We start from the raw sequence: 144179 nt of genomic DNA, 5'->3' as shown, positions 1-144179 counted from the left end.
AAGGAAGGAGGGAGGTGGGGGAGGGCTCGGCGGGATGATGGGGTAAACTCACTTCCCTTTAAAGTAGAGTCGCTCCAGTGAAGTCTGTTAAACAGTAAACATTATTCTCTCCTGACGTGGATGGGAAGCCAAAACAATCAATTAACTTCAGCCTTCTAATTAAGGAAGGGAATTCACAGGAGAGGTGGCGGATGTAATCCTGCACCACTGTCTTCTCCCATCCCTCCGTCAGCTGCCCTTTTCAAACAGACAACAAAGGGAACCAGTATGATAGCGTGTCAGTGTTGACCTACAGCAATCTGACAAGATCTATGCTTTTAGAAGATCATTCAACATAATCAGGGGCGGAAGAAGAATTCAGAGCATTGCTATTATCAGCAATATGTGTGTGTGTGTAATGTAGAACACAGGTTATTATATATTACTATAATTAGTTAATACTGATGCATCAATGTATAAGTAGGATTTTACAGTTTTAGTTGGAGGTGGAGTAAGTTTTAAATATTTTATATGGAGTTAGGTCATTTAGTGCGGTGGTTTCCAACCTAGAGGTCAGGCCCCTCTAAAGGGGGGGGGGGGGGGGGGGTCATGAGATAATTAACAGCTGAAACATCAGACAGTGAGAACAATAACATCTCTACCATGTGTAATATTACTTTTTCAACATCACGTGCAATTATATTACTTTCAATGTCAAGCACAATATTACTTTTCTTTCTAAATTCACTTATTTTATTACTTTTATTGTTATTATACTTTTACATTTTACTTATTTTACTAGATTCATCTTATTCTATTAGGCACTGGTGTTAGTGTTACTTGTTATACACTTCATATTTATTCCACCCACTGTTTTTTAATCTTATGTTGTTGTCATTTTTGAACAATATCCGGCACAAGAATTTTCTGCCGGATTAATAAAGCTTTATCTAATCTTGTTTTAGAAGGAGACAAAAAAAAGGAAAAACTGTTCTGCTACACAAATTTGTATTCATTGTTTAGTCTTTTCTTTATTCTCGTTTTACTTCGTCTCTCTTTGGACAAACTGCAAACAACTCATAGACATTTGAAAGACGACAAGGGGCAACCAATTAGACACAGAGACAGGTCACAAGCCAAAAAGGTTGTTATATTTGTATTTTTAAGGTCATAATGTGTTTTTAATGTAACATCTTGATGTGAAAAGTAGTAACTGTAGCTGTCAAATAACTGCAGTGGAGTAAACAGTGAGAGCAGAGTGACCCTCCCTCCTCTCCTGAAACTACAGTCAGTTAAAGGTCTGCTTTCACTCTGACAGGCATGTCTGTGCAAACAACTGCACACTAAGACCTTAATCTGCATCTAAAACAACTTCACTGAGAGAAAAAAGAAACATAGCTGAAGAAATGGAAAGCCTGTGTTTACTGAGGCATGCTCACAATGAGGCTGATGAACGAATGTGAGACGTGAGGTAGCTTCTCCGCAGCTAATGAATGAGCATGAGGGGTGTGCAGAACTCCAATTTCTCAGGCATTTTTATGAGCACTTGAAGTAAAACTGCGGTTTGAAGTTGCATTTCTCGCTCTCTTTCATCAATTAGGAGAGCCTCCTTAACTAAACGCCTGGCTTAAAGATGGAACAGAGGTGAGGCTGGGATAGTAGTAGGGGGGGGGTCGGGGTCAGGAAGCCCTCTGAGTTTGTAATTAGCAGAGTAATGCAGGACGTCTGACAGCTGTTAAGGATTTTGACTGTTTTATCCTCTGCCGGCCTTCCCCCGTGGCAGGTTGTTATCTGTGCCTTACAGAGATTTCATTGGCTTCCACTGACCCCCTGATGGGAGCTCTGAAGCCACATCTCACGCCCCGACAGCGGGGGACCCCTAAACTTTCGGTATTAATCACACAAAAGAATTCCTAGCCCAACTCAGGCATGTGGTCCCCATCGGGGTCTCAGCAAGCATTGAGCGAAGATGAAAGCCACCCTCTCACTCCTGCTCCAAATGTGTTGTGCACACGCCAACTCTGCTGTTGAGTGTCCGCTTTTGTTCTGCACCGGACCACACACGTACATAAACACGGCAAACCACACATGCGCTTGAACACACTTCCAAACGCCCACAGACACACTCAGCTAGCCGCAGTCACTCAGACACCCAGTCCTCAATGTGCTGTGAAGACTTTTCAAAAAAACAGCCGCCGCTCTGCTGACATTTCAGAGCAGCTTCATCCGGCAGATTTGCAGATGGCTTTAGTGACCACATCAAACTGTGGTTCTGCCTACAGATGTCTTCCTCTCTATTTTTGCTTCATATGGACCAAGTAAAGGATCCGGGGGTTATATTCTCGCTCTAATCGCCAGTGAAATGCTTGAATTTTCCATTTTCATTCCATTTCCTAATCTCACTTTTCAACACAAATGCTGGGAATATTCTAAAATGCATTATTTTAACGAATCACACAGGTAGAGCGGCTGCGACCCACATATGGAATATGTTAGAGGAAATGACTGGTTCAGCATTGGAAACTACTCTTTGCAAGCAACCTGCATCTGGAAGGACGACAGCAACAACGCAATAAGAGAGCAAACAGAACCACACCAAGGCAAACAATGTGAGACGTCTGAGCGACTTCATCGGTTAACAAAGCTTTCTTGAACATTTGAATGAGGAATGATAATCCTAAGAACAGTCTTAAATTGCACAGGGCTTTTATTACTGCTGTGTGTGCATTTGCTGTCTGCTTTAAATCATTAGAAGCTTTGACCAGTCAGCAAAGGCTGAAGCGTGTACAGTACTGTATCATGTATATCGGTTAAGGTACAGTCATGAGAGGTGTTAGATGAATAACAGTGCAGGAGCAGAGCAGATCCAAACAAGCCACAGTCCACTTTTTATTAGGGCAGTAATTATAATTGGCCTATGCCAGCTACTTCTCAATCCCCAGACCTTGTCATCTTAATCTCTGCTAATCCTCCTTTGTGTTTGCAGAAATTAGTTTGTGAAGTGGGCTCAATCTAGGTCAATCCTTTGGGCACTTTGGAAAGAGTCTGATGGAGTCTGTGCATGTGTGTGTGTGTGTGTGTGTGTATCTGAGCCCCCTGCGACAGATTTGATGGGCGGTTGCAAGGAGGGAAGGTGGAGCAGGGGTGCAGTGGTGGGCACTGAGTAGGGCAAACACCTATTATCACCATTTTAATTGGAGATTAGCGGGAGGATTTAGCTGCAGAGAGGCAGACGGGGATGGGTGCTGGCATGACTCTCTTTGGGCATGACTCACTGTAGCGGATATAAGCCTGGAAATCTTTTATGCTCAATGTGGAGAAAAGGAGAAATAAGAAGAGAGTGTATTTGGGGGAGGAATGCTGAGAACACTCTCTCTTTTTTTTCTTCGTCTCAAAATGTAGACAAGATAGTATGAAATGACAATTTCAATTACGGTGCAAAATGAGTTTGCCCTTTGACAAAGTCACCGGCGATAATATTCTTTCAGCGGATTCCCGAGGCGCTGACGGAGGTGGGTCAGGTCACGAGCGGGAAGACGAGAAAATGAGACCAGCGAGAACCATTCGTGACAATATCGAGGAGACGGAGACGGAGAGTGCAACACATCAATCCTTCACATGACACTCGTGCTTTTGACAGACCTGTCCACCTGCACAGTGACAGAGATTAAAGGAATAGTCCGACATATCGTAAAGTGATATAATGTGCAATTAGTCACCTTGGTAGCAATTTCTATGACTATTTCTATTGTAATGTGTTATAATATGTTTATAACTTTCTATAATTATAGTTATAAGCACTCATAAATATGGATAACGCTTTATAACAGCCTAATTATAACACATTATAAAGCTTTTTATAATGAGTTATAAGGTCAAGAATCATAGTACTTTATAATTGCTAGTGATTTTAGATTTAATTATATTCTTTTCACTTTACTTTAGAGTGACAATGACCACGTAGAGTAACTTATTATCACATTATAATGCATTATAACAGTGATTATAATGTATTACGACTTTGTCAGTGAGGGACAATAATTAAGTATTATGATACTTGTGTTGTAATTATTGTTATAGAACATCGAGTGCTTCTAACTATAATTACACAGTGCTATAGGCAGATTATATTGTTGTATTAGTATGTTTATAATGAATCATAGAAAGCGTTACTGTGAGCTTCAGTGGTGGATTGTGTTTCCCTGAGTTTACACACTTTGTGCTGAGCTCAGCTAAGAACGCTTTCAGGTTCATATTTACTGTGCAGACATGAGACAGGTATCGATCAACTCGTAAAACTCTTGCATATTAACAAGTATATGACGTTAATAGAAGAAGATATCTCATCAATTCTGCATGTAAAGTTGGTTTGTAAATTATAAAACTGCACCTGCATTAATTTCTCCAGTTTATAATCCAGCCAACAAACCAAAAAGATCGCCACTAAAGAAAAAACGACACTGAATAGCACCGTCTATCTGAGCCCGAAGCAAGTCGTGCGGACTCTGCAGCCACAGTGCAGGTGCTAATTGATAAGAGTTTTTATTTATTTTATTCCCGTTATCTCATAAGCACAGCACCTTCAGGTGTTACCTCGTGACTACTGTCATACGCTTCCAAGTTGAGAAAGTGGTCTCTGTTTAATCTAGCGTGTTTAAATTGCTGACAAGTGCACTGGCGTAGCAAATGCAGGGATATAACCTTGGCCAGAATGTGTTGCAGGGCGATAACACACATGGCCCCTCAGTGCTAATGGCTAATTGGCAGGAGAGCTGAGGGGGAATTTAGCATGATATACTGTAGCTTAACAGGGTTAATGTGCTCGAAAGAATGTCTTTTTATCTTGCTTATTTTTGCTCTTTTCCCACGACTGTCTTCTCTTTCCACCTCCCTGCTTCTCATTAATCTCTGTCCTCCCAGCGTGGTGCTTCTCAACGCTTACTTTCCCGATGTTAGTAACAAGGATGTGTGGATCTTCTCATCTGTGTCTCGAATCATTTCCCTGAAAAACTCTAACTAATGCTTTACATGTGCCATGTTACCTTTTATAAGACACAGTTGCATAGATTCCCTCTGGTAAGAAAAGGACATTGTATTGGCGGCCTCACGTGTTAGTTGCAGAGGGAATCAGGGGAACGGAAGTATTTTATTAGGTGCGTTGCTGCAGTATTCAGAAAAATCCCCCAGTATAACACCTTACCCTGCAGTTCTCATCCTACCCAAAAGCTTCACACTCATTAATCCTCAGCAGTTAGAAACTGGAGCATCTTATAACAAATGGTGAACGGCTGGGAGGCAGCAGATTTTTTTTTAAGCACAAGTGAAAATCTCCTTAGTAAATGCGTTAGCCCGTTTGCTAAATAATCTCGCTGACAGTTTGTAGTTTGTTCTACGTTTGCGTTTCACTTCGCCTCCCTGCGTTCACAGAAACAAAATCGCTTAAAACATAATAACGAGCAACATATTCCTTCCTGTTCGTCTCATTTCTCTGCTCTTCTTTCTTTCTGCTAACTTTCAACTCCAGAACGTTTGTGTGAGAGCAGCAGCAGAAATGTTCTCATCATGTATCGGATCACATGCAGGGAGCACACACGGCCTCACTCCTCCCTCATGACTAATCAGCTGGAGCAGCTTTTCTTCCCAAAAAACGTTGCACACCAGCTTCTCCAACAGACTGCGAACTCTTGACTTCGCCTCACAATAAACCCACCATTTGGACTTGAAGTAGCGAGATTTCCTACGTGGGAGAAGAACAAGCATTTCACAACTGCATCATCCATCTTTGAGAGAGAACTCAGCGTTACACTCCTACAGCATTGTTGGAGTCATGCGGGACAATTCAAATAAAACAAACAGTAACAATGAACAACTCAACTGCAAGACATAACTTTGAACACTATGATGGGAATTTCTCACTATTTTCTCATATTTCAATAAACTATTAAATCCAATAAAAGATAATGAAAAGAAAACACAAAGATCCCGAGTACATCTCAGTCAGTGGTTCCCAAACGGTGTGCCGTGGGATTTTTAAACAATTAGGCCTACACCAGATTTGTAATTTACTTCAGTGTTTCCCCTAGGTTTACTGCTCTGGGGGGGATTTTTAAAATTCTCTCTCCTTACCTTTCCTCCGCTCTGTCTCTGACTGTAGGTGTGTGCGCACGCGTGTGTGTGTGTGTGTGGGCAGAGCAGAGGAGAGAATGTGAATACAGAAAGCAACTGAAACGTGCACATAAATGATGTAAATAACATAAGTATTTAGTTTATTTAATGAATGAATGTGAAAAGTGAGTTGTGAATATAAAAAACTAAACAAAACTTGAAGTTTTAAAAGCGAACGCCATTTGCGCATGGTGGGAAATATTAGAGTGTGACACAACAAAGGCTCTCTGCTAGTGTGAAGGAGAATAACTATTTTACCAGGACTAGGCTAAATAAATGATAACAGTGATACTATGTGTTATAGAAGGTATTGAACACAGGTGTGCCTTGAGATTTTGGCTTGGTCTTTGGTGTGCCTTGGCCACAGAAAGTTTGGGAACCCCTGATCTAAATCATACATATAAGATTATCAACGACTCTATAATGCACTTTTGACCCTTTACTCTTTGACCTGTGTTCGATATCGCTGCTATTAATCCTGATATGTCTTTCTAACACTTTTGTCACACTTGTAGTTTTTTTCGTGTGTAAATGAATTGTCTATCTGTATTTCTGTTTGCGTGCTCTCTTGCCTTGAGTTGCCCCCTTGAGGGACGGGATGAAGTATTTTGAATTGAAAGAAAATAAAACATATTTTTCCCTCGCTTCGTTTCCAACAACTGAGTATGCACCACCTGCGGATGAAGGCCATGAGATGAAATCTCTTACTGAGCGGACCTTGAGTTAGGATTTGTATGTGCGTTGAATGAACTTTTATACTTGAAGATGAATTGATTAAAATACATTATTGTTACAAAATATTCCACATAAAACCTCTGCAGTCAGCACTTCAGGCTCCTTTTTGTTTCTTTTCCTTAACTTGTCTTTTTGCACCGTACTTTAAGAATCTTTCACAACATTAGATTGTTTTCCCGCTCTGCTCTCCTCTCTCCTCTCCATTATCCAGCTCTAAGTAAAAGTAATGTTGACCTGCTGACAGAGTCTCCACTTTGGCTGCAGTCCAGTCCAAATGAGCCCACTTTGGCCCTCTTTCCAGCACGGATGGTTCTCGCCTGGCGTTGGTCCATTTGTGATGGAGCAGGGAGATCATTCAAGGTCGCCGTTCAATACTCGCATTTCTGTTTCCCGAGGCGGGACATGTACTGTGTGATGTTGTTTTCTCCCTTCCTCTCTATCTGACCACAGAGGGATTTGAACTTGGAGCTAAAGCCTGAAGGCTGACATTCCTGTGGGTTTTATCTCCAGGTTGTAAAGCCAGTTTGATACGCTATGACTGTGTGTTGTGAGAATCTGTTATCCCAGAATGCCCCTGGGGCTCTCGGTCACTCTCTGTGAAATGACATTGGAATGTTAATTGACCTAGAAATCACTAGGTGTTTTTCTGTTCAGCTCCAGAGACCTTGAGAGATGCACAGGCCAAAGCATAAATACATACAGATTACACTTTACCCAGGCATTCGACGACTTTGCAGCCATATTCAAGCATGATTAGTGACACATCAAAACTCAGAATATCTACTAAACATGGCTCATAAAGCTGGGCATCATAGGTCTTAACAGGATTAAACTTTGTATTTGTTGGGAAGTCATTTCTAAGTCTGATTAATACACATTTAATGCTGTAGTGAGATATGTTACCAAGTGCAAATGGATACCTAATAAAACAGTATTTAATATGTCATATTATGTTGTATACTTCCTATACTTTGTTATTTTGGCATTCATGCCACCTTAAGACTTCTCACCAGAAGTGTTTTTCTATCTTTTTTTCCCCATGTGAATCTATTTTTGTGTCAAAGAGGTGTTGATTTAATACTATGGTAATTTGTGTTGCTGCAGTTTGCTCTATTGATTGATTGCAGAATAAGGCTTCGCTGTTATTGTCGTAGCTCTCAAACTGGATTTAGAGGCTTAGTAAGAAGTGCTTCCTGCACACTACACCACACTACAGCACATTTCACTGTTCTTGTTAGCACTCAATACCACCTGATGTATTTGGTAAAACACTTGAGAATGCATCTATTGCATTTATGTTTCTGAACGTGGTGGGCGTATCACAGGAATGTTGTCACATGACACTAAAATGTGAATTGACCCAGATATCAATGGGTGTTTATGTGTTAAGCAGTACTTATGTATACGCACACACCTGCCAACGTGCTTCAGGCTGTTGCCTCGTCCAAATATGGAAATTCCAGCAGTCACAAATCATGCAAATCAGTTTGTGTAGCTGCTGCTGCTGGGGGGGGGGGGGGGGGGAGGGGGCAGGGGGGCGGGTCACAGCAGACCACAGGTTACAGTTTAACCCCGCTTGTTAGAGCAGTCGGGCAGTGGCAGAACTGTTCGCCAGCTCACTTCTCACCCGATTTCCCGTGCAACGTTTCCACACCAAAATCCTAACAAGCCTATTGTGATTCAGGAGAAGGCGTTTAATTTGCCCCAGAGCCAACATTTCGTTCCAGCGTGTGTACACTGTAATGACATTTCCACTGCATTTCCCCCGAGCTGTGAAACCATCATTCTCACCACATTTGAATTGAGAGAGACTTCTGCAATTCCACAGAAATAAAACTTTATGGTGAATAACAATAAGTACCGTTCGGTTGGTTGTCTGTTGGTTTTGCATCATCCGCTGTGCCTGGGTGTCAGGCCTTTGAAAAGAAAGAGTTAACATAATGCCTTGTTTACTCATTAATGGTGGTCTTCTGCTGAGGAGAAATGATGCGGTGGAATGAGTCACACTGCAGCACCGTGGGCACGGCAGCTTATTGTCATTTTGTTCTTTATTGGCCTTGTTTGGTCTATAAACTATTACTGATTCCTGCTCGCAGTTAAAAGAGGATGTAAAGTAAATGGAACAAATCAATCATCAGACATGAAAGTCAAACTAGACAGGCAGCCATCTCTCAAAACAAACCTATTAAGTGGTTTTATTATGAAATGTTTGCAAATATACCTTAAGATAACACGGCATCCGCCACCATTCATCAACCTGACGGGAAAAGGAAAGATGCTGCTTGTGGGTTAAAGCTCAGTATGATAAGAGAAACAAATCAATATTGCAGCAAAGAGAGATCCTTAGTTCATCGACATGAACCGATTTGGTACGTATAACATATTTCTCCAGTTTTGGAAATATTCACTCAGACTCAAGACCATGTACAACCGCATCATTATGTTTACGCAAAATGTAATCTCTAACATTTTAGTTTCTGCTACAGAGTTAAAAAATGTCAAGGTTTGGTTTATTATATCATCAGAACAGCAACAAAAAAAGCAAATACCGTGCGTGTGAATGTGTAGCGACGTGGGGGAATTCACTCAAGGTCCACTTACTAGAAAGTAAGCTACTCAAAGCTACTTAGCTTGAATGTCAACAGATCCACCTCCATGACAAGCAAACTGCATCCTCTGAAGAAGACTAGACTAACTAGAGCAGGGGTGTCAAACATGCGGCCCGGGGGCCAAAACCGGCCCGCCAGAGGGTCCAATCCGGCCCGCGGGATGACTTTGCAAAGTGTAAAAATGAGTTGTTTTGATCATAAAGTAAAATACTGTTCCAGATACCTGTGATGAAATGTTGTGTGCCTTCGTAGATACACTGTGATCTGTAAGTTGTAACACACATGTGTAAATGATAAACTGAGGCTTAATGTTGTTGAAATTGCTCCTTTGTTTCTTAAGAAATGTCAGGTTGTTCATAATGTTTTGTAAAAAGATTAAATTTGAACATTTTCAGAATGTATTTGTACTTTTTTGCACTAAAACGAAGGGAACATGTGGAGTTGTGGTTATTTACAGGTTATTATGCTGTGATGTTACTGGTCCGGCCCACTTGAGATCACATTGTGCTGCATGTGGCCCCTGAACTAAAGTGAGTTTGACACCCCTGGTCTAGAGAATGACTTCATTCAGCCTCAGTAATCCTCACAGATATCCACAAGAGTCAAACTAAATATCAGCGTCCCACAAACGGCACATTTTGTACGGTTTCTTCAGATTCAGAGTTGTTAAACAGTTACAATACACACTTAAAGGGACACGTAGTATTTTGCGGAAGAGGACACATTGCCTATGTATCTATACGAACGGCTCATTCTAAGGTAACAAAAACACAACAATTCCTAGTTTCAGGTGTTTTTACACAAATGAAAACTCATCGATCTAAATACCACTCGGACCCTTTAAAGCAGTCATCTGGCTGTTACCATGTAAATGTAAAGCTGAGTGTGGTCATTTAGAACAGCTGTAAACACTTTCTCCTTCTGACTTGGTCACATTAACATCACGAATCACATTAACACTTTTGTAACATTAACAAAATGTTCATTTTGAGTTATTTATACCAAAGAAAAGTAGTCGTGCAAGTGTTTTTAAACATTGTATGAACCTGGAATGCAATCATCTGTACAATGTCAAGGTTAAAATAGTGTATGAATACAGTACATTTGATTTGAACAGTTATTGTGACTACTTTAAAGACTCTGTGGATGATACGGATCATTAAAAGCCCATCATTTAGCAATGAGCAAGTTTGTGTCCTGATATTTGCTCCAGGTAATTATAAAGATGCTGAATAATGATCAGATAACAACGAGATGGTTGACTTATGGTTAACAAAAAGTCAGTATTTAAGTGGGATTACAGTTGCATGCAGTAATGTCATTGGAAAAACAGTCAGAAAGGGATCGTATGGGGGTGGAGAGAGCTGATGTATTGTCAGAAAAACCAACTCTCTGAGCTCAATTAGTCACACCAATCATACATCAGTGAAGAAGCCTCTAGAAGCTGACATTACAGCCCTGATATCCCCCCTCCTCCAGCCCCTGTCCAGGGCCCTATCTGTCATAATCACTCACATATGTTTTGGGAAATGGCCTGGGGGCTGTCCTCTAGAGGCACCCAAACATACTCTACCTCCCCTGATTAATCCCCCACAGAACAGACACACTGCATGATGCTGAACACGCACTCTGTCATCACACTTCTGATTGGAAACAGACCCCTCACCCCCAACCATATGGCTCATTCATAAAAAAATTAGCATGTGAGAATGCGTTGCAATTGTGAAGACATATAGACGTGTTGATCTCTCAAAGGATGCGTTGTTGTGCAAGGTGTTGCAACAGAAGAATGAGGAACTAACAGACCCACTGACTTCATGTTTTGATGAGACTTTATCAATGAGAGCTTCTGGCACATGCTGCTTTTTAATTGGAAGAGCTTGAGAGTTTTATCCACCGTGCTCATATCCAAGTGTGCTCTCACCACGTCTTTCACTGATACACCCCACCGCCTAACCACTTTACCACTTTGGCTTTGTTGCTGCAGGTGTCACATGCTGGGACAGACTGTCATCTACTTGTTAGATCCTACCGGGCACCCATGTGGGGACTGGAGGGAACAAAACAGAGGGGATGGTACCCTGGAAGGAGGTAGATGAGTATCACGAAGGTGTGAACTGTACATTGTTACTTGTCTTTTAATACTGCCTGTTTCTTCTTTCTCCTTTTGGGTCTGCTACGGGGTGCAATGTGATGAAGGGCCATTGTTCTTCATTATCTCGGTTAATCATCTTCATGCATATTAACAAGGAGCCTTGTGTGAAATCCCGCTAGGCTGGTTTAATACAATGAACACCCTGTTACATGTGAAAGGTTTTCCATGCACCTGGTGTCAGAGGACGCAAAGCCTTATTGAGTTATTAATTATTTATATTTACTGTGGAGCAAGACTAATGACTGGATTCTGCAGCCGCAGTGTCTGGACAATGACACTTTGTTTGTCGGCCGACTTCCTTACCGATAGAAGCACAAAGGAAAAATGTGCACATTTACAAAATGTGAAAGTCGGGCGGGCGAAACGTTCGCTTCTGAAACGCACCAAGCGTTGTATGACGCCGTAGGGTGGACGAATAAAACCACGTCGCAGCCTAAACGTTAAAATCCCGACCTAAGAGACCACAGCCAGGCTAGAAGCTCTTATTTTAGCGTGTTAGCATGCCAATATTTTCTAATAGGCACTAAACACAAACTAAAATTGTGTAGCGGATCCGAATCATGCCGCTGATTCAAGCATTATTTGTATATATATATATATATATATATATATATATATTCTAGTTTCCTTCAAGTTTTGTAATGATTGTGGCCCAATTCCAATCCGATACCGTCCCACTTGTCGTCACACTCACAGCTGGATGAGGCTCGCTTCTTTAAAGTGTAGGTTGTAAATAAAGCGACGAGCTTTTGGACGAACTTCCCTCACTCTGGCAGAAACAAGAACTGTCGTAAGTTTTGTCGTAACTCTTCTTGTTTTTTACTCTTTTTATGAGCTTCTCTGTTTTTGCAAGATACAAATGTCTACCGTTTTATACACTAGACACAGCTGTATACATTTAGTTTACCTTTTAGTTGTTAGGGTTAGGGTTAGGGTTAGGGTTAGGGTTAGGGTTAGGGGTCTGTGTGACCATATTAAATATCTATCTTAGTTTGCGCAGTTTACTAGTAAATGTTTACACTTAACTATTTTTACACCGCGCGTCCCAAGACGTGTTAGGGTTAGGGTTAAGTCAGGATCGATGCAGACTGTTGGAGGGTTTTATAACCCACTTCCCGCTATTTGGTTTGGAACAGCACTTAATATGACTGGACGTGTGTGTGGAAAAAGTGTTTTGGGGCCAGAGGGAGTCATGTGACCTGTAATACCAACTTTGGCCACTATACCAAAATCGCCCCACAGCCCTGCACTGTTGCTTGGGCGGGGGTTTGTCAGTTGAAAGAACGACTTTCTAGGTGCGTTCATTCAAAAAGAAAGTGGTTTAGATAACCTGGCTAAACAGTTGTTTATTTAAAATGGCTGCTCTAGTTTTTTTCACCATTTAATCAAGTACAAAACTTACTTTTGGTTACGTATGTGCAGTTATTCCTGACTTCTGCTCAGCATTTAACCATTTTACTGTACGTCATGATAGATTCTCAAGTGGAAGTGGGCTCAGTGTGAGACTACAGCTCCGATTACCTAACCTGCTTATCCACAGCTGTGGATGTGCGTCAGTGGTTTTAGATGTATAGTTGCTGAAGAGTTTCAATTATTCACTGCACTGTATGTGTCAGAGTTCTGTTGTGCGCGAGGAGGAATTGTGGGCGTTAATATTTGATGTTCTCCTTTCTATCTGTGAGCTGGTACGAAGCTGATGGATGACCCCTGATGTGTTTGTGTGTGTCAGTGTTATTGATCAAACTAATGTGGGAGAGGAAGAGAAAGAGACAGAGACTTATTCAGGCCGTCTCGGGTCAGACAAGTTTTTCTCGCATTTTCTTTTAGCGGTCTGCTGAAGTAATCAATTGTTAACGGACCGATCCTACAGAGAAATCATGAATAAGTTATTGTAGACCTTGCCTTTCACCTGTAAGGGTTTATCTGTCACTCGGGCCATGCTATCAGCTATCAAATGGAAACAATGAGAACAAAACAACAAATGATACAGAAGATCAAACTTTAATGTTCCCAAGGTGAAACTGAGCGCATAAACATTGCGAGGCTGCCCGGCAGCAAAGAGAGAAGCTGTACGTCGAGGATCAGGGTTAATGTGGGCCCAGAATTTAGTTGTATGTAGCCACTGTGTCTAACAGAGTCTCTGTCAGTGCGCATGTCCTTCATATTTCTCATCAACTGTCCATCCGATCGACTTCACACCTGGCAGGTGTATTGCTCAGCTCCCAGGGAAGAGCAGTGTCAAGTTGGTGATTCTAGAGAAAGCTGCAAGCAGCAGTACCGGAGGACAAGCAATCTGCCATTTTGAACGACCGCTGCACTATTCTAGATGATCTATAGCTGGATAGCTGGCAACAGCTCTGCTGAACACAGATAATTTTCCTCTATAATCTGTTAGTCCTGTGATCCAGAACTACAAGGCTGTAAAGTCTGCGGTATCAGATTAAATGAGGGTCGTATTTTGCCCTGACTGAGACGAACTCCTGAGATAATCTGCTGTGACCGAGATCTGCTTGTCTCTTAACCAAAGTTTATGTTTCCTCACAGAATAAGTAAATGGTAACGGTAAATGTAGGAAAATCTTTACTGTGACCGCCAAAGGAAAGTCCTTTCTGTCTGAGAAGCAATTTGAGCTGCATCAGTTATGAAAGTTGCAGTATAAATATATTATTATTATTATTATTATTATTAATCCTAATAATAATAATAATAATAATAGTGATAGAGTTGTATAACATTTGTGTGCACAAAATAATACATCTTTACGAGCTTTCCTTAAATCATCATCATTTTCATGGCAGCATTAATATTCCCAGTATAAAAGGGTGTAAAACATCATTTTGTCGCAGTACCTCCACACATTAGCTTGTGATCCACTGGTGTTGGAACGCTGCTGAGCGTCAGTGCATGCCAGAGCTGTACAAAGCACACAACATACACAAACACAGGAAGCAGTTGTTAATAGCTGGAAGCGCACACACCTTTTTAATTAACCTCAGGGCAGGTGGCTGAATAATCTAAGTGACTTTTCCTACAAATATAAATTCATTCATAGACTTTGAGATTAAAAAGGTGGAAGTTTCTTGTGATTTCCAAAGAGAGGAAAGAAAACCAAACATAACTGAAAGATTGACGGCGAGGGAAGTGAAGCTGCATTAAAGTAATCAGGGCAGCGCTGGAATAAGGTCACATACTTCTCCAAATGAGAGTGCCACGAGCCAAAGTTAAAAAGAAGAGGTCACAAGATGCATTTGTGTGAGACAGAGAGGGGCAACACAGCCTGTTCTCATAACTTTAAAGTAGGTTTGCAGCCAGGGCCTCATATTAATGTGAGTAATAGACAAAGTCTTCTGGTTTCCTGCTCTGAGCTGGCTCTGATGTTTCCTGCAGCAAAGAAAATCTTCCCAGCTGGAGCCCAGAATCCTCCATCCTGCCTGTCCACTCCCCAAACGCCTGCCTGCCCAACAAATACGTGACTGGAAAAAAAAACCCAGATCCCCTGGTTTTCAGCCATAAACTGTAAAGCTGTGTTGATGTGAAAGCATGTATGTTGTGTGCACTACTATTTCACAGAAGCTCACCGGTCAGGAATAATAACCGTGAGCCATTCTGTCTGTTGACACCCGTTAAATGATGCAAACTGATTTTCTCGCGCAGCAAAATTAACAAAAGAAATTCTATATCCAAAACCCACGACTGTCTGATTCACTGTACCTGCTGGAATTCACTTCAAAACAAATAAATACAAAATAGAAATACAAAACAGCTTGCTGAGACTTACTGCTGCCTCCGCAAACGCAATGCATCATTGCAAAAGAGAGCATTATGGTAATTCTTCCAAACACACATTAAAGTGACACAATCACTGCAGTTGCAATCATGGCAACATCAGCTCTGGCATAATTAAAAGGTGAAAGGATTATTAAATGATGTTACCTTCTACTGGGACTCAAATTTAGTGCAACCTCCTCATTGCCATCAGAATTAATAATGCATGATGATATAAAAGTGTTATTTCAACTAAATGTTGATGAGTAATGTCCGATGAGTCATGAACACATCAGTAGGTTTAGACTTTTTTATATGCAGTAACTTCCCTGTTGTTGTTTTCTCCTCAGGATTAGAGAATTTAACGCCTTTGGGGAAATACTCTTTTGTCGCACCTATTGAACAAAACAAAAAATGCTGCTTAAACTATTTTATGGTCAGGGAAACAAAGCGGCATTTATGAGATTTAAAGTTTCATACTTTGCATTCTTTCTCCTGACAGCCGCCCACCAGGCCTGTACAAAGGGCAACGACAAGCCAAGGAGAGTTAAACAGCGAGTTAGCGTAACTTAATACGAACATTACAAAACTAAAACACTTCACATTCACTGCGTGCATGTTTTTCTTTAAGTGTGTCTGTTTTGTTTAGGAGAGAAGGAAAGACAGAGCTCTCGTGTCTTGGCACTCCATTAAGTTTTAATTTGTGTTTATTCTCATTTCGGGAAGCTCGTCTGAGATAGCACGCTCCAATTAAGCACTGCTAATTTATCATCCGAGCCAACACTTCTCGCTTAACTTGGAAGTTACGCAGCTTGAAACAATTTGTTCCAAGTGGTCCGTTGGATCCGAGCCTCAGAAGTTGATCACGTTGTGTCTGGCCTTCGTGCTCGATAGACGACTTAATGTTTTACACTTTCACACATCCAAACTATTTGATTGTACATGTCAGAGACTTTCCATGTAAATAGATACACGAGCAACAACACACAGTAGCTAAAGGTTAACCTCAACCACAGTGCTTTTTGTGCACCAGCTATCCGCCCCCACCACTTATGCGTAATGTACACAAATGTAGCACTTCCTTCACTAGAAAAAGCAATTACATTTCTTATAAAACATACTTGGCAAATAGATAAGTACTATGTAAATGTAATTTATGTAAGAAAGGGTTGAGATGAAATAATAATGTGCATAAATAAATGCGGTGAATATAAAAGAGAGCCTATATTCACAGGCATGCAGGAAAAAACAAAAGATCAGATCAGTGAAAATGTAAAACTGGCTCTCATATTTTCCAAATACATTTTCAGAAATCATTTCAGTAGCCTGAGGATTTTGTTGCCGAATGATTAATGGTGCAACATGATCCCATTGACTCTGAATCAAGAATCTGAATACAATCAGGCAGAGCATCAAGGCAAGTCACGTGAAAATGGAAAATATCGCTCACATGCTAAACTCACAAAACTTTACAGAGATTAAGTTATGCACAATTGTGAATTGGCAACGTTGGACTCGTTGATTGGTTGAAATGTTTATACAGTGCCAGACAACAATCCCAAACCAGAGTGAAACAGGGACAAGGAGTCCAGATGCTTCTCGCTGTTTGATCCACCTGCAACATTCATCTGGCAGCCAAGGCTATGTGGATCAGCTCTGCGCTGTGATTGGACCCACAGTGACTGTAACAGCAGCTCTGCAGCTGCTTGACATAATGAGAGCATCCAAGTCTCAACCCCGACAGTAAACCTGTGGCTCTCCCGCCGTTACATTTCCGCTGCTGCGTCAAGCTCGTTTGAAAGTTAATCTATGCGTGTGTAAACTGACGGAACTGCCCCCGGGGTTATTTCATCGCATGTGCAGGAGGACGCAGCGACCGGATGTGCTGCTGCCTCAACTTTCGTGGGCCTCCGCAGTGCTCGGGGCTTTAGGAATTTCATTGGAGGGACAGAGGCCTCCTGGTGACACTTCATATATCAACCACATCACCCTGACAGAAGAACACCAAGGCTCAGACTGCTTTCTAGACAAAGCTTAAAGGACGATCAACATTGTGTTACCAGGTGCAATGCTCTCCAGAGTATCAACCTAAGCTGAAAACGCTCACATCTGTTGCAATTTCATCCAGGTAATGCTTCATCCCTGTGTGGCACATACAGACTAGAATTTAAATATCAATAAAGGCACTGCAAATCTATTATGAGATACTCTTAATTTGATCTATGAACTGCCCTTTTTTAATATATCTCCATGGGTCTCTATGGTACAAGTTCCCCATTGTTAGACATTATCAGTTTGTTGGTTACAGACAGGATCTCTCGGCTCATATCAGCTCAGAAGGTGTTATGTCTCAGTGTTAGCACATCCAGAGATTGAGAGAGGAACACGTGATTTTCTTATAACCACAGAGGAATTACTGGTCTGTCTACGCACATGAATGAAACACATTGTGTGCGCTGTATTTAATGGTAAAAGGGATATCTAGAGAGAGAAGATTGCGAGGAGGCAAGATGTCGAAGGAAAGATCGTGAACGAGCAAATGCAAAGGAAATGAGTTGCACTGGACAAATGACTTTGCTGAAGTAACAATTCTACATTACGTTGAAAACCTGGAAGCATACAGAGCCCAAGACTGTGAATTAAGATTGTTGGCATCGACAACAAAACCTGAACTGCAAAAGGAAACATTGAAAACGTTACTGTGTTATGCCCAGGCCGCAGCGCGTCTGAACCTCTTGCTGTTCATTTGGCACCGATGTTAACATGGCTGCTTGTGTTTCTTCTAGTGATTCGAGGTCTCCGACACTGATACTGATTATCCTCTCATTCTAAGCAAAAATAGGTTCAACCCTAAAAAAGTAGAACCCTATTTGGTTTTATACTTTTGTGTCGGGAAAGGAAGTGACGTCTTGGGACCTCTACTCTCTTCCTATTGGCTCACAGATCCCCAGACGTGCGGTCCAAACCTGGACCCTCTTGGCTTCCTGAGAGGTAATGAAAGACCGTATGTTTATGTATTCCTACCACACTGTCCATGCTCCCTCTGTTAAAGCCCTGTGAGAGTGCAACAGAAAGGGATGAATGGATTACATGAGCAGAATCAAAGTAGAGAGAGACGAGACAAGGTGAGAAAGGAGGAATGGTGGGAAAAGAAAGGACGGGTGCACGGTGACGCAGAGAGAGGAGATGGATATCTGAGGCGAGAGAGAGAGAGAAGTAAACCTCTGTAATCCCTCAGCTTGGGCGTTGCTGAGTTGAATTGTCCTTTGGTCGAGCGGTGGCATCCAAGAGGGATCATGCTATAAAAATGATACAGAGTGGGGACTTTGGCCACGGCCACGGGCCAATATACATTATACATACCCCGGCCTGTATTACGCTTAAGACTGCACAGTGTCCTCTTCTCATCTACTTTCTCTTTATTGCCTCCGTTTCTCACTCTGGGAATTTATTAGAAATTGACAGGCATGACGTGTGCAGAGCTTAAACCTGCAAACTTAATGGATGCAGAATATAATAACCATCGCTCTCAGTGTGTGTACATGTGTTGACTCTCCTATGGAACGATAATTCTGTTAGTTTTTTTCTGACTTTTTTCATTAACATACGTCAACATACACACCTGCCTGTAATGGGAATGTGGAGCGATAAGAACTTTTTCTCCCACACTCACAAACACCTCATCGTGAGGCTGCTAGGCAACTGTGTGTGTGTTTACCTGTCTCACCAAATGCAGGACACTCTCCTCATCATGTTTGCCGCTGTGGAAACACTGATCTTTGGTTGCAGATTGCAAGCTGTGTTTACTTTTACACGTCCATGTTTGAATGGCGTGATTGTTGTGCGAGGGAAACTTTGCCCTCCTCCTCTTGCACTGATTGGCATTAAAGGGGCAGTGGCATGAAAACGTGATTACAACAGGAAACAAGGAAACAATACGAAATAAGGTTATGACTCCAGATAGCTGACGCACATACCTTTTAAATTAAAAAGAAGAAGATGAATACTTCCTCATGTCACGATGCTTTGAAGGAACAACATTATCATAGTGAACCACTATCTGATTTCCACAGTATTCTAAATGTACATGATTTCTTTGGTAGTAAGGGCGTGAGGGAGCTTACTGAAAACACAAAGTAACAGGAAGGACTTCTTTTGTTTAACCATTTTTATTTCCTTCATAGTTGAGAATGTAAAAGCTATTTATTCATTTTTACAAGACAGTAAATTTAAGGCCAATCAAAATGTCTGTTTTTTTTCAATTCCACTGATGGTTTATAATCAGGTCAAAACGATATATGTGCATGTAAACACACTCAATACACTTCTTTGCTAACTGAATATAAGTGTGTGTGTTGGGCTGGGACTGAGACATGCACTGTGAGAACAATGAGCCATCTGGAAGGTGAGATCACTCCTTCAAGACAGGGTGGAGCTGGAGATACAGATTGCAGATGGATTTAACCCAGACTGACACGGTTATAACTATTTTGACACACTCTGGTGGGTCATAATTCCCCCACACACACACACACACACACGGAAGTGGTTAGCCAACCCTACTTGAATTGAGCGGGGGCCTCTTTCAGAGATACTTATCTCTGAAAGCCCCACATGCTTGTTACACCTCCTCTCCCTGCAGTGCTCTTCCTTGTTACAGTAACTGAGAGCGGAAGCGAAACTGTTGTGTTTTCACAGGCAGGCCGCCCAGTCTGACCTATGTTGGCATGCCGCCAGGGTGGAGACACTTGACTTAATCCAACATGCTGAAGCGGTGAGGCGACCCAGTCACACTGGAGTCTCCAGCACTGGGTGGTTCGGCAGAGACGACGTAACTAAAACAATCATGAACAATGATGTCTGCCTCTAAGGATCACCGGGGTCACGGACTCTGATTGGACAGGACAGGACGGGGCGTAGGCGGGCTTGTTCTACAAAGCGACCTCCAGAGAAAACAGATTGAGTCATTCTTTCTCATCCGTCATACCGCTGTGCTCCACATTAATACAGTTACATGCAGAAACTACACACTGGAGCTGCTCGAGAGCATTTCCATCTGGAAATCACGAATCTGCTCAGGGTTATAAAGGCTAATTACAACAACTGTGGACCAGATTTCACAAAGCATTTTTAGACAGTTGCATTAAACGGGACAGAAGCACAGAGGGCCAAAACAGTAATAATACATTATCGGTTAGACGGATGATTAGACAAGACAACAAGGCTATGTTTGCCTGGCTTAATGCAAATGAATGAGGCGGCTGAGTTTTTTCAGTACGTGGCATTAACATAAATGGCTCTCATGTTTCCAGAATGATATTTTGCTTTACAAATCTTTAGGCAAAGACAGAGATGATGCTTGTCAGCTCCCCCTGCAGCGGTTAGCTCATTTCCATTCTGCCCACGCCGTCAGCCCCGTCCACAATGTTTGCCTCTGTCTCCTATGGATCCTGTGACCAGTGGACCACACACGTGTTTTTCTCAGCAGTGATCTGTGATGATCGATGGTGCCACTTCCATCACGGTCTTCAATATAAGAGGTTACTTTTTGTTTTTTTAATCCTTAGCTGCTGTTCCAACCATGTGTTTCTGTGTGTGTTGCAGAAGTACGGAGCTGCTGTGATGAAGGAAGCTGTGGGGTGAAAATCAATTTAACATCAACAAACAGCGTCATGTGTTTGTGATATATCATCAAGCATATGCATGTGTTTTGTAATCACACACCCACAACCACTACCAGTACACACAAACACATCGTCAACACTCAAGTACAAACATGATGTGATTTATGGGGCCATGCTGGACACTGCTCTGCAGGGTAATGCTAAAGCTCTTATCAGCCTCTCCTGTAGAAGGCAGATCTCATATCATTTAGGAAAGGCCTATAAACCATCGTCACTAAAGATTCATACACCCTCAGAGCTGCAGAGGGAGGAGGAACACAACAAAAAGACTTTCTTATTGATGGGAAGTCAGTTTAGCTGAGAACGGCTTTTCAAAAGTGTGTGAGATGTGAAATGTAGCGTGAGGTCAGACGACTGAGGCGGAGTTGTAAGAAAAAGAAAAAAGGAGATAAGAAACGAAAGGTTATTGAAAATGTAAACGGTAAAAACTAGGCGGGGAAAAAACTATCTGACTATCTGTCCTGGGGAACCTGTGAGGATGCTTTACGTCTTCAAAGACGGAGGCAAAACATAACCCGTTAAATACGATTCAATCTAATAAACTCGTACATAATCCTCTCACTTTGGTCTTCGCAGAGTGAGGCGTCGGCTGAATACTAATAAAGCACAGAGGTAGCTGGAAGGAGACAGAATAATGTTCTCTGTAACATTTTACTCTCTGTGAACGAGCAGATCTGTACAGAGGACCTGACATTTGTGTGTAGGTGTTGTGTATATATAGAGAAAGAAAAAACGTACGTAAAAAGATACTCTAGCGTTTACTCTAGCTGCTTTCAGTCGAGGGAAGAAACAAAACCAAAGTTTGCTCAGCTTGGTTCATTCAGAATACAAAATGAAAGAAACCAACAAGTGGTCCAATAAATGTGTTCTCATGCCCTCTCTGAACCTGGACACAAGTCCAAGTCAAGGACAAGTCTATCTTAAGACAGCTATACATTCACTATACTAATTGTACACCCACAATTTGCAGCTTCCCTCGGCTTTACTGAGCTTTGTATTGAGTTTCTGCAACTTTACTTATTTGTTTCACTCTCACAGCTCTCTTGTCTTTTTCAGCCGTGGCAGGCCTGACGAACACACTACAGCAGACAGACACAGTTACTTACTAGCTAGTAAACATTGTGAGGAATTTAAAGAGCCAGATATTTCTAAAGGTACCAAAAACAGAGCTAGAAATGAATACGTTTTGGACTTCAATTCATCAGGCGGTCAGAAACATGACTCCAAAGGAATGATAATGGTTGAACAACACATTTTTCTAGTGAGGAAAACAATGGATGATGTATATATACTGTATAAAGGAATGCTTTAAATGTGGTGCTTTCCTCCCCCAAATTCAGGCAAATCATGTCTCCCCTTTTTCTCTCTCCATCGTTGCATTCAAGTGGACGTGTAAGTGAAAGCATCAGACATAAATGGAGGCTTCCCACATTCATCTTTGTCAAGTTTAGTCCCTCCTTCATTTCCTGCCTCTGTCTCCCCCTCTCCTCGATTCTCCCTCTCCCCCTTTTTTTGGTCACCAAAAGTATACGCAGCAGCACATTTGGTAAGTTCCATCAACATTCCACACAGGGATAAAAAGCCTATAATTAGAGTCGTCTGAATTACTGTGAATCCCTCAGGTACAGTATAGAGGTTGATCTGCGATCTGAGGGAAGGTTTGGACGGCAGACTCCTCCTGACCTGATTGTGTTGGCTGGAAATGGAGCAGATGTCTCCAGATGGTTGACCGTACCTCTCCTCTCTATCTGGGTAAACACAGACGAAGCAGATGCGCACTGGCCTCACAGAAGCAGTTCAAACACGAAATATAATTGAAGTAAATCCAGGCTGAAGCAATGCCGTCTCAAAGCCCACATATAAAGAAAGAATGGGCAAGATGGTACAGGAGCTTATCTACGTGGTGTAACATATTGCAAAAAAGTATACCTTGAAAGTGTAATTTCCTTAATTCTAGAGGACTACCCATCCTCCAAGTGGTAAACCTCTTCTTTTCAGGATTTCAAGACTAAATCAAACAGCACAAGGTAATTATGTAGTCTACCTGGACAGCCACAAATGATAGATTTGCAAAGCAGGCTGCAGAGAAGCAGCCAATGAGCTGTGTTCTCAAAAACCAGACGAGACGCTTTGAAAAAGGTCATGAGAAATCCTGGTGTTTGTTTTAAACATATTTGGTCAATCGCTGATTTGTCGAAGTCAGTGCTAACTGGCTCATGCTAAACCCTTCCACAAAGTTTCATGAAAATCCAGCCAGAACTTTTCCATAATCCTTCTGACAGACAAACAGACAGACAACCAAACCGAGCCAAAAACATGCACAAAAACTCTCGCTTTAACTTGGAAAACCAGCAGTATGGTCCTTTAAAAACCAGCAGTATGGTCCTTTAAAAACCAGCAGTATGGTCCTTTAAACTGTGTTTTGTTATCTGCTGTGTGCAGAGAAGATTTCCTGCTAATGGAAGAACCTAACAATAGAAAAAAGTCTCAATCAGGGAAATTCTTTAAGGCCCTACATTATGATTAAAGCTAATGAGACAGAAATTATTCTGAATTAAACACACTTCCTACACTGCACCTTAAAGGCAGCGCGTGCCTTTTTCTCTGCAAGTCGTGCCAGTAGCTCAGATTATTGGAATGGCGTGCAGGGATTTAACTATAGTCTTTAATATCAGCGCACCCGTTGAGATAACTCATGCTCACATGACAGAGCTATGCTTGGAATTTAGGTCTCATTTCGGCTTTTGTTCCGAGCCCTTTCTTCCCAGGTCCACCTGATTCACAGCTTGAATGATTAAAGAAAAGTATCTCACGATTTAGCAAAGAACCACTGCAGGCATTTTTCCATCACTTGTGCCAAAAATATATCTTACACTTATACAGCAGTACAGATTCCTATTTCCTCTAAGTGTACATGCACCACATGATTTAGAAGACTCACACCATGGAAATTGGTGTGAGAACAGTTATTAAAAGGTCTGTTGGCCTAAATCACACCAAAACTGACATACAGTACATCTCGTAGTATCTTCCCGTGCAGATTTCTTTTTATTACCATTTTGTTTTTAACTGTTGGCAGCAAGGTCTGTGGATTATCCCGAGTAATACAGAAATTGTTTTCTATTGCTGTCAGATGTATGTGTCATTTTAAAAACACTTTCAAAAACGACACCACTTTCAGATTGTCAGTTTGCATAGAAGTCTAGGAGAAAATGACACTACTGGACCTCACTTGATTTATAACCTCTGTAAATATTTTTCTGACAAGTTTATGGTCTCAATCGGTAGTTTCAAGTCTTCTTTAATACATCATTTATTTAGTAAATTATGGTTTAACCTCTTAAGGGGTGGGGGACTTTACTCGAAAATACCTACAAACAACATACCCAAAGTAAATTAAAAGCTGCTCTTCAACCATTTGCACCAGCTGCATGATTTTGGTCTCATTCAAAAGAGAACTCTCTTATTGTTCTTGCGAAACAGTGAATAATCACTCCAAGTGCTTCTGGCACTGAGTAATAGTGGTCTGAATATACTGAATTTGAAGAAAATACACTTCGCCTAATTTTTTGTTGTTGAAAAATATGCCTGAAGATGGGTATAGCTGGTAGGTAAGAGCTGGACAACACAATAGGAACATAGCATCAAGTATTACCAAGTTCAGGTTAAAATGACACCACATAACTGGCATGCTTTAGGCCGTGGCTACCTTGCGATTAAAAGGTAGCTTCCAAGTGGCTGAGAAATGAAGCCATCGTGAAAGTGACAAAAACTGCAGTTCCTTGAACGGCCACTTGAGGCTGGCTCCAAAAGCAGCCAAACTCGCGGCTTTAAAAAACAATGTGACGTCATGGTAGCTACGTCCACTTATTCTATACAGTGTATGGTGAAACAAATATTATGTCTTTTCTAAGTTAAGGTCAACTGACCTTCTTAAAAAAGCCTTATTACGACGTCTGTGAGCACGTTTAATAAACTCAATGTCTGGCACAATGCTGCATGTATGTGTTCGCACAAGAAAACACACAGCAAAGTAAGTGTATGACCCTTGCACAGTGTCCTGAGAACGAGGAGAGGTGATACTTCTGCAATACTAGAACTGATGAAATAAACATGAAGGACTCCCACAGGACACGCAAGTCTGAGGCAACAGCATCTGTTCGACAGGCACATAAACAAACATGAATAATCATGCAGACACACACAGAAACACAAAAACACACACACGCAAACAGCAACTTCTGCTGCTCACAATACTTACCACGAAGCTCAACTCTAATAGTGACTGATTTCAGTAACTGTTACCGTAAATATCCAGCTCCTTTTCAACAAAATAACATGAGTTACAGATGGCAAACACAACTCTTTCTCAAAATAAGGAGGAGGGGAAACACATGGCGAACTAATGAAACTGTATGTTTTGTTTTGTTGTGTCTGAGTCTGCTCCAGAGTTTAATGCTGTCGCTTGTAATGGGTCCCACAGGGAAACCGGAGAGACTCACTACTATCACCTTACTATTGTCACACACTGGAATACAGTTTCAGACACACTCTACAGGCAGGTTTCAACAAAAGGGTGCAGACAGACACATTCTGCAAATGTATAAATATTTAACCAAGTTGAACATAAACAAAACAACTGGCTTTTTTTGGTGGATACAAACCTTCCCAACAACTCCATAGAGAAAATAATACATGAACTCATGAGTAAGGACACTGAGGTAACTTAATCAGTGGCTGGAAGTCAATCAGGAGCCTGTCAGCTATAAAAGAAGTCCGGCAATCAGCACCCTTGATGTTTGGAAGAGGCCAAATCATCTAAATTGCAAATGTGCACCTAAAACAACTTCTGAATGATTTAACGTCTTGAAACCAAAGACAACAACAAACAGTTGGTGTTTAAAAAAATGTTTAAAACAGAAGCAAACTCTGTAAAACTGTAACGGCATAATGCAAGATGTTGACATCTTGCTATTTTGCATGCAACCGCTTTTGTAGAACTGTTTCATGGTTAATTTTTAAGTTATTATGTATTTATTTTACCTGAAAAGACCATAGAGGAGGTATCAACAATGCTTGCAAACAAAACAGCTAACAGTAAAAATGAAAGTTCAGTAGTTAAAATCCTATTTCATCAAGTGGTCACATTATTTTGTCCACCCCCTCCAGTTCCTTAATGAAGCCAGGCTTTCTTCTTCATTGGTCATGTCTCTCATTAATCAACTTTCGGTCTAGCTTATAATACAGCTATTGTACAGGACAGGCTCCAGAATTTAATCTACAGCAGAGCGCTAAATGAGACGCCCTTCACCGGCGATAGTGACAGGACCGTCTGCGTGTTGCACTCCTTCCCTGGAACCAGTGAGGCCCGAGCGGGGTCGCTCAGCCGGAATGGGTTCGCCAGGACAAGGTTGGAAGTTCGAACAAGCACATCTCATCAAACAGTCGCATGATCGGCTGCACTAAAGATGGGGTTTAATGGAGGGGAGTTTTCTCCTTGAGCCTCTCTCGGTAGGAAACACACACACACACACACACACACACACGCACAAAACGCCTCTGCAGAAACCAATCTAGTCTGCAAAAATGGCGTTCCCGTACAAAGAAACTGCATTGCCAATTCCTTCAAAAACGTAATTGAGGATGCAGTTTGTGCTCGTAGCCTCCTGTTTCCCTGCTGGGGGGGGGCTTCCTGTCGCGACTGTCCCCCGGTGCGGATTGTCCTCGGTGCGAGGGGTCTGTGGCGTAATCGGCAACACACCTGAACCGTCTCTCAGAAGTACACAAGATTGAAGCATTTATCTTTAAAACATAGGCTGGGTGAATATTCCTGTATTTTCAAAATCGCAGAAGAAACAAACAAACATGTAACGCAGGGGGTCAAGGATGACGAATAAAACCGCAAAGACGTGCCCGCCGCAGGCTGCTCTCGCTGCCAACTTGCTCTGAATGCGGCTGTCAATCTCGTGGTTTACTTTGTCGGGGTGGGGCGTCAGACTACTCTGTAGGTGGATTAGGCTGTGTTTGAACATAACTTGCCCTCAGGAGAACTGCAATGAAGTGGATTTGGTTAATGGGTATCTGTCCATCACCGTATCTCAACTCACTGTACATTCAATTACCGCGCTGCCTGCCTGGCTGCCTGTAATTATTTACTGATCTGGCCGACAGAGCTTTCAAGTTCAAATGTGTGTGTGTGTGAGGCAGGGGTGTAAATATAGGGGTGGTGGTGGAGGTGGCATCCCTGGAGCTTATTACAAGGGAGAGTCATGTCTCATTGGAGTTCATTGTGCTGCGGTGTTCCCGATGACTTTGGCTCCTGACAGCAAGAGGAACCTTGCAGGACGACCGGCTCGCAAATTTGATTCCCACAAAGAAAGTCATCGCCAATGATTCCATTGGTCTTTGTCGATTTTAAGTGCCTCTCACAAACATTTGTTTAAGAAAACCCTCAAAAAATCCACAGTCGTGTTGTGTGCAGGACTTTTGGCGATGGAAACGGGATTTGGAGGCAGCGGGGGCCTAAATGAAGACAGACACATTTGACCACACAGTCTCCACCCTCTGGTCAGGCTGTCAGCATCAATCAGTGTGCGGAATATTTTAATAGGCTGAAGTAATGCATAGCCAATAATCTAGAGAGCGCTGACGTCCCGCTGGAGCACGGCCAGGTGGGTTTCCCTCTCAAAGCCTGCACCTTTTCTTTCGTCTCTCTCGCGGTGTATCTCTTCTCCTGTATTCTGTCTCCCCCCCCCTCCTCTGTCTCTTTATTCCTCCCCCATCCGTCTCTCATTTCAACCTTATCACAACTATTAATCTCACACAAGTACTTCACTCAGCAGGTCTTATTGTGAGAGCCACCTGCCCAGAAGTGGGGGGTAATGAATACGAAGATCGCCCCCTTCTACATCAGCAACCACCATTGTCCCATTTTCTCTTCTCTTCTTTTATTTTCCATTTTCTCTTTGCTTTTGTTCTGCTCTTATTTTCATCTACTCTGATTTATTTGCTCTTGCGTTTCTATTTAACCCGTCGGTTTAATTTTCCCCCCCGAAACCCGAGACGTCGGAGCAGCAGATCGCGATGGCATGTCTGTGTTTCCATTAGAAGCACCACGAGGGTATAGAGTTTGGACAGCTGACGCAACTCTACAATGTTTCTTGTCATAACAACCCGTGCCCCGGACAGCTGGGAGGGTGCTGTAACCGGATGCCTGCTATCATAAAACAAATATCCTTGACTGTCTTTTTGTCCCCATTTCTGATATGTTTTATTCATATTAGACAGAAAGTCATGTTCTGTCTCATTCCTCTGTACGTGTCGCATCGTCTCCATAATTCAAACTTTTCAGGAGTTTTAATGCATGACCACCAACCATATTTTTCAGTTCCACCAGTGGGATTTCAAAGAGTTTCATAAAACCAAATGTGGTAGAGGTTTCTCAGGCCCCAGAAGAGCATGCGATGCTTCGATTGAAAATTGTTTTTACTGGCACTCTTCATGTCTCCATCTGCAACTCGAATACTTTTGTTAAAGAGAATATATTTTATTAATGATTACTAACGCAAGGGCTGAACGATTTTGGAAAAAATATCTAATTAAAATGACCTTAAACTGCAATTGCAATATGATTAACAATATTGGAGGGAATTATATTTTTTAAATGACTATGTAGCAAACAAAGATTTTTTTCTTAAGTCTGTAGAATAGCATTTGTAGCACCACCATACTTCATTCAGAATGGTTTAAACCTTTAACAAATATGGATACTGCAAATTCGATAACAATTAATTGTTCAGCCCTCGCTGACGCCTACACACATGCCCCTCTGCAGACCCATTAATGCATACTTTATGTGCTGGTGTGTGGATGTATCCAAAGCTAACCAATGCGAAAAATGCAATCCAGTAGAGCTTGAACAAATACTGCACTCCACGCTCTGCAGGGTGGCAGAACAACCCACTCTTTGTTGCACTTTAGGGATACAATATGGAGGCTGAAGGTGTGTTAAAGCTGCATCAGTTCACGGCTGATAGTTTAAGAGGCGTAATGTGTCAGAAGAAGTCTGGTTCACGCCTCATCCCCTCACTGTGGAGGGCCGGCATGTTTCCTCAGTATGTTCACATTGCCTGGATAACACTGTTGGACAAACCTGTGAGTCGGTCACACCTATTTGCTTTAAAATACCTCGGACTCCTCACAAAGAACAGGTCCCAGCTGCCAGTCCAGTGACCTCTCTGCAGTCTGTTTTCTAAGTCAACACTTGCAAGACTGCACAAGCTCCCACTTCCTCTGATACTTGCACCTTTGTCTTTGTCACATCTAACGACTCACTTTCTAACCCTAACCCTAACCCTAACCCTAACCTGACCCTATTCACTTAATAAATGTTCCGTCAACTGTTGTCCTTCAGCCTTATTTCCATTCTATTCCCCAGAAGTTATACACACCACGGCAGTTCTTTTCCCACAGAAGACATTAAAGTTAAAGGCATTAAAGGCAATTCTCCCAGTGCAGTAAATATTTTGGATGTAGGGTCAAACATTTTCCCTAGATGACAGCCATATCACTGTCATGATAAGGATGCCATGAAGTGAAAACATAGGGCAACTTGTTACATGCTATATGTAGACAACAGACAGTAATGGAGTTTGGCTCTGTGAATGTGTTCAGTCGTCTCCCCTGCAATGCGTTTTTTATTCCACAACTGCTCATTGTCAGACTTATAGCAATGTCGTGATTCCATGTGGGTTTGTGCTTCTGCTTTGGAGGTGGTGGGTGCAAGCGTCTGTTTGCTTCCACTTAGCAGTGACACTGTATTTGGTAACATTTCCTTGCACAGTATGAACTTGACCTTTAAAAATGTTAAGTCGTTGGGGAATGTTATCTAGAATCATTCATTTTTCAGGGAGTTTTTCAATATTTTCACTGTTTTGATTACACCCCCATCTCTGACATTTGCTTTTCGAATGCCACCCACTGGAAACCTCCGGGGCGGAATGCAAACACGATTTCTTTTGCATTATTGGAAAGTTCACGATGGATCCACTGCAATGAAACCCACCATTTCACTTAGTGCTCTATATTGCCGTGTGGAAGAAAAGCCGAGAAGAGGGAGCTTCATCTCATTTTACGGATCAAACCAAAAAAATAAAATGTCCTGGCATCGCTGTGTGTACAAATGATGCACCTCCACACATATCAGTGCGCAGTCATACGCACGCTGTGTGTGTTGAATCAAATGACAGACATTTAAATCCAATCTTTAGACTGTTGTCTGAACGCACTCCATGACCCCAGCCCCGGCCCGGCACCCTGTCGGTGGGACAAAGAGCGTGTTGTTATACGAGGGGCTTTAGATGTGTAATTACCCCAATCTACTCTGCAGGAAGCTCCATAAACACACAGCGACATACCTCCCTGAACCTGAGATTTACACCGGCCAGGGGAACAGAGAACTTCTTTACACCAGCACATAAACAACAGTGACAGCAAACATAAACAATTCCTTTTCTCCTTCAGCTGCAGAACCGTCAGATCCAAGGAGATAAAAATAAAGATTTTTATTTATTTTTTACAACTACATGCGCATTAACTGACATTATGACCTTCATTAACTCTTTGGTATGTGGGAGGATTTATCTTCAGATATCAAGATAATTATCATTCTTTTCCACCACCACGCCCGTGCAATTTAATTGTGTGCCTGCTGGCTGCAAGATCCTGATATTTGCCTTGAAATTTGCATATTGAGCATTGCATGAAAATGGATGACCTTTTCCTTTTGACCCTCTGGGCGATCGTTTACATTCGAAATCCCCACGTGAGAGGAAGGATTGTGCAGGGTGAGACGAGGAGAGAGAGCGCGCAAGAATGACAATTAAAGAGCGGGGAATGTGCAGTTCAACTGCCACAGCAGTAAATCACTGTCGTCCTGGAAATCATACACACAATTATGATGACCTGTGCGATTCTTCACACAGCTGCAGAGATTTACACTTTAGGTCTTAAGAGCTCCATATTAAAAGGAAGAAGCCAGAACAGTATGTGTGGACGGTGAAACCAGCTTTCACATAAAGACGCTTCCTCTGAAGTGAGAGATTTGAAAAAGCTGGATCAACCAGTCGGTTCAATTCACCAAACTGTCACAGACAAAGAACAACATAATAACCACAGTCTCACACACACACACACACACACACACACACACACACACACACACACACACACACACACGTACACAAGGCTTCTTAATTTGAAAGCATTCAAAGTCATTGGAATTGAGGCAACAAGCTCTGAAAGACACATGACCTCCGGGGAGGATTTGCCTTTAACAGAGATCAAGGTTTAAAAACACGGCTTGACATACAAGCGTTTTCTAGTTTGTGAGTGCTCATTCTTCTCTAATCGTTTCTTTCACACATGCTGTATGTGCAGGTGCAATGTACTTTTTTTTTTACTGGTTTAAAAGAGAGTTCACAGAAGGAAGTTTACAGGGTTTGAGCATATTGTTCAAGGGGACAGCAGTGTCAATGCATTTGATCATTTACCAACTGTGTTAAATGCAACAGGAGCTGAACTGCAGGCAGATCTACATGTTTCAGATTAAAGTCTGCTGGCGGCTCGGGGAGGCTAAAGCACAGTGGTGCTTTGAGCTAAATGCTAACTTTGTCAGATCGCAATGCTAACATGCTGATGTTTGTTAGATGTAACTGGAACAACTGTTTGGAAAATGTTTTCTGTGGATTTACTGAATGACAGGAACTATGTTTTCACTTCTATTTGATTCATCTGCTATATTTTATATTCATAAATTAAGAAAAAAAAGCCAAACTGTACAAAGCTGTCCATAACACACATTCCTCTATATCTAAATATACAAACAAAACCGCATTTAAAATGTTTAACCTCGGTTATCTTTACAATATATTTATTTCATTTTAAATAAAAACATTTCTTACAATCATCAGTCCCCCTGGTGTGTTTACAACTATGGACTTAAACTGCTTGTTTAATACTTAGTCTCAATAAAGCAATTTTAAAAATGCTGTTCAGCAGGTATGTTTCCCATGTCCACCATCATTTACGTTCCCATCTTTTAAAGCTGTTTCATTTATTATCAGTTAGTGATACAATCAACAACATTTAGTCTTAGATGCCTCCTTGCCATGCTGCATGTGTAATCAACATTAGTTTTTATTCACATACTTCATGACACTAGGTAGCCATAATGACACCCACATGAAAGGAGAGATTTTTACTTTAATTAACTTGATAAAAAAGTTTTTTCCCCGATAGTCAGCACATTGTATTCACATGCATTTAGTGTGCTTTGAAAACAGCATCAGAGTAGTTGCACAAACTACTGTAGCTCGTGCTAGTTTAAGTAACATTCCTATGATGCAATGCAGGCAGGTTTCAGGAAAGAATAATCACAAGGACTGGATGGAGAAATGGTATATATAAGCTTTTAATATTGCTCTGCATTGCAGTAGATGTTTCTTCATTGGTGAAATCAAACCAAATATGTGTGCTGAGACATTTCCCTGTGAATATCTCTGCACACTTCTGTGCCACGGTATAATAAAGAATATAAAAGAATATAATGAAGACATGCTCATGCATGCAGGGGAAATATGTTAACATTGTTTAATTGGATTAGATTTGGTGTCGTTCCACAGCAGCATCAGACGCGAATATCTCTTGAATTAGCGACCATGTTTGCCTTTAAGAACATTACATATGATAGTGTGCATTCATCAGTGACTTCACTACAGATGAATTGATCATTTGCCATAATAAAAAAAACAAAACGCTGTGAACGTGACACGATTAATTTGTTTCTATTATGCCTGATTTTTCATCCCGTCTCTTTCTCTGTTCTATATTTATGCAGAAGGATAAATCAGTGCATTTCCCCCACACTGCTGCGTTGATGCATCTTCATTCCACTCAGCGCTGCCCTCTGACCTCTGAGATCCGTCATGTAGCAGGCAGAGTGTGACTGATCCTCCTGCAGTCTTCTCCTCTGCAGACGAGTTGACAGCATCGGCCCATCCTTCATGTCTTGATGTGGGAGCCTAACTTTGGAGCCTCCTGCATTAGCATTCCTTGGCTGGACTTGAAATGGTGTCATGCTTCCGAGCGCAAGTTCAACCCTGTCCAAGGTGCTTATTTTCACCCCCAAGATAATTTTCCTTCATAACAAAAATACAGAAGGGCTGCATTCCTAAAAATGAGGTTAGAATATGACACCCACCCAACACCACAAGTGCTCTCACTGTATCAAACACAGTATGTGCACCTAATTGGTAGTAGCGTGAAGCTTTTTCCTTCACTTGTTTTTAAGATTTTAAGTGTTGCAAATTAATCATTTATAAGGCTTGGTTGTTTTTCGGGAGGGATATTTAGTGTATATATTATAAGGTGATGAATTATGACTCATGTCTGTGAATATGAGAACGTGGGAAGATGTTTACTATACAGGACAGTTCTCACTCTGCAGCGGTGAAGTTTATAACCTGCCGGCCATCTCGCAGAAAGTAGAGACGGTGGGAAACATAAACAAGGGATAGGTGCAAATGTGCGGCAGATAAACAGACAGGTCCTCTGGGAGAGAGCGAGCGAGCGGACAGACGGGGCTGCTGAAGAGATACGCACAGAGCTTGTGATGTGAGGCGCAAGGTAGTTACACGAGTGCTGACATCCAGGCGAGGTGGACGACACACAAGGCTCCACTGTTAGAGGGCAGGACGAGGGGAAGGAGCAGCTGTCCGCCCGGACAGGCAGCGATACGCCTGCCCCCCAGCTGTCAGAGCCTGGAGAAATGGCCAATTCACACACAGGACATTGGGTCAGTGTTCAAGGACTGATAGGACATTGTAACTCGCACCACATATACAGGAAGGTGTGTGTTCCTGACAACATGCAACACACACAAAGAAACATTTAGAAAATGTATAAACACGCCTGGTCATTATATCTCACACCTCGTGTTAAAGGCTTCACCAGCCACATTTTAGTAATGTGTTCCTGACCATCAAGCGTATCATGCGCCTAATAAAAACAAATGACTTTACACAGCAAGCCCATACTGTCGCACTTCCATATAATCATCCATCCACACAACTCACAGCTGGTTACATCGGTAGATTTTATTATTTATTTATTTCTGGAAGAAGCACACTGTCAGCAGAGTTTATTAGAAACACAATGTTTGGGTTGTGGACCTTCAAAATGGGATATCTAAAAAACCTGGATGAAATGGGAAGAAGACTCATTCAATAAGAAAAGGACAAGATTATCAATTATTATTTAAATAATTTGGAACTGGATTGAGGATTTCTTTTTAAAGTGCAGGGTTTCCGTCGGGGCTAAAGCATCAGTGATTAAAAACAAAAACAAAACGCTTGAGTGCATTATACAAGTAGCAAACTCTGTGAGTAGGTTGTGTGAGTGCAGTTGAGAGAGAGAGAGAGAGAGCGATAGAGAGAGAGCGATAGAGAGAGAGAGAGAGAGAGAGAGAGAGAGAGAGAGAGAGAGAGAGAGAGAGAGAAGAGAGAGAGAGAGAGAGATAGGAGAGATAGAGAAGGAGAGAGATCAGAGAGTACAGAGAGATAGAGAAGATATATATATATAGATCCCTATAGAGAGAAGCTAGAGAGATCGATAGACAGATAGAGCGAGAGATAGATCTCTCGCCTCTCGCTAGCCCCTCTCTCTCTCTATCTCCTCTCCTCTCGCTCTCTCCTCTCTCTTCTCTCCGCTCTCTCCCTCTCTCTCTCTCTCCCCGCCCCTCCGCGCTCTCTCTCTCTCTCGCTCGCTCTCCTCATCTCTCTCTCTCTCTCGGTCTCTCTCTCTCTCGCCCTCTCTCTCTCTCTCTCTCTCTCTCTCTCCCTCTCCTCTCCTCCTCTCTCTCTCTCTCTCTCTCTCTCTCTCTCGCTCTCTCTCTCCCTCCCTCTCTCTCCCGCCCTCCTCGCTCTCTCGCTCTCTCCCCGCGCGCTCTCCCCTGCGCCTCTCTCCCCCTTTCTCTCTCTGTCTTCTCTCTCTCTCTCTCTCTCTCTTTTTTTGTCTATCAGCAGTATGAAGTTTTGCATCTATGAACAGAGCAGTACAATGTGCGTACTGTATTTATGTAGGAACTCCTCGTTCCAGTGTTTTGCTTGCTATCACTTAAGGTGGACTGAACTTTAAGGTGGACTGAACTTTAAGGTGGACTGAACTTTAAGGTGGACTGAACTTTAAGGTGGACTAGCTATCGTCATTGCCGCACCTCCAAGTTTTTTTAAAAGCAGCATAAAGTATAATTTCCTTGCTCAAAATCCAATTACTGAAAAGACTCAAAAGCACATTTCCCTACATGCCGTTAAATTCTGCCAATCCCTCTTTAGTTAATTACTGCCCTCCACATGATAGACTTCTTGCCACTTTATCTCTTCACCCCATTTGTCTTGTTTTATTTCAATTAAAGTGACACGTTCCTTCCATCTTTATCTATCGGTTTCAAGAGGACGACTTTGCAATTCTTTAGTGTCTACTTCACAATAATATCAATGGTGTTATCAGTCCACACACGTAATTGCAGATATGAAGATTAACGGCCTAATAATGATTGTGTAATGATTTTTCTGCAATCATTATTAGCTTTTCTATTGTAAACAATCTCACTCTGGTGATCGCTTGAATGGATAGCCTCGGGCAAGAATAATGCGACAGTTATTGCAAAAATGAATTAGAACATTGATTTGAAAGAAAGGACTTACCTCAGGTGTTTTGGGCTTGGTTTTGGAGAAGTAATATGAATCATAACACAAGTAGCCGCATAACTAACAATGACCGTCAAGTCAATACTGATCAGAACCATGAGACGTATCTTAATCCAAGATACAGATGATAAATCACAGCTCACGGTGTTTAAAGAAAAGGAGGAAATATACAACGAGGATGAAAAAGAGAAGTCAGGAACAGAAAGATAGAGGTCTGTGGTTTGGGAGGAAAGAAAGGAAATCTCCTTAACATTTTAAATACCAGGCAGGCTGGAGAGAAGTGGAGAGCTGTGTCACATTTCTGCCTGCAGAGTACAAATGTTCAGGAAATAAAAGTAGGGATGCTTCCTCTAATCGAAGACAACACACAGACAGCAGGATCAATTGGTGCAGAGGACAAACTCTTCCTAAAGGCCCTGTCACTCAGTGCCGTATGGCAGAAACGTACGCTGGCGCATATGAAAATGAGCATATACAACGTGCTCGGCCAATGGCCAACGTATTCGGACGAATGCCCAACAGATGCATAACGCTTTCCTAGCGTATTCCTTCGCCGTATTGGGGGAAACGTATGCCGGCGTGTACGGAATATTGGCAATACGGTGGAGTACGTTGTTGAACGCTGAGGCCGTGAAAGGTTTTTTTTTTCCACCTAACGCCACAACGTTTGATTGGTCGGAAGACATGTTCGGGTAAATCAGGTGCAGACTAGAGAACCGCTAATGTTTCATTCTGTTCTGAAGACAAGTTGTTTGAAAAAGATAAAAACCTAACGCTTTGTGGCGCTGCTATTGATCTCAGTTCGTTTGGAGAGTTTTAAAACGCTGTTGTCTGATCGCAGCAAGTCTTCTTTGGGAATAGTGGATCAACATATTGTTGACAACGCAGAGTCTTAACTGGAGGCGTTCGTTCTGAACACTTACTTCCTGTATCACCCATCATATGTGTGGCGCTCCATGTTGCTCGTTACTTTCTCTCGACTGACCGATAAAAAACTATTCTGCGAGTACTTCGTACGAGTCCCTCAGCAAATGCATTGTTGAATTTGGTCCGGTTTAATGCAATGCAATGTGAAACCAAACCACATTAAACAGAAAACTAACCAAATGTATTAATTTCACTGTGATCGGGACCAGCTGCACAGACTTTAACAGGAATCTCTCTTAGCATAATGTGTTGGATCATTTAGGCTTTTTTATGTGTTTATTTTGTATCTTTTCCAAATGCTTTGAATGAATTTTCTTCTATATCCAAATAGTTCTTATTGATATTCCCATCTTATCCTTTTGTTTTATTGTAGCTCCTGCAAAGTACCTTGTTTTTTTGCATTATTGACTTACAGTACACACACAAACAACTCCCTCTGCTTTTCAAACGCTCAAATATTCAGTCAATAAGTCTGAGGGCATGCAAGGGAATGTTTTTCACTACTGTACAGAAAGAGTGGGTTGTGGTTATTAGCTGATGGTTTGAGTGTTTTAACACGTTGTTGTGTGTGTGCGTGAGTCACCGAGTGTTCTCAGGACGGTCAGAAGTACTGTGGATTAATATCTCTTGCAAACTTTCTGCAGGAGAATTGCCGGCGGCAAAGCATCATTTGTTTCTGACGGTTTCAAAACCCACAAAAATGTTTTGCAATCCTTTGACAATGTCAATGTCCTACGTTTGACAGAAATTAAAAGTTAACCAAATCGTTGGTAGTTCTGGAGTTTAGATCCTCTTCTCCAATGCGTAGTGATGCTGTAAATAATGGACAACTGGAAGAGTCAAGACTGACTGCCCGAGGATGAATCCCAGCATCAGGAGGTGTCAGGCCTGCAGGGGGCTTGAATCAGAGAGTGTGGTGTACTCCAGCTGATTCTGCTTTGTAGTTGTGATAAAATGCTTCCAGCCAGCACACCATACAAGTACAGAAAGGAACGGGCAACAACGGTGACAGGAGCAGTCAATGTTTTCCTCGCTTGCATAAATACAACACATTTATTCTCAGTCAAGGACAGAAAACGACACCAACCTGCAGATATCTCCATTACAGCGTTTAGCGGTTTTCCAAACATCATAGTCTGAACATCCGAAAATGGCAATACATCAGCATGTATTTCAGAACAAATGATGAGTCCTTCCATCAGGGTGAACTCACACTGTTCATACAGAGGAAGCCGTCCCTTTAATCTCTCTGAATTAATTAGGCTTTTGCTGGAAATGGTGCAAATCATTGAGAATTATTCCTGGTAATTGTGGAGCAGATTTACAATATCACATTATATATCAACACTGCGTTACCCCGTGATAGAGGAGGTTATTCATATCATCTTCTGTCAGTTGAAGTTAATTATTTTACGCTATTTTGCTGTTCAGATTTACAGATAAATATTGGGTTAGGGTTAGGGTTAGGGTTAGGGTTAGGGTTAGCCCATAACCCATAAAATAAAAACACGAGACATCATGTCCTGATTTAGTTTCCTTTTTAATTCAACAACTGTGCTGGCTGAAGAGGAATACATTTTTTGGGACGAGGCGTTCAGGTGCGTGACAGCTCGCTCTAATTGTACGGCCTTTGTTTGTCTGTGCTGAATATTCAACAACATTCCCTTGAGGGGTTGATAACAATGACAAATATGGGGGAATGTTTATTCTCCCATATTTGTAGAAAATACTGTGCAAACAACAACTTTATTGAGGGCTGTGGTATTGGATTGCATTGCATCATGTGCCAATACAATCATGTCCACCCGCCGTATTTCTGTGTGCTGACATGTACACAGGTATTTGCAGCGTACTTGTACTCCAGTGAGCTGACTGAAGAATACACAGTTCGCATTATGACTAAAAGAATTTAACAGACGTTTTTCAAATGCAAGACAAGGCAAGCTTCATAGAGCTTATTAGTAAAGGCTTGAGGAAATTCCCCCGTTACATGGTGACATTCCTGGTGTGTGGCATCGATACGGATATAGTCTTGTGAGTTTGTGACTGGGGAAATTGCAGGTAAACAAACAATCAAGTCTTTGGCTGATAACACATGAAAGAGAAAAGGGCCCTGGCACTGGGACTGTGTGTGTGGGCAGACAGTATGCGTTCATACCTCTCTGCACAGCATTTGCTTCCTTATCTTCAATCAGCGCATGAGAGGAATCCCGGCGAGCCGCCGTCCCTTTGAAATCCTCCCAGCGTGTTTGTTTATGTCAAGCACTCGCGTGTTTCAGGGATTACATCTTTTCTTTTCCTTCCCTGAATTCCCCTCCTTGTTCGCCTCAAAGGAATTCAACGACTCCCCTCCACCTCTTGAAACACACACGCATACACCCCCCCCCCCCCCCCCCACACACACACACACACTACGCCGAGGATTATGAGAGGTTATGCATTCAACGTGATAAAAAAAACAGTGGAGATAATTCATTAAACTAGATTAAAATGAGTAAAATGACATGTCCATACTTCCTTCTAGTGAACGTCTGCATCAAACTACCTTCTTCTCTCACTCGCCAGTAAACAAGATGTCTAATATTTGTTGCACCGCACTTTCTTCGACTCCTTCAATCATCCTGTGGACTTAACGGTCAGGCTAATTAGGTCTTCTGAGAATACAGTTGTCAGACCAGTCAGAGTTGTGACTAGAGAGGAACCCCGAGAGACCATTAAAGCCTCAATTGACGTCCACCAGACGATCCCTGTGGGAGTTGTTCATTTTAGACTAAATGAGTCCCTGTAGCTATTCCCAAGTATACAGACAGAATGGCCCCGATGCTGCTCATTCAATTCAGATTTATTATTGGTCTGGAAGCGGCCGAGCAATGAATGTTACAACTCATTTGCATCAGCTAATATATATATATGAAAGGAAACGCTAACCGGATTACATTTGTTATCAATATAATGAGAAAACTAATCTATTTTAACCGTATCTCTCTGTCGTCGTTCTGTGTTCTTGCCGCTAAAGCAACATTTATACTTTGCGACATGTATAATTGCAATCAGACCCAAAATGGAGAGAATATTGCACTCAGCTGCAAAACTTTATTTGCACATTAATATCATTTCTACAAGATCCTGTGTGAGTCAGACCTTGAGATAACGGTTGCATCAGCAGCTGCACCCAAATAACTTTAACCAAGTGACCCCCGAGCCTTGTGTATATGAAGGGTATAACCAGGGATGTCACACTTCCTGGATGAAAAAAAAAAGGAGCAATTATGTTTCCTGCAAAATTAATTTGGCGAAGGAAATGGGCTTGGACAGAAAAATATTGCATGAATATTTCACCTCGGTCTTGCCTGTGAATAATGACTACATTTGATATGATATATATACATAATGAAGTCATTTCAGAAATGTCTGCCCAGGTCAGACAAGCTGCCCTCATAAGTTTTGGTTAACTGGGCTGCGGGCGACGCAGGAGCCACAGGGACCAGTGATGCACACACGCAGGTATGCAGACAATTACACAGTGAAGGACACTTGATATGAATTCATTTCAGGCACACAGCGAGTCTAGACGCAGAGCCGTATGTCGGAGTTTGTTAATTGATCTGTGAAATTATCAACATTTGGGAACAACCTTAAATCACAGGGTGAAATCTCTCCCCTGCCTGTCGTTACCGGGGCGATATGAATATGCATGCTGAATATATTACATTACAAGACACGAAGCTCGCTGACTTTTCAAGGTGATGTGTTTTCCCGGGGCAGACCTTCAGCCAGAGCAGAGACGGTTTAGATGACCATGTAAACACACACGTTCATCTGCTAAGTCATTGTCTGATTCAACAGAACAACAAGCGCCACGCCTTTCCTCACATTGAGTCATGAAAACATTTACACGGCGGCGGTATCAGAGTTTCCCCTTATGTCATGAGGCGAGAATGTCACCGAAATGTCAAGTCTCGACATGAGTGTGTCGAGCTGTGAAATCTAAAGCGGGACAGACTACACACACAATCAGGGTCACATCCCAGTTTAATCCGGTTTGAACCGACGTGAAAGCAGTCAGATGTAATTGACACGATATTCTACAGACTCACTAAATCCTCAGAGTGTAACTTATGATCTGCTAATGGCTCACTCTGAGTCATGCAGCATGTGGTCAGAGAGGTGATGTTTGGGAGGTCTGAACTCCCTACATCACAGTAAGACGATTTATCTATTTGCATTCCTTCTCTGCCTCCTGTTACCCCGTGGATGATAACCCTGTCCAGGGTGATGAATGTTCTATGCAGATGTATCAAATGGCTGAACCTTCAGGAAACTAACTTAGCTGAAGTGGAGAGCGAGCATCTTCAGACAGAAGAACAGTGATAACACGCTCTTATGCAGCCGTTTCATTGAAAACCATATATCAACAGTGGAGGAATGTAAAAGGTGTTTTGTTTTGACACCTGCGCGTACCAATGTCCTGTCATATCACGAGGAGCCCCATGTTTCCGTCACTGCGGTTTGACGAGACAACTTCGGGGCAAACTAATATTGGCCTCGACTGAATGAAGAATGGGACAATATGTTACAGCCCTCCTCACCATCGATTGATCAAGTTTCTACCTGAACGCTTGTCACTTCGCCTCAGGGATTAGCCAAGTGTTCAAGAAGCAGGGACGTAGTTTATTATTACATAATAATGCATTGCTTTTACGTTGCGCTCGTGCATAAATTATTATTTTGTATAAATATGATATTGAGCAACTCACATGTTGGATGATGTGTAATGATCTGAACGGTAACTAGTATCAGCCTACACTGTGTGTGTGTGTGTGTGTGGTTCGACCTCCTCGATATGATGCACACTTAAACATTATGTCCCAAAAATGACATTTCTTCAATCAGAAGAGAACGACAGGAAGATTCTGATACCGCCCTGTAAAACAACAAACTGACATTTGTATGGTTAAACTATAGACTATATATATTTAAAGATGGCCGACACATCTCCTCTTCTTCCCGCTGTAACACATCTCGGATACGGGAGCTGCCATCTTGACATATTGACATAATTTGGAGCCAGACTCTGCGCAGTAGCTGGCGGTATCGAATAACTGGATACAAATGCTCTTCATATCATTCCATTCACATCTCATTTAAAGACACTTTCTACTTTCAGGGGGTACAAATGTGCAAATAAGCTTTAAACGCACACACATCATTTGTTTCCCTCCGAAGCAATCAAAAGTAAATATTTCATTTCTTTCTTCTCTTGACATTAAGTATGAGCTAGTGCTCGCAGCATATTTCTTCAGCCTTTTTCTTTTTTTCTTTCTTTAATTCAGCAGAATTAGATGTAGAGGCTTCTGTAATGGCCCCCCGGAGGCATGAAATTATGAGTCAGAGAGAGCAAGGTAATTACCATCAAGACTTTGGGCCTCAACCAAAAGCACATTACCCACTTCAAACGCTGAGAGAGAAATGCAAACACAGGAGCAAGATAGCTCCTCTGCTGCACAATGAACCCACTGACCACCCATTTGTGGGGGGGGGGGGGGGGCATTATTTATGGAAAACATTGTTAAAAGTTATTTCTTCTTGTTGAAAGATGCACAAAGGATGTACAGCTTTAATTTATTGCAATTTGCTTCTTTAATCCTTGCACTCCTGGCTGTGCGTCGCTCATGGTAGCAGCAGAGAACAGTTTTTTCTATGTCTATGTCAAAAGCCAGACTTTACACGCCATTACCTATCTTCACTGCTGCGACTGAAGGCAAACATGGCGCCTCTTTTAAGTAGCAAACCCACTTTTTCTTTGTGCAAACACAGCAAATGACATTTTCCCCATATTTGGAGCGCACTTTCCAAACTAATGGCGTACTCCATCTACTTTCCGAGTGACTGTTATGTGTTTTATGTTCTATTAGTTTTTCTTAAACTATCTCAGTGCCTCATTTGCACAGTTCAGAATCAGCATTGATTCAGTGATGCAACCGTTATGCTCTCACCGATCAATAGTTCACAAAAACGAACTAGATGCAGTACGTACGGAGATGATCTCACTGAGCTACGTGCTATGACCGGCTCCGACTCTCAGCACAGGCAGGAAAGAAAGAAAAAGGAAATCTCTAAACAATACAAACAGGAGCACAACTGATTATATGAAGAATACTCAATCCTGACCCCAAAGGTAACCATTAAAAATGAAATAGTGCTTTGGGCTCTAAGTGAAACTGCTTTCGCAAGGGAGCAGAAATTGTTGTAGTAAATAAAATGGAGATGGGAGCCTAGAGACGACACACTGCAGGTATCTGTGTGCACTGAGGAGCTCATTACAGCAGCTTCTACATTTGATTACATGTAAATATGGGACTGTGACGCCTGGAAATGGTCAAAAAGAGCAAAGCTACTGAGCCGATTGAAGGGGGAGAGTCTGCGTTTTAATAGCAGCGTATGAAATTCATAAATGGCTGCCGTGTTGTTAATTATGAATAATGAACCGGTCATGCCCATGAGCAGCTCCTTATATCACACTAAATCCCATTTTGTGAGACACAGCAAAACTAGATTTTATTACAGCGGGGTGCAGGATCTTTCCTCTGCCTCATCTCGTCCCTCGGAGGTTGGGAGTTTGCCGTTCTGCTCAGAGAATGTCATTTCCCCCCGAGCATGAAATTGGACCTCTGCCCACTCGCACTCGCAGCCGCGGAGCGTCTTGACCTGCAGACTTAGTTAGTGCACCTAGCGACAGCACAGATGTGAACCAGGGTCACCCGGCACGGTATACACAACAACACACAGCGTTATTGGGCGCAGAGTTCTCCTGAAGGGTCACGTGACCCCCAGTAAACCCAGGGGCCATTTATTGAGATATTGATCTCGTTCTAATGTACTTTATCCAACATCCAGGAGGAATTCTTTTTCAGCCTCCTTGTAGGAAAGTAATTACAAAAAGATGCTCAAATTGTAATTAATGGCGCAGGAGTGTTTTTAAATGAACCTCTATTGTATTAAAGAACGTTACACAAGCTGGAGATCATGACTCAGCATCAGGTACAACACTTGTGTAAGGACATTCCTGCCGACAGTTAGATAAAGATGTTATCTAATGAATGGTATATAAGGTTACATGACGGGTGTAACTTATAGACATTATATGACAGACATATAGTTCATATGAGAGAGACGCGAGTGGCTGAAAGAAGAAGAAAGAGGCAGCACGTGTACATTTATTGCATTTTCTTTTGTGTATTTTGCTTGAGAGAAACAGTAGTTGTGGTGTTGTGCAGTGTTAACTGCCTCGACACCTCATTACACATCCAATTTCCACAAACATGGGCATCTATACACACTTTTAATATGCTTTACATCACACACTCGGCATCTCACGGTCCTTTAATAACAAGACCACACTGATTTATTAGGACATTTATTTCAACTGAAATCATTTGTGGCAATAACTCTCATATACATTTTAATAAATGAATGCCCTAAAGCCACTGGAGGTGTTTGCTAAATAACGGGGGTTTATTTACACGATACACTCAACCTAAAGGAAGTTCCTAACGCAGAGATGAAACACTTTGAAACTCCTGAAGTTCTGAAAGTAATTATCCCGAGGCAGCGAGAGATCTTTGTTTAATAAACTCTTCTGAGCGTTATTAAACGTCTCGCCGTATTGCTGCCGGACATTTCATATTAGTCTGTAAAACTAGCAGGTAAGTGTGTTTTTTTTTGCTTTAATCTTCAATTCTCATTACATTTAATAAGTGAATCCAGATGTGGGACGTGTGCGAAGAGAACTTTTGAGAGATAGTAGCGCGGAGAAGTAGTTGGACATGTGTGTGGTGAGATCCTTTATTTGTTCTCCGTCATTCATAGAAACATAAAAGGAGGAAATGACGGCACCTCAACTCATTTCAACGTGCTTCCGGGGAGATTATGAACGGAGACGGACGGCTTTCCTGACTGATCCTTTGAAAACACTTGCAGAGACTTTCAGCAGAAGAGAGTGTAGTGAGGTTTTTATTCTCCAAAAGTAATGTGGAAAGTGTCAATCAACAGTGAAACAGCAGCTAATAGATGTTACTCTCCCAAGTCCTCAGGATCCGACGCTGAAAGTTACGCATGTTTAACAAACACTTGTATGTCTGGACAGAATTAGTGTATATGGATACTGTGGGATAAAGACAAAGTCTATGTTTGTTTCTCTTTGCACATACTGGTTCCATATGGGATGTCCGTGATGCTTTGAAATTATGTTGAGGAAAAATGGGTTCGAATGTCTCCAACAGTAATCTCACATCAATAAACAGCTGCTCGCTGTGACCTGCACCGCTCGGGAGGTCACAGAGGCTTTTGTTGTCTTTTCCTCTTTGAGTTCCCACCCAGTGAAGAGCAACGCTGACACACGTGTGCTCATCTCCGGCAGCTGACGTGGTGGGAAACAGTGAATACGTTGTGAGAGGGGGGGGGCTACATACACAGGCATTCAAAATGAGTACGTTTTATAACAATCTGTTTTCATATTACTTCGATTTGTTTGTCGGGAGTTTTGAGGGATTACTTCTCATTCTTTCCTGTGAGCATCAGGTGATTGACAGTAAACAGAGCGTAACGTATTAGCGTGCGGTGACATGAAAACTGTTTCAGGTACAATGAAATAACACGAGAACAGAAATAGAAAACCCAATTATGGCTTTGTGTTTATTGTGAGGGATTATCTCGCTCTGCGGATGTTGTTTTTCAGGCTGTGCAGCGGCAACCTCTAAACCGTGTCCACACTAATGTGGATACATTTGAAACAGGGTTCGGCCCGTACGTCACGCCTTCAGATGGATTTCTTAAAGTTCAACATCCACACGGAAATGTCAAAAACAGTCAATTCTTCTTCTTCTTCTTCTTCTTCTTCTTCTTCTTCTTCATCTTCTTCTCTTCTACTACTACTAATAATTCTTCTCTTTTACTATTCTTCTTCTTACTAACTAATTCTGCCTTCTTTACTATATTCTAATTCGTCTCTTCTTCTTCTTCTTCTTTTCTTTTCTTCTTCCTTCTGTCTTCTTTCTTCTTTTCCTTCTTTTCTTTTTCTCTTTCTTCTTTCTTTCTTCTTTTTTCTTTCTTCTTCTTTTTCTTCTTCTTTTCTTCCTCTTTCTTTTTTTTCTTCTTTCTTCTTTTACTATTCTTCTTCTTCCCTTCTTCTTCTCTTTCTTTTTCTTTTTTCTTTATTCTTCTTCTTCTTCTTCTGTTCTTCTCTTCTTTCTTCTTCTTCTTTTACTAATTCTTCTTTTAATTCTTCTTCTATTTCTCTTCTTTATTTTTTCTTCTTCTTCTTTTCTCTTCTCTTTTTCTTTTTATTCTTCTTTTTTCCTTTCTTTTTTTCTTCATTCTTTCTTCTTTCTTCTCTTCTCTCTTCTTTCTGCTTCTTTCTTTCCTTCTTTTTTTCTTTTTTCTTTTTCTTCTTTTCTTCTTTCTCTTTCTTCTTCTTCTTTTCCAATAATCTCTTCTTTTTCTTCTACTTCTTTTTTTCTTTTTCTTTCTTCCTTCTTCTAATTCTTCTTTTTTCTTTCTCTCAATTCCCTTTCTTTTCTTCTTTCTTCTTCTCTTCTCTTCTTCTCTCTCTTTTTCTTTTCTATTCTTCTTTTCTTCTTCTTTATTTTTCTACTTACTCTCTTCTTCTTCTTTCTTCTCTCCTTCTTTCTTTTCTCTTTCTTTTCTTCTTTTCTTTCTTCTTTCTTCTTAATACTAAATTCATTCTTTATCTCTCTTCTTTCTTTCTTTTTGTCTTTCTTCTAATTCTTCTTCTTTCTTCTTCTTCTTTTAACCTAATTCTTTAATTCTTCTTCTTTCTTTTCCTCTTCTCTTCTTCCTCTTATTCTTCCTTAATTCTATTCTTTCCTTCTTCTTAATTCTATTCTTCTTAATTTATTAATTTCTATTCTTCTAATTCTTCTCTTTTCCTAATTTCTTCTTTATTCTTAAATAATACTATTAATTCTTAATTTCTTCTCTTTTCTTCTATTCTTTTCTCTTTTCTTTCTTTTTCTCTTCTTCTTTCTTCTTTTCTTCTCTTTCTTTTTTCTTTTCTCTTCTTTCTTCTTTCTTCTTCTCTTCTTTCTTCTTCTCTTCTTTCTTTCTTTTTTCTTTCTCTTTTACTTCTCTTTCTTTTCTTTCTTCACATTCTTCTTTCCTTCTTCCTCCTTCTTTCTTTTCTTCTTCTTCTTTTTTCGCTTTTCTTTCTTCTCTTCCTTACTTCTTCTTTTTCTTCTTCTTGTCTTCTTATTCTTCCTTTCTTCATTTTTCTCTTCCTTTCCTGTCTCTTTCTTTTCTCTCTTCTTCTTTCTTCTTCCTTCTTCTTATAATTTCTCCTTCATCTTCTTTCTATTCCTTACTTTCACGTTTCCCTAATTCTTCTTTCTATAATTCTCTTCTTCTTTTATAACTTCTCTCTTCTTCTTCTTTCTTCTCTTCTTTTCTTCTTTTTCCTCAATTCTTCTTTTATTTCTTAATTCTTCTTCTTCTTCTTCTTCTTCGTCTCTAATTCTTCTCTAATTTCTTCTCTCTTCTTCTTTCTTTTCTTGTTCTTCTTTTAAACATACTCAATTACTACTTCTTCTTAATTACTTCTTCTTCTTCTTCTTCTTCTTCCGTCTTCTTCTTTCTTCGTCTTCTTTCTTCTTCTTCTTCTTCTTTACTAATGCTTCTTCTTTTACACTAATTCTTCTCTTCTTCTTTTTACTAATAATTCTAATTCTCTTCTTTTCTTTCGTTACAAAACTCTAATTCTTAATAATTCTAAGGTCTTCTTCTTCTTCTTCTTCTTCTTCTTCTTCCTTCTACTGCAAACAACAACAGTTGGGATTCAGGCAGACAGCGAGTTAAAGCAGTGACTCTCTGTCATCACTTATTTTAATACAGCTAAAAACACAACACAGATGATATCTATGACACATCTTTCCGTTTCTGTTTTCAAAGCATTAAATAATCATTTGATGGAGGGTCGTAAATGCTTCCTGCTAACCGAGGCTAACAGTAACTCCTAGGCAACCGCACCCTCGATCGATAGACGTGCTCCGGCCTGACAGTATGAACATAAAGATAGGATAGAAAATAGGTTTTTTAATGTCGCTGCTCTACGGGGATATATTTGACGGTGTCTGTGAAGATTGGCAATCATAAGTCAGTGTTTTCAATGGCGATCCTATGAGACCAGCGATTTCAAATCCCTCCACTCTTTAAAGCTTTTCAAAAAGATTCCTTTTTTTTAGCGATGTGGGCATGAAAGATCACAATGGAGGGAAAAAATGACATGGGTATTATGGTTTAAATCAAGATGTCAGATTGAACACGTAAAAACATAGACTTAGGACCTCTAGCCATCACAACAATGTGCTACAGAGTGGTTAGAGCACATAGGTCAACGTAACTCACGTGACTAGTTATTGGCGTAGTTATTGAATATGTGCTGCAGCTTATTTAGACTATGCATTGAGTTGATTCTTTACTACCAGCACCCTGTAATTTACTCTCTCATTAGAAACTGCATCCCACCTTCCAGTTAAATCCTCCTCCTGAGCAGAAGGGTGTGTAAGATGCACAGCGGCAGCGAGCACATAGATTGAGGCTTTCGTTCGTATGTTGCATATTGAGTCGTAAAACGTTGCTCGGCATTTGCAATTCAAACACAATGATGCTTCCCCTATTTTATTTCTTATTCGATATTTCCTTTCAGCGGCATTTTTGCTGACAAGTCAGAGGACGGATCAGCTGAATAAGATGCTGGACCACAGCATCAAATGAGGATAAATGTCGTGACAGATTCATATCTGTGCGTGTGTGTGTGTGCAGATGTGTGTGCCTGATTAGCATAAGCGTGTTGTCTCATTTGACGAATGAGTAACGGCAACTGGAGGAGACGAAACTGTGCGGCTGCCACACATGTTTGTTCCCATGGCAACAGCAGCTTAAACATCAGCTCTTCTTGTTTGGTCAGATGATGAGAGTTTTCATCACTCCAACTCAGACACTCACGTGTTTACATCATGGAAACGTCACACAACACGTCCGAGGTAATGACAGGGCCGCGGCAGCAGCGGCGGCGGCATTTTGAAGATGGCCCTCCATTTTTTGTTATTGCCTATTAAATTAACATATGGACCCCCAACAGACTGCACCAACCCAATAGTGTGTGACTACCAACCGCGCGTATTTGACAGTCCATATCTGTTTAGCAGAATAATCTTAAGGAGAGTAAGTCACTACATTCCTACCTGACACTAAAGGCTTCCAAAGAGAATCTATTGAGAATACAGTTTGAGGGATTAAAGTGAAAGTAAAAAGTGTGACGACCAATCCTGTTCTAGTTAACTGTGTGTGTGTGTGTGTGTGTGTGTGTGTGTGTGTGTGTGTGTGTGTGTTAGAGTAGACGTAGGGAAGAGGTGTCAAACCTCACAAGTCTGAGACATTCCAAGCGGACCAAACTGTGAGTGTGTGTGTGTGTGTATATATATATATGTGTGTGTGTGTGTGTGTGTGTGTGTGTGTTGGCAGGTTTATACACATGTAGATATCTTATTGTGGCATCCTGGATTGTGTGTGTGTGTGTGTGTGTGTGTGTGTGTGTGTGTGTGTGTGTGTGTGTGTAAGTGTGTGTGTGTGTGTGTGTAGGTGTGTGTGTGCGTGTGTGTGAGTAGGTGTGTGTGTGTTGGCAGGTTTATACACATGTAGATCTCTTATTGTGGCATCCTGGATTGTGTGTGTGTGTGTGTGTGTGTGTGTAAGTGTAAGTGTGTGTGTGTGTGTGTGTAGGTGTGTGTGTGTGTGTGTGTGTGTAGGTGTGTGTGTGTGTGTGTGTGTGTGTGTGCGTGTGTGTGTGTGTGTTGGATAGTGTTTGTTGGTTTGACGGAGGGTGTCGAACCACCCGGAGCTAATGGCGACACACAGCTTTGGCAATTTACCCAAACACCTCTCAGGAATTCAGAGGGTGTATTACGAGGAAAGATGAAAGAAGAGAACAACATCATCAAAAAGCTGCTGGGGAGATCTTCCTGGCTTCCTCAGCGCTTTTTGTTTAAGAAGCTAGCTTCATTTTGACTCGCTGTGCAAGTCTGTGGGTGTTTGTACTTCTGTCTGCGAGATGCTCGGCATCATTATCATGTGCCTCCAACTCGTTTCAGGATGAAGTTAAGGAATTTAGAACCGGGGTGTGATATTTAGCCCGGCTGTGTTAAACCAGCACAAAGTGATTCCCATAACAGCAAGAGAGGCTGTCTTTGAACAGGGCTGGTGGTATGTCTGTAATGCATCACAACAAAGATTACATTTTGGACTCAATGATCTTTGAATGTAAAGCTTTTTGATTAACCCTAAACTCTTATTGAACACGACCTCAAAGGTTAATACTTCATATCATCATCCTCTTGGATGAGAGGATTACAATCTCTATATGATTGGCAACGAGATTGTATGATAGATGGTAGCAGAAGAGTTAATACTTAATGCACAAACACAATAGTGGTATTAATCAACATTACTAGTACTCTTAAATGTTAAATAATGTTCACTTTTGAGGTTTCATGTGTTCGGTGCCATTACAACTGCATTTACACAGCTCGCAGCAAATAAGAAAGATAACGTTCATGTGCTGTCTTTCCATACGTGGTGTGTGTGTGTGTGTGTGTGTGTGTGTGTGGTGTGTGTGTGTGTGTGTGTGTAGTTTAGGGAGTGTCTGAAAGTAAATCAAGTTGAATTCCTCCCTAACCCCGTATACACATAACACTGATTGAAGTTTATTATTCACCAAATGTACCTCTTCAAGGGAAAACAACCCGCAGGTGCAAGTGAAGAAGAGAAAGATTGTTTTACACGACAGGTTAGGAGGATCATTAAAGTGCATATATAATTAACTCGAGGTCAGACTTGAACATACACATGTAATAAGACTCTCTCTTTACTAAGAACCACCATTTTAATAGTAGTTTGTGATATCACAGGTGTAAACGGTCCCTCATGAGTCAGCGTGAGGGGAAACATGAGTCTTTACTGTATTTATTTATTTATTTCGAATGACATAACCGATTGATATAATAACAATTAACCGCTGCCCAGGCTACCTCCCGAGCAGCCTCTGTCCCGCGGGTTTCACTAATGAATGTAATATAAGTGTTATAGAGGACGGGGTTTCATATTAGGGATGGATGACGGTGTTTGGAAACCTATTTTGTGTTGTGGTAGAGGTGTATCATCATTATTAAAGACTGCTTAAATGCTTTCCCTATAAGGCCCAGGTGATTTAGACTCCTGGGTGGACAGCGTGTGTAACACTGAGGGACCCACTGCTGCTGGTATTCATAATGAAGCACTTACTCAACCTGCTGCCAAGAGACTGCAAGGTCACGGTGAGCTGTGATGGTCGGGGGTGAGGCAGTTTACGGACACATTCAAGGGCAAAACACAAACATACACGTGAAGACATGCACATGCAAAGATGATAACACTGTGATATGGCAATGTACTGTAGACGTATACGGTACAATTAAACATCGCAATCGTACGGTTGCCCCGATATGTTAAAGTTTCCACCTGGCCACAGTCAGCCCAACAACTGCCATTGCCCACTATATTTGCGCAGGTGTGTGTGCGGCGAGCGCACGTCATTTTCTGCAGATGCAATCATGCAAAAAACAATATAAAAGGTTTTAAACCGGATGTGACCGGCAAACTGAAGCCCAAGATAACGTCCAATGCTTCTCAAATGCTCACTGTAAAGAAATACTACGGTATGTTTAGGGCAAAAGTTTTATATTTTTATATATTTTTTTGGTGTATATTTGATTTCTGCCGGAAGGTTTTGAGGTTTAATTCTTAGGCTACTGGGCTAGAATGTCAAAATGTATGTCGCTGATATGACGCACAGATTGCGGTTGTTTCATTATCGGTGCTTGTTTTGACATGAGGATTACAGAAGAAGCACGCACAAAGCCTTCATATTCTTAACAACGTTCTGCAGCTCACAGATGGCAAATATAATCACTTTCATATACATAAAGACAGAGCGTGACAGAGAGAGAGCGAGAGAGCGAGAGAGAGAGAGAGCGAGAGAGAGAGAGAGAGAGAGAGCGAGAGAGAGAGAATAGAGCAGAGACACAAGAGAGAGAGAGAGAGAGAGAGAGAGAGAGAGAGAGAGAAGAGAAGCGGAGAGAGAGAGGAGCGAGAGAGAGAGAGAGAGAGAGCGAGAGAGCGAGAGAGCAGAGAGAGAGAGACAGAGAGAGAGAGATAGAGAGCGAGATAGAGAGCGAAGAGAGAGAGACAGACAGACAGAGAGAGAGAGAGAGGAGAAGAGAAGCGAGAAGAGAGAGTATAAGCGAGAGAGCAGAGAGAGAGCGGGTCGAGAGAGACCGAGAGCGAGAGAGATAGAGATAGAGAGAGGAGCGAGAGTGAGAGGACATAGATAGAGAGAGAGCGAGAGAGAGAGAGGCGAGAGCAGATAGAGGAGAGAGACGCGAGAGAGAGAGACAGAGAGACAGAAGAGAGAGAGAGAGCGAGAGAGAGAGAGAGAGCGAGAGAGAGAGAGAGAGAGCGAGAGAGAGAGAGAGAGAGAGAGAGAGAGAGAGAGAGAGAGAGCGAGAGAGAGAGACAGAGGAGCAGTTCCCATATTAAGAAGAATCTTCAAAGTAAGCATTCATACAGATGTCACTTTATTAGCTTTGCTCAAGTCAATGAGGCACGCGCTTTAATGCATAAAGACACAAGTAGTGAACCCAGACACAACTAGAAGCATCATGTGAGACCCAATCAACAGACAGCACATCAGTGACTTCCTCCATCGCTCGTGCTTAGCGGGAAGATGGTGTGTTTGACGAGAAATGCAATTACCTCAACTTGAAAGGCATCACTCTGTCCTCTTGAGCAGCATGGGTTCGGTTTGAAATGCCCAAAACACTGCAGCACCTCTCAAAAATATCTTAGATTTCTTATTTCACACAAATAGAAACCATATATGAAAAGAAAAAGGAGAAGAGAGGGCGGATTTGTAGTTTAGCAATTAAGTGGAGGCAATAGAAACAACAACTTTGCTTAAGTTTAATGATACGATTAAAGGTCGGCGAAGGTTTAAACAACCGAGAAGAAGTTGGTGAAGATTAAGGTTGTTCCAGAGCAGCTCATCCTGCCGTTCGTCACGCTGCAGACTGAGGCTCCCTGTGTGTTGTTGGAAGTTGCTGAGTGGAAGAAGATGAAGATTAAATGTTTGAAAAGTAAAAAAAGAAATACATCAAAAACAATATAATTCTACACAAATTAAAATGGAGTTCATGGAGTGTGGCTGCCTGAATACTGTAATTAGCTGTATAAAGACAAACCACCCTACTGTGAAACAGTATGCTGCTCATTAAAGTCAGGACAACAACAAAGACATCTAGGTGTGATAGCACCGAGATGTCTATCTTCATATATTAATGAAGATGTCTATCTTCATATATTAATGAAGATGTCTCTCTTCTGTTCATGTGGGTGTGGTGCACAGCAAGTGTTGTTCTTCCATGTGTTGACCTCCCTGAGCCTACAGCCTATTTGCTCTTTTCCATCGCAGGAAGCTCCCTATAACTTGACACTATTTGGTCGAAAATAGTCCCAGGGTGCACCTGGAGGCCGCTTCATGCTGCTATAAAGACGGATGACTAATGGGAGACAATTTTCACAGCGAAACATCAGGCCATAAAGTCACACAACATCACTTAAAGCCCCCTGAAAACTGAAAGCATTTCTCTAAACCTTTATATTTATGGCTGAATAAACATCGAATCATGTTTTTTATTAAGAGTTTAACACTAAAAGCAACTAACTAGCATTTATCTCTGTATCATAGAGAAGACGCCTAATGTATTGTGCGAGAATAGACAGGATTTAATATATATAAGTGCTACTAAGTGTACTGTTCCATGTGCCTCCTTCATTGAATCTTATTATTTCGGTTTTTGTGCACTGACCTCATTCATCACACCGAAACATTTCTCCAAAAGTGAAGTGAAAGTTAAGTGGATGCTCTCTTGGAAACATGGTGTGAGCATTGAGCAGCAGAGCTGAACAGCTATAACACTGTAATATGTATTTGTGTAGACTCATATTGATTTGATGTTCCTCTTGGGCAGTTTCAGAAATTCAGCTTAAGGTTAAAATGTTCAAAAAAATCTCAGACACCTAAACTTTAAAATTGTAACACCACATAATAATCCAATAATTATTAATAGTAAGTCGATGTGAGACCTTTGAGGTTCTTTCATGTAGACACAGAGGCTGCCGCCCTGTCAGCGTCCCTGTGGCCCTCCATCAATCAGGACCAATGAGCTGCCTCTCCCCCACACAGCGTACCACCGTCTGCCTCCTGAAATGAATTACATTTCCTAATAAACAAAAGAGTGCGAGGCGTCGAGGATGGACACAGCCTGTGAGTGCATAGCAACAGTGATGAAAGGAGAGAACCACTTCTCTGTGACCCTGGAGGTCAGGAGGGTGAGACCCGGTTAACACTGACTGTATTTGGACCTGCAACCTTGTGGTGTGCCAGCCTCTTTCGAAATGGAAGGAATGGATACTGCAACTCGACTATACTGTAGATTACTTCAAACAGAAACCTCTAGAAATTTGCAAAATGCATGATCTAGAATGCATGATAATGTACATTATTTAGGGTTAACCCTAACCCGCCATCTTGAGTTTGGTGACTTTCAAGTCATTAACAAAACAATCTTTCCCTTTACTACCTTCCATCCCATGGTGCATCACAAATGTCACTTAGAAAATGTATTAACATTTTAGAAATAGTTCAGCGTCTGACTCCTCGTGCACTGTGCAGTGAGATGTTGTCATTTCACAGTAAAATTAGCTTCATGTCCCTGAAGCTTTGCCTTCACAAAAAGGTTTCTCCAGTGCTTATATTTATTCATCTTGCCTGTCAAATAAAGAAGGCCTGCTCTACTCTGACTGAACCAACCTCGACACTGAAACCACAGACAAAGAACGATATAAAAAGAGATGAATACAGCACAGCACAAAGGTCACTCAGAACCAGCCCTTCGCTGCCGTCTGGACGTCGGCTCTGAAACAAGGTCATCCTCTTGTCTGAGCTTCCTTTTTTCTAGGTATCGCTTCTCTTCCTCCTCCCGCCTTTTGAATGACAATCCATTACACTCCTCTCTGCGGTCTTATTATAACCAGCTCAACCTCTGACCCTGGATTTTACAAGTTCCCCCGACACCGAAGGCAGTGGTCACTGATGTGGAAAACACTGTCATCCACCCATATTTCAGGAGAGATTGTGAGAAATGAAAGTGTGAAATAAGCTCAGAGTATGATTCATTCACTGACTACTGGAAGACTTGAGTGAGTCACCCTGCGAGAGCCTACAGATCTGGTGACATCACGAGCTGACCCGTCATTTCAAACTCTACGCTTTTTGCTTTGTGACAGTCTCATTGGGAACGGTTGACAGATTTCTCTTAATAATTCAGCAGCAAATAAAAAGCCATATTGCAGCAAATTGCCTTTACTGAGCCATCCACTCTTACTGCTGGAATCCTGATAGTGAAGTCACGCGCTAGATCCGTTTTCGAGAGTGTGACTGTGAAGGAAAACATTACTGATCAATTAAAAGGGCTTGTGGTTCATATTACACACATTTTCCATATAAATGTGTTGCTTCTGGCCTATATAGTAAACGCAACAGCCGCAACACCAGAGTTGACATGTTTTACGTAATTGCAAAATGAATTTATAATTAGGACTCAAAGCATGAAAATAGGATTCTTTAAACACATTTCTCGGAGCTGTAACTGCAGTGGTTGGGAGAATTTATAGATGTTATTTCAGCAGAGCTTAATTCAAGCAGTTTCATAGCACTCATTTTGAAAATCCGTTCCTTGTGTGAAGTGCACACAAGCGGTTTTTATTAGCGAACCACAATGACAACCATGATAAATAAAAGAAACGACACTGCAGCCCGTTGCACATGGAACAACCTTCAGAAGAGAATGAGAGGATCATTTCTTGAGCTCTCTGAGACCTCTGGCCAGATGCTCCAATAGAGTTTCCAGGAGCTAATACAAAAGTAGAATTAAATAGATAAATCTCTCGTCTCTGCCATTACTGAGAGTCTAACATGCTCCGAGGCTATGCTTTGGAGGTCGATAATAGCTTGAACTACTTTGTGGTACCTCTGCTCTATAGTGATTGTTGTCTCTCAGAAAGTTGTAGGTTTTCTTAGAATCCCTGTGACGTTTGGAGAATACGTCATTTTGTGCATTTAAATAACGGTACAATATGAAATATTCCCGCATTAAAATGTCTAAAAACGATTAAATCAATGTTATATACTGAGTTGATTTGTGTACTTTAATCAAGAATTTTCAAACCAAGATTAATTAATTTTATGTAACGGTCCGTTTTATCCCCTTTGAGCACTTTGTCTGCCAGAAAATACTTCTTTTTTTTGGTTTCAAGCCACATTTTTTCGAAATTGGTCGTTTTTAAACTATATATTTTCTCCAAATAAAGGATTTTAGTCATCGGACGTCTGTTCATGATGCTAGTCATAAGAGAAACAAGCTGAGTAAACGAAAAGCGGCTGAGCAACAATGATTTTTATTAAATGTTTTAATCATCGGGTCTGTTTGTTTGCAGACCTCTGGGGATAATTCAGCTCATGGTGAAAAAACCTCCTGAACGATGAACACTGAAGGAATCCTAATTGGGCGAAGCGGACCGCAATGGTGCTGAAGACAACAACTCCCATGATCCCACGCCACTTCACAATGCCACCGAACCCAAATCTTTTGTTATGGTTTCGATTGAGAGACTCTCTAATGGCAGAAAATTACATATTGTGTGTGTAACTTCCCTCCGGTCAACAAAGCCCCGCGTTTGAGGCACAATTCACAGTTCTCTGCGTTCTTTCTCAGAAGCAATTAAAAAAAATACAAACACATACTCCCTCTCCGTCTGTCCTTGCAGCTCCAGTGCAGAATGTGTGGGCGGTTATTGTTGTTTGATGGAGCTCATTTGAATAAGGGACTGCAGATTGTGTCTTTGGATTTATTCTCCAAACAATATCAGGGGCAGTTGTTTCCAGCCAGAGTGACTTTCAACAATTAACATATAATAATAATGCACGTCCAAGCTGTGACAATACAAACTTGTTTCTGCTGAATGCTTACTAATTATCCGCTCTACCTTCCCTTTTGTAAGTCACATCTTTTGTGTACACGACTGCATATTGTAGTGTAGGGTGTAACAATATGTTGCATTGTACTATCTATGATTTATTACATGTGAGGAATTCAATCTGTTGAATGCGATGACCTGGTCGCTGTGGTTGTTACATTGTAAAGCGGCGCTTTTGTTTTGTGTTACACATCCTGCAGAGGAAGCCACTCTGAATAGGTGAGGCAGAGCTTGTTTCATGCCTCGGTCACATATATTATTATTTTATGAAGTGAAATGTTACAGTGAATTGTGGAAATAAAATATGTAATCATAACACTGCTGCAATACACTGACTCCTGCTTACTACACCCTTTTATACAGACATAGTAACTCAATAGGTTCCTCTACAGCGAGCAGTGCGTTCAGATTTCGATCACGTATTTATCAGCCGTAGAGTCGATCAACAGCGCAGTGCCATGTGGGGTTGTTAGCAGAAAGTAGTGCAATATATAGTAAATAGGGAGTGTTATCGGACAGAGTTATTGCATCCATTGGCATGAACGTTCTGGATTGTGCTGTGCAGTTTATTTAGAGTTAACTGTGATTTTATTCTGCGTTCACCTGAGATGGGATTCTGGCTGCCGGCACCACAGAGATGCTTCTAACAGAAACTGTTTAGGTGCCAAGAAGAAGCTTTTCCAGATGAGTTGTTCTTATATTTTATGGCAATATGTTTGTGTGATACAGTAACCCCCACCTTGTTAAAACAACAAACACTAAAGTAGAACAGAATTGGCTGATAAATAGTTGTATACTATGTTAGCTAGTTCACATGTGGCAGCATGCATTGCATTCTCATTTTTCAAGTCACTTCTGGTTCCAAAAAAAACCAAGATGGCGACGGTCAAAATGCCAAACTTCAAAACGTTAGACTACTGAGCAATGGGTGACGTCACTGTGACTACGTCCACTTCTTATATTACATTACATTACAGTTCATTTAGCTGACGCTTTTGTCCAAAGCGAGGTACAAAAAGTGCAAACAATCCTGGAGATACTCGTAGTGAGGGAGTGGCGAGCCGATTGGCTGATCCATATACTATATATATACTATACTATATATACTATACTATATATATATATATATATATATATATACTATATACTATATACAGTCTATGTTGGGACTACACGTTTGAAAATGAATACAAATCTGTGGGTGTGGAGTTAGAAAGAAGGTTACCAGTCAGCTCTTCTTCTCTGCTTAAGGCTTCATTAGCCACTACTAGCTTAAGAGGTTACTCATGAATCTCCGACCGAGCTACCGGCGGTCATGTTGCATTGTGGGTAATGTAGGCACTTTGTTTTGATAAGGAAGAAGCGTGCGTGGAAACTAACTTCTTGCAACATAGCAGTTAGTGATGAATTTGAACTCAAACTTAAGATCAAACTTGCGCTAGCCTTCTGCAACAGACTTTTGTATTCTATGAATATTAATGAGCACCTGAATCATCTGTAATTTCAGCTTTCTCTCTTCTACACAACAAGCAAACATAAAAAGAGACGCAAGTCAAAGTTTGTCCATTGGCACATCACTTGGTCATGGATAGATATCAGCAGCAGGCCATTATATTCCAGTCATTCAGTTACAGTACAGGTACATTCCTGCGTGGGTCAGAGAGCCCTGGGCTGCAGTCTCCATCTGTGTCCCAGTCAAACAGGTTTGATTTTCTTTTCATCCGTTCCTAACATTGAACGCATTGCAGGGTTAGTGGATAAACCAGCACACGGTCCAGTTATAACTGTAACTTCTCCTGGGAGCCATCCACCTGCAGGCTTAATAAGAAAGCCTTTTATGTTTTATTCAATAGTCAGGTGCATTGTTACAAACTTAAAGAAGAGTATTACAGTAAACCTCTGAGAGTTGTTGTGCTATTTGATATAGAGTATGAAGCCCGTGCATCCATGCTCTCTTCTCAAGCACAGGGTTTACATAATCAGTTGCAGATCAGCAGAGCTCCGGTGAGCTTAGTGCAATTGTGTTACACAGACCAAATCTATCTTCCTGTGTATTGACTCAGAGTTGTACTAGTATGGATTTAAATGCAGCCTGTGCATTGTATGAGTGCTTGTTAAGCTCATAGATGGTTTTGATGCAGCTATTGTTCATGTGCAGGATGGATTTATGTTTCATTTCAACAACAAAAAACAAAGGCATCCTAAAAGATAAGCCCAACCCAGGTATACTGTATGAGTTTGTATGTGTGTGTCTGCAGCAGTATCGATGTCAGGGCATACATGCTGATTTGCACACAAGTGTGCAGCAGCATTTACCAGCTTTGAAAAGGCCAAATGAGCAAGTGCTGCCTTTGAGACCAAGGCAGCGTGCGATCTCATTGACATTTGACCAGTAGCGGTGAGTGCGTGTGTTGCAGCTAATTATTATATAGTATACACAGCTTAGAATATAGTATAGTATACACCCTTAGAATGAGCATGACAATAAGATATCTCGAAGACAACAAATCTTCATATTATTTTTCCGCAGTGTACATTAATGTATAAGGAGATAAAGACCCTCTCCGCCAAGCACACACACACCACAACACACACACACACACACACACACACACACACACACACACACACACACACACACACACACACACACACTCAGAGTGAAGGTTAGCCAAGGACTGGAAGCTATCTGATGCTGTGCTGTGATTTTTCTAACCTCCTTGCTGATTTACAGCAGCTGAATTGGGCACAAACACTCCGCCGCGGAGCAGCGTGATAAACTTATGACCGTATCTCATCGCGTTGCCAAGGCTCAGCAAATTAAATGGATTTATCTCTAAATCAGTGACTTGTAATTCTAATGCATCATTGTATCCCGCTGAGGCAAAGTATCTCTATCTCATCCCTCATACATGTATACAACCTCTCCAGAAGGGCAATGTCATGAGGGAACAGTGACACAGGACAACAACACTGACTAGTTAGGTTCAACATTTTCTCAGAAATACGCTTCTTCGCCCTCTTGTTTAGCTTAGCATAGATACTGGCAGAATGTATATAGTATAAAATGATGCTGAATACATTGGCCTCATTGTCACCTATACCCGATCCAGCTATTTGAGTCAGTATCGGCCCGAAATCCAATATAACTTAAAAGAAAACAGCTAGCCTGGCTCACTTCAAAGCTAAAGAAAATGCCTACCAGCACCTCTAAAGCACCCCAATTAATATGCTTTATCTACGTTTAATGTGTACACAACCTCATTCAAACAAACAAGATACAACGTGCTAATTGCTTTAAGAAGGGTTGCTGCTAGTGAAGCAGACTAACCCCACTGATTTCAGTCTTTAGGCTAAGCTACGCTAATCGACCCATCATTAATGCACAGACATGAGTGGCATCAATCTTCTCATCTAACTCTCAGGCGGAAAATAAATGTAATATGCATATTTCCCAGAATGTAGCATTGTTCATTCAGGGCTAATTGAAAATGTATGCACGATGAGAACAAAGAGAAAGTACTCCTGCATAAGGAATACAATTTAAATCATCCGACAGGCAGAATAGAAGTTTTATATTGATAGCAAAACTATAACTGGAAGAAAGTTTAAGACCTTTCCCATATTGTGTTGCCCTTCAGCAGTTTCAGCATTATAAGAGAAGCAGAAAGGGCCCCCTTAAAAAACAGTCAATTCCAAAATATGAAACCGTTCGTCTCTGTCCACAGTGATCGGTCTAGAGATTTTTTTTTATCTTCATAAATCCATAATAAAACTATTTTGTAAAACGATAAAACACTCTGGCGGAGAGCAGTTTCTGCACAGCTGCGGTCAAAGTTTCTAGCGAAAAATCTGAATTGCCTCTAATCAAGACAAGACTGCAGCAAATGGAAAAGGACGGGTGATGGGGGTAAAAAAAGAAGAAGAGATGCATGCAATGCTAGTGCATGTGTGACAGCTCTAACCCCCCAGTGCTGGAGAGGCAGGTCTGCAGGCAGGACTAAATTGGCTGTCAAAGCTGCCAAAGACGACCCTTCACACAAGCAGCCCGCTCATATTTCTCCTGTAATATGAACTGGGGGGGGGGGGGGAGAAAATGCAATTACCGCTCCCCTTTCGTATGTCATCTGTGTCATGTATGAAGGTAAAGACACAGAGCTGCTCTTGTTATAATGACTCCCCCCAAAACTAATGTTCCACTTGCACAACAGACACAGGTGTGTGGGATCCGATTACCTGTATCACACAAGACTGTCAAAACTGTTACATGCTACATTATATGCTATTACTCTTTATTCTCGCTGCGTTTTGATAAAAAGCTCTTGAATACTAACTCCCCTGAGGCCACGGAGTTACATCACATCCTCTTGTCCATAGGTCTCAAGGCTTTATGTATTTCCCTCAACAGTGATGCTAATAGTCCTTTAAGATTAGATTTAAAAGGGCTTAAGCATACTCCCCTGACATCCTCATTAAAACACTTTAACTCAATATGAAAGGCAGACACGCCTGTGTCTATAGACACAAATTGGCCGTCACATGTCCAAATTATTCTTCTTTTTAATGCAACATAATATACATAACGTCTCAACATAATGAGAGCTATTACAGTAAAACTGTAGCAAAAATAGCATTAAATAGAATAGAATTAAATATTGGTCGGTGATATTACTATTTATTTTTTTATGTTATATTTCATCTATATATATCTATATATATAGATAGATAGATACTTGATTCCTCCGTGTCATAGATGGGCTAGTATTTGACCTCAAGGAGGACATTTTTCCCCACAGTCCACTTTTCATAGAGCTCCATTGTTGTCCAAAATGATTAAAAGACATGAATGAGCCACACTGTTGCACTGGGAGTTTATTCCACACACAGTACAGTAGTAGTAGAGACCGTACTGCTGTCACAAATACTCACTAGAACACCAGATCTGTAGCTGAAAATAATCACTTAACAAAAACACTATTTAATATTATAAAATATATCATGTGATCCGTTTTTTTGTGCATCTTCGGTAGGTAACAATGGGTTTGGTGCTGTGTGCAACAAACAGAAAAGTCATAAAGTATAAACACATTGTTGCATCATGAGATGGTTGACAATATATAGAATAACCAGCCTTATTATTTAAAGGATAATTACGCTGTTTTACAACTTGGATCTTTTCTTATTACAGTTTGGGCCATTCTTCCTACTGGTTGTGATAACACTATCTTCTTTTTCTCAAACCAGACCGACTTCCTGGTTTCATTTTGACCTAACGCACTTGCCGTAGTTTATCTCCTGCTAAAGTAGTTTAGATAATATGGCTATACTGCTTGCTTTTTTTTATAACCTCTCTGATCGTCTGACCGCTCGTCTTCCCCTTTCGTACGTCATTGTCACAATGTTACTGTAATGACATTTTTGCCAAACGTACCACAATAAGTCACTGGAAACTAGAAGGGCACTCAGGAAAGTAATGCATGTGTCCGCCCTGTGATTCAGATCCACTCCCAAATGTAATGGGTTCTTCCTCGGCTAACGCTTAACCCTTTCACCAGGTTCAGGAACAATCGGGCCAGAAGTTGTTCTATCATTATGCTGACAAACAAACCAACAAACATAACCTCGTCGGTGGCAGATAGCATTCCAGAGGTAAAGGTCTGATCTGCTTTAATTTAACAAACAAATGCATTTGGCAAGACGTTTTTTGCATCATACTAAAGTTCCTGGATATAAGAGTGTTTACTAAATGCTTGAATTTGAAATAGATTTGACAGCCGCCCACGGTGACAGACTGCCGTCTCCACCCCTTGTCTGCTCAGATTTCCTCATTAAATGTTCTGCTGTATGACACAGCAGAGGTGATCGATGGCACCACTCTCACATCCTTCGTGTGCTCCTGACATGATTTATCATTTAAACACCCCCCCATCTCCCAACTCTACAGCAACACCTCTTCCACATCATCTGCGTACGTGAGGATAACAGAGGCAGTCAAATGCGGAAATGTCCTGCTTTATATCATGAACTGAATATGTTTGGACAAAACCAGACATCACCTTGGACTTCAAGGAACTGGGATGAACATGTTCCACCATTGTGAACATCTATGCAGAGTGAAAGGCCACACGTGAGGACATTCCCCCACAGTGAGTCGCTCCTGTGTTGTTCCTTTGCTCCATCCACCAGCTGATGGATCACAGGCAACTCTCTCGCTCGCAAATTAAAGCAGGAGTGCATTTCTTCTGCTGCTTTTTCCTTTTCCATCCACACAAAAGGATGTGATTCACCAGCTCAAAAGGAGGTGGAATAGGGACTGATGACTTGTATGACACATGAACTCCTCACACTCTCATTACCCATGATCTATCATCAGCACCCAGCCGGCCTGTTCTCTTCTAGCCCGCAGTGTGGAGCGTGGAGCCTCAACTGATGAGTGACCACCAGATGAATCACAATTAAACACTTCTCCCCACTGCTCTGTCGCCACCGCGGCAGCTATATCACCGAGGTTATCAGTGCGAGACAGAAATTAAACGCAGACAGAGACAGGAGCTGTCAGTCACCCTGTTCACAGTATGTCTCCATCTGTGTCTCAACCTCCGAGCCACAGAGGCACCATCAAGCACACGCGGCAGCCCATCACCATTCAGGAATAGTTCCCACTTCCTCTACTTTCTACTGTATTATTATGTTCTTCATGAATACACTTGGTTTTCATTGCACCACTAAAAGAAAGGAAAAGCAGCCATTAATAGGGCCACAGGAACGCAGGGCACACATGCAGGAAATGTTTTTCCTTAACAAGCACAAACAGCAGAAATATGTAATGCGTGCCAGGTGTGTATGTGCATGTACTGTACACACACACACACCCTGAGAGGCACAACTGTTATTGCATTTCCATCCCTTCTTTCGGTATAATGATATGCAGATGCTCTTTCGTGCTCCAAACAACACAGCTCGTCTCTGCTTTCCAACATGCAATGGCAGGATTAGCATGTACTGCAGTGATGCTGCTGCAGACAACATATGACACAGATTATAACTAATGTCTGGGTCATGATAATACATGTCATGGCTCTTAGAAATACCTTATTCTTTTAGTAAAGTAAACGACCACTTTAGTCAAAAAAACATGTATTTTTCCATCGTCAATCACAAGTTTTTTTTTGCGTAATTTGGTGTGAAGTGGTCTCTTAAAAAGCAGCGCCAACAGCCACAAGTAAGTCACCCGTGACCAAGCGGGTGTCCATTTATTATTAAATGAGAATCCTTATGCAAGAAAACTTTTAATAGCCCGCAACTTTGTACATCAAAGTGTCTTTTATGGTATTTTAAGGGGATCCAGTGAGTGTTAAATGCTTTTCCCTCATTAAATGTCACTAACTTAAGCGTATCCATGAGTCATGCTGGGAGGCGTTCCACCGTGTGGGAGCCAAAGTGTTTCAGGCCTTCTCGTGGTAAACACATGTATTTAGAGTCTTAGCTCATTGCCGTTAAAACTCATTAAAAGCTCCTTTAATTGTACTTTTATAAGATGAATGTAAAGAACAGATACCAGTGGGGGGGGGGGGGGGGGACATTTTCCTATCACACATATTAAAACAGTTGAATTAATTATCCTAAGAGAGATTACAGCGAGCTCTTTGACCTTTGTCAAGCGTCTCGTTAGCAAACAGAAGTCTCTCCTGCCGCTCGTCCTGCTGCTAATTGGACCTCCGAAACTGCCGCAAGGCTGCTAATTGTGGCATTGTGTCTGAATTTGCACTTCACTGCTTTACCCTCCTGTGATTAAAATTCATACGAGGGCCCAGGGGTTAGTGGTGTGTCATGCATCTACGTGTGGGTGTATTTGGGAGAAGTGTGGGAGCTTGTGGTTTTGATAATAGAACATAGCTTAGTAAATAGCTTTCAGTTCACTTTCTCTCTCTCTCTCTCTCTCTCTGTCTTTTTGAAATAATTGATGGTGAGTTTATGTTGTACGCGAGCAGAGTATAAATGAACCATGATATCATTAAATAAGAACACTTATGTATTATAACCAAGTGAGCCTCTAACTTTGTTTTTACTATCACTTGCTGTCCGACGAGCTCATTTACATGATTATTTCGAACCTCTCTGCCAATGTGGTATTGAATGAGAGATACTGCAGATGGTTCCCCAAACTTTAATTATAATATTTATTACAGAAGCTATAATATTTCACTTGCATTCAATACTGTCTGAGAAACTTGCAGTTACGGAGCCGAAAGTAATGAAAAATGATTCCAAGTTATTATCTTGTAGGTACAAGATGGATCTAACTTATTGTATCTTCGGACTGCATTTATACAGCGCTAATTATTTAAGATGGATTCAACATTGTCAGCTTCTCTCTCTTTATATCGCAGTGAAGCTGCTGGCGAATTTCCCACAGAAACACCCACAGTGTGTCTGCAGGGACCCTGAGAAGGAGTCTCACAGTTCTTGCTCACTTCCTGTTCGCTGTTCATCGACTCCTGAAGCCAAACTCTCAGGTTGCTTGTTTATTTTGGCATCCCACTTGTTGGCATATAAATCGAGGCATTGTAAATGTGTCTTTTTCTCTTTCATTCACTTTTCTCTGCTCATTCTTTGCTTTCTCTACTGCAGGGCAGGATTTGCCAGCGTCTGATTCACAGGCCTATAACACAACATTTTGTTTTGATTAAAGACAAAGTTCTCGCTTTAGGCGTGTATAGAATTGGCCTCCACGTATTGGAACAATGTGTTCTTGTGTGTTTTTAACACTGGTGCCCACCCAAGATCATTAATGAACTGTGAGGAATAACTTATTACCTTATTACCTTATTTTAAATCACCATAATACTGTTAAACCAATGGGTTTTTTCAGCACTTCAGATTCCAGTTATTTTCCTATGTAGATTTATGAGAAATGTTCATGCTTTTAATTTTACCAGGTGTAGTATTTGCATCTCAGCTTGATACAATTTGAATATTGTTCACCTCAGATATTGATTGATTGTATCTTGCTGCTCGCTGCCTGTTGGATAAATGCATTTAAAACACCCGTTTCCACGCTACAAAGCTTTGAGATGTGTTTTAAATTTAGCAGAAAAAACATTTGATTATTGCCTCGCAGCACAACACTGCTAGATCAATCATAAATAGCGGAGTGTACAACAAAAGAAAACATGGAGCCTCAGTCGTTGAGCTGAGGGGAGGGGAAAGCTAATACAGAAAGAGGCTGAGATTTTAAAGCAATTGTTCTGTGATTGAAGTACTCCACTCCCCAGCCCCGGGCTATCAAATAAAGTCTGATCCCTCTTCCTCTATAACCCCCAAAATATTTTAATGAGACCAAATCCTTTTAACTCATACTGCCAGAGTTATGAATATAACTGTGTATGTGTTTGCCAGTGTGTGTGTGTGTGTGTGTGTGTGTGTGTGTGTGTGTGTGTGTGTGTGTGTGTGTGTGTGTGTGTGTGTGTGTGTGTGTGTGTGTGTACAGGAGAGCTCAGAGACGTTTTCCCTTCTGTCAGGGTGGAAAGGGAAGAGCAGCAGTTTCCTCTGGAGAAGAAATCACATCAAAGACATCAAAAGACCGAAAACATGGAGCGTCAATATCGGGCCGAATGAGTATCATCTCACAAGACCAACCGGGGCTGAGATAACCCAAATATACTGCCTCCGAGATTATTAAAGATGAACTGCAGATGAACTATTAATGAAGAACTCTTTTTTTTGCACCTGACAGACTTTGAGCTTTTACGAAGCAATGGCTTGAGTCTCGATTGACTGTGACCAGCACATAAAATGTTCATGAGTTTTTAATTCACATTTTATATTCTTAGTTTCCAGTAATCTTTATTAATAAAAAGTGTCCGAAATGATGTGATAGTAGGCATCAGTTAGCCTTAAAATGACCACACAAAACACACAATACCAGTACCTCACAAAGCTGCAAGCATGATGTAGAACAGGGGTGTCAAACATACGGAAATTACACACACACACAGAGAGAGAGAGAGAGCGAGAGAGAGAGAGAGAGAGAGAGAGAGAGAGAGAGAGAGACAGAGACAGAGACAGAGACAGAGAGACAGACAGACAGACAGACAGACAGACAAAAAGCCAGTTGCTTGAACACCCAGCATTACATCATCATATAATAGTCGTATTAAATTGAAGAACACATTTAGGCTACACATTAAAGTGCCAATGTTCAGGCCTACACAACACACCACAGATCCCTTATGTCCAAAGCAACAATATATTCCTAGATTGCACTTTGCAGCCTTGCAGTGATTACAACTCAGAATCAATTGAACAGCCTTCCTCTGTGCAGCCTTACTGCAATTAACAGGACAAAACACAATTACACAAAAGTTACCAACCTATAATACGAGCTTGTGACACCACGGCGGGTGCAACAAGCACAGAACTTAAATAACCTGCCACTTCTTATAGAATCAACAGCAGAATATAATCATCGAGACACAATAAACAATATCCAAGAGGCTGCAGACACACACACACATAATAAAGCAGAAACAGAGCAAACATACTCACCTGTGTGAACCCCAATACTGTAAGTAGTCCTCCTTCTTTGCTCGTTAATTCTCAAATCACACTCATAAAGACATTTGTATATGTTTTGAAGAAAATGTTTTTATTCTAGAGAAATTGCACTTTCACAACAAGAGAAGGGCTCCAAGCTAAATTTGGGAAATTTTTATCACAATATAATAAGAAACCTTAATAATAAGTAAGCAATATAAACTAATTATTTCATATTGACTGATGATATAAATTATTTTGCATTTATATTCGCTACTTTTTCACTTTGTACTCCTGCTTTCGACGGTTTTGTCTGCATGTTTTCTTGAATATAAAAATAAGAATACACATTTAAACCCCTTTTTTTTGCATTGTTAACACAAACTTAGACTGGGAAGTACAGTGTTGCTTCCACCGCTGCTTTCATAGCCCAGGGATATCTCCTCACCTTGTTTTGCCCGGGGGCCACTTTTGCTAAATGACAGGAGGCCAGTTAATAAAGCCTGGACCTCGGTCAGGAGGGATTCCCACATGGCTTTCAGTATCACTTCTAGGCTATAATATGGGAGGTACAATATAAAGAGGATAATATATGCAGACCAAAGAAAACAATGACCTCCACATAAGTTCTGTCTCTTCTCAGCAGTGCCACACTGAGGATTCTTGTTCTGCCTCATGGGTCAAAGGAAATGCACGATGACCCATTTCAGCCACGGGTGTCCAACCTGTTTAATCTACTCTGGCATAAATATTTGGTGTACAAAGCTTCACTAACTCCGGTCTGATCACAAGGGAGAAGCCGGGCTGCCGTGCCTGTGACTAACTGCAAATGACCGCGGAAAGCCATAAATGCCTGTTCCTCTTTGTGCACGGGTGGATGGAGGAGTGGACTGACCTTGTTTTCACCCTTTTCTTTTTAATGACAAAGTGTTCATCTAGGAGGGCCAGCTATCTGTTAACTGCTACTTCCTCTGAAGTCGGGGAGGACATTATCAAAGGGAAGTAGAGTGAGGGACTCACATTAAAGAGCTCACGGTCCAGTGGACAGTGGGGATACTCATTGAGAGAAAATGCATGTACACATATATGCATTCAGATGAGCCAACCGAAAGGATAATTGTTTATTTTTAATCTGGGCCTGACATTCCTCTTGGTAATAATAACCTCGCATCTGCCAAGTTAATTGCTGAAATGTGATCACACGGCTTTTAAACACATCCACACATTAGCCAAATGTATTCAGAAGAGAAATCCGGAGCAAAACTGTCTCGTAAGCATCCATCGCAGGTTACAAACCAACATTGTGGGATTATTTTCAACATTTTCAGTGCACTCACTTTGAGTTTCACTTCCAAAAACATGTGGTTTGGATGTTCCCAGCCCATCAGCGTTATCTGTGGAGAATACAACGTAATCATTAATGAGGATTCTCAGTTTGGAAGTGAAAGGTCTCCACGAATCTGGAGCAAGTCGAGTGACCTTTGATTTAACACTTCTGGGTAAATGTTAGAAATGTTGGCCTTAACCATAATTCAGAAGAGAATTAGGGTAGTCAGTATATGATTCTCCTAATGGGATTAATGTGTCATTGTGTGAATAACAAATAACAAAATAACACACCTCTCTCCAATCCAATGATTAAGAACTTGATTATAACTCAACCATATTTTCTGTTGAATAATTCCAACACAAAACTAATCTGGTAAACCCTACTGCGTGTAGGAAACGTACGGAGATTATGTTCGCTATCCAGTGACTACAGGTTAAGTTACGTTAACTTATCCTATAGATCGTGTGCATGTGACGTCATGCTTATTTCCCAACCCGGAAGTCAACAATGTTGGTTGGAATACACAACCAACATGGCGCCCGTTCACGTGTGAGTTGCTGCAACGCTTCTTAATTTTCTTTGTATTTAAACGTCTAAGATTGAAAGAAAATGCAAATGTAGACTTTTTCCTCTGAATCTTGCCTTTGCAGAGGACTCCAGAGAGTCACAATACTTTGAAGAAGTCGGAGTTGTATTGTTGTTGTTGTTCGCTTTAGACGCCATTGTTGATTTGTATACCAACCAACATGGCGTCGCACGCATACGTCACACAGTTTTGTCACGTGTTTGCACACGAAGAATAGCTTGAAAGCCACACATCACCCTACTCATCCACTCCCCAATAAATATACTGCCTGCTCCTCACACACACCACATGGACACCTAACAGTTCTCTATAATTTAGAGGGACAAAGGAGGAAAATGAGGGTCCTATTGAGAAGCAGGTGGGCGGGTTGAACTAATGAGGGAGCCTTTTGTTGAGGATTACCAAGCCGTCACGGTGCAGGATCACAGTGAACTGCTCATCCCTGCGCTCTCACGAACGGCATCAGATGCATGTCACACCTTTGGCATGTATCAGTACGCCTGAAAGACCACTCACCTCCTCCCCCCCCCAGTGCAACTAAAGGAGGCATTTAAAAATGGCCGCAACTCTGTCAAGACGCTTTTTCTCTCTCTCTTCCTTTGTGAATTTCTTTGAAAGCGCTGTGAGCCGCAGACAGCAGACACATGAAACGCATTTTTCGCTAACACGCATAGCCTATACATGTTCCGGTGATGCTGTTGTGCCAACATCATCACAGGAACAACTGATGACACTGATGACAGAGTGAATAAAGCAGTGCTGACAGGACGGCCGCTGGTGAACACACGACATGAAAGATTATACGCCGTTCATGGCAACAATACCTCCAACAGGTGGACGTAGTAACTTCTTATTCTCTTAATAAAACAATAGTCAAGTGTAGATGAGAGGAGGTAGAAAATAGGATAGAAGAAGCATAAAAGCAATGTTGACATGGATGGATATGGATCATTTTTCTATTGATTTGTTCTCACCCCTCTGGTAGTGTGAGGTGTTTGGAAACGTCCATGGATTATCAATCTCAACCCTTTTTGACATATCCTAAGCAATAACATCAATATGAAATATTTCTTTACCTATAGGAGAAATGTTTTGCTTTTGATTGTGTTTTAAAATGAGGGAGAATAAACCGTATGTGTTGTATCATCGTCTTCATCTGTGGCGACGCCTCCAACCTCAGTCTGGGAGAGTAGATGTACCTTAGATGTGGCAGATTTGTGCCTCGCCAGTATTTCTGTTCATTTCTAAGATAATTACTTCCATTATCATTTAGGTTTGATGATAGTCAATAGTCTATTTGGAGTTTAGTGGTGGTTCTAATTATATAGGGCTATACCGTTTCATAATGGGGGTACTATAGCTGTCACCCCCAGTACTACTAAGGTGTGTTTGGTCTCTGCCGTGTCACATCATTTCTTTCACGTCTATCTGCAGCGACGCCTCCAACCTCAATCTGGGAAAGTAGATTTAGATCGACCTTAGACGTGGAGGATGTGTGACAGTATTTCTGCTCATTTTGTAGATGATTATTACCATTACCCTTTAGGTCGGATCATAAATATAGAATATGTGTATGAAGTTGTTTACTGGATAATTGTAAAAAAAGTTTCTAGCATTGCTGATAAACTTTTATGTCCCAGGAGTCTTATGTAGGCTACTACGAATTTACAAAGCAAGCCCATAATAACAATGTTGGCAAGCAATTTCATTATTGCTGCGTTCACGTCACAGGGAAGGAACACATTTGCCATTTTCCAGCTTATAAAACCAACATCCAAGTCGTAACTTTGACCAGCTGAAGGATGTGTTTTTCCCATAGTTGTGATGTATCCAACTTGGCTTTACATAAAATGGAAATATCGGAAAGGAAACAAACATGGATGGCGTTCGTCAACTACTACAGGGTAAATAAACCCTTATTTAATCCTTTAGTCCTATTAATTTCTGGTAATCTTTGCCACTGTAGCCTCCAGTTCCGATCTGACCTGCATACCATTGCTTTGTGGCTGTGATACTGAAGCTGTCTAATGTCTGAGTGCTGTAATTTGCATTTATGTTGGGGTAAACAGCATTGCACTTGGCTTTCACACAGCTGCAGGAGATGACCGTGACTTAAAAGGGACGTGATGAGTGAGACCAATTAAATCCAGATCAGAGGATCCGTCACTTAGAATGTCACTTCATAAGTAACACGGCATTCTTTGCGAAGAGTGCAAACGCCGCACAGACTTGTTATAAGGATTGTTAAATTTGCTCTGACATATTTAGTCCAACCAAATATACTAATAGAGAAAAGAAGTATTGAAAGTCAAACAAATTTAGAGTAAATTGTTGTAGACAGTCTGTATATATATTGAGTCTGGCTTGTCACTATATTTCACACCAAGAGAAATCTAATAACCTGTATATATGCTGTATATTGTTCAGGTTTCTCATAAAAGCATTCCTCACTGGGATAAGCTTTAATGGCTGTTATTTATATTTGGGCCGGGCAGGTTTATTCTGTGCGCCTACAGAAATCATTACACTTCCCCTTGGGAAAGGCTTGAGCAACGCAGATTTCACCCTGGCAGATGACTCAGCGATAATATGTTTCCCCTTTATCGGTTTTTCCTTTGGCGTTATTGGTTACCTTCTACAGGGGTCATTAAAAAACAACTAGGGGAGACAGACAGAGGCCACATACAGTACTGGGGGTTTCTTTACTGTGGAATGAGGAAGGAACTTCTGATTATTGAATCCACATTCAGAGAGAAACACTGAAGAGCTATTAAGTATTTAACATTATTTCAGTTGTAATGTGGAGCGTGTGTGGTTTACTGAAAGAAAACTATCACTCAAGGTTATTTACACTTTTGGCTCCACTGTTGACAGACTTGGAAGGAGATCTTAATCAGTAACTTTATAATGTTATCATGAAATGAAAAGCCTTTGTAATGTTATCAGGGAATGAAATCAGAGATGGAAGAAACGCAGATGGCTGATCGGCATTGATCATAGTACGAGTGCATGTGCCTGTATGTACCATAACACCTGTCAAACAGACACAAAATATATAGAAACACTCCATGACATGCATACAAAAGTGTTTTTAAAAATAAATAAAATGAGCTCTTCCTGTCTCTTTCCACACCCTTTTGCCATCTCTCCTCAAACAGCTGTTTGATGCCTTTGACAGGTTTCCTTCTGCCGCAGCTCAAAAAGTCTTGCAGACATAAAACACAGGAACGATTTGATTATACGTAACTATATGGTCCATAAAAGCTGCTTCTCACTGAAGCATTCAAAGTGTTTCAAAAGTGATTAGGTGAGGGCTCAAAAAGAGATAATGGAGGAAAGTGTATTCTTCATTTTACTAGAAAGAACGATGAGTATAATGGATGCTTGAGGGGCTCGTAGAAGTAGCAACAGGATCAAGCAGAGGGCAGACCATCAGTGTGAAAGATCAGAAACAGAAAGAAGCACTGTAGACTTATGTAAGGATTGAAAATACATGTGGAATACAATGCAAATCCAAAAATATGAAGACTGAAGTATATGAGTTAATAATAAAATTAGAATATTAGCCAAAGGAATTAAAGTTACAGTGTCGTTACAGTGCAGACATAGCTCCAGACTTATTAAAGCAGTGGTAAACAGAAAAACATTGATTTAGTCGAGGTTAGATTTAGAGCAGACCTCAGATCTCCCAGAGGTTTGTTCCAGATTTGTGGTGCAGAGAAACTAGTGACGATATTTCTTTTACCCTTAGAAGTGAAGTAGTCCCAGATGACCCTGATAGACCAGGAGGGTTGGTAAAACTGAAGCAGAACAGAGAGGTATTGTGGGCCTTGAGTATTTTAAAATGAATACTTTATGATTAGAAGAAGAAGAAGAAGAAGAAGAAGAAGAAGAAGAAGAAGAAAGAAGAAGAAAGAAGAAGAAGAAGAACAACAACAACAACAACAAAAAAGGTATGTTTACATAATTTACATGAAATAGAATGAGCTGAAGATGTTAGATCGCAATCAAGGCGTGGAACAACATTACGATAATATGCCACAGATTTAGTGTTTTCCATATTTTGAGGTTATAAAAGCATGCAGAGCAATGAACAGAAGAGGCCCGGGAACTAACCCCTGAGGAACTCCATATTCTTGTTCACTTAAATATGTCATGAAGTAGTCTTGTAAAAAGGATTCCATCCATGTCGTGTCAGTTCAAAGTAGGTTCATTGGAGTTATCAATATGAATATTGATAAAAATGAATGCAAACTAAAAAGGCACTCGGAGAGCACAGACCTCCACCAAGGCTAGTTTCCAGAAGTGAAAAATAATGCATACATCTTCCCCTGATTCGGATCGGCTCCAAAATGTAATGTTTCTTCTGTGGCCCGTTCTACACCCTTCCACTAAGTGAAAATCAAAAAAATAAAGTTGTTTTTCCATAATCCTGCTCACAAACAAACCATAAACAGTTTCCTTGGCACTGAAATGAATAGACAGTTAGTCATCAGAAAGGTTGGAAAAAGTGTTGGTGGCCTGTGGCATTGCCTTTACTAGTTAATTTGAACGGCTTATCCACCTCTGCTCTCATTCATTTAGACTGAAGTAGGGAAGGGCAGATTAAATAAGAATAAAGTCTAATCAAGTTAAGTTATTAAAATCAATATGTGGTAATTAAAGCATGAATTACACTTGTTTTCCTGCAAATTGCATTTAATAAAGCAAAATTGAATAAGCTTGAAAACAGACTGAGGAGTGCGGGTGACGAGGAATGGTGTTGGCGTTTGTATGCAGCACCGTGGTGAAATAATAAGGCGTATATTGGGGGTAGAGCAGGAACCCTGTTGATCTCAGGCATCTGATCTTCTGTTTAAAAAGGAAAGAGCAACAGAGACACAGGTGGAGCATATGAAATATATTACTGCTGTCAGGGAAAACCAGAAGCTCCAATTAGGGTATCTCTGTTTTTATTTTTAGCCTTTACTTTAGAGACAGACTGTGATTGGGATGATGTTGTTTATACCTTCTTTATACAGTCTTTGGTTTATACCCATAAAAGTCTGTGTATTCATACATTTTAAAGAAACATTTAAGCTTTGTGTAAGCTTTGCATTCATTCAATACTGATGTGGTTTTTGTGATTGGTGCAGTCTGGAAATCATTGACATTCATGCACCTGGTTTACCACCTGCTACTGCTGGCAAACTGCACATCTGTTGACACTGTTGGAGACGCTTCACCGACGGACCAGGACCATAAAACTTGTGTACAAGTGATACTTGTACCCAAGCTGAACATTATTTTTGTACTTCAACCCGTTTGCTTTTTATTTCATCTTATTGTACTGACGCCTTCATTTAATAGCCGAAAGAAAAACAAAGCACTGTTTTAAGTTCAATAAAAGTAATTTTATACGGTCTGAGCACACAACATGAACGAACGAAAACACATCTGTTCACACAGGTATACTTGTATGTACAACACAACCCTTCACAAAGCACTGTAAAACGCTTTTGTACTGTAATAAATAAATAAAAGCACGAAAATATATACATGGTTATAAACTCACATCAAAAATACTGCTACTGCATTATTGTCCCATTAGGAAACTACAACAGTAATTAAACCAATTTATATTTTATACTGTCTGTAAAAAACATTAAGGGACACCTAAAGCATTGGCACAGGGACCTCTTTACACATACAAATGCCCATGAGAGATAATATGTAAATATTCTACATGAATATTCAAGTGTAATAGTTTAGCGTTAGCATGACAGTTTCAATAAGGCAACTTATTGTTCTGGGTACTTACAAAGACAATTTCAGCATCTTCCACCCTTTACAGCTTGTGTAAAGTAAATATGGGATTTTTATAAAGCAATAACAGAAAACAAACAATAGACTAAGGGTCCAGAGCCATGCTAGCAGCTCTATGAGGCTGTACTGAGGCACAGTGGTGCGTTGAACTAAATGCTAATGTCAGCATGCTAACATGCTAATGTTTTGCATGAATAATGGTTTAACATGTTACTTTAGGGTGTTAGCATGCTAACATGCTCGCAATGACAATGTTACTATGTTGATGTTTAGCATGAATAATGATTTACCATGTTACCATCTTACTTTAGGGTGTTAGCATGCTAACATGCTCGCAATGACAATGTTACTATGTTGATGTTTAGCATGAATAATGATTTACCATGTTACCATCTTACTTTAGGGTGTTAGCATGCTAACATTTGCTAATTAGCACGAAGCACAAAGTACAACTGAGGCTGATGGGAATGTTATTAGTGTTTGAGGTATTTCGTCATAAACCAAAGTCAATCAATAGTTTGATGATGATGATAATGATGAAGAATGGGGCTAGATGAAGAGTTTGGAAATCACCACAGTCATTATGATTCATCAGGGGGACATGACTGTCTGAAACTAATTGCATGACTTTCCATCCAATAGTTGAGTTGTTTCATTCAAAACCACAGGTACTTGAAGAATAGTCATGGAATCATCAAATCATTAGGATTCATCCCCAGTGTGTAGTCAGACATTTGTGGTAATTACATTCATATTTAAAAATGTATTAACATGTTTTCCTTTTGTCCATCTTCCTGCACCAAAATCTTTTTTCCCCAGGAACAGTGTACTCAAAACAGGCTCTCTCAGGCTTTTGCGGTTGAATGTCTGCGCTCTGTTAAAATCTACATATTAGCACAGCTGCAACATCTCTCTTGAAACCACATCTGTGCTTATTTCTCTTAACATGAAAAACGTGGTTTAGATAAAAAAGAAATAAATGATGGCTCCAGCCAGCGGGTCTGAAAAACGTGGGACTGACACTGTCGCACCTCATCTTTCAATCCTAATGTTTTGTGCCTTATGTTACGCTCGGCTTGTACATAAACAGAGCGTGTCTGATAGATGAAAGAAGGGTAGTTAAGACAATCGGCCGCTAGAGAGATACAGCCTGATGTTTTGCTTGTACGCCTTTTCTCCTCTTTTGTGGTAAATTTAATAAATATAGTGCTCGAGGGACGAGATGTGTGGGACCTGAGAAAGGAAGGCAGCGAGGGAGGGACAGTAAGAAGCAGAGAGGGGGAAAAGAGGAAAAGTGAAGCTGCACACACAAACACACACACACAGAAAATAGAGAGACATTAAACACCCAGTGGTGCCTCGAGCTAAGGTGCATGACACATGTGAGAAACAACCTTCTTTCTATCCGTTTCTCTCTCTGTGCTCCCGGTAACATTACACTAACAAAAAGACCACAACCCAATCTTTTAAATAACAAGACTCAAAGACTGTTGATTCCAATCGTGATGCTTCATAAAAGTCTTTTTTTTTTTCTCCAAGTGCTTGGTTGGCTGTTTAGAGTCTGAAATGTATTCACATTCAGAGGTACACAATGGTTTCCTCACTGCCCTCCTCCCCACCGCTGTCAGTCTCCAAGGAAACCAGAGCACTGAGGTCCAGCTGAGGGTCACTGGGATGCGGGAGCACCGGATATGGGTCAGCTCCGCTTGCTGTCGACGACCACGTCTCCCCGACGTGACCGTGAAGATCTGAGAGCGAAAAACACAATTATTATACTGCAGGTCAGGACAGAATGTCTCCTTTTTATTTGAGCTTGTATTGATGTTTTTCTCAACAGCCTAAAAAAACCCCAAATCCTCGGCTTGAATGAATCAGATTAAATATGTTTGACTTATTGAATCAACTTTCTTTAATAAATATAACTCGTCTGTGTGCAGCAATCGGGAGAGCGAGAAGTGTTTTGGCGTGTTTTTGAAGGATAGACGCCAACAAATATGGATTGAAGCAGAATATTTAGTTTGACATGTTGTGAATTTTGGAAATCTATCTTTTTTAAATTCATTTTGACTTGTGGGCTTTACAACGCTCTGGAGTTAATGCAAATGTCACACGAGTTGGAAGCAATCCTACGCATCCACCACTGGTATCTAATTCTACAAATAGCATAATACTAATAATATTAGTGTAGCCTAATCTTTTTCTGTTACTTTGCAGAAATACCTGTTTTTAACAGAATGAATAGACAGAAGAAATCAAACGTTATGAATGAACCTGTGAACTATTCGGTGCAGCCCTGTTGTACAAGTGTGTATCAGAAATGCACCTACTGATAATACATTGACCAAATCAATCATTAACTAACCACCAATAAATAATCACCAGGATATATTGTTTAATGAGTTCAGTCATCTAATCACTGACTGCATATAGATCAACCACAGCTGCTGCAGCTCAGCCTCTCTTGCCCCCCTTCTGCACCGGAGCATGACACAGAGAATGAAAACAAAAAGATTTTCAAGCTATCCATCTTTCCCCCCTTCTACTTAGAGGTGTCACTTTTATCATTATCTTTGTCAACATAATCCATCGTCATGGTTGGGATTCGATGACTCCCTCCTCCTCACACTTTTAAGGTTAACAAGAAGAGATGAGGAGGAACGAAGAAAAGTCTTACAAGGATTCAAACCCTTGAGTTGGACGTATAGCTTTTCTCAAGTGCCAAAACATTATTATTTAATGGAAGGAGATCTTGAGAGAATTAGTTTCCGTGGGTGGAATCTAGTGGAGAATGTGTGTGCTCTTACATTTGTGTGCATAGTGGGTGCTGTCTAGCATTAAGGCAGGTGTGCTGTCATGGTAACAGATGGCGTGAACTATAAATTGCCTCATTGTGTCCCTGAAGGAAAGTGTCTTTGTGTGATTAATTATATAAGAGTCTGTTAGAGTGGCTCCGTTAGCCACCATGCATGTATAGGCCTGGCCTCTGATGTGCAGCTAGACGATCAAAACACTCAATCTCTGTCTCTTTCTATAAAGTAATAAGATTTTAGGCTAATTAATATGTTACACCACAGACAGCTTAATGCACGCTATATTTAAAGAAAGCAACAAAAAACATCAATTTGTTCGGGCTGCAGAACATTTGGAGGAAATATCAGTCTAGTATGGTAACACAGAAACCAGATGGCTTGGGTTATTAGAACAAACAGAAAAGCGTTGGTTGCAAACATCATTAGATGCAATGTAAGATCCTACACTTCCTCTCTGAGTTAAAGCCTTCTGGAACACGCTATAGAACACATCAGGTAAACACAAAGACGTACAAGAGAGTCTTTGTGCCACGTGCAGTCATTACAACGTAACCTCATGACCATGACCATGACCATTATTCGTGCATGTCCAGCAACACGGGCGATCTGTGCGCCTGCAGTGAAGAACCTGACTGGGAGGTTATGTTTAGGAAAAGATTGTGGTTTGGGTTCAAAATAAGAACATTTGTTACGTAACTTACATACATGGTGTTCGTTAAGTAATCAAGTTACGTAGCAAAAGTATTCTAAAATAAGTCGATGTTGAAAAACAGCTGTTTCTTATACACATTATAGTACAATCATCGCGCAGCTAGAAGTGTGTAGTACAGTGAATGACAGCAGCCTGATAATGTATGCTAATATAGCAGCACTTAAATATTCCCATGCTGGGAGAGAACATTAAATGGTGTCAACCTTTGTATTTGCTGTATTATTTATTTGATGTCTGTTGTTTTTACTGTGCTTTTTCTTTCCACCAGAGCAGGAAACGTCTCTTCCGCTCCTCTTCTCTCCTAGTCGGGATCTCAGCGTTGAACTAAAATAATCATTAGTATCATTTAACCATTACCGCGCAGCCCAATGCTTTGTTAGAAAGTCACAGTTTCGGTTTGTGTATCATGCAGCTTATTATACAAATGTGAATTAATGTGCATTCTTTAAAAGGAGCACCAGTTTCATCTCTCTTTTCTTCCTCAGCACACGCACGATGCTCTCATCCTTTGTCTGGAAAGGTGAGCAACAACAAAAACCGCGACTCATCAGATGAGGCGTCATTTCAGAAAATTCCATCCAACTGGTTCACCGAGATTACATTGTGCAGGAACAAATTATGGAAATCCACTGAATGAAAAAAGGGTGTGTATTTTTGTGTGTGTGCATGAGAAGAAATGTTCACATGCTCAGGTGAGAATGAGAAGTGAGATCCTGTTTGCGACAGACGGCACACAATGGACGATTTGCATTTGAAAAGGATTCCTTTTCTTTTCACACAACAACAACAGATACCAGGTTCCTCCACATACCAGGCAGCGCGTCATGAGGAAGTCTTCAAATCTGAGATTGCACATAAGACACTAAAATGACTTATTATAGAGGCATAAATCTAATAAGCAATCATGTGAAGATTGGGTAATTATTTGAGCTGACTGCGATCATTTTTGCATAATCGTTGGTTTCCACATAAAAAGGGAAATTTAAAGCCAATGTGGCAACAAATAGAAAGTATTGATCCGCTGGGGAATAAAGTGCTGCATCTATCCGAGCACAACTTTCCAGTGTCAGAAAAGAAAAGCCATGTGAAAAGAGAGCTTTGGTGGTGGAGATCTTATTTCTGTTAGCTTCTTCTGGTTCAGCTCATGCGAGAGCGTATTTGATGCTTTCAAAGCAAGATGGTGACAGAGAGGTGCCGATAACGGGTGTCTTTATTTATAGGGGAGAGCCTAACCCTACGGGGAGCAGCACTGTGTATGACAGAGTTCAGCTTTTCTAAGTAGATAATTCACATGAAAATGTTTGGATGGAAACACGTTATAAGAGTAGCGTGGCTGATTTAAGAAATAGCTCCGGGTGGAAGAGAGAGAGAAAGAGAGTGATGGTGGACGTGCTCAGAGCTGACAGTTGTTGCCGATCGAAGCAGAGAAGAAATAACGTTAAAGTGAGCGTCAACTTCTTCCCTGGGAGGCATAACAAAGTCCCCCTCCTGAAAAAGGGCTAGAAGCTGCAGCGGAAATGGCGTTGCAGATTAACTTCATAAAATAAAATCAAGACTCCTTTTAGCACGTTTTCATTACATAGTTCATCTTACACGACGGTTTCAGAGCAAGCTGTGCAGCAGAGCGACAGGTGAAACTTTGTGTCAGAACTATTCGAAGATTGATTGACACATAAATGATCAACTAATAATTCATGATCGTGACAGCCCTAATTGCAGGTCCTCATGGGATCCACTGAGGAATGCATTGTGGGTAGATGTCAAGCTGAAACGCACCCTGCGTTGTAGATGGCAGCCAAGTATACACCCCAGGCTTGTTAACAAGTGACTCAGGTTTCACTGGGGCTTGTGTGTGTGTGTGTGTGTGTGTGTGTGTGTGTGTGTGTGTGTGTGTGTGTGTGTGTGTGTGTGTGTGTGCGCTTTATAACGAGCAAAGGTTAATAAGCTGATCAATGAGGAAAAGATTGTGCTGCTGGCTGTAGCTGGTAAACAATACTTTACATCAGCTGCACTTAACACTGATCCCATTTTGTTTTTACACAAGAGCGAAGGAACAAGACGCAGGTAATTCTCCCCGCCTGCCGTGAATATGAGAATGAGCTTGTGCGTAAATAGATTAGAAACGAGGACGGCCAAACGTGAGAATGTAGCCGACACCTCGCGAGTGAAACACAGATTAATACGTGTCGGCGTCTCTCATTTCCCTGCGTGCATCTCCCCCCCCCCACCCCATTCTCCTGATGCGATGACAAGTCATGCTGTAATGAGTTTTATAAAGATTTCTTTAGATCGATGTCGCAATCAGTCCGCCATCGCCTGTGATTCACATGCTGTTGTCTGCCCTGCCAGTCGATAGATAGAGGAACCATTGATTTTATTTTCCTATGGCAGGCGAGGGCCCCGGCTCACTGCAGCTGGTGCAGGTGGAGGTGGTGGGGAGGAGGAGGGATGGTTTCTTTGTCAGGAGACACTGATTAACTGAGAGGAAGGACAGACAAGGCCTCACCAGGGATAGAGCCTTGAGAGAGTGTGTGTGTGTGTGTGTGTATGTGTGTGTGTGTGTGTGTGTACAGTACGCTCTCACGACATGGGTGAAACAAGTGCAGGCAGAGGGTTTGTTTACATTCTCACAGGAAGCAGATTTCTCATTTATGTTGAGCAGCAGACAGTTTTATACTGCTGTCAAATAGCAGAGGCACTTGAGCTGTGTAACGTCTCGCCATTAGCACTTAGACACAGGATATTAAACATGACCAGTAATGAAAAAGTTTTTGGAATTGAGCTCCTTGATGCATTCATTAGTGGATTTCTCTACACCCTTCACAGATGGTATCTGAAAGCATAATATGTAAATGAATGTAGATACATACTCAAAAAGCTATTAGGCTCATTTAGTGTTAGTTTGGTTTAGTTATTGTGTCTACACTGGAGACACAACAATTAGTCAATTCATCTTGATAATCGACTAAGTGATTTTTCAAGCAGAAACATTCTCTGTAGTTCCAGACGAGAGGATTATGTTTCTCTTATTTAAGTGTATAATAAGAACTCTTATTTCTAATCTTTGCTTTAGGGTGAAATATCTGATAGTTTCACCTGTTTGTGCCATAAAAATATATTAAAATAAGACAATCTGAGGAATGCAAAACGTGTTGTGAGGTTGTGAGAGTCTAATAAACGGAATATCTTTGGGTTTTATATTGTTGGTCGATAGATATTTGACAAAGTGCACCTTGGACGTTACTGATAACGAAAGTAATCGTTAGTTACAGCCCTAGTCTACACACCACACATCCCGCGTAGCATGTATTAGACAAAAGAAAGGAGAATATGAATCCCCATGATCCCCGAGTCGCCATTTGATTTGATTTGTTTTGAACTTCCTGGATGACAGATGATAAAAGCGTCTTACCACTGGGCATGTGTTGCAGCTCCAGCCTTCCTGCAGGGTTGTAGAGGTACCCTGTCCCCATCATCCATCCCTGGGAGTCTGAGTGTGGACTGTGGGGAGTCTTCGCTACGGGGGGCTGTCTGCTGTTCGATTTTGCCAGCAGTGTGTTGAGACAATTGTGCGCGCTGGGGTCGTTCCTTTTGTGGTGGACGTGGCGGTTGTTGATGCTGGTGCCGGCGAACGCGGCCTCATTAACGAACACGGAGCCGTTACCGGAGAGGTCTCTGGACGGACTTGAGGTTGAGTCCTGAGGGGGGGGGGGAGAGAGCTGGAAGGTTATATATTATATTATAATGTAACGTACCAAGCTTATTAAAGGCTCTGTCTGTAGACCTTTAGATCAATTTCTCTAAAACTGTAATTACAAAGAAGGAGCTCACGCAAAATCAATGTTCCCACTTACCTCAAGAGGCACCTGGTGCAACAGACAGATGGATCATTTTGGTTTTATTTGTCCAGGTTTTGATATATCTGTCTCTGAGATTTGACCTTCCACCCCAATACAATGGAAGTGAATAGAATTTCACTTGTTTCACTGACAGCATTGAACACGTATTTAGTCTGCATCATACACAGACTGTGAGAAGTGTTTATAGGGACCATCTATTTGCTGGAAAGTTTCTGAAAAGACACTTTTTGCTGCTTCTTTTTAAATGTTATTTTTCGCTGCTTCGAGCACCACAAACGAATCACCTTTGTCTTGATGCAGAGGCAAAACTCTCAGAGATGGATACTTCAAACCCTGGACAAATGAAACAAAGAAGCATGGTCAGATATGAAAAGAAAATTGGGCGAGCTGACCCTTTAATGAATAGTTTACTGTCGCATCTTCACATCAACGTGGCCTCCTTTTTCCTCTGTAGAGCGGAGGCAGCACGGCTAATTAGAAAGGACCTGAGAACTGGTGTGTGTGTGTGTGTGTGTGTGTGCGTCATTCGATCTGTCTCTGACCCTGTGAACCGCTGCCTCTGGTTAAAACATTAACAGGGGAACATTAGGACCTCCACTGCCTCTGCACGCCTTTGTCAGAGCGCTGCTGTTAATGCAGCCTCCACACGGACTGAAATGGATGAATGGAAATAAATAACTCCGCAAAAAAGCCAGGAGAGCCTCGTCACGTCCAGCCTGTGAAAAGCCCACGATGGTGCGCAAATTAATGAGGGAGGGAATATTGTAACACGACTCATTTGTCTCATTTGTCTGTCCATTGGAGTGCTCTCTCTGTGTGTGCCTCTTTTGAACAGTCACACCTGCTGAACTGAGCAGCACAAAGCAGCACCCAGCGGAGGCTCACGTAGATGCATGAGCTGTATTAGTTTCCCCACTGCTGCTTGTCCATGTGAGGTGCATTGAGACCTAAAGGGCACGGAGAACAGTGCACCCTTTATCCTCTGTGCCTTCCAGCTGCGGGGGACATTTCACTGTAGTGCTTTTCAAACAAAGCGTCGATAATTTAAGTCCTTTCGGACACGATTGATTGCTTTCTTGGGCTACGAGCCTCTGGTTTTAATTATTTTGTCGGAGCTTTTATTTGCAACGGTTTAATTATCATCAATCATTGAGATGTTTATTGGTGAGTGGAGCTGCTGGAGCACTAAGACAAATGATGCTGAAATTGCTCTCATTATCGCAGGTCGTATATCAAGAGGGGATTGAGCTGCTGTGTCTAAATGAGTGAACCAGTGTAACTCAGGCTGAGAGCTGTCTTAGAAGAGCTTCTCATTAATGACTTGAGCCAAGAAACACTCCATAAACACTGTGTATCTACCGCGCACTCCCCTCAGGGTCAGGAGCTTCAGTCAGAGCCCTTGATCACTGCTCAGATCAAACATCAGAAGATAGTTTTTTAATGCATAGACAGAAGAAGCAGTTGTCAGTTGTGTGCCCCCCGTACCTGCTGCCCATCTAGAGGGATGACCATGTGAGGAATCACAGTGGGCAGACTCCTCTGCCGGCTGTGTCTCCAGGTCTGGAGCAGCTTCTGCTGGTTGTCCAGACGCTCACGCTCCCTCTCCACATTCCTCTGGCCCTCCCTGAGCCGCTCCAGGCTCTGCTGGTACTCCTCCAGCTGCTCATCCAACTCTTCCTTCTCGCGCTTCAGCCTCTCCATCTCCAGGTGGCACTGCTTCTCCCTCTCCTCCAGCCTGCTCTCCTGCTCCCCCTGCTGGCTCTCCCTGGCCTGGCACGCCCTCTCCCAGCGCTCCTTCTCTTGGCGCAGTCGGTCCTGAAGCCGCTGAGCCGTCGCCACCTCCTCTTTCCGCTTCTCCAGGTTTCGCTGCTTCTCCTGTTCTTGCAGGGTGTTGCCCCGGATGCTTGGAAGGTGAGGTCGCTGGGCGCGGGGGGAAGGACGCCCGGTCTCCTGCAGGAGGAGCCTCTGGACCTCATAGCAGCTGTCCTGGATGGTCACTGCGGCCTGGAACAGAAAAGGGAAGTTCAGGAAAATGCAAAGGCTCAACCACCACTTTAACCACATGTGCATCCTCGCACAGGTAACAAGAGAAGGTGATTTGAATGGAAAGAAAATATGATCTCTACGGAGTGCCCTGAATGTTCATGTGCAAAGACAAAGCATCTCTTCACATGGTGAAAGTACCCCACCGACACTGGTAGAAATTCGTTTTTTATGTTTATACGCAAGAAGAGATACAGAACTTTGAATATGAAAATATCATCAAAACCTCAAACTCCCACAGATTAGCAAGAGTGCGCACACACCCCTTATGCAAATACACGTAATGTTCTTTCTGCACAAATTTACATTTTATACTTAACAGCAGTGTGTGTGTGTGTGTGTGTGTGTGTGTGTGTGTGTGTGTGTGTGTGTGTGTGTGTGTGTGTGTGTGTGTGTGTATGTGTGTATAGTGAAACAAAAGACCCTCCTATGTCTCTAAGCAGAAACATTATCAGTGGGATTCTCAGTCATGCACCTTTGGCTTCAAACAGCTGAGCGCAGCATTGGTTGTGTTTACTGGAGCCGGGGTGTGAAGGCATATTAAAGCTTTCATCTCGAGCATGACACTAACAAAGCGAGCTTATGTTCTCAGTGAGAACAGAGGAAGTGTATGTGAGGGCTGTGAGCAGGATACAAGGTGAATAATTAACTCACCTGCAGACTGTAGAGTAACTGCGTCAGGCTTTGGACACTTAGAGCAACCTGTGGACAGAAACACAACGTGCAGATCAACATGTTAACGTGTTTTTGAGAATTTTTCTGCTCAATAATGATTTTTACAATCTCTCACTTGGAAGTCTGAATATTTTCCACTCATGTTAAGTTAATGCAGTCATTCATGCAACATGTGCGCCCCCTTGAGGCCACCTGTTGTCCTACAACACTGTTCAGGGTTAAATTAACACACTGCAGGCGATAATAAAATGATTCTCTCTTTTCTGAGTCATTTACCTCACAGGTCACAAAAGCTGCAAACGGTAGCACAACGCCGGCATGGTAATTACAATAAGTATCCATATCCATTTTTAATGGCAAATGCCTTTAGGGACTAAATGGACTTCTTCCTTTATTATGAGCTTATCAATGATTCATTACATTAAGACTGAAATGTAGCTCTAATAGACTGTAATTAATTATTAAAACAATTGTTGGCAATCTTGAGCCACACATCTGGGAGGAAATGGAAAGCGGTGAGGTTCAGATGCAGGTTGAAGGAGTTTATAATGACCTATAATACCTCTGCAATACCATCACAACTACAGCCATGGGGAAAGCACTACATCATACTGCTGCATCAATATTTACTATCTCTATTTATATCATGAGGTCATACAAGCTGCATACATTGTAGGGCTGGAAGAAGTACTCTGTTACTTTAGTAAAATACTACAGTGTATAAACTTCCAAAAACATATTAGTATCACAATATACAGTACCAAAAGTACTCATTATGCAGAATACTTATTGCAGCTGGTAGAGGTGGAGCTACTTTTAAGTACTTAAAATATTGGATTAATCTATAATAATACATCAAATATTGGTTATATTTAAAAGTAACAAGTAACTAAAGCCATCATGGATGTGTTGAAATGTAGTGAAGCAAAAAGTACAATATTAAAGAAGTTTAAAGTAGCAGAAGATGAATTTAAGTTAAGTACAAGTACCTTCAAATTGTACTTAAGTAAATGTACAACGTTACAACAGAAACTGTGCCATACCTTCAAATCTATGTCATTCGTGTCCGTTTGTTCCGAGAGAGTTGGGGACTGAAGCGCGTCACTCCAGCTCCCCTCGCTGGCCTCCAGGTTTTCGGGTGAAGCCTCAGAGTCTGAAGGTGGATGCACGAGCGCAGCAGGGCTGACGGGAAACACGGAGTCTGTGTCCGAGTGCGGGCTGGGACTCGATGGAGAACAGACCTTGGACGACAGCGTGGCTTTCAGGTTCTCAGCTGGGACACGAGAACAACAAAGTGTGAAGCAATGTGATATTTATATATAACATATATATATATCTATATATATATATATATAGATATATATAAATGCTCACACACACAATATATAAATAAATAAATATACATAAAAAAAAAAAGAAATATATAAATAAATAAATGCTCAATTTGATATATATATATATATATATACATACATACATACACATGTTACTCTTCCTGCGGAGGCTGGTGTATAAACACATAATAAATGACAATATAGTAAAACATATTGGTTTTAATATAACATATGTCTTTATACATTAGAAGACAAATACTGTGCATTAATAAACACCTACATTTGTCCCTATATCTGCTTATAAATACATTATAATTGTTTATATATTTCTATAGATGTTCAACGAGGGATTAAACTAAAGTGTAGCTCATATTGTTGTTTTTGTTATGGAAACCTGCGCTGTATGTCTGCATCTGTTCCTGCCAGGTACAGTATAATGTAAAATATATCTCACCCTCTTGCAGAGCTGCAGCCAGCAACACGGCGGCCTGCGGCAGCTCCTCTGAGTGCGGCTGGACGAGCAGTCGCGGCTCGACCAGCGAAGCGTCCGTCTTCCCACTCAGAGCAGCGAGCTCAGCGTAGACCTGCAGCTTCTCCTCCAGGCTGGAGCAGATCCGCTGATCCTGGCTCATCAGGCTCTCTGAAACACAAGTTCATAAGGTTCGCAGATGAAGTGTTGCGAAAAGAAATAAACACAAATCAGGATCGTGAGGAAAAATGAAACTAAGAAATTATGCCACAGGTTTGAAAATACCTTGTAACTTCTGGATCTTTTGAATTCGAGCCTCAGCTGCTCGCTTCTCCTCTTCAGATTCACTGGAGTATTCTTCTTCTTCCTCCGGACAGCTGAGCAGAGAGAACAGTAACTGAGAGTTCGACCTTTCACAGATGTAGTTCTCAATATCCTTCTTCTACTCAGTTAACACACACACACACACACACACACACACACACACACACACACACACACACACACACACACACACACGAGACTCACACACACCTCTCTACAGCCTCTCTAATGAGCCTCATCCAGGTGTTTCGTTCCTCTTTGGATGACGTGTGGACCTCATACATTTCAGGCCCGGCGGCTGACGCGCTGATCAAAAACATCCCCCTCTCTTCGTTTGCTACTTCTCGCACTATTAACTTCTGCAGTGCGATGACTGGAGGCTTTTGATCCTGAAACACATTACAAACAAGGAATTATTACTTTCTTACATGATGTGATGACGGTCCAAGATGAAAGAGAAGCGGTAATAGGGTGTAACATCATAATAGACACAGCTGATTATTGTTATTGTTACAGCTGGGTATTTGTCCCCGACATAATTAATGTGTGCGTACCACTGTGGCAAATGTAAACTTCTGGTCTTTTTCCTGCAGGAAGATGAGTGTATCTATGAGAAGGAGCGCCAGGACATCTGTAGAAGAGAGGAGAAGCAGGAAAACATGTCACCAGCCTGATCATTTACACACATAATGTGAATGCATTGAGAAAAGATGCAAAAAATATCATATTTAAAAGGAGAGTTTGGATGTTTCCAGACAGGAGTACGAACATGGAAGCAAAGCAATGTACTGATGTGGATAGGGGCAGAAGGAAATATGATTTTAGCCACCTAAAAGAACGGACCTGTGTATACCATGTTTAGAATATTTAACTTGCCGTAATCTATGCTCTCGCCAAAGCCACCAGACTCCATTGAAAAAACAGTCATTTTAGTGCATTGCTTTGCTTCCGTGTCCGTACTCCGGTCTGTTTCTCCAAACCGGGAGCCTGCCGACCTCCATCTACTGTAGGTCACACACTGACCACGTATAAGTACCTCACACAACCCCACTTTAAAACATCCACACTATCCCTTTAAATCGTCGGTCTCACCTTTAAGTCGACCAGTGGCAGTCTTCCACAGGAGCAGGCCCTGATGTTTGAGCATTTGTCCCGGCTTCATCATGTCCTGCTTGCGGAAGGTGTGGCCGTTCTTCAGCTTGGCTGCGCTGCGGTTCTCCATGCGGTTCCACACTTCCTGTAACCTCTGATGCTGCTCGTACTCGCTGACGCTCAGGTTCACGGCTGTTATCACCTCTCGAATCTGAACCAGAGCTTTCGAAAGGTCGGCATGCTCCTCTGTCTCCTCTGAGGGAGCAGGAAGTAGAAATACATGAAAGACCGAATGAGATATCTTGTGTTACTTTTAAACTTGAATATTGTATATCGTGCTGTGGCCATGCGACAACACAGCCAGCAGAGGGCAGTAGACGACTGACCTTGAGTATATTGCAGGATCCTCTCCAACAGCACTGGGTACTTTGTAATCCTTTGGGTTACCAGCAAGATGCACTCTGGGATCTCCCTCCGTCTCACCAAAGAATTATTACCTTGTTGCTTGAAAAAGTAAAAAGAGTTATGCTACATCTCCCTGAGCAGAGGGTAGTGGTGCTTTTATTCCAACATGCAGCTTAATCAATCTCTTAGCTGGTCACTCAATGTTTGATTTTAACTATTGTTTATTTTGTCTCAGACTAAAAGTGATTACATGTGTTTTATATGAGCATGTTATGGTATGCATGTTATTCTATTGTTTTCACTTCATGGTGTCTTCACGACTGCCGCACTTGACCTGCGTGTTACACTAAAGTCGATCTGAATGGGAGAATAAAGAAAGATGCTCTGGGGAGGTTAAGTACCTTAATGAAGTTCTGAAATCTCTTGTTGTGCTGTTGGAGCTCTTTGAAAAAGCTGACCGCTTCGTTGTGACGACTGCAGAAGTCTCCATACACCTGCTTCATTTTCTCGCTGTTCTCACCTGAAAACTGCAGAAAAATAAAAAAGCACAGCCAGTGATTCACAGCCTCCACGATGTCCACGTATGACACAACGTTCTAGCTAACCTGTTGCAGCAAGACGTCTCCTATGTGCTGGATGAGGTAGTTGCTGTGTCCCTGGGGCTGGGCGGAGCTGTGTCGCCGCTCCTTCATGGAAGCAAAGAAGGCGTGGTGGCAGAGAAGCAGCTGGTCCAAACAGGGGAAGACGCGGTCCAGTGCCTCCGTATCCAGCTGCACTTCCTCCTTCAGGCCTCGCCGGAAAACCTCGGCCATGATGTGCAGCGTCTGGAGGTGGTGAAGCTCGGTCTGCATCAGCTCTGTTCAACGTGTGGGTCACATTAAAACTCGTATAATTCCACGTCGTAAAGCTTAATCTGTTACTCAATCAAAACAATTATAAGTGTTTACAGTGATGAGATGAGTTACGGACTCATTTTCTTTCACAACACTTGACATCTGCTTACCATAGATAACATCCTGCCTCTTGACAGCTCGTTTCTCCTGCTTCTTGCAGAACTTGTGCTCCACAGTGAGACTCCACGACTCAGCCTCGTAATCCACAGCATCAGCCGACATGTCGCTGTTGAAACACGCATCCACACAGTCTAGGGAGGACAACAAATATCACCTTTTCTCAGCAAACCCGCCAGGATTCAGTTTGTCATTAATCGCAGTTTACAACATTTACTATGAAGTGACAGAGCTCTTTACTTTCAGCCATCTCAATGTACTTCTTTAATTAGTCTCAGTACGTGTTTCATGAGCCACAAATAAAACATCCACACGTGTGCATGATGATTTAGGGTGTTTATAAACATGTTTTTCCCATCTACAAAGAAAAAACTATTAGAATAAATGTCAAATACTCAAAAATGCATGTTGCGTTTAAGTGCAAGTGGAAAAACGGGACAACCATTACCAACCCCCCCCCCACCCCTTTAAATTACTCACAAATCCTTGTTTTTATTTGTGGATCACAAAACACACATTTGTCTCCAGTATTGAGACTAATTTCTCTCCCAACAATTACGTTTTTATATATAAAAGAAATAATTAAAAAAATAATAAAAGTCCATTTAGAATATTAAAAATGGGTGAAAACAAATCTGTTTGTGGATTATTTCCAGCAGGAAACGCAGCAGCATTTGGGCGCATGAGGACATAAATGCCATGTACAAATCTGAAAGCCATCTGCTCCTTCATTCATCACCTTCTCCGAAGGATGAGTCAGTGGAAGTGGAGGACACCGGAGTCGGCAGGAGCTCCTCTGATCGGCTGTTCGCCTTCCAGCCGTCGCACTCCGTCTCTGAACTCTCACTGAGCCGACTGTTACGCAGAGAAAAAACATGGACAACCCAAATTACCCACAAAATGTTACCAATACCCCCACATCGTATCATGCAAGTCATAAAGTCTGAGAGCTGTTTAACCTGTCACTGTTCGGGAAAGTCCCAGAGAGAAGGCAGGGTTGTGTCGCCGGGTCTTTCATGACCGGTAGAGAGGTGGAGACGGGGACAACACACAGAGGAGGACTGTCTCTCACTGTGAAATCTGTGCATTGAAGACAAACATGGTTAAGAGAGCTGGATGGCAAAACTGTTGGGTGATCGTCGCGTCGTAAACTCACTCTGTGGGAGGGATGCTGCCCTGTTCTTCACCATGGTGACCGCATACTTATCCTGAAGTTTCTAAGTAATACAAAAGAGAGCGGCGGGTTGCAGCTTATAAACATCCGACACGAGGACAAGCTCCAGTGGAGACGAGTCGTTCAAAGCTCGTTCCTCATTCTGATATTTCAAGACAGTGCTCACCTTCAAACATGGGGGGACCGATTCCTTACAGCTCTTATGGACGATAGCAGTGCAACCTGGGGAGAACATATATTTAAGTTTATGCAGGTGGACTTTAGAGCTTTCTTTGACTAAAGACGATTTTATAATAACGAATCTCCACAAAGAACGAGCAAAAGAGACTAATCGAAAAAGACCATAAGAGGGGGTCAAGAGGGGGAAATTCACATTCCTTGGAAATACGCTATTACTTACTGGAGCAATGCAGCAGGTCCTTTCCAAATGCTGGTTTGTCACACACCACGCACACGGTGGGGCCCAAACAGGAGCCCGTGTTAAACTGATGTCCATTCAGCTGCCTATCCTTGGCCTCCCGGTCCTTCCCCTTCCCCTTCGCAAACCACGGCAGAGACATAAGAGTAAACACAGAGGCCATACAGACGGAGACAACATGTGACAGCTCTCAGACCTTAAGTCATATATCTATAAAACTGGGTGAGTGTCTATTCCCAGAGTAACCCTCTCCCACATGTACGTAGGTGTATGAGCCCGGAAGGAATCCCCGCCTTTTTCCTAACTGTTAGAAAGTACACGACAAGGAAATGGAGGGTAGCATAAACAACAGATGCAGGACGGGGAGGGCTTCCAGTCTCTGTGCTGACTCAACAACACGGGATTAATCATTAAAAGGAAACAGGCTGGACACCATGTTTGGTCTGTCACTCTGACCTCGAGTTATTCCCAGAAACACTTCCTGCTAGACCTGGGATACCGGCCTTCTCTTATAATGTTCTTGTATCAGGACATACACACCTGTAGCTATGGGGCACCATTTGTATTTTGAAGCTATGTGACGCTGGGTGTAAGAGCAGAGGACTGCTTGTGGTTTACCTTGGTCTTGTTGCGTGTACTGGACATCCTGCTCTTGAGGAAACTGAAGGTGCGAATGACTTTGTACTTCTCCGACTCCACCTTCGTCGGGATGTTGTACTTGTCCAACTCCTCCTCTTCAATTCTGAAGAAAAATCAAAAATAATGTCAAAAGTGCGATTTACTACGTTGTTGTTTTGCAGACGTGTGTTAGTTGGTAAAGTCACGCCGTCCTGATTGTATTCCTGCTGAGTCAGGACAATAAAAGCAAGTATGTTGGGTAAGTGCAGGTGCAGGCAGAGTATTCTTATAGGCTTAGAGTACACAAGCATGTACGTGGTTAGATCATACTGCAACGTCCTGCCATGAAAGGACAAAAATCCAAAAATATAATTTCATCTGATATTGCACAGCGTGTAGTTTCTGAGAAAGCAATTTAAAGGTTAGTCACTAAAAAGTTGTTCTCTGCAACAATGTGCTGTGAAAGAAGAATTGTTAGAGGCTGGATACATGCAGAACAACATGAGACACCTGTGGTGAATATTGTTAAAAGACAGTAACAATAATAGAGATGAAACAAAGAGACGAGAGGAAACCAGGAGAGAGGAGGAGATGAAACAAGGAGAGGAGACGAGAGGAGGAGAGAGGAGACAAAACAAGGAGGAGACGAAACAAGGAGAGAGGAGACGAAACAAGGAGAGGAGACAAAACAAGGAGAGAGGAGACAAAACAAGGAGAGGAGATGAAACAAGGAGGAGAGGAGATGAAACAAGGAGGAGAGGAGATGAAACAAGGAGGAGAGGAGAGGAAACTAGGAGAGGAGAGGAAACAAGGAGAGAAGAGGCTAATGAAACAAGGAGAGGAGATGAAACAAGGAGAGGAGACGAGATGAGAGGAAACCAGGAGAGGAAATGAAACAAGGAGGAGACGAAACAAGGAGACGAAACAAGGAGAGAGGAGACAAAACAAGGAGAGGAGACAAAACAAGGACAGAGGAGACGAAACAAGGAGAGGAGACGAAACAAGGAGAGGAAACAAGAAGCGGAGATGAAACAAGAAGAGGAAACAAGAAGAGATGAAACAAGGAGAGGAGATGAGAGGAAACCAGGAGAGGAAATGAAACAAGGAGAGAGGAGACGAAACAAGGAGAGGAGACAAAACAAGGAGAGGAGATGAATCAAAGAGAGGAAACAAGGAAAGGAGATGAAATAATGAAAGGGGAAGTGAGCAGATTGTGGTTTGTTGTCAATCGCTGCGTACATGCTATAAGTCTTGGTTAAGGTTAGTTTTCTGGAAGTGGACGGTTAAGGATGCTAGAACAGTCGAACAGGGGTCGACCCCCCCACATACTCTTTGAGGAACTCAGACAGGGTGAGATGTTGGAGGGACTCTGCCAGCTCCATGCTGCCCTCATCATCCGCAGACTGGGCTCGCTTACGGAACCTAATCTCCCTGTAAAGAACAGCGCACACACACGGACGTTTTAATACTGATGGGAATCCAAAAGAAGGCCAAGGAGAAATGCTTCAATTAAATATTAGAGATGTACACACACACACACACACACACACACACACACACACACACACACACACACACACACACACACACACACACACACACACACACACACACACACACACACACACACACACACACACACTGTGTTTTCAGTGCCCGGCCTTTTTGCACATCTGTTATCTGTGTACAACACATACATGTGCAAAAAACAATATGCCCCCCATCTTCCTATGGAGGAGAGTCCATTTTAAAAGATCGAGAAAATAGCTCTCTTGGTCAAAGTGATTCCTCTTTGATGTTTAACTACTTTTACAATGATACCTGTTGTATGCATTATAACTGTTTTATTAACTGGATATAGTTCTCATTCATTTGTAGTGTGTGACAGCTGCATTCTGCTTGTATTGTTTGTATTTATTGTTGTCAATGCTGCCCTCTTGAAAAAGAGATTTTAATCTCAATATATATATATATATATATATATATATATATATATATATATATATATATATATATATATATATATATATATATATATATATATATATATATATATATATACACACAGAGTATATTCTGTATATTATCCCTGATTATGTCTGGTCTCGTCCACTAGGGGGAGCTAGTGTGGTAGTAGCAGAGTAAGTGACCTGAGTAGAACAACAAGAGGAAAGGAAGTCAGTGCCAACCTTCTTCGAGCAGACAACGACCATATAAAGCAACACGGTCACTTTGTAGTCATTATTTTATACCATTTTGTCAAATCATGAACCATAATTTGCCTGAGCATTGTAAAACACAGCACATATATTATGCATTGTATCCACGACGCAGCCAGTTTGAGACAAGACGACACTGTTAGCCATGGAGGAAAAAACAAGAGCATTTACAGAACACAGTGGGAAGTAGCTCAGGGTCACGCTGATATATGTACGTCACTAGAAGAAGAACAACAGACAGACTCAAAAACACCAGTAACGCACATGTACCCTCTGATTAAAAGAAACACGGAATACAATGTAGTCCAAATAAGACTGAAGTGGATTAAAAGTAGAGCATAAATACCTTTTTTCATGTGACTGCTCTGACATACTGGAGGTTCTTTGCTCTGTGAACATAAGGAATGAGGAGAAGTTGCTAATCTAAAACATTTAAAACATTTAAAATGGACAGGAAACGAGATAAAATCAGGCAGCAGAACACATAACAATCAGTAACATATACTGTATGCATGTAATCAAATTAGCTTCATTCTTTCATTTACATGCCAGAGGAGCTGTTCGTATTCAAGCATCAGAATAAAACCACACCTGATATGCAAAGTAACAGATGACGTGAGGTACGTCACAACACAAATGAAAGCTGCAGCACAGACGGACACAAAGCGCTGAACCCTCAGAGACACCTCGCGTCTCTCACCGGGCTGCAAAGCAATCAGCTGTCTTTTCATTTCATCACTGCAAATGTGATTTCTTCTTGTACTCCCGCTGCCATTCTGATTACAAAAAGGCTGTGTCATGATTAGAGAAGCCATACACACACACACACACACACACATGCAAACACACTCCAAGGTCATTATTGTTTCATGATTCTTTGCTTTTTACTTCAATTCCCCCTTTCTAGATTCCAACTCGTTTTTTACTTGTAGTTTAGTTTTCCACGGTTTTGCACATAAATATTTGCAGATTTCTCGTTCAAGATGATCAATGATTTACTTTTAATTTTATGACCAGCAAGGACAATCATTTGTATTTTCAAATAATGTTGGATAAATGTCCCTAAATGTGGAAAGCACTGCTCTCTCCACACTCTTTAAATCATGTTTAAATCATATTTGACCCAGGCAACAGCTTGTTTATATGTACGGTCATTTTTTTTAAAGGTGCAAAATAGTTTTTTTGGCCACATGGGAGCAGCAGAAACAAGCTGTAAACACAAAAGTGATATATTATTACCTATTTTAAGTTGAAATTGTGTCCTGGGAGTCACGTATATATATATATATATATATATATATATATATATATATATATATATATATATATATATATATATATATATATATATATATATATATATACAGAAACACCTGCATGCTGCAATTATATATATATATATATATATATATATATATATATATATATATATATATATATATATATATATATATATATATATATATATATATATATATATATATATATATATATATATATATATATATATATATCTCATGTTAGCTTTGTTTTGGAAAATAGAAAATATCTGGCATTTTAGCAGCTAAGTGCTCCACTATGTTCAGGTAGTTGCTGACTGTCCGTCTGCTGGTGCTGGGCAGGTAGAATACAGTGGGTTTACTTTTTTTTCCAGTGAAGTCAGCAGCCTCCGTTTCGAAACGACGCCGACGACAGCCGCGATAATCGACCAAAAGAGTAAACGAATCTCTGGAGAGCTGAGGGGAATTGCAGCATGCAGGTGTTTCTGTCTTTGAATCAAGTCAAATGTTTTAAAACTTTATCAGCAGTTGAATCAGTTCACAATAATAACCTTGAGGCACGCACATTTAAGCACCGACACTGACAGCGGCGTGCTGGCTATGCTGAGCCTTAGCATAGTGTGACGGCTGCAGGTGTCCAGTACTTACTACCAGGGTGGAGAAGAGACAGAGATTTAGACAGAGAGAGGGCCTGAAGGAGAGATCGGCTCTGGCTGACACTGTGGAGCCCGGCATCTACAGGACACAGTGGACAGAGGGCTGCTCACACATCAACTACAGAGGGTGCAAACCATCACCACGGACTCAGAGCGCTTAAATCACTCATTCTTGCAGTGGAGTGGGATAATTGTAATATTTTAAAAGCAAAACTAAGAAAACTGTTAAAGGAATAGTTCAACATTTTGGGAAATATTTGCTTTCTTACCAAGAGTTGGAGATGAAGATAAATATCATGTCCGTCTGTTTTTGTACGATTTAACAAACAAAGCATAGCATGTTAATTACTGAGCTTTAAAGGAGCTAGGTATAATGTATTATCTCTGAACAGAGCTAGTCTAGCTGTTCCAGTCTTTATGCTAGCTAAGCTAACCGTCTTCTCGTTTTACCTTCATATTTAATAGACATTGCTATTGATCTTCTCATCCAACTGTTGACAAGAAAGCAGATATTGGTATTTCCCTAAATGACACATTTGTTTGGAGTTGATTGGACTTTATATTAGTAGTGAGAATATCTACAGTGAAAAGCTGGTTTAGGGAAAAAACAGAACGTTAAAAGTCAGCTGTTGCACATTAGTGACACACAAACAGGTGAAGTGAGCTCACAGAAACGTTGTTAGTCACGTGTTCGACTACTGTACATGTCTAACTATGAGAGGGAGTAAAAAGGCCCGGTGTTACTGACCAGGGCTGATATCTGAAGTGTGGTTGTCCCGCGTAAAACGAGCGGGGCGCAAGCTGATTTTGGGGGAAGAGTAGGAATACGAACGCAGTCGAATCCCTGGGTCACCCAATTCCTAGGAAAAATAATTATTCATAAAAAACATAAGACCTCAAACAACACTACTTGTGATATAAGCAGGAGGAGAATTATCTGATGAAATGTATTTTACTTTTGTGGTGGGTTCACATGCTGAGGAGGCAGATTGGCTGCGAGTGCACGTGAGGTCGGGGGTGGGACGGAAGGTTTCCCTTTTGTTATCACTTTTCTCCACATCTGACGACAGAGGGGAAAGCGGAGACTTTGGCTCGGTGCCGTCTTCTTCACTGTCCACTTCCAGAGCCACTAGACTGGGACTGGAGCGATCAAAAGGACCAGTTACACACAGAGACATAGAAAACACTGCGTTCTGATTGGAGAACACTTTCTACGATGTTTAATACCTGAGGTCGCAGCTTTCCATGGGTGAACTTTCTCTCCGATTGGTCGGCTCAGAGCAGGTGGGACGGTTCAGCCTGGCGAGGGTCTGGTCGGCGGGTGAGAGCGAAGGTGAGCAGGGTGGAGAGGGAACGTAGAAATCTTCTGAACAGGATGGAGGAGCGTCAACGGCTAGCAGGTCCACTGTCTCCCACAACCCGCTGTCTGTCCCTGTGCTGTCCCGGGTCACTCCACCGACGCTGTACTTGCTATCAGCATCTTCCTCCTAAAGTAAAAATGCACAAGACAGGAGAAAAAAGTGCAAAAGAAAGCAGCAATATATTTTAAAAAGTAGCAAAAACAGAAAAGATTAAAAAAGGCTCAGTTCACCCCAAAATCAACGATACACACATATCTTTCCTTTTTACCTGTAGTGCTATTTATCAATCTAGAGTGTTGGAGAGGTGAAGGAATGCTTGTGGTGCTCAAGCAGCAATGTGGGAACTATTTTCTTTCTACCAATATACATCCGCCAACCGTCCTTGGCTAGCTCAGTGATGCTAGGTGAGCTAGCAGTATTAGCTTTAAACTATTACCACCACGCCTCTCGTCCATGAGTAGATGCACGCTTCCTTCTGCACGACGATACGTTTGGCGGGTGTAGTTCGGCAGAAAGAAAATAGTTCCTATGTGAAACTGCTCACAACAAGGTCTGTGGATTATGTTACGTAACCAGGTCAGGATTTCTGGAAAGAGACGTTGACGTTGAAGTGCCATGTAGTTCCATTATACTGGAGAGAAGGAAAACATCTCTACGGCCGAGAAACAGCACTACAGGTACAAGGAAAGATCTGTATCACTGATTTTGGGGTGAATCTAAATGATAAATCAGAGAGATGTATGACCTGTGTCCGATGTGTGATGATGTGATCGCTGCTGTTGATCATGGAGAGAAGAGGGTCTGTCGCACGCTGAATGAACTGGCTCTGGACTCCACCGGACTGCATCGGATGCCCATTCACTGCGATAAACAAACAATCTTCAGTGAAGTTTATAATCGTTCCAACAGACTGCTCCTCTTCGTCTCCACTCTTTCCCCACTTAGGATCAACTACTCTACAGTACTTTACTTTTACAAGATGCAGATGTCCACTAGGAATTTCTTTTCATCCTGCTGAATGATTTACGTTCACAGAACACGGCGAAAAGCAATTTATCAATACTGCTGTTCATCCCAACATCAGTGGGATTAATAGAGCGGCTCTCAGAGCAATGAGAGTTAACCAGATATCTTAACCAGACAAGCAAAACACATCAACTAACATTTAAACAAGCAACAAATGAGCAAACATGACATAATATCGTATGTTAAGTCATATTTCCTTGAGCCAGCCTTCTGTTCTGCTTAATCTCAGTGATCATCATCTTGGGATCAATGTGCCATAATTTATTGATCTTTTATCTCTTAAATGTCACGGCTTAGAGAAAAGAAAGGAAAATGAGATGAGACGCTGCATACCTTCTCCCCGTTTGACCTTTACAGGTTTGTTTTTATCGAAACCTCCACATATCAACTTTATCTGCAGGCCGTCTATTTTCTAGGAAATGTATTATTGACTCGAGTCTGGCTCGCTTTTAATGACCACATCTGCTCTAAAAAACATGAACATTATCATTTAATTTCGCTTATGGAAGTGCTGCGTCTCATTTCTTTTCTTTACTTCTTGTAACATTATGGTTAGTATGAATAAAATGGAATAAAAAAAACATGATTTTATAAAGAGACTCTATAGGAGTGAGGGAAGTAGCATTCAATAATCAATATTTATTAGAATTATGACATGATAATTACTTATGCTTTAACATTTTAACTCCTATATATATATATATATTTATATAAATATATATATATATATAGATATATAGTGTTGTGTATTTTAAAGAATGCATCATAGATGATTACATGTTTTGTGTTCAAAATCTTAATCTGTAAAGTACAGTAACTATAGCTGTCAAATGTACACTGTGCAGTAAAAAGTGCAATATCTGCATCTGAAAAGTAGTGCAAAGCAGCATGAAGTGAAGTTAAAGCACCTCAAAGATGCAAGAGGAGTAAAGTAAATAAGTATAGTATCAGTACATTGTATGTACATGGTAATTCTGCGATAACAATGTGGAAAATTACAGCTCTTGACGAGAAGCCATTTTCATAGCTCTCTGTGCACTTTGATGTCTGGAGCGACCGTGCCTGCACTAATGTAAGGGATATCCTGAGCATCACAGAGGCATTTCCTCTCTGCTGCTCTCGCACAGTGAAGACATTAGCATGGAGCTCAAACATACGAGGCAGGCTCCTTGTATTTATCTTCTCTATACGTCTCCGTCTGCCCGCTTCCATTGTATCAGTGTGTGCAGCTTCACACACACACACACACAGACATAGAAGTCTCCTCTCTGTTTAATTCAAAAGGATGGTGACAGATTGAAGGAGCACCGGTCTCAGCTGGTAGACTAATTGTCACACCGGCAAGTTCCAACAATGTCAGCGAAAACCAGACGATCATTTGGACAGATCTGGAAAAAAACAATAACTCTGGATGACAACTACGGACCACAGTGACCTCCAGGCGCTGTCATCACAACAGAAATATTCAGCTCAGCAGTGAGTTTGATGACTTGAGCAACAGAGAAGAATCTGCAGTCCGCACTGGTCTCTCTCTCTCTCTCTCTCTCTCTCTCTCTCTCTCTCTCTCTCTCTCTCTCTCTCTCTCTCTCTCTCTCTCTCTCTCTCTCTCTCTCTCTCTCTCTCTCTCTCTCTCTCTCTCTCTCTCTCTCTCTCTCTCTCGAGTTCACAACAAACTTTTCATTCTTGCACAACAACACACAGGTAACCGTGGCAACACCGGAAAGATTCGAGCATCCTCCTCAAAGTCTTTACAAGCCAGCGCATGTTTGCGCTAGCTAAGCTTATTACAATCAATGTTTGAAGAGAACTCAAGGTTAATGCATGAGGCTCATCTAAAATGTCTGCTTTTGTAAACGTACGACATTGGAGCTTGTTAACACTCCCCCTCTCAATTCAAGTACAGAGCTCCACTGTCCGATCCGGGGAGTCGGGGGAGGGGATGGCAGGGCGACAGGCCAGACTGGGGGGGGGGGGGGGGGGGGGGAGGACATCTCCCGGCTCAGACGGAGTTTGAGTGGGACACGCCTGACCCCATTCCTGCCTTTGTCCTGGTGACAGGGCAGATTCCTGGACTCCCAGACTGAGTCATTGTGGAAGAGCCAACCTGCGCCGCCTGCAGCCAGACTCCAGGAGGATAATACCTCCATTTAATCAAACAGAAGTCATCATCAACCGTAGCGAGAAGCGAATGCCTGTCTGTGTCTGTCAAGCAGTTAGTGTATTGATTTCCTATGATTCAAAACAGAGCTCTGCATATTGTGCCAGCACTACAAGAGAAAGGCTTCCAGTCAGGGCTTCTCAAGCAGCTTATTAAGCATCGTTCCCACACCCTGCTGTTCAGCACAGCCACAAATATGTTGTTGTTGGTTTTTTTTTTTTATGAGTTACCCATTCATTATTTAAGCCACATGGAGCTCCTCGCTAATGCCGATGCAAAATACAAATATTTAACCAGAGGTTGATACATGACATACTAACACCTTCCTCCCAGGACGATTAGCAGCAGCACAACATCTTCTGGATAAAACAGAACCCGATAATATTCAAATGGAAACAGTTTCGATAAGTTGCTATTGTGTTTGCGAGAAGAGAAGAGAAAAGGAGAGGAGAGGAGAGAAGAGTTACCAGATAATGAGGATGGGTACTCGTCTTCATCGTCGTCGTCATCCAAGGAAAGAACAAGCTGTTCCTCAAACACCTTTAAACAAACCCACAGAGGAAGCATCGCTCTTAAGAAAAGGATTTTTTTTGTATTAAGTATTGTTTACTTGAAAACAACAGATATAAATCACAGTGCCATGAACTAAAGCTCTAAACATTTACAGCACATGACTCACATATATACATAAATATACATATCTGCACGTGTACTCACATTGTCTACCAGCGCGTGCGCTTCCACTCGGAGTTCCTTGCCTGTGCAAAATAAAAATATTTAGCCAGAAGTCGATGCATGACACGCTAACACTCTCCTCCCAAGAAGCATCGTGCAGATGGCACGACTTCAGGTCCTCTGGATGTGACTCGACTTTCCAGGAATGGAAAACTGGCCCATGAGATGTTGTGCTCATGCGAAGCAGCATGTCCAGATGAAGAGCACATACTCCCCACTGCGAGGTTGTTATTTCGAGAGGATTAATGGACGGCTGCTGAAGTCGGGACAGGGTTAAGGTCAATACTCAAGTACACTTCCTGCTTCCCTTCATGAGTCGATACGGCCATGTGCCATCTCTATGGTTACCATAAACAGTGAGCACAGGTTGAGTGAGAGCTGCTTAATGTGTGTGTGTGTGTGTGTGTGTGTGTGTGTGTGTGTGTGTGTGTGTGTGTGTGTGTGTGCGTGTGCGTGTGCGTGTGGAAGATCTGCAGCAGTGGGTAGTAAAGCGTTATATTTACTCCATCACACGTACGACAGAAATGTTTTATTTTCATAATCGATTAATTATTTAAACAAAAATGGCAGAGAAGTCTTTCAGCCTCTGCTTTTGGGTTTTGGACAACAAAGCAAATAATTTAAAGACATCACCTTGGAACTGAGACGGACATTTTATAGACCAAACAATTCATCTAGAAAAACATCGGCAGATGACTTGATGATGTAAATAATAGGTGCAGCACACACACACACACACACACACACACACACACACACACACACACACACACACACACACACACACACACACACGAGGATTTAGGAAGAGACACAAGCGTTTAAGAGATTTAACAGTGCTTAACATATTTAGTCATGTGTCTGGTAATTCAGTGATGTAATTAAGGAAGTTACTCACTACTTGAGTAGTTTATAGAAATATATTTTTACTCGTACTGCTTTACTTCTACTTGATTCAATATAATTATAAAGTAAGAATAGTTTTACTTCAGTACCATTGTTGTTTCCTCTACCCGCCCCTGAAGACCTGCATGTGGCTGAATGCCAGCCTGAACATGTTACCAATGGAAAGAACAAGCGTGTGAAAGGAGAGTGTGCCTTATATGGACGTCTTCTGAAAGTGTTTTCTTAGTGTCTTTAGGTTCTAAGTGATGGCTGTCTCACCATGCAAATGTTTGCTCAACTGAATCTGTGGCGGTTGGTTTTCCATCGTTGCACACAGACAGACAGCAAATATTACGAGCTTGTTTGTGCACGCAGAGACCACTGTGGCGGCAATACTAGTGCTGCAACTAATAATTACTCTTAACAACTAATCTGTCGATTGTGAAATAATCATTAAGTCTCCATACTGTATGAAAAGAGGAAAACAAAATGTCCTTCACAATCTCTCAGAGGAGACTTCTTCAAATGTGTTTTTATCCAACAATACAACAGTTCAGCGTAGAGAAGCTGCTTCATGTGTGTGTGTGTGTGTGTGTGTGTGTGTGTGTGTGTGTGTGTGTGTGTGTGTGTGTGTGTGTGTGTGTGTCTGGCTCTGTGTTGGACATTTGTTTTTCAGAGCTTCATGTTACACAGCTGGTACATCTATACGACAGCTAACGTGTGACACATGAGGGTGAACACAGACAATGCACGTACCTGGATTGAGCTCAACAAAGCCTCAGGTAGGAGTGTCACGGGTAAAACGACACCTGTTCACAACTTCTTACTTTCAATTTGGTTCTGATTCAATGTGCACTTGACGTAGCATTGCACTTTCATCTTGTGATACTGAGTCCCTGATAACCAAACAGCATCATCAAATGACTGCAGATAAGTCTGAAGGTAATACATGGCCCCTGTAAACAGGAAGTCAATACTTCATACATTTAATAAGTCACCTCACCTTTATCACTAGGTAGGAACTCTTTCTCTCTCTCGTCTTCCTCACTATCAGCTTTAAGCACATTGATCTGGAACAAACACAGATCTCATGTTAACACAGTCGCACAGTGAATTATACAAAGAAATCAAAACTGAAAGCAAACTAGAGACCATCTTGTGATGGGATCAACCAAAATCTGTCCACACACACACACACACACACACACACACACACACACACGGTAACACACAGACTCACAAGATGGCAATAATACCAGCAATACGAGTCGCGTCTCGTAGAGATCATGCAAGTTGCACAAGCTGCTATCACTGCATCCTGACCCGTCTGTCCTTTTCATGTCACCACCTTTTGCCCTCTGGTTTCCTAGCTGCAAGAACTGCAGTGTTGTGTTTACAGTTACTTGCTCAACTCTTATCAAAATGTGTGATTGCATATTAAAGGGTGTGGGAGTCAAGGGCCTTTTGTTTACACAAGCCTGAACCAAACCTGTGCAAATGGCCTTATCTCGACAACGACATTACATCACGCACAGAGACCCTTGGGAATATGCATCAGCCATGTCTGTCCTAGGTTATGCAGTAGGTAGGATTACAATAAGATCTTGTGTTCCCGATGGTTTGCTCTCACCCGTTTGAGGATGCTGTGGTCTCCCAGTTTGTCGCGGAGGGCCAGGATAGCGTCCTGAGGGCAGCTGCCGGATGTCTGCCGCACAGTCAGGGTCAGGGAGTCCGTACAGGGACAGAACCTCAGCATGCAGGAGCTGTCGGACCACACACACCACACACCTGGAACAGGGCCGACTGCAGGACCTGGAGGTCTGACGAGGAGAAAGAAAGATTACAGGAAGTGAATTTAAAGAAAGAAAGGAGCCTCCCCTATGAATCAGCTTTACCAGAAGCCTCCATTAGTCCTCATGTGATAAGAGATTATTTTACGTCAGTATTGGGAAACAGATACATATGTAGCCTTACGCTGCAAGCACTCTGAACATGGCATGCTGTCTGTCCTTCTGAGCCAGCTGGAGGGGGGTGTCTCCCTCCTGATTAGGTAAGGTCAGCGCCCTTTGACCTCTCGGTTGGTGGATTAAGAAACGGGAGAGATGGACCAAACCCAAACGCACTGCAAGGTGAAGGAGGGTTTCTCTGGGCTGAAGCTCAGCAGCTAGAGACAGAAGATGAGGAGAGAGACAATGTATACTGCTGTTTGAACTGAAGTTAATGGAAGAATCATGTTGAATTACATAAGATGTTTGGCAGTAATGTAAGGCTTTTGCTACGTGCAAAGTCCATAATAGATTAACAGATGATCAAGCTTTTGTTAAAGTAATTGTTCATGCAAAGAAAGGTCATGAAATGCTGTTTTCAGCCTCTCAAATATGGAGACTTCCTGCTTTTCTCTGTTTCATATGACATTAAACTGAACATTTTTCACTATTTTCTGACATTTTATAGACCAAACGATTAATCAAGAGAATGAGAAGAATCGTTAGTTTAGTCCTAATCCATATCAGTATCGGCTTTACTCTACACATGCTCTTTGAACTCTGTGCAGGTGTACGGATCATCCGCTACATATGCACGGAATGTATGACATTAATCAACCGTGCAGATGAAGGAATGAAGAACTCCGGGTCACGCAAGGCCTGCAGTATATCAATAATATTATTACCTAGAAAAACTGGATGTTCCACTGAGCCAACACCTGTTGAGTTAACAACAGTTTTTACCGTTTGCCACGTGTGCAGTAGAGTATGAGGGAGTATAAACAAAAGCATAAGGGTATATAAACAACCCTCGTTCACTCCGAGTGATGCTCCAACATTCCCTCTCCGTGCCGACGTCGTGCAGCAGCAGAGGGTGGCGACAGCTTCTGCTGATCACTGCTCAGCTCAAACCCTCCATATACACTCTTGTTGTTTTGTAAGCACAGGATGAAAGACCAGAGGAACTTTATCTTTGGGCCTTCCCTGTAAGTGTGGGTGAGCGCTGAAGGCTGCCATGGCGCAATCTTTCGAACGCAGAAACAATGTGCAGAATAATACAACTCCTATTTTCTCTTTTCCCTCCAATTTGTTGCCGCAGCTCCGAGATGAACTGGAACTCCCCGTCACCTCCACAATGGAGCCGTTAATTGTGACCCAGTTTCGAGCGACTGAGAGGAGTGAATACTGAACATGCTCTTCATGCAAAGTTCAACAAACAAGAATGTCATTGTCAAAGAAGACCAGTAAATAGTACACGGAGGGACTAGAGGCCTGCGGATACTTTGCATTTGCAGCTCGCCTGTGTTTTGCATGGGCATGTGCTGTTTTTTCTAAGCAAGCCATGAACACATACTGTGCTGCCGTCTAATGAGATGACACTCTATGACTGCATGCAGCCTTCAGTAACCCTGAAAAGGACTGGATGTGTTGAGGAATCCAGTCGGGAGTCATTTCCTTTCTCTTTGTGGGCTAAATACTGAAACTGTAAGAAGGCAATAAACTATCAGCTCAGAATACTTTTCAAGACCAGGACATGTCATCTGTTGAAATGCTCCCATGCTAAGTAAATAGTAATAGTTTAGCATGTGGCGAGTGTTTCACCCTCGTTTCTTTAAAAAAAACAACGAGGTGAGACTTCACTGAAACATCATAAATAACTAAATCTGAGGCCAGACGCCAGAAACCACTCCGACACAGCTGTGGTGTTAAAGAGTGGGAGTGCAGAGGAGGATTGTGGGAGTTGATTTAATAGACGCAGAGGTCTGCAAGACACCTCTAATCTGGCTGGAGAGGAATAATGGCAGTAATTGTCTTCTCTGGAGCACACCGGCCTCTGCCCGGCTGGTCCTGCACATCATGTGATGAAGAGTCAGATCTCACGTTGGGTTTAAAACCTACTGAACACCACTGCACTAATCATCTGTGTTCCTTAAAGGGTTAGTTCACACAAATTCTAAAAACACTTCTAGTGGCTTTAATGATATGATACATTGATTTTAATGTGCCCAGGTTTTGAGATATCTGTATTATAGGGATCTTTACTTTTACTTTTGTCAGATATATACAGTTTTTACTGTGCACTACATCTTAACTGTCTTTCACATATTACTTCACACATCAAGACCATTTTACATTTGATACATTGAGCTTATAATTAAATTCCTCTACTTCATAGCTAGATAAATTAGCTTGCTAGCTTAGTATCTTTATCGTATAACGAAGAGAGATAGATTTCTATCTGCAAAACCATTGATTCATTCAACCATTGGGTCATTTGAGGATGAGTGCAGGTGACTGATGCATGTGAGGATTAGGAGACATCAACACGTCTCTCCAGAGAGTGTCTCCTTTAATCTGGATATTCCACAGACCATAGTCTGTATGAAAATATCTCAAAACCTGGTCATAAGAGATCAACACTGTGACTATATATACACCATATGATACCTTTAGAGTGTTTCTGAACTTTGGTGAACCTGCCTTTAGGAACATCTCCAGGATGTGCATTCCAGCAACAAAACAAAAAAACTAGTTTGGAGGTTGAACAGTGAAGAGTCCTCATATCTGCTGAGCAGAGGGGAATCTCTAATATTTGACCCCTGTACAGGATCCAGGAAGTAGCAGGGCACAAACTAGGACGTGAGTGGATGAGGATTTGTGGCTAAACATCCTTAACTCTTCTGAAAGAGTGAAATAAATCCACATAGATATACTGTACCTCCTGCTGAAATGACTCAACACAATCTGCAGATACATCTGTTCTTCAGAAGTGTCAGAAAGCATCAATAACAGCAAGGATTGGAGCGGCTTCAAAATGACCTCTGGCAACAAGAAACCTACAAGATCGCAGCTCAAGACTTACACTCAGAGCTCCTATTTCATTACCTTCTCTCGGCTGACTGTCAGTGTTTTTCCACTGCTGAGGGTAATCCATGTTGGCCATAGCATGTGTGATATTGTCATCCATCTGCCTGAGACCGGCTTCATCAGCTGAACTTTGTCTGAGCCGTACATCCTCCTCATTGCTGTCTAACCCTGCAGCGCAGAACTCCTCGTCAGCTGCCTGCGCACACGTGGAAAACCTCTTCAGAACTCCTCGGTAGCTCTGGGGGCCGAGCTGGTCCCTGTTTGCGCTCAGGTACTCTGCTGCCTCCTGGGCAACGTCCCTGATGTATTCAAGAGATGCTTCACCTTCGCATGGCTCGACTCGGCCCTCTGCGTAAAAATAGGATGTGACGCAAACAACTTCCACAAGGGCATGGCCTGTGGGAGAGAAAATCATGATAAGAGCGGGTAAGGTCAAAGACAAGGAAAAGGGAGAAATCTGAGTGTTTTGACGGAAGGACATACCGGGAACTGTGAAGCTAAGGCTCAGCCCATCGTCTCCTCTTTTTGCTGCAGTCACATGTGTAAGGCTAGAGCCTCGTACAACAGCATAAAACTCATGCGTCTTCAGGAGCGCTGGCTTGTAACCTTACACGGGCCTCCACTTGTCCCTGAGATGAGAAAAAGAAAATCCATCCATTTAATTGCCTTTAAAAACACAACGTATAAAACTCACAAGGCTTTAAACACACAGCTTTTCTCTAGAGGGAAAACGTCTTTTCTTATCACCCTGCTGACACGACATGGAAAGCAGCGGGGAAAAGGAAGACAGAGAGACATCAGTCATTTTCTCACAATGGTGTCCACTTCACGATCCATCTTCATAATGAATCTGAACACTGCTTTGACCTGCATCACCCCAAAGCCCCCCCCACACACACACAAGTTACGTCCTCTAGAAAGATTTCGACGAACAACACAGACTTTCTCCCTCAGTGTTCTCACGTTACTCACTGCAGCCGACATGTTTCTGCAGCAACACAACATGCAGGAAGAGTGATTGTAGTGCATCTTAGTCCCTGACAAAGCAAAGTAAATGTTTTTGTCCTCAATATAAATATAGAGTACCAAACACAGAAACCACAACCTTTACTTCACCTACCCAGTATTAACCAGAGACTGACCTTTCCAAGAGGGTTAGCTCAGAGCGTATCGTTCGAGTTCAAGAGGGATCGCATACTTGGAGTTTCATGCATGTGAAATATCCTTATCTTTTGTTTTCTTCTGCTCCGCTCAGGGTTTTATCTTGTGATTTATGGGGCCATCCTTAATTTTATCCTTACTGTTAATATGTTAGGCTCAGGCATTCATTATGATACAATTTATTTTTAGGTCCTACAATCAGCCACGAAGCATTTCTTCTCAAGACACAAGCCTGCATTATGTGGTTTCTGAGTCTTAATTCTTGTAATATTTTAGAGGGCGAGCAGCTAAATACAGTTTATATTGTGTATAGATTAAATATAATCATCATTATCATTAAGCAAGACCAAGAGACTAAGAGCAGGGTGCTGGGCACGGCCCTGCTTTGAGCTAACGTCAGTGTGCGAACACACGATGCTTATATGCTGGTGTTTAGCAGGTAAAATGTCAACAATGTTTGGTGTGCTAACATGCTAACATTTGCACAACACAAAGCTAAAGCGCTGATGGGAATGTCATTCATTTAGCAGGTTTTGGTTATAAACCAGATAGTAAGCTGCCTGCACACAGATTGGACCTACATGCTTGTATTATTTCTCTGCATAACCTCATAAGAAGAGACCAGCTCAACCCTGACTAATTAATCAATATGGAAAGCATAAAGTCTATTTAGCCTGAGCCTTCAAACTGATATCAGCCTCACTTTTATTTGCTTTTCCCCAAAACTCTTGGAGCTTTCCACGGTTGCTACTTGAGTCCAGTCCAAAGTGTTTCAGGAGGTAGAACTTAAACTGCGCTCTCGTGTTCGCAGACTGTTGGTTTGGAATAATAGTAGAGGTCTGACTCAGGCTGAAGTTTCTCAGCTTGTTGCACTAAGTGGTTAGCTGCAGTATCACTACCAGCACTTAGCACACACTTAACACTTTAATGTTATCGCTGGTCGTTTTCCCCCCAAACTAAAAGATAAGCGTGTGGTTTCTGCAGCCTTCCTGATTTATTACAAGTCTAGCTAAGACAAAAGTCATTGTGTACATTATTAAAGTATAATTAATTGTATCAAAATGTGACAGGAAATATTTATGCTTTAACATTATTTGCCTATAATATTCTGAAATATTTCAGAATAACATCCATTCCCTATCTCTGATGTTATATTTCTTTGGGACGTTGTCCTCCAGCTATTAAAAATAAATTTCTAGGAAACACAGAAACATACGTGAACGGTTATCTTTTTGATTTTGTTTTCACTCCCCCACAGAGGCTGTAGTTCCCACTTGATTGTCCCAACAATCTGCAGCAGCCGCAGATAATATCGCTTCACACGGGAACAATTTGATCAGACAGAATTAGCTTGATCCAAACTGTGTCTCCTGCGCCTTGGGGAAGAGGAGAGAGGCTGGCGGGCGATAAGACGTCAGACTGATGTGATCTAAGGCCTTTTCTCGAGGGCTTTGTCATTACACAACCTGATCCAGTCACAATGAAATATTCAACACCTTGGAGTCTTACCTCAGGCCTCGTATATGGGCAGATCTCAGGTCAGGCGTAATGTGTTCATTACGGAACATGAGGAGATCACGTATGCAATAGGAGCTTGATATACATCTAAAAGGGGAGGGTCCACACACTGGGTAATAATAATCTTGTGAACATATATTTATTTGATGTCTTCTTCAGACAAATTCTCTGGTGTCTGGTGGTAATTCAATAAATATATGTTCTGTCCAGCTCCTCGTGTTTATTGTGTGGTAATCTTTTTTGCATATTACCTTAATATGACATAATACCTGGTGCATATTGATATTTATTTCCACGAGAACTCTTATAACCTCCTCATGTTGTTGTCCATTCAGTGCGGAAAAACAACATTGGATCTGCTGCCTGTCGTCTCCAGGAAACCAGCAGTCATCAGCTTTAGAGCTCTTTGCTATGATCTCCTGAGTGCAACACGTAGGTGACGTCAGGGGAGCGAGATCACTGCAACAACAAAAACAGCTCCGATAACAGTCGCTTCTCTCAGTGACGTCAGCGGGAGCAGTCAGGTTTTTTTTAGCTTTACATATTAACTATTTTTTCACAGTATAGTATGTCACTTTAGAATCTGACATTTTGAGTCTATTGAAAAATGAAGTGTCCCCAAGTCCTCCCACAGTCACTATAAATCATTATAACTTTGGCTTTGATCAAAACCAACAGAGAGCCGAGAAAGACGCCGAGTTCCACATGCTCAATCAATTTCATAAACATTCAGACACGTTAACACATGAGCCAAAGCCTTTTTCAAGAATGCTTCAAAGTGAAAATATTTGAAATATTTCACACACTGACACAAAGACTACGTACATCTGAGCTAAAAGAAACTCAGTGGAGCAGAAGCTCATTGGAGCCTTGAGGGTGACAGCTAGAACTGTACAGCCGCCTTTTCTCAGACTCAGCTGAGACACATACCTCCGATTTAATCTGCTGTGCAAATGAGATACTAATAACTAGTCTCCGTGATAGAAAATGCTGTCAGTAAAGCTGCCGTGGTGCCGCATACATTTCATTTCAAAGAAGAGAGCTGCCAAGTTCCTTTTGACATGATAATACCACAAAGTACATGGATTGTGTGCTAAATGTTTTACTGACATAAATCATTCATTAAGACTATTTTAGGTCTGCAATAGGCGTGTGAGAAAACTGAGAGCATGTCTATTGTTTCACCTGAAAGAGACTGGTTTATCGAATGTCCAACAAATGACAGGCAGGGTGAGGTTTTGTTTGTTCGACATGTGAAAAGCATGGCAAACACAATCACCACAGCACTTAAGGGCAAACAAAATCCTAAACCATGACACGGAGATACCCGCTAGCTCAAAGAGCACTGCGATAACTGTCACTATCACACCATGCGGGAAATTGAACAAACATGGTACAATAAGGATATAGCTAATCGATCTCCATTTGTGATGGTGCAGTTTTGCTGTGCTGAGGATAACAGCTGCTGTGAAGAAACAAGATTACGCCATGCTAGGAGCTCTTTGAGACAGTATTTAAGGGTGATTTAAGCTAAATGCTAATGCTAACATGCTGACGATAACAGTGCTAACATGCTTATGTTTAGGTGCAATGTTTACTATGGTTGTAAATATATTTGTTTAGTGTGTTAGCATGCTAACATTAGCTAATTAGCACTAAACAGTAGGCTACAGTTGAGGTCATTCCTTTTGCAGTACACAGTAATGGAAACATTTAAATGTTGACTTGAAATTTGGAGGATCACAAAAAAAGTTATTAGAACTTGGGGAACATAAAGGTCTGTACATTTCATATATTTCCATAAGGAGTTTTCAGAATGAGGGAAACCCTTGATGTAGCGCTAGATAAACAAAGTTAATTCATCCTCAAGAGACCATGAATGTTTGCACAAAATGTCAAGTCTATCCAGCCGATACTTAGTAGGTATTTCATATCCGGAAATGTCTTGTGGTGGTGGCACTGGAGGAAAAGTCAGGAGATTACTGAAATCAGTAGGAATCATCCTCCGGGGAACATAATTGCCTGTGCAAAATGCCATGATAATCCATGGAGTTGGTATTTCACCAAAAATAGTTCCGTACTGCTAGAAGTGGATTAGTGTTGTCGTATATTTCTCTCTCACATCAGATGTGGACTTCCTGCTGTACAGCAACATGAGAACACAGTCTTCTTGCACAGGGATCCATTTTACTCACACATACTCACTCGGACGAACAAAAACACTGCACTGGAGCTCAATAAAACACTTTCTGCCTGCAACTCAATGCAACCATTTATCCATTGATCTGGCCGAACAGTGTCTGCTCTGGGCCTGACACTGTGTTGCATGTATGGAAGGTGCACCATAACACTTTACTAAGGGTGTTACAATAACAGCTTTTATAGCACAGCATTGTGCATTGGCTCGCCTACACAAAGCCTTGCATTGAAATCTGGATCTCGTTCAGCAGTGAGAGTTGCTCCTGTTGAGCTATGACCTTCGAGGGCGGAGACACCACTTCCTCCTAATGGAGAGGTGTACGTGAAAGTGGTGGAGCCCGTTATGAATCACATGCCTGGGTTTTCAGACCGGTCCTCAATCAGCCTCTATGAGCGAGGGGAAGGAAAAGGTTTTGAGCGAGCCCCCACCCCACCCCTCCACACCCTCCCCCTCTGAAACTGGTGACACAGCAAAACAAGCAGACACTCTGCTTACCAGAAATCTGGCAACGCTTCAGTGAGTGGCCCACCCAGGCTTCCGCACACATAGGAGAATAAGGGCGAGAGAGGGACAGAGAGAGAGAGAGAGATGGCGGATATGGAGGATTGAGGAGGAAAAGGAAGACAGATGGAAGAAATGAAAGTAGCTCAGAGAAACAGAGTTCTATTATGTCAAACAATATATCAAGGACACCTGCACACTCCAACATGCCTCCAAATGGAAAATGTGTATTTATTTAATTTTTCACCGGTCGTTGCACTCCTTACAGGAGAAAAAAGAAATGGGTAAATTCTCCCGTGTTCGCTGTGGAAGCCATGCTTTCAGAGGGCCTTGTCATTTCATGAGCAGGCTGTGTTAGGCCTGGCATCCCCGGGGACTGAAACCCTCCTGGCTTGGGTTTCACCTGCGACACAAGGCTTGCCAGCCAACCAATGCACAGAGGGAGAGTCAACACAGAGAGAGGGCAAAGGGAGGCTGGAGGGAAAAACTAGAGTGCTCTAATTCTGGAAAGAAAACATAGAATTGGGTCTATATATGGGACACTGCTACTCAGAGTTCATGTATTCACCCAAACATATCCAAATAGACCCCTCTACTCGACCCCCAACACGTCAGACTGGAGCACTTACATACAGAGGCACCTCTCTTCTGTTCACCTCCATTTTCTCTCCATCCACCAGATGCCTAGGGAGGGAATAGTCACGTTACTACGATGTCAGGGTAATAACAAACACAGCTTTGCAACCTTTATCATCACATGGCTTTCATTGATATTGTTTATAATTCATTTAGAATACAGTTTCTTGTTTCGAATAGCCAGAAACAAGAGGAAACATGTATGCAGCAGCAAGTGAACGGAGATGATCACGTGACATTTTATCATGGTTTTATGCGACTGAGAAAACCACCTGTATGGGAGAAGCTAAGACTCTTCAGGCAGGACGCAGCAGTGGAGGAAAGAGTAACTGTATCATCAGCACACACCAGATCCGCTGAGACTTCACTCTCAGCTGTGAATAGTGCATGACTTCAAAGCTGCACAGTGGTATCAGCTCTGCAGGCTGCACTTTGTCTAGACACTTACTTGCATGAGCTGGTGCCACTCAGACAAGCCATAACCGTTTTAATTCTGCGGATTATATTTGTTTGTCCTGTAGTGAGTTTCTGCCAAATAATTATCTTTCAGGTCCCAATAAGATGAGCTAATTATTATTATTTCCACTGTCAACTAATCTAACTTTTCTCGATTAATCATTTGGTGCATGACGGTCTTTAAATGTGTCAATCAACTAATCATCTCCAACCATGTTGACACTTCCTGTACGTACTTTATATGTATGTGAAGACAATTCACTTAAAATTATAATTCTAATGGCAGGAAGTTCTCCGTCTTCTGAATTGTTGTTTTATTAAAATAAAGTTGCACAGCAGACTAACATCAAGATAATGATCCAACGAGTTAACAACAGGTCAAGTCAGATTATACTGTAATACACTATCTGATGTCCTGACGGGAATATCACTATCACTGTGATATTGTATCTTATCAATAGAAGTGCAAAGCCACGGGCCTGGGCGGCTATCTCTCGTTTTTTTTTTTTACCCACCTCATATCAATGGAGCTGCATTATTGTAATGTGGAACTGGAGAAGGTTTGCGTGTCATATTGTAGAATAAACATTGTCCTAGGTTGGCAGGTTGTTCCCCATTACGTCAACAAACGTGAATATTCTGGTGTGCTCGTGTTTTTTGCAAGGTTTAACGACACAATCTGAATCCACACAGAATAAATCAGGATCCATCTTGATTTGAGCTCCTTCAGTTCAATATCAAATCCTGGATCATCTATGGGTACAAAATAACCATGTGATCAGGTAGCCATGAATAAGACACACAGAACTGGAGGAATCTCAAATCCAGATGTCCAGTTGTTCTAGTGTGCACAGAATGTGCGTCCGTCATCGTCCTCAGGTCGACTTCAGCCTCTGACATGTTGAATGTGAATAAGAAACCTGACCTGGCTGGTGGCCACACTCTCCAGAACAGAGCGTGAGAAAAGAGATTACACATAACAGGAGAACGAACGCTGTCACAACGCATTTGGGAAAACTCATTTCGACATCTTTATATGTGATGCAAATATTTTCAGACGTGAACAAGCTGATCCTGTTGTCCCTTAACATTTTTTTCAAGGGATGCATGATTGAATAACCTAATTCCTCTCACATGACAAGCTGCAATCAGTCATAGGCTGTATTAAAAAAAGATAAAGTGCACTTTTCTGCTTTCAGCCTTTTGCATTTGGGACTAGTGGTACTTATCACTTCTTATAAAAAAGATGCAATGATGAAACTAACGCAGATGCAACAATAAGCATCAAAATGCACTCATCAGCAATGTCACTGTGTTCATGCGAGAAGAAAAAAAAGTGAAAACTTTCATTCAGACCACAAATATGTCCATTTATGAAACTAGTTTCTCACATTGTAAACAATCAAACAAAAGCCACATTTAAGAAGAACTCATGTAAAATAACCTCACTGCTAAGCCAGTGGTCGATAGACTCGCACAAAGAAGTGAAAACAGGCTTTAGATAATTACTAGCACTCAAACATATCCTTCAGGAACAATACCTCTACTGCTTTCACCGGGAAGTGAAAGTCCTGCACACAGTCAGTGAATGCATCACAGCAAGAAAACTGATCTGACTGTAAGACCACAACAAGGACAAAGAGTATGAAAGAACCAGTGACCGTATGAGTGCAGGCAGTGAAGTCACCACGTTTTTGTTTTACCTTTGAACGCACCAACATTTGACACATAAATCAACAACACGACATGTCCACAAAGCATCACAATAATCCCAATGCCGTTTTTTTTTGTTTCATGCAAAACTATTTTAAGCAGAGGTTTTCCAACTGAAGATGAATCAGACTGCCATTACCTGCTGTCGTCTCTCTCTCTCTCTCTCTCTCTCTCTCTCTCTCTTTCAGCTCTCGGTCCGTGAACTAAAAATCGCACGACTTGTTATCTTTGAATAAAAGTGTCTCTGCTGCTCGCTTTCTCCGCTTAATAAGCACTTTCCGCACCCTTGCTCTGCATCACTGCTCCCCCCGGCTCCCCCCGTCTCTTCGCTCCGGTAAAGTCGGTCGGGAGTTTGTTTTGCAGGTGTCGCCAGAGTTGTTGCTCCTCTGCAGCCTTCTCCTCTGGTCCAGCCCCCTCACACACCGGGCTGCAGGACTGAAAGCCTGTCAGGGAGGACACAGACGTCCCAATGAACGTTAAACGTGTTTATATTGTCCCGGTGCATGTAGTCTCACATGTCTCCAGTCAGCTCATAGAGACATGTCATGCTTTATATGGGTTTTAGTGTATACTCGTGCTGCACCTCATAGTGTACACAGGTCAGTTGCAATTTCAATTTCCTCCAATCAGAGACGAGCTGGAGTGATGTCACTTGAACCTACACTCACAAAGAAGCGACTCATTTTTGCATTGCTGGAAAGTAATTAAATTGACAAACCTTACCGTTAAGTACACATTTGATGTTACTATTTTATACGAGGCCACCTAATACATTTTAGTGGTTAATATTGTAGCTGCTCCACTGTTTATTTTAAAGCTTCATGTAGTAGTTTACACTCAAAATGTCTGAATAACAAATTAAATATCATGCATTTTTATATCAATTATAATAATAATGCAACAATACACAGTCTGCTTCATAAATGTTCTATTTTTGCGGATAATTCTGCACTTTTATGCAGTATTGCAAGTATTTTTTCACTGTGGTAAAAATACTTATCTGAGTACCTCTTCCACCGCTGCATTGTTGGTGTTTCTCAGAGATAATAATATTATAAAACATAACTAAAATGTTCTTTGTATGTTGCACTTATATTGGTTTGGCTTATTTCTAGCTAATAGTTTAATTCATATTCTATTGTTTCTGTATGTCGCACTTGTGTTTCTCTTATTTGAAGCTGTTGTTCTGCACTTAAAGGATTTCATTTATTTGTTGTATCCTCATGATTGTTTGCACTTATTGTAAGTCGCTTTGGACAAAAGTGACTAACTAAATGAACTGTAATGTAATGTAACTAAGAAGTGTGTTTCATACAATTCTGAGCTATTGGGTAGTTGTATCAGTATGAAGATAATAAGATGTGCTTGTGTCGGAGGTGTTATGTTTATTAAAGGGGTACTCGTGCAATTTGATGTTGCACTTCCTAAAAGCTAGGGAACTCTCAAGAGACTCTATTTTTATGTATTTTTTATTTTTAATGGTCACATTCTGAGCAGCAGAGGCTCCTGACTTTCAGTCTGTAGAAAGGGTCACACTCCAAAAATGCTGGATCCTACATTTCCCATAATGCAGCTCAATAATGTATATTAAATGCTCATCTCTTTGAAGAGCCTTCACCTACAGTTTGTAACACAGACTTTCTGTTAACAAGTCTGAAGCCGACATAACCCCGATGACAAAACTGAACTTTCTTTAACAGACATGTTCATTGTTTTAGCATTTACCTATAGGCTCACATTTAACTGTAACTATTCAACTATTACTGATTACTATGATATAAATGTCATTGTGGTACTAAGCAGTCAAAATTAACCTTATGGTATTTTCAAAACTGGAATTCATCACTACATCAATTAGAGCTTTCTGTAACCTATAATATATACAATTAATCTGAGACTACAGATATGTGTTATCATAACTGAAAAGTGTTTCATTCAGTAAAGTATAAATTACTTTTGCATTGAGGGAGAAAAAAGAAAACGCTGTTTCATATCTGTTCAATGTGCATGATATACTCCACTTCCTTATGCTCTTCTGCTGGATAAGAAGTCTCATTAGGATTTTAATCACACACACAGAGGTATGACAGTAACAGGAAGTGAGAGGAAGACTTTCCCACCCTTCCTGCTCCCAGCCTTATCCCACTCAGTGATAACGAGCAACAGATTAAATGTGTGAAATGAGGTCACAGCTGACAGTTTACAATATTGCTGTCTTACTTTTAACACAGTCAGCAGTCCGAGTTAATTGTACAGTCCCCCCCCCCCCCCCCCCCCCCCCCCCCCTCTCGGTGTCGTCTTGCTTAATTGGGGAGATGAGAGGATTATTGGCCATTTGGGAGAGAAACACATCCTTCTTGCAGCACTGCAAGTAAGACTGTGGCGCCATCTGTTGGCACAAGTCTATCAGTAACTAAAAAGTGGCTGAAGTCACAACACCGCCATCATGTGGAGGTTTTCCAGATAACATATATAATATATATAATGACACTTGTGTTTCTAAATCAATTTCAAAACGCACCACTAAGTGTCCAGAGATATGACGTATTATCTGCTGCGTTTTCTGCTCATCTCGTTTGCAGTGCATGTGATCCTGGTGTCCTGTAGATGGCGAGCTCAGCACACTGTGGACTTCATCACACACTGTCAAAAGAAAGCAGCTGAGATCAGAGTTGCATGTGATCTCAGAACAAGGCAACTGAACTTTGTATTCCCCTTGGTGTCATCACAGCTGTATGCACGGACTACGACCCTTGACCCTCATCATTAGAGATTCAAAAGACAAACAAGGGAACAGCAACAACAAATGCTGCACAAAGAGGCTTCGCAACAAACATCTTTGTCTCTTTTCTTTGCAGTTCCTGGTGGAGTAAAATCAGCAAAACTGCCATTAGACTGTTTCAATCAGCCCCCTGAAAAGACATTCCACACACAGTCCAAGAATAACAGCTTAGGAATCGCTGTGTGGTCATTTTTATTTGAACAAACTGATCCTCCAAAGCTCATTTTGACCTCTCAAACTCACTAATCATAACAATTCAGGACTTAAATTGAGATTTAAGGATTTGAATGTTGCAACACATGCCCCTGAGTCAAAGCAATGTTTTAAAGGAAGGTCTCACAAAATGCCCAATTCTGTTTAAAAAAAAAAATTCTCAGTTCCTTTTTCAGAGACGTGACTTTCTAAGGATAAACTCACACAGTGAGTCTGAAGATCACTCGGTTTATACACCACATAGAAAGTGAGTAAGAGGTTGAACAACATCAGCAACTTACTGAAATGAAGCACCTCACCAGAAAGATACACATGGATACCAGGCCCACATAAATAAACAATTAAACATTATATTTAGAACTAATGAATGGGAAAAATACTCCAGGGGCTTGGACTTGTTTAGCCTGCAAAGCCTAATCACTACTTTACAGCTTTGCAGGCCTGAGACATCAAAACAAACAAAGAAAGTTAGATTTGGACGGATGGATGGATATATATATATATATATATATATATATATATACACACACACATAGAACCCGTGAGGCAGGGTGAAACCCTAACCTCCTCACTTCTGACTTCACAATAATAATAATAATAATAATAATAATAATAATAATAATAATAATAATAATAATAATAATAATAATAATAATAATAATAATAATAATAATAATAATAATAAATGTTATTTATAAGCGCACTTTTCACAACAATAAGAACAGAAGACTGATGCCATGTTTATGCCTTTCGAAGGGATTTGGCAGATTACGAGGAAATATTTGCTGTAACCTCTAAATCAGATTAACATTTTGGAGCTTTGAGTAAAGATAATAACCTCAGCTGGAACAGATTTGTAACTGCCCGTCATTAATGTGGTAAACTGATCTGAAAGAATATTGAACAAGCTCCAAACAGTTCTGCTTTATTGAACTTTTCTTATGTAAGCCCCTTCTCCAGGATAAGGCACAATTATTTGCTAATTATCTGGAACATTTTGCCATCAGTGATCTCAGGCAACAAGATGAGTAATCATCTTTACACAGATATTAGTTTAAAGACATTAATGGCACTTATTACAGAGTGGTCTGCCAGATATGACTCATGAACACTGGAGTAGAGCCTGTAAGTCAGTTAGTGATAATTAGATGATTTATTGTAATATTTGTTGTCATTTCCAAATTATTACTGACTTTATTTTGTTAATACATCTGATATACCTCCTGAACATCTTTCTCCATATGTTAAAAATGCCCTAATATGGCAAAAAAGCAATATATCATATTCATAATTTTAAAAGTATTTGTCCTATTAACCCCGTTTGTCTTACTTTACTCTCATCTTGCTCCACCACCTGAGCTGCTCCTGCTCACTGTGGATGAAAAAGGTAAGTATGAGCTTCTGACTAAGAAAGAAAGTGACTTAGAATAATCTACAATATAAAAACAGAGAAAGTAGTGTTATGTAACCTACCTACAAACCGTATGCTACATCTATTTGTTCATTTAATATCACCTATTTAGTCATTTACACATTATTTCAAGTTTGTGACGGAGTGTAGACTTTTGTTAATGTTAAAGTGCACGATGTGAGGAAGAAGAGGAGGGTGACATTGCCTCTGTTCTGATACATCCTGTTAGTCACATCAGTATTAAGGCTGAGGTGACTGTTAAGAGCTCAAAGCAGAAGTGTGTCAAATGTCAAACTAACAAGGACGTACACAAGGATTCGCACTAATGAATGTTTATATATATATATATATATATATATATATATATATATATATATATATATATATATATATATATATATATATACATATATATGCCATATACCGTAATGAGCAAATACCAGGTGTAATAACTACAGCACAGCACAGCAAACATTAATATTCATACTGCTCTCTCCTGACACGTCAAAACCTTTTCGAGGGTGAGCAGTAAAGATGACTTAACCACCCACCAAAGCCTAAGCAGCATGCACTATATCTGTTTTATATGTTCTCCTAAGCAGCAGGCAGAGAAAGGTTTACTGAGGAACTACTTTGAAGGAAATACAAACTATTTCCTTGACATCTTATACAACTGTTGCTTATTTATATTGCGATTATATAGTTATCGTCTGAAGAAGGCAGAGACGCTCCACCTGAGACTTCAGTGCCTCGCTTTTCCAGCCATGCTCCCTAAAAAAGACGACCAGTTTGCACTTTTACTGTTTACTTCTGATCCTTTGCACTGTTCAATAAAGTTCATCATTATCTGCAGTCATCAGTTCGGTCAAATCAGTCCACAAGAATTAGCATAAAACACATTTTTGGGATCCGAATAAATGAGTAACTTTGAATGCTGTTGTCTCGTCACACGTTTCTAATTTCTTTTATCTTTTCTATTTCTACTTTGTCAAAAAAATCTATGGTCACAAGGCTTCACACAAAAGTGCAAAATGTTGCATCTTTAAAAACAAGGAGACAAGAGTTTTATTTCCCCAACAGGTCCATGTCCACTAATGTAGAAAGAAAGATGAATATAGTAAGACAGTATTCACCACATTAACAGTAAGTAGCCCTGTAGAGGGGGGCACAGGTGGGTCCAGGCTCACAGTGTTACCTGTTCAGCTTTACACATGGCGTCAAATGACACGTTTAATTAAACATATTGTTTATTGAGCAATGAAAGATGTTATGCCAGATTTGAAATTGCACTTATGTCAAACTGTTGGTCTGTGTTGTCTAAGATAATTGTGGCAAACAAGATATTGGAGAAAGAGTATTGAAATAAAAGACATGTTGACCTTTAAGTTTATAATGCTACTCATTGATTCATCTTCTAAAACCCATTTGAATATTTTGAAATGCTTCTCACAGCAAATATTGATATACGATTCATTTAGATTAATTAATCACAAAGCATGTAATAAATTAGATTAATAATTTTAATGGCTTGACAACCCTAATATATATTAGAAGTGACTTTATTAAATGACATCAAATCACAAATGAATAACGAGCAAAACGATTTTTTTTTAAATAATTGTAATAATCCATGCATGCATGAGCAGAATCAATTCTACAAGTGCAACACTCCCAGTAAATCAGTAAATGGAATAAAGCTGCGGGGAAAAGAAAGCACTGCTAATGACTCTCTCTGTAAACACAAATTTACTTTTTGAGAAACTACTTATGCATTAAGCACCATCAGCCTGTGTGTGCGTGTGTGTGTGTGTGTGTGTGTGTGTGTGTGTGTGTGTGTGTGTGTGTGTGTGTGTATGTGTGTGTGTGTGTGTGTGTGTGTGTGTGTGTGTGTGTGAGGAGGGAATGTGAATGCTCCTGGCAAGAAAACAAAACAAAAATTTCACGGGGCATCCCTGGAGTAGATGTTACAGGCTAAAAAGTGTGTCCTCACTGCCAGAGGGCCACTTTGCACCCACGGGCCGCATAGCCAGTTGCCCACCCCTGGTATATGGTGACAGTTTAACACAAGAGTAACCTCACAAAGTACCCTTGAATTAATAAGCATACAATTCTCATATCCTTGACCACATTTAGACACCAGAATATGTCATGCATAATAATATAAAAGTGTGTTGTTCTTTCTCTGCATTTTCTTTTACAAACATATTAATACCACAATTTGTCGTGTCAATTCTGTCTGCAGCAGCAGCTAGAATATAACTGGTTTATAAATGTATACTTTTTATTTTTTTAATTATGAAACATTTTCTAGCTGTGTGCTTCTTAAAGAATGATGGGTCTCAGTTCTGACTTCTACTGTTTCAATTACTGTAACACTCAAAATGAAAGCATTAATATGGTAAATAATCATAATAATAAGAATCATAATCATATTCATAGTCATTGTGATAATCATGCATTCCATTTATTGTGCACTTTTCATAACACAAAGTCAAATCAAATAAATATATTTATATAGCCCAATATCACAAATTACACATTTACAGACTGTACAGGATACGACACCCTCATATTACTTGTATACTTGACCTATCACGCTGGACATGCAGTCTGCCAAAATATGTAACCCCCTCCATAATGTGCAGTCTCTGCCCAATACAATTAATTACTTTATGTTGTATTGAGGCGTACTTCAGATCATATCTAGTAAATATGGAGAAGTTTATTTTTTCCTTGCAAAAGTTATAGCTGGATATAACACGTATCCTCTCTATAATGCCCTACCATCAAGTGTTTTAATTTGTACAAACTTCAGATCATCCCTAACAACCTTTGTTAATATGGAAACATTTCGTCTTTCCCAGCAAAAGCACACTTCCTACCAGAGGGCAACGAAGCACGACGGAACTGAAAAGAGGGAGGTAAATAGTGGACGCACCCCTTTGTGGACGCATCCAATTGCGCATGCGTGAATATATCAAAACACCGAATAAAGAGGGGTGAGGATGTCACATGAGGATATTTAAATAAAATAATGCCTCATCGAGTAGGAACATTCTTTATTACAAAACATTTGCATTACGCCGGGGCTTAATGTGTTCACATGTGTTTGCCACGGCTCGTTACCGTGACTAACGGAAGGTAACGATACAACAGCTAGCATGCTAACTGATAGCTAGCAGACAGTTGATTTGGTATTTAATATGACGACCTGCTGTATTTAGATTAGTGTTGTCAGCCAAAGTTAGGTAGCGTTGTCAATGCAATGTGAAACACAATACTGGTTTTGTGTTTTTCAATATAGATTGTCTGAGGCGTGCAGTGGCTTCCGGTTAATCTCAGTGTGAGTGATCCCAGCATGGACAACGTCAACATGTCAGCCTCATGTGGGACAGCAGAGGACATGGAGGGGATCTGTGTAATGCCGGATTTGAGTGTCATCAAGACTGAGCAATCGATGGGTGCATGCCCAGATGACACAGGCACCCAAAATGTGGCCATGGGCATCAAGTTCATTTTGCCAAACCGCTTTGACATGAATGTTTGCTCAAGATTTGTCAAGTCGCTCAACGAGGAGGACAGCAAGAACATCCAGGACCAGGTGAACTCTGATCTGGAGGTGGCTTCTGTTTTATTCAAAGGTAAGAATCCCGCTTTGGTTATTTTACGACAATGTCTGGATGTATGAGGCTGTAACTTACCACAACATGTGTTTCTTCTCTTCCAGCTGAGTGCAACATCCAGACCTCACCTTCCCCGGGTATACAAGTTCGCCATGTTTACACGCCGTCCACCACCAAACATTTCTCACCCATCAAACAGTCCACCACACTCACCAATAAACACCGTGGCAATGAGGTTTCTTCCACACCTCTTTTGGTGCATTGTAAGTATCCACAGTTGCTTTGACTTCATTTAATAAAATGTTTCTAACATGAATAAAGTCAGAATGTTTATCTTTACATGTTTTTCCTCTCAGCGTTGTCCATTCATCAGCTTGCAGCCCAGGGTGAAATGGTGTTTTTGGCCAGCAGGATTGAACAAGGTAGACAGATCATCTCAGTCATGCAGTGAAATGATCTAAATCAAAACTTATTATAGATTAATATGTTGATTTTATTTAATGAATCAGGAAAATAGTGAAAAATAGCCCCTGAGATTTCCCAGAGCCCAAGATGACGGCTTTAAATGTCTTCTTGTATCAGACCAACAATCCAAACATCAAAGGGAGTTTGGATTTAAAATCATTTAAGACAAATTAAATCAGCGACTCTTCATATTTAAGATACAGGAACCAGAAAATGTCATTTTTGCTTAAAAAGTTATTGAATTGATTATCAAATTGTCGTTTCAGCTCTACTGGTCTTATTATGTCACATAAATCAGATGCGAAACAAGAAATGGTATTTGATATATAATGTAATTATACTGTCTAATAACCTTTTTATAACTCCTACAGAAAGTATTGTAAAGACCGTGTAATATACCGAAGAAAAGTAGTATCTTCATTGCATTTCAAACATCGCCCAGCTGTGCTCCTGCAAAGGATGAGTGGGTTACGTGATGATAATTAATGTAGTGATCCTGTTGGTTTTTAAAAACACATGTTTATGTATCATTTTAAGAGACTGTGATCAACCTCCAAGATGAAGAAGGCTTTACCCCCTCTGATGTGGGCAGCTGCACATGGACAAATCGCCGTCGTTGAGTTTCTGCTCCAAAATGTATGGAAAACTTAACGTGTTATTCAGAACTCGTGGTTTTATGATATCAGAGCTTGCTCCTCTTTTATTTATTTCCTGGTCTGTATCCTTCTTCGCTGCAGGGTGCTGACCCCAACCTCCTGGCCAAAGGGAGGGAGAGCGCTCTGTCCTTGGCCTGCAGTAAAGGATACACTGATATTGTGAAGATGCTCATTGACTGTGGTGTTGATGTCAATGAATATGACTGGGTGAGAACACTAAGCGTATATCACATGTGTACTTAAGTACAACATAAGAACTAATATATGTTGTATCACTTTGTGCTGGTGGTTTAATGTCGCTGTTATCAAATTAATCTGATGTGGCTCGTTGTGATGTTCTTTCTGTGTGTTTCAGAATGGAGGCGCCCCTCTGCTGTACGCTGTCCACGGGAACCACGTGCGCTGTGTCGAAATCTTGTTAGGTGAGGACACACACCGACAGTAACACCCGTGATCAGACACGTCCAGCTGTATTTGTTTTAAATTACTTTGTGTTTAGATAATAGTGTGTTTAACATGTACAATAATAACGTTCTGGTATGTTTGTCTTCCAGAGAGCGGTGCTGATCCGACCATTGAGTCGGATTCTGGATTCAATGCAATGGACATGGCTGTGGCTATGGGCCACCGGAATGGTACGTGTGAATTAAATGTGTCTGAGCCACCATGTAGACACACACACACACACGTGTCTTATGTGGACTTAAGTACTTTCTCACTGTGTGTGTGTGTGTGTGTGTGTGTGTGTGTGTGTGTGTGTGTGTGTGTGTGTGTGTGTGTGTGTGTGTGTGTGTGTGTGTGTGTGTGTGTGTGTGTGTGTGTGTGTGTGTGTGTGTGTGTGTGTGTGTGTGTGTGTGTGTGTGTGTGTGTGTGTGTGTGTGTGTGTGTGTGTGTGTGTGTGTGTGTGTGTGTGTGTCCTTTTCTTCAATAAAAGCTCACAAAATAATTTATGGATTAAAATTTTACTCAATTAATAATCTCACAATCAAAAAATTGCTAAACACTGATTTTAAAGGAGGCAAAATGGATTTCCTCTGAATGCATGTCGTTGTGATCCGACCAAATCCCATTTTGTGTCCTTTCTGGGAGTGACGGACGGCCTCTTGGAAAAGTTTGATTAGTATTCGCTTTGAAGTGACGCACAGCTCTGTTGAATAAACTACTGTATGTGTCTCTGTGCAGTTCAACAGGTGATGGAGGCACACTTACTGAAGTTACTGATGGGAATCAGAGAATGAACTGTGAGGAAAACAAACACCGACGGGACGACGCACAGGCTGTCGGCCGACAGGAATACTTTGTTCCATTTAGGTGATGCACATGAAAGTGTGTTTTGAATTTGAACCCTCTTTCAAACGGTTTTTACTCTTTGTCACATTGAATGCAGAGTAATAATTCTGATCTTAAAGAACTAAATTGTAAAGTTGCAGTTTTCCTCTGCGCTCCACCTGCAGTATCCAGAATGTGCCGAGTCATGCAGGATTGATTTCTGCTCTCTCAGCTCGGAGGTTTTAGTTTTGAGTCTTATGATCGTATGACATCATCACGTGCCATCGGCTGTTCCATCCGTTTCCTGTTATGTCAAGTGTTTTTTAAACTAAATTATAATAAGAAACCGTTTAAGAGGGAAAGATTAATGCAATGTGTTGACTTACCACATGTTCCCCGTCTGCTCTTCATAGCGAGCACATTTCAGAGGCTCTTTTTTCTCTCATGAAGACGTCAGTGTGTGGATCGGGAATACGTTCGTACGGACTGCACATGGTACAGCCCGCTTTCATGATGCTGCCAAGCCGTTTGTTGATCCTTAAGATGTGTGTTGGTTGTACGGAGTTTATTTATTTGAATAATTTCGACAGTGTTGTGATGTAAGTCTGTTTTGGTTTCTGTGATACTGATGTGTTGTGAATTTTAAGACCTCACACTTTGTTTAAATGTCCCACAAAGTTAGTGGTGCTGCTTGCCACTGTATGATGGTGCTTGTGTTTTTACACCAGTCATAACTTGTGCTGACCTCAGCGTCACTCTGTACAGATATTTATCTGATTGCAAGTCGAAAAAAAGGTCAAACTGTTTATAGTCACTGAAATGAAGCTGTTATTTAATTAAAAGATCTTTTTAAACTGCACTCAACAGTCAGTCATGGGGAGAAAACACTTGAGTAGCTGAGTGCTGTACATACAAGCAGGGGAGAAGTCACTGAATTTAAAGCTGCAGGATTATACACTTGAGCCAATAATCTAAAAACATGCATGGCTTTGTTGTGATTATGCATTTGTAAGCTATACATTAAGTGAAACCCTGCACCTGATGATGAAGGAGGCTGACCACTGCAGTATTTCAGCTGTGGAAAAGAAAGAAGACATTTTGGCTATTTGACAGTAGCAAAGATTTATTCCAGATATGGTGGTTTGAGCGAGGCCACAAAGAATTAAAGTTCAGTAACAGAGGAAAAAGATGTACAGCAGGAGCATTAAACACAACATTCTACACACTCACGGGACAAACAGACCACAACAAGCATTTGGAGTCTGGTGGAAAAGAAGAAGTGGAATGAGTACTTAAATACTGCTACCCCCTGTTTTTAATACTTAAGAGTACTATTCTAGAAAAGGACTCAAAAGTAGGCTAGTACTTTGTTCAGGTGTTGCACATTTTTACAGACAACTCGCAGCCAAAAGTTGATAGAACTTTATTCGCTTTCCACTTCTCAAAACAGACAGAAAAACATCTTGTGCCTCACATGGTCCTGTCACGTTTTGACACTTCAGGGTCCCATTTCCTCTAGTTAGCCTCATCCTTGGATGCTTCATCAAAGTTCTCCACCAGGTCTGAAACAACACAAGATTCGGTGGTAAATGGATTGAGTCGAGGAGAAAGGCATGTCCGTCTGCACAATGACTCAAAGGTAGGAGTGTTTATCTGAAACGTGATACTCGGGGCAATCAAAATCATTTGCTCATCTTTCCCCGCTCCTAGATAGACCGCAATGTGCTCCACAGCTGTGAAAATGATGGCGTAAAGCATCAAAAGGTTGGCTTCAATTACTCCATGAAATGTGAGAAATCTGCCTTTAAAAAGTGTTTGGCTCAAAGGGTCGAGGGTTAAAATGGAAACAATTCAAAAGGTCTGAGAAAACATGTTCCTTTAGTGGGAGAACAAAAAGGAAACTTAACTCCAATAACAACATGATGGCGATGGCCGTTAACCCCCGTGCCATCAGGCTCCGACTGCTGGATACATGTGTAATCGTTTGTTACATTAGTGAGAACGTGGGTGGTGGGTGGTGGGGGGGGGCGACAGGGAGAGAAGTCCTGGGAAAAAGCTGCGATTGTTGTAATGGCAACCTCATGTGTTTGGCTTATTTCCCCTCACAAAGAAAAGCAAACTGGATCCTAAGATCTTATAAACAATGAGCATGAGATTCAAACATTGCACCATTATTCTGAAGCCATTGATGAATCCCCTTCATTTGACCCCCTCACACAAGCTGAAGGAAAACAAACCGCCGATGATCATTTAACTGAGAAATAAAAAAACACTTTGCCCAATTATGGATAAGTGTGAAGAGTATTTCCAAATAAGACTGAAACGTGTTCAAGTCATCTTTTACTTTGATGGTGGAACTACTTTGCAAAGAGACATTTAAAAACACTCACCTGGAACATCAGTCGTCTTCATCTTCTTCTTCTACTGTTGCAATTGGCGCTTTTCCATCTGAAGCTGCAACAAACAAAGATGAGTGAGAAGGTTAAACCCTGAAGACGAGACTCATCTCTTTAAACAAGTTGGATTAAACATTAAATACGGTTTGGAATCTATTGTGTCATCGATGCTAAATTATGACTTGATTCAACACGTTTCAGTGCGATAGGTTACTGACCCTGTTTGGGCAGAGCCTCAGCGAGTCTCCGGAGGCTCGTCAGGCTGTCTGCTCCCAGCTGGTTCAGGATACCCGGCAGCATCTCGGTCAGCTGCTTGGTCTCAGCGTGGCCGGTGATGGTGAAGGTGTTGGCTGCGAGGGAGGCCTGCACTTTGGGATTGTTGAAGTGGATGACTGTTCCTTGATTCGTAAACATGTTAACCTGTAACGGACCAAAGTGTTTATACGGTTAGCAAACCGGCTGCACTGAAACGTGAGTCACCTTAAAATCACAGAGGGACACAAGCGAGATTAAAGGTTTATACCTACCTCCTCAATACCAGAGATATTGTTGACACCGAGTTTCTTTAAGGAGAACTGGAGCTTCTTGTCATCTGCGGTTGCCGTTCTGTGTACAACCTTCTTCTTTCTGCGAGCACTGCCCTGTGGGGACGATCACACAAACGCATTTCTGTCTTAATGGTCTATGAATGCATCTTCTGGATCCATAACTTGGAGGCTTGATGTGGGACTTTGTTTGTCCTTAAAGCCGATTCACTCTCTGGCCCACAGTGCACTGTTGCATAAATAAAATAGTCTGTTGTCATGTCATGCTTTGCAGAAAATCGAGCATTTCATTGGACCTTTGATAATGTTTTTATTTTTGACACTTACCTTTCCGCCGATGCGGACTTGTGCCTGTAGTTTAATAAGTTTTTCTTGATTCATAATTACTTCTTTCATCTGAATAAAAGAAAGCACATCACATATGTTAGTGTGTCTTTGTAATGACAGCCTCCATGTTCAACAAACATTGTGGATATTTAATTAACTTATGTAAAACCAAAATATTGTGTATTTAAAATGACAACATGAAATTAAACGTCTTAAATTAACACAGTTAAGACAGAAAACACAACATTTGATATAGTTGCCAAAAATACGGCACAAAAGCAGGTATCAGGACACACACCATGCAAGTACGGAGATAATATGGTCGCACTGTAACACACTGAAAATGAGACCTCTGTACCAAAACAAACCTTAGTTGTCTGACATCAAGTAACAAAGGACAGTGCATTTAATGACTAACACTTGGTGTGATCTGGTTTGTTGTGGCCCTGATCTCAATGAGCTCTGCAAACACAATCTAACCCAAAACACCTACACTATGGTTTTCTTGCGGTGTGTAGAGGAGAAAGGAAGGAGACAATGGATGGTGGCACATCAGGACATGGTGATAATTGTCATTATGTATTAGTCATGCACACTAAAAAAAAACTAAGAGTATGCATTCAGGTTAAACCGACTGAGCTCGAGCCATCTGGGGCATGATCATATTACTACAATGCATATGAACATAAACTACATTATTACTGTATTATGTATATAACCGCTATGTTAAACTATAAAAAAATAAAATTATGAGAGCTCAAATATTTACATACATACAATGTAGCCATAACTCAGCTAATACCTCACATCATATAGTAAACACTGTGTCAACGACACACACATGTAAACACGCACGAGCAGGGAGGAGAGGGTGTGGTAGTCGGCAGTTAGACCGTAATCAAAGCGATAAGTAGACTTTTAAAAGAGCCAGAGAGAAGCTGTCAGTGTCACAGTCAAATGCGACGAGTTAGGTTAAATATCTACCGAAAGCTAAATGGTTCCTCTTCTATGTTGTCTGTATTGTGGACAACAAGCTAACATAAGACACACAACAAAAGGCTGTTGTAGGCCAAACTAAATAAGCCAATAGCCACACAGGTTGCGACAGGTAGGTTAAAGCTAACATTTGCTGACTAATTCAGCTAACCGTTGTACCGAAACAAGGTGTGGTTTAGCTTTTGTGCAAGAACTTGTAAGCTAACTTGAGCTAGCCTCTTTGCTAACTGTGAGCTTGGGGAGTGGACGGCCTGTCGCACACACTGCGTCAGTCACGTTAGCTCGGCGGATTTCAGCCATCTAGTCAGAAAAGGCTTTCGTTTACCTCTTGTTGTCGGATCAGGGGGGAACAGTGCAGGGAAGAAAGTATTTAAAGCTCCTCACTGACCTGTAAACTAACAGCAGACACATGCGGGGAGCAAGATGGAAGCGAAAGAGGAGGGAGGAAGTGACGTACTGAAAAAAAGCGCAATCTACTATAGGGTTTGCCTTTCCCTGGGTTTAGCTTGGCAGGTAACACTTTCAATTTATCATTGAAATGTTTAAAGGTTTAAATTATGGAATTGGTACAGTTTGAGTTTTGGGCTTCCCCCCAGATTGAGAAAATGTGCAATATTTTAAAAGTACATATACAAACACAAAACACTTATTGTAGGCTACAACTTCAATCAAATGTTTTCCTTCATTTAACATTCTGAATACAATAATAATATTATACACAGCCATAATTTGTCCTTTTTAATTATATTCAAAACATAATTCAACTAACATTTAAAGGTGCAATGTGTAGTTCCGAGCCACCTGCTCAAAAGAAATAGGGGGCAGCATTTCACCTCTACAACCGGCTCCATGCAATATACATTTACAGTCATCGGTTATTAACAAAACATCTACAACTAACTAAAAGTAGGGCCAGAATATGCACAATTCCACCAAAGCTCTGAGAGCCAGTCAAAATAACACAGCTATCTTATAACCTTGTAGTCTGCGTGTTTACTGTTGCACTGTACGCTCTGTGTGACGTTCAGTTAGTGTGTTTATGGGTCTGCAACACACAACATAGCGTCAACACTGTAATCCCTTCATGTTGGTTCATTTTTTGAATGTTTTAAAAATCTAATTCTACCAAATCTTTCACATTGCACCTTTAACAACCATGCCAGGCTGTTAATGTCATCTTCATGCAGCGTCTTTAATTCATTCCTTGCTCATTTGTCTCCATCTCCATGAGTGGAAGGCTTTTACTGTGAAGCACATGCAGGTGCACAATGTGCAGAGGTGTTTGACATCTTGCTGAAGTAAGTCTTGTATTTTCTACAATATTTTGATTCTATTCTGATGATGTGACATACAAACTTTACAATCTGGCACGAGAGTTGTTCTGGAATCACCTTTCCCTTTTGTTAAATGCATTTTCTGGCCAACATTTTGTTTAACTCACCTCAAGTCTATCGACATGAATCTTTGCACTACATTGTTAGTTTGTGTTGTAAAAGAGTCCGAGGCTGGTGGAATATAGCACAAGAGGCTGCAGCTGATAGCAAATCTATTAGATTATAGATTTGTGGCCTTAAAACACGGACATGTTAGGCACCTGTGGAGAGAGAGAGCAGAAGGAATGTTATTATAAACCAGTACCCTACTAAGTGTACACATGATGATACTTTTGCGCTTTACACTGCAGTGTTTCTGCATGATGATGACAGTTCCCATTTACAATTGGCGATAACTTTTGGATTCATCGATACTTAAAAAGTAAAAGTCCAAGGTGACTTTAAATGTCTTATTTTGTGAGTCCAAAACCCAAAGATATTCATGTTCATATGATTTAAAACAGAGAAAAGGGAAATATATATATTTGAGAGGCTGAAAACAGCATTTTCTGCCATTTTAAAATAATTTTTCTGTCGATCAACTAATCACTGCAACTCTAAAAGAATCATCCTTTTGCTCTTTTCTCCAGAAACCACACTACGCACTTACATTATGTCCATCATATCCAAATGTGCAGCTGACACAAAACCTTCACTGTAAATGACCTTTTATCTTTCAATCTAACTGTTCGCTGCGGTGAAAGTGATAAAGTTTTGGTGAAAAAGTAGTAGGAGTAAGAGTTTGCTGCACTAGTTGGATCAAACAGGGGCATATGATATCAGTGTGGGCACTCTCTTTCAATCCAAAGGATATGTTTCACCTCCGATCAGCTTTACTCCTGTAGATCCGGTAGTGTGTGTGTGTGTGTGTGTGTGTGTGTGTGTGTGTGTGTGTGTGTGTGTGTGTGTGTGTGTGTGTGTGTGTGCGTGTGTTCGTCTTGTGACTGCATTGCATTCTGGTCTATTGAGGGTGCTGTTAGTTGAGAAACTGTGAAGATTTCTGTGTGTATGATGCTGAACATTATATCACACAACAGTAAGTCTAAAGAAAAGCATTTTCTCTCATGGACTGAAGCCTTTACATTTAATATCACAACATTAGCGTCAAATTAATGTTACATGCAGATGATGAATTCATTAAAATGACACACATACGCCCCCTGGGTTATCTTAAACATTTTGTGTAAAAGCTCAACAAAATACAAAATAAATCATTTATAGACATTTCCACAATATTTCCATTACAAGCCATATTCATAATAATGATGATGATGATGATGTGATCAGTTCTTTTTACTTTTCTGTCTGGGATTTAGTTGCAATGTTTTCTTTTTGTTGTGTTAAAACTTAAATACGAAGCAAATATTTGCAGCACCTAAAGGTGATGTGTGTTACACTGACACTGAAACATACCCAAACTATAAACTAATAAACATGAAACATTGAACAAAGATGTACAGCAGACATCTTTAGGAACACACTACAATGAACATGTATACATACATAGACTGTAAATAACAACAACATTTAGTTTATGTTTCCCCCCATGATGATCACGTGCCTTCTCTTTGACTGATCACGGACCTGAGGCTGCTTCAGGGACCTGAGGCTGCTTCAGGGACCTGAGGCTGCTTCAGGGACCTTCGGTGCAGTTCATGGAACTTTTTGAGGGTTTTAGAAAATGTGTTTTTTTTTGTCTTTGGCTTTAATTAAGTGTCCGATAATTCCCCTCATGTAAAAATAAAGTGCGTAGCTAGATTAATGAATGCCCCTTTAAAGAAGGCGCGATAAAAAAATAGTTCCCAATTGAGAGTTGTGTCCAACAATGTGACACTTTGGCGTCCTTCAAGCGCAATAATACAAACTGCAACACGTTTGTGTATAATTCCAAATATTAACATTGAGTTTAAATGTATTTAAAATTGTATTCAAGCTATTGTAGTCCCCTATTTAAACCCATGCATGTGATAGGCTATTCTTACAGGCTAATTTCCTTCTCTGCAGTGCACCTCACGCACAGTATCTGTGTTGCGCCTCTTCTGCATGTGATACACATTAATCACATGCCCCCACAGACGGGCCGTTTTGGTGACACTCAGGGGTTTTGTCAGAGCAAGAGGAAGGCAGGCAGGGATTGCGTTTAACCAGCTAAGTGCTTTCTTGGTACCCCGTGGCACGGAAACACCCTCGGATCGCAGAGGGGGAATTTAGAAACACTTTAGAGGTGGTTTACCACACATGCGAGCGTTGCTGTTGTAAGTGTGGGCTCAAGAAGAGAAGAAGAAGAAATCGCCTGGTCTTCATTCACTTAATGCAGATTTGTTTTCTTCTTCTAATAGTGTCAGTGCATTCACATAAGTCTAGTGATTCATTGAAAGTTTCTGGCTCTGCAAACTTTATTAAATACAAATACGCTTATTTTCAACAATTTTATACATTTATAACTATCAACAATTGAAGTTTCGGTATAAACCTGAACTTCTGATGTTCGTGAGGTATTCACCATCAGGCATTCTGGTTTTCAAATAAAGGGCCTGAGGAGTAAGAGCTAAGGTAGGCTTACATGTAACTGTGTAAAGTGCTTTTTTCTTTTTTTAAAGACGCACGTTAACTTCTTTACCTTGAGGTTTGAAGTTAGATTTGATATATCCATGGTGGATTATTTTATTTTACTATCTTCACAGATGGAGTACAGCACACAGTAAATCATTGCACATACGGACTGTTATTAATTCGGCTAAAATGTGTGAGGCTTATGAAAACTATTCGATTAAAACATCCGTCTTATTGCAATAATTATTCCTCGTTTAAATTTGTAAACAGCACTGATTTATTCACTTTATTTTAAATACCTATTTAAAACTATTAATGTAATTATTAATTAATGTAGCTTAAAGCGTGGGTAGACAGTGTGTCTAACTTTCTCTGTTGAGGTGTCTCATCATATTATGTTTTGCCCATAGACAAAATATAATATATATATATATATATATATATATATATATATATATATATATATATATATATAGTATACTGAGTTTATTATATGCTTATAGTTCAGTCATTTCAAACTGAAGTGACAGAGATGATGAATAATACATAAAATACAGCATTTTATTGGTTAGAATAAGAAAAATAACAATCAGTGTTGTTGAAATTACAGAAAATATTGTTTTTATTTTTTCCCACTTTCTTATAATTTTACAACAGCGCAGTTATTATGTAAAACTATTTATTATTATTTATAGAAGCCAGTAGAATACAGTTTAGTGCTTTATTACCAGCATGTCAGATACAATCTATGCTTTACACCAACCTCTACATTTAAAATGGTTAGTTTAAGGGAAGTTAGTAAGTTGCTGGTTGTGACAGCTGCAACAGTTTTTAACTTTAATGGGCCGTAAAGTGTTTTATTTGTGAGAAGACTTCACCGCTAGATGGCGCTGGTCAAATGGGAACCTCTGAAAAGTTACTGGAGCCACACAGTACCTGAATACATCAGTTTGAAACAAAGTCTGCATAAGAAACCTGATGAATAGATTTTTATTAGAAGTATAAATGTGTTTTTAGGCCAACTGCAGTTATGAAAACGTGCGTAACCTTTTAGAACAGAAAAGGTAAAATGCACATATGTTTGCTAAAGTTGTATTTTCTTTAGTACTTTGATTTAACTCAGTAGATTGCAGCATGCTTTGCAAATGTGCGTGCTTTGTTTGAATTGTTTAAATTATTTTCGGCCAACCTAACTAACAGTTCAGAATAAAATCATAATAAAACAGTGATCTATATTCATACTTTATTACCACACTTTTACTCTTCCTTAAACTTAGTTTACTAATCTGGTAATGACTGAGAATGAACTGTAATAATAATAATGTTAATTCAACAAACATGAGCTTCATGTGTTTTATTAATAGTCCATTTTAATATACATTATAGACAATTCCGGTGGATATATTATGTTTTAAAAGCTTTGTATTGGGTCCTGCAGACATTGTGAATTTATTTTACCAGATACAACTTTTTTTATTTTATGCAATTAACCTGTAAAACTTTTTTTAATCGTTATATGTGTTTTGACACCTATTTAAAATATTTGTTCCTTGTTCCTAACTCCATAAAATAAAATAAGATTCATATAAATGTCCACACACACACACACACACACACACACACACACACACACACACACACACACACACACACACACACACACACACACACACAAAGCACCGTGCTCCAGACGCACGGCAGAGGCCTTATATATCTGGGGCTTGCATGCTCTGCGTGACCCGTGACTGATTCGAGTTAACAGCTGACTCTTTTCCATTACAAATGGCTCGCGGATAATCTAGATAACTACCGGATCACGCAAACTGAGCTGCCTGGATATGGTGCACTAGTCTGCGGCACTATTTCGAAAGGCACTCAGTCACAATATCACAGGTCTCTCATATTAAAATGTTATATTTGAGCAGAAACCTTCTTTTTTTTAAATCCCAAGTATTTTGAGATATTATTTCTGCACAATAAAAATGTGCACGTGCATGTGCTCCCTAATGTATCACACTAGTAACTGAGCCTAAATAAATAAAACGGTTATCAAGATGTCCACTTCGATCTGAGCAATATCCATACCAGTAATTACACTTCCCCGAAAGATCTTTTTATCTTCCAACATCTATTTTTGCGCAAAATCTCCTACTGTAATAAAAGCTTCAGATTAATGCGGACTACAGGCCACCGTGAATGACCACTAAAAAGGATGTAGGCCACACCAAACTTTTTTTTTAAAAACCACTCACAGTTAATTTTCAAAGACCTTTTGTGTTATTTAATTTTTTCTCTCTCTTTTCATTTGCCTCCGTGACGTTTCCTCCCCATGTGATCAGGGCGGCGGTATAAATACTGGGAGAAGATCCGCCCCCTCTGTTATTCAGGTTTGGACCCGTTTGCAGGTTTCCCGGCACATTTTCTCAGCCTGGCATTGGGACTGTTCGTTAGTGGGCGATAACAAAAACCTGAAAACATATGGAAATAGCGAGAAAACAGGGGCACAGCTCTCACCGACGGCGACACGTGCTCCTCTCCTCTCCCCCTCCTCATATGAGTTTTTGAAGAGGGAGGGCAGGGCAGCTTGTGCATCTCATCGTCTTCCTCATCTGGCGTCGGAGGGCACAGCCGTGTGTGAGCCATGACTCTGAGCTCAGAGATGTCGGATGCCTCCATCCTTTCGGAAGAGACCGACATAGACGTGGTCGGCGAAGGGGAGGATGGAGACAACCAGACGCGCTCCTACGTGGACGAAGTGGCACAGATGCACGACGGCATCCTGCTGGATGGCTCTCCTCCTCCGTGCCTGGACGACTCCACCTCGTCAAGAGATACCTACAAGCCGGCGGGCAAGAACACCCTGGTGAAGCCCCCTTACTCCTACATCGCCTTAATCACCATGTCCATCCTGCAGAGTCCCAAAAAGAGGCTCACTCTCAGCGAGATCTGCGACTTCATCAGCAACCGCTTCCCGTACTACAGGGAGAAGTTCCCGGCCTGGCAGAACTCCATCAGACACAACTTGTCCCTAAATGACTGCTTCGTGAAGATACCGAGGGAGCCTGGGAACCCTGGGAAGGGCAACTACTGGACCCTGGACCCGGAGTCTGCTGATATGTTTGACAACGGGAGCTTTCTGAGGCGGAGGAAGCGCTTCAAGCGGCAGCAGGCGCAGGACTTGCTGCGGGAACACAGTTTTATCCCCGCGGCTGCTGCGTATGGGTACGGACCGTACGGCTGCGGAGGATACGGCATCCAGCTCCAATCCTACCACACACACTCTGCACTTTTTGCGTTTCAGCAGCAGCAACAGCAGCACTCCAGGCATTCACACTCACACACGGGAACCATTATCCCTGCACCGTCTTTGATGCCTACCACCACGGACTTAGCCAGGAGTAGGTTTTATCCCCAGCTTAGCTCCAGTCTGGGCTCAGCCAGCGTGCAGGCTGCAGTCCCGGTGCAGAAGTCCAGCTCCCCGGTGCAGCGGTCTCCCTTCTCCATAGAGAGTATCATTGGGGGGTCACTGAGTCCCTCCAGGACTTCTCCGGCCGTTATCCCGGTCTTACCCTCCTCTTTGGGGCATCCAGCGGCCAGCCTGTCGCAGACCGTCCGCCCCGGAGCTGTTTTACACCCGGTAGAAAACTTTCCGAGCAGAGTTGTGAGCGGCACTAGCGACTGTTAAATGTCTTAACAACAAACTTTTCAAGAAACTTAAAAAAAAGAAACAGCAACAAAAACAAAAAACGCCCCTCTTTGAAGGTAGGATTATTTTTGTATGTTTGTTTGATAGCACGCAGCTGAATGATGGACATGAACAAACACTATTTGTGCCTATATTCATGCTGTTTAAAAATATATATTTATGTTCATTTTTTTTCGGTGTGAATCAGACTACCACGAACTTTCCTTGTATTTCCCATGAAGTAATTCGTTTCAGTCACTGTTTAGGGCGTCTCAGGATAACGATCTAATGGACAGGTTATAAATGATCACATGTTTTGAAAATAGGCTAATAATGTATTTGTGTCAAACACATCCATGTTTTTATTTTTTATTATTAGTTTGGCAAATCAAAACATTTTTTTATGGTTTTGATTTGAACTTTGTATTAAAAAAAAAACCACAGAGCAAAGTCATACATTTATAATAATAATATGCAGTGTGTGTTTATTTCAGTAATAAAACATTGTACATTTTTTGGCAAGTATTGTGTAATTGAAGTGTGATATTTTTACACAGTTTGTTTTTCAACAAGAATAAATTTCGTTTTGCAAAAAAAAGTAATTTGTTTGGAAATACATTTATTAATAAAAATGGAGCTTGCTGGGCCTATATATTACTACCAGGGATTTACACTTAGGAGGACATTAGGCTAAATAATGTTGCCTTAAGTTGGAAAAGTTTCATGATTTGATCTGGTCTTTAATTTGGGATTGTGCTTATTAATCAGCTAATACAGTAACAACAACCTTGAAGTATATCACCTGTATGGCTTTGAGCGGGGATTGGAAAGTGTTTTAATTTCAGAAAAGCGTGTGCAAGACACAAAAAACAGACTTTTATGCATTCGTTTATGTGATCAAACAGTATGTTCAGATGTTGCACACATTAGTCAGTGCTGTACGCTTTGGAACATGCGCACACGAGGCCTGCGTGTCCATCTGACCTCTCTCACACTCATCCTCGTAATTACGGTGAGCGGACAGGAAGGTGTCAGCGGGGTGAGACAGAGGCTGTATTTTGCCTGCTTCAGGTTGGTGATTATACCGGTGCTGATGTGGACAGCTGGTCAGCTCTTGAGAAAACACTCCTCGTGTAATATTTCATTATCTGCTCTTACTTGACAGAGTTTTTTTTTTTCCCAGAGAAAATGAAATGTTTGGAGGCTCGCTCTGGTGTGCCACGGGGCCAACAGGGTCTGCATGGACAGAGATGTAGTGGAGGTTAAAACCACCTCCACCCACTCACCATTTGTTTAGTGTTTACTCACCTTTATTTTGCCCCCACATAGGAGAGAGTATATCATTTGTAATGTGGTGACACATACATCCAAACAGAGTGCTGTTTTTACGCAGAAGCATTACGCAGAGTTGCTTCATTATGCACCTAAAAGAGCCACAGTAAAGAAATAGCCTACGTGTCCGTTGATTACCTAATATTTTCACTATTATTAATTTCCTAAACACATTTCAGTCCGAAGCAGGTGCTGCAGCTGCAGGGCTGCAACTCCTGTGTGATGCTGCATGCGTTTCCTTTTAATATTTTACGAGCTCTTTATGCAGACTGTACTGTACAGCCGCGCTGCTTCCGTGACTGGATGTGTGCAGCCGTCCACTGCGTGTGTCTGCATCCCCTGATTCAAAGCAGCGTGTGTGTAGTAGATAGCTAAATTGGTGCAGCGCTTAGAGCCAGTTCACTAGGCCACGAGAGGACAGCTATTGCGTGATGATGTAACACGCAACGAGAGACTGACAGGCGCGCACACACACACACACACACACACACACACACACACACACACACACACACACACTCACACACTAAAGAGAGAGTAGCAGGGAAAGAGGTCAGTCGTACTGTATGGACTTGTTTACAAATAGAGTAGTTTAAAAAGGGAAAATGCAAGAAAAAATAATGCAATAGGAAACGTTATAATAATTTGTGTAGCCGCGCGACATTTCCCTATTACAGCACTATCACAATAAGAGTCCTATAAGGATTTACATGGTGTCTGTAGTAATTATGGTATTTTTATTGTAACTTTTAATAGCCTATATAATATCTAAGTATGCTCTGCAGTACGATACACAAATAGTGTGTTTTACCCATTAGAGGTGATATATTCAATAATACTGGGACCCTCATGGTGTTTTATTGTATTTGTGATGTCTGAAATGTCTCTATTCTGTCTATAATGGGGAATAGCGCGTCTACGGTCCTGCTATATAATTTGTTTAGGATTTCCTCTATGACATACTCAACATGGAGTTCATTTAGCAGTCCTTTCTCTGCGTGATTGCTCTGCTAAGAGCTTATTTCTCGAATATTCGTTGCTAATAGTAGGTGGTTGCTAATGCTAATAGTTGTACGTATCCAAACGCTTTCTGGGCTTCCAATAATCTAATTTGGAAACATTGCTTTCATACCCGTTTCATCGGGACTATGTTGTTGTGCTATATTAAGTATCAGGCAACATTGGGAATTATATTTCTTTTATGCTGCCATTTTGTGCAAGAAAACATGTATTTCAGTATACTTTCTATCAAATAAAATAAACACTCGATACAAACAAATAACAATAACATACATGCACGTAATTGATCTATTCATATTTCTATCCATCTTGTAGCTAATGGGACACGTGCACTAGTTTGGTTGATTAAAATGGCGTAGTAAAAAAATCCACCGGGTTGTATCTCAAATCACCAAAGATGGTTCTAAGATTTCAGAAAAACAGCCTATAGGCTACTCATTATTATTATTATTATTATTATTATTATTATTATTATTATTATTATTATTATTATTATTATTATTATTATTATTAGAAGTAGTAGCAGTAGTAGTAGTAGTAGTAGTAGTAGTAGTAGTAGTAGTAGTAGTAGTAGTAGTAGTAGTATCCCGTTTCATTCTAATGTAGCACTCAGAAATAGAATAAATAAATAATTAAACAGGCTGATCATACAGTGTAGTGCCGAGTATTTAAAATAAAGACTTGAGGAGTCATTAGGAGAGTTTAAAATGGAGCAGATGATGTTTAAAGATATTGATTTCGTTGAATTCACCAATAAGAAAAAAAGACAGGCGCGATCTCTAAACCTCATTCAAATCAGAAGCAGCTTTATGTGCACAGATACAAGGCTCGTAGTGTACCGACACACAGCTACAAGAAAGTTAGTTATAAATAGACAAACAGCTAAAAAAAAAAAGAGGAACAAAGAGCGATACAAAATAAACATAGAAGCATTATGTACATGTAGATGACACAGTATCGGTTTCAACAACAGCAGACTATAGCTCGGTTGTCCTGCAGTAAAAGTGTTTTCATGAGATGTCATGCATCATGTGGGCATCAGCATCCTTGAGCATGACTGAAGCTCAGTTTGCAGTTTATCCTGCTGGGTCACAGGTCATGAGGAGAGGGGATAAAGCACCACACTCAGCCCATAAAAGACATTTGGCTTTGGGTAAATGTGTTGGGGCAACCAAGGCTGTGAGAATAATCTATATTTAAAAAGGAAGTCATAAAAGACTTTGGCTACTTAAACTTAGGAGCAGTAAACGGGTAATTTTGGAGCACCTTTAGACACCTATATGAATAAATAAGTCTCATACGTGACCTCAACAGCTTCACATCACGTGACAGAGCAGCAGAAGTTTTGTAAAGACAGAAAACTGGCAACAACTACTGGGAACATATTTTATAGTTCAAACTGTAGAAAACACATCTGTGCAAAATAAGAATAATTAATGTTTCCTGGTTTAAAATGAAAGAAAGAAGCTTTTTCAGCCCCTGTATACTGATATTAATCAGTATGTTGTTTGAATGAGCTTTTATTTCTGTATAAATAGCTCCAACTTCAACTTATTTAGGACCCCATGCTGTAAAACGTAGGATTTTGTAATAAGATTAGTTTTTCCTCCTATGCGAAATATTTTATGGTAAATAAAATTTCCAACACTGTGATATAAAAACCTCAACAACTACCCTTATATAACCCTTCACTAATGAATAATAAATGCTATTTGACCTTTTAAACATATTTAATGAACTAAAAACAGATTACGAGGCAGTATAATAGTAAACATGTTATGTTTCTGGCCTCATATTGCCTCTATAAAATATAAATTATATACAAACCCAGGTGCTCTGCATTAAGTGCAACCGGAAGTGCTCAGTGAGGTGAACCAATTTATTTTATATGTTTTTTATTGTTCTATATAATAATAAATAACACATGTTGGTAATAATAACAATCACCATTACCGTCATAATAATATTTAATTAAAGCACAAATCATACAAACTTTAATTAACAATATGTTAGTAGTAATAGTACATATTTATTTATATTTTTACATATATTTTAACACCAATAAAAACACAAAGTATATATAGGTAAGGGAAGACTTCTTGAAAGAAAGATGCATTAAAAGTGCATAAAATCAAATGAGAAATGTGTATTTCTGTGTATCTGCATAGATTGAAACACGTTTTAAATATATTTGGTATTTTGAAACAGAAATGTATTTTTATCCATTAATGTTTGAACCTCATTTAAGAAAAAAATAATTGAGTTTTAAATCAATTTACAGCATGCATCTGGCGTTTAATTTATGTTTTAAATGTATTACAGGGACAATTCACGTTGATCAGCAGCACAGTAAATGTGCCGGTGTTGGCCAGAAAGCTACAACTGTTCCCCTACTCCCTCGGATCAGTTGATTTAATCTAGAGGAAAGAATAATGTGTCTAAACCTTAGAACATCTGCTGAAGTGAAATGTATGGAAAACAGAGGAGAAATATGAAGAAAAAAAGAGAGCAATTGGAAAAGGGGTGAGTACCAGGAATACCATTTAAAAGGAAAAAGAGTAAAAAGAGTGAATACCTCCCAGGGAGGTGCAGATCTCTCCATCTGCTATTCAGTGTATGGAACAGTCGCTACACTTATCCCCTCTCTCTAAAAGGAGCTCCGCTTTCCACCCCATTAAAAAGTTTGGGAACTAATGCCACCCCTGAATACTACCCTAATTAGAGGCTGCTCAGAATTGCAAGGACCTGCTACACAAGAGTGGCTTTGGGATGGATTCTGCTTTCCCCCTTTTGTAATGCCATCGTTTTGCTCTCTCTTTTTCTGACCCATTACATCTTCCTTTCGTTTCCGTCTTTCTTTCTGTCCTCTTCTTTCAGTCTCCTCTCTTCAGAGCTTTGCTTACAAAAAGAAAAAAGGAGAAGAAAGCTTTCGTCGTGATTTAGCACTTTTGATCCAGACAGAGTGATGGTGAAAGTACGGTGCCTAAGCGCTCGGCGGTGATGAGACCTACAGTTACAGTTGTGCAGATGCATGAAGTGCTGTTTGACAGAGGAATTAGACCCTGGCTCCAGGCCACTTCGCTCCAGACAGAACCAGGGAGAAACACTGAGCTTTCACCACTTCATGAAGTGCAAGTTTACGCTTCTTTGCACATAATTTATTTAGCTGAAGACTTTCGGAGGTGTTTTTATTTGTTCTACATCTCGCCTGTCTAACCCCGGTGTGAACCTGCAGACCCAGGATCTGCTGCAGAATTATGTTGCTGCCTCTCACTGCATTTTTCCACGTGTTTGCTTTGGCATACTATCCCCTCATGCAAACAACTGGGGCCCGTAGCTTATCCATCACGCTCGTGCAGAATGCGATGATAAAACAACAGGCGGTTCGAAACAAACCATTTGTTACAGCAGAATTTATTATTCTGTCTACTTGAAACAAAGTACAGAGGTTACCTAGACATCTCCTACTTAGGTTACAACAATAAATAGAACACACAAAAAGAAAATTGGTCATGCCATCTCAGCCAGTTGGAAAGTACCAAATCCTGGTCACTCCAAAGACTTCTGAGTCCAGCAGCTGTGTGATGTCACCGCAACATCCGCTGACCGTTTGCATCCTACACATCATTAAGCATCATCGCGTTACCGTACAGAAGGGGTCTGCCAAAGAAGCCCTGCTTGTGACTACCAGCTTCAGACCTGATTAGTTACATGCAACAACGCCTTTCGGTCATAAACACTTCATCGAGCTCCTGCAGCCCGTTCATCATCGTGACACCCACAGGTAATCCACACCAGCGGCTGCAGCCGACACAAGGCAGAACCCCAACATTTCCTCTGAGCTTCTAAACACAGACTGCCGGCAATCTATACAGCAAACAGAGCGGTGCACTAACAGTAAATATCCAAAACCATAAAAACCAGATAGATGAAAAAGTTCATGCCATATGTAAAGCCTTAATCTGTGTGTGTGTGTGTGTGTGTGTGT

At 41.1% G+C, this 144179-nt stretch overlaps 4 protein-coding genes and 1 pseudogene across 6 annotated transcripts; 2 read left to right on the top strand and 3 right to left on the bottom strand.

The window, feature by feature from the left end:
- Window positions 1–45752: 45752 nt before the first annotated feature.
- LOC115017026 (vicilin-like seed storage protein At2g18540) lies at window positions 45753–47046 on the bottom strand (annotated as a pseudogene).
- A 28405-nt stretch (window positions 47047–75451) lies between these two features.
- On the bottom strand, window positions 75452–115961 carry arhgef28a (Rho guanine nucleotide exchange factor (GEF) 28a). The gene is given in 35 exon segments (XM_029444921.1): window positions 75452–76991; window positions 82178–82463; window positions 84111–84629; window positions 85323–85370; window positions 86387–86616; window positions 87132–87317; window positions 87432–87523; window positions 87681–87859; window positions 88025–88101; window positions 88563–88817; window positions 88949–89066; window positions 89369–89494; window positions 89573–89823; window positions 89971–90111; window positions 90717–90832; window positions 90937–91057; window positions 91134–91194; window positions 91318–91373; window positions 91552–91687; window positions 92188–92311; window positions 94753–94795; window positions 97091–97202; window positions 97299–97482; window positions 97570–97829; window positions 98449–98564; window positions 101355–101427; window positions 101605–101645; window positions 103511–103577; window positions 104138–104327; window positions 104482–104671; window positions 107379–107756; window positions 107844–107937; window positions 107939–107989; window positions 113370–113424; window positions 115685–115961. Coding segments are annotated over 34 exon segments (5124 nt in total). The 5' UTR covers window positions 113403–113424; window positions 115685–115961; the 3' UTR covers window positions 75452–76821.
- Window positions 115962–122956: 6995 nt separating this feature from the next.
- Window positions 122957–127502, top strand: ankra2 (ankyrin repeat, family A (RFXANK-like), 2). Its single transcript, XM_029444565.1, is given in 10 exon segments — window positions 122957–123092; window positions 123256–123592; window positions 123679–123837; window positions 123931–123996; window positions 124577–124614; window positions 124616–124675; window positions 124777–124902; window positions 125051–125117; window positions 125250–125330; window positions 125878–127502. Coding segments are annotated over 9 exon segments (936 nt in total). The 5' UTR covers window positions 122957–123092; window positions 123256–123309; the 3' UTR covers window positions 125934–127502.
- On the bottom strand, window positions 127371–130683 carry btf3 (basic transcription factor 3). Of its 3 annotated transcripts, none has more exons than XM_029444569.1 (6): window positions 130617–130683; window positions 129233–129301; window positions 128888–129001; window positions 128579–128780; window positions 128370–128418; window positions 127371–127534 (listed from the first exon to the last, which is right to left on the bottom strand). In XM_029444569.1, exons 2-6 carry the CDS (start codon window positions 129299–129301, stop codon window positions 127480–127482), a joined length of 489 nt encoding a protein of 162 aa, XP_029300429.1. In that variant the 5' UTR covers window positions 130617–130683; the 3' UTR covers window positions 127371–127479. The 3 variants fall into 3 exon arrangements, with proteins under 3 accessions (XP_029300429.1, XP_029300427.1, XP_029300426.1); XM_029444567.1 differs by having other exon boundaries at window positions 127371–127526; window positions 128355–128418; window positions 130617–130679; XM_029444566.1 differs by having other exon boundaries at window positions 127371–127526; window positions 128355–128418; window positions 130554–130669.
- A 5871-nt stretch (window positions 130684–136554) lies between these two features.
- foxd1 (forkhead box D1) lies at window positions 136555–138390 on the top strand. The gene has a single exon (XM_029444820.1). The coding sequence runs from the start codon at window positions 136796–136798 to the stop codon at window positions 137837–137839; it is 1044 nt and encodes a 347-aa protein (XP_029300680.1). The 5' UTR covers window positions 136555–136795; the 3' UTR covers window positions 137840–138390.
- The last annotated feature ends 5789 nt before the right edge of the window (window positions 138391–144179 follow it).

Source organism: Cottoperca gobio, chromosome 12, assembly GCF_900634415.1.
Source record: "Cottoperca gobio chromosome 12, fCotGob3.1, whole genome shotgun sequence".
In the NCBI taxonomy this organism is placed as follows: Eukaryota; Metazoa; Chordata; class Actinopteri; order Perciformes; family Bovichtidae; genus Cottoperca; species Cottoperca gobio.
Note: the sequence above shows the minus strand (reverse complement) of the source record. Positions and strands in the feature narration are given on the sequence as shown.

Excerpts from the sequence above, each read along its gene's own strand:
- btf3 (XM_029444569.1), bottom strand. The coding sequence starts at position 129,301 with ATGAAAGAAGTAATTATGAATCAAGAAAAACTTATTAAACTACAGGCA. Across the intron at positions 128,419-128,578 it reads TGAGGCTCTGCCCAAACAGG|CTTCAGATGGAAAAGCGCCA; the intron begins GTCAGTAACCTA and ends TGTTTGTTGCAG. Across the intron at positions 127,535-128,369 it reads GTAGAAGAAGAAGATGAAGA|TGTTTCAGACCTGGTGGAGA; the intron begins CGACTGATGTTC and ends CGAATCTTGTGT.
- foxd1 (XM_029444820.1), top strand. The coding sequence starts at position 136,796 with ATGACTCTGAGCTCAGAGATGTCGGATGCCTCCATCCTTTCGGAAGAG.